Source organism: Triticum urartu, chromosome 2A, assembly GCF_056163025.1.
Source record: "Triticum urartu cultivar PI428250 chromosome 2A, HENAU_Tu73, whole genome shotgun sequence".
Classification (NCBI taxonomy): Eukaryota; Viridiplantae; Streptophyta; class Magnoliopsida; order Poales; family Poaceae; genus Triticum; species Triticum urartu.
The window spans coordinates 721217825-721362003 of NC_141874.1; the positions used below are offsets into that span (position 1 = coordinate 721217825).

Genomic DNA, 144179 nt, shown 5'->3' on the forward strand with positions numbered 1-144179 from the left:
TATGATAATTAATGTTTTTTAAACTTTTTTGAACTCCAGACTATTTTTGCGTTCAATATGCAGCATTCAAAGCGACGTCATCAATTTCCAACACGTTCTGACATCATTTGCTATTTTTCAGTCATTTATCAATTTGTTTAGAGAGCTAAATAACCGTAAAATTGAAAATCACTACAAAATTAACTCTGAAAATGTTGGAACTTGGCATGGTATCATCATTTCACCCGCATAGCATGTGCAAAAAAGTAGAGAGGGTCACGGCGAAAACTGGACGCGCTTCGTGTACAAACAGGACAATCTCTTTCGGAGTATCAGGGTTTCGGACGAGAACTCATCTGTTACACGGGCACTTCAATATTTAAACTTATTTGAACTCTAGCCTATTTTTGCATTCAGTATGCAACATTCAAAGCGACGTCATCAATTTCCAACACGTTCTGACATCATTTGCTGTTTTTCAGTCATTTACCGATTTGTTTAGACATCTAAGTGACCGTGAAATTGAAAATCACTACAAAATGAACTCTGAAAATGTTGGAACTTGGCATGGTATCATCATTTCACCCGCATAGCATGTGCAAAAGAGTAGAGAGGGTCACAACGAAAACTGGACGCACTTCGTGTACAAACTGGACAATCTCTTTCGCAGTATCAGGGTTTTGGACGAGAACTCATCTGTTACACGGGCACTTCAATGTTTTTTAAACTTATTTGAACTCCAGACTATTTTTGCGTTCAGTATGCAGCATTCAAAACGATGTCATCAATTTCAAACACGTTTTGACAATCTCTTCCGGAGTATCAGGGTTTCGGACGAGAAAGCAAAAATATTCACAAAGAAACTAAATGCAGCAAAAAAACTACTCAGAAATAAATAGAAGAAAATAAATAAAACAGAAAATACAAAAACTATATAAAAAATTATTCAAAAAATAAATAGAAGAAAATAAAGAACGCAGAAAAGAAAAAAAAACTATGTAAAAATTTGTTGGGGCGCTGCCCAGTGGGCCTGCCAGACCTAGGGTGTGCAAATTCAGGCCCAGAAGGGCCTGGAGGCTCACATGGCAGCGCACCATAGTTAGGCCCAGAAGCCTGCTATATAGACAAGTTCGAAGGAGCAGCCACGGCTGGGTTTATAAATCAGTGCGGCTGCCCTTCGCTCGGCGAGTTGGGACTAAACATTGTGCACCGCTGGTGGCAGCGCACAACCATTAGTACTGGTTGGTGGCTCCAACCGGAACTAATGCGTGGGCCTTTAACACCGGTTCAAGCCACGAACCACTAATAAAGGGGGCCGTTTCCCGCCGCTTGACCTGGCGAAAATTGGTCTTTAGTACCGGTTGGTGGCTCCAACCGGTACTAAAGGTCCCTCCTATATATAGCACTTACGAAAAATCCAGTTTCATCGACCACCATTTCTTCTCCAACTTCTTCGCGCAATATCGCCGCCGCCGCCGCGCCGTCGCCCATCGCGCCACCCTCGCCGGCCCCGCCGCCCTCGCCGCCCCCGCCGCGTGCCTTCTCCCCCGCTGCCCGTCGTCGCCGCCGCCGCCCCGTACTACGTCGCCGTCTCGATCGCGTCGTCGTCCCCGGCCCGCCGCCCGTCGTCGCGCTGTCCCCGTCGCATCGCCGTCTCGCGCCACCGCCCGTACGCCGCCGCCCCCCGCTTGTACACACACACACACATACACAGACACACACACACACACACACATTTTTTTACTTATTTTCTGTTTTCTGTTATTTAGATTAATGTTAGATGAATTACGTAGATAAGAATGTTAAAATGTTAATGTTAGATGAATTATATGGAAAAGATGTTAAACATTAATGTCAATTTTAGATGAATTAGCTAGATATTAATTAGGTATATATATGAGATTTGAACTAGTTGAATTAATATAACTAGTTTATTTTTAGTATGAAAATTAATAGAATAAGTTTATTTTTAGTAAGAAAATTTAGGTATATGAGATTATTTGAACTAGTTGAATTAATATAACTAGTTTACTTTTAGTAAATGCTTAGTTGAACTAGTTGAATTAGTAGAACCCGTTTATTTTTAGTAAGAAAATTTAGGTATATGAGATTTGATGATCTAATTAAAATATTACTATATATAGCTACTTTATATATTTTATTAAGAAAATTAATAGAACTAGTTTATTTTTAGTAATTGTTAGTTGAATTAGTTGAATTAATAGAACTAGTTTATTTTTAGTAAGAAAATTTAGATATCTAAGATTTGATGATCTAATTAAAATATTACTATATAGAACTAGCTACTTTATTTTAGTAAGGAAATTAATAGAACAAGTTTATTTTTATTAAATGCTTAGTTGAATTAATAGAACTAGTTGAATTAATAGAATTAGTTGAATTAATAGAACTAGTAAGTGTTTAATGTTTCACCTATATGAACATAGGAAATATCGTCTGACGAGGAAGAAGATTTCATTAAGTGTGAATACTGTGAAGACCAGCGCGGCCTGTGCAACCGAAATTTCCTTGTTGATGATAGACGCTTCAGCATCAAGCTGGATGAGACCTTCGAAGTGGATACATTAAGTCACAATGACGAGTCTTTTTTTGTAATTAAGCATGACTTATATATGCTTCATTTGCTTCAACTTATAATTTTAAATTTTCACTATTCTACTAGTGCATCCCCTGCCATGCAAGAATTTTTGTCTTGGATAAGATAGGTTTCAGTGCTATGGAAACTATGGAGGTAAAGAGAGTTTACTTGAAGACCGAGCATGGTTATACTTTCAACGTCAAATTATACAATGCAGACACGTACACCTATTTTGAATGCAAAACTTGGCAAGCACTATGCAAGGCTTATGCATTTGAGCCTGATATGGTTATCACCTTTGATATTCGTCCGAAAGATGATATTGAAGGTAATAGAGACATCTGGGTCGATGTGCAGACGCCTCCAGTTCTACCATTATGTGAGTTTCTCAACCATATTTATGTCTTTGATATTGTTTATTCAAAAATAGTTGACAACTAATTTCTATTGAAAGCTTATTTCCATTCAAGCAAACATGTCCGGCGCTTGGTAGACACGACCTACTACTGTCCCGGAGCTGAACTAAACTGCGAGGAGATAAGTCATTATGTTTCATGGCTTGAGGATCTTCATACTGTCAACACAAATTTTCTTCCTGCACTTAGAAATGTTAGTACTCAAAACGTGCGACCAATAGTGATCGTATTTTGAACTACGGTCACATCTATTTACGAAAGATGATAAGTTTTTACTATTTGTCCTCAGTGCATCTTTTGCATACATTATTATTTTTGCTAAACTTTCATTGCTAAGTATATTAATTACTATACGATGTTCTTCAACAGGGACTCCCGATGACAGTTGTGCCTCAGTGGATCGAGACTAAATGTCACATGTCAATGGTTAGCTTACGGACAAGATATCCTACATTGCACATGAGTGCATTCAGGATTTCTAAAAGCGATGAATGCTTAATAGTGAAAGATTGGAGCAAAATTGTTAACGATCCCAGAGAAGTACTAGGGGGCAGCAATGAGAAGCGCAGCCCACGATTAGGAGACAGGTTCATCTGCATGCTTCAGTATGAAGAATCAGGAGAGCTATACATGTTCTATGCTATTTTACCTGAGAGAGAGAGAGCAGCAGGAGTGATTTAGCTAGTTCATGTTCTTAGTACTTTTGTCCTCTCATGTCCGTGTTCTTCGTCCTGAACTTAACTTCAAAGGGTGATTTTCTTTTGTGGTGTTATGAACGCTTATAATATCATGACCATATTGAACTCGATGATATCTTTGCTTCTGGTACAAGTGAATGTTTTTTCTTGAAGCTAGTGTTGGTGATGATTAGATAGCGGTAATGACTATGATGATTAAATAGTGGTAATGACGACTATGATGATTTTTAGCTAGCTAGTATACTGTTGTTGATGATATGATGCAAGAGTTTTTGTATTAATATGATGATGATGATGAGTTATTATATCATTTATGAAAGAAACCGCAGATTAGTTACAGCTGGATGGATCCTAGCTAAGTGATCAAGTATATGTCATATCCATATTATACTTGATCACTTAATTATAGGTGATCAAGTATAATATAGATATGGCATATACTTGATCACTTAACACTGGTAGAAAAAGGGCCTATAGTCCCGGTTCGTAAGGGCCTTTAGTCTCGGTTCAGGAACCGGGACTAAAGTGTCGGTACTAATACCTCCACCCTTTAGTCCCGGTTCAATCCAGAACCGGGACTAAAGGCCCTCCACGTGGGCAGTGCGCAGAGCCCAGTCAGGAGACCCTTTGGTCCCGGTTGGTGCCACCAACCGGGACCAAAGGGTCTCCTGACTGGGCTCTGCGCACTGCCCACGTGGAGACCCTTTGGTCCCGGTTGGTGGCACCAACCGGGACCAATAGGCATCCACGCGTCAGCACTTCTGTGGCTGGGGTTTTTGTTTTTTTGAAAGGGGGGGGGGGTTGGGGGTTTTAGGGGGTTAATTTAGGTGTTTCATATATTGTGTTAGCTAGTTATAATTAATAGAGAGAAGTGTCCTCTGTTATGTCTGTGCTTGGTCGACGCTACGTACTATACATACGTATATAGAGAGGACTAGACACGCTAGCTAGCTAGTAAGCAAATGAAGGAAACAGAAGATCGTCATGAACATATATGCATATATACAGAGAGAAGAGATATCGACCACCTCTCCTTCTCCGAGAGATTGGTCGAACAACAAGTTCTCGTATATCTATCTGACACTACCGGCTACATATATACAGTAATTATCTCTTACAAATATAATCATACGGACTCAGGGTTAACATAGAATTCTCCGTCTTCAGGGATCACGTGGTCAAGAAAGAATGCCGCCAATTCCTCTTGAATTCCTCGCATGCGAGCTGGTGCTAGGAGTTCATCCCGCTTCCGAAACATCTAATTTAAAGAAGGGGGTCAATACATATATATATGAATGAATGAAACTCAACACAAATGATGGTAATAAAATAAAATTGTGAATGTTGTTATTTACGTACTTCATATTGTTCGTCAGTGTAGCCCCGCTCACGGGTCATGTGGCGGATGGACTCGCAAACATAGTAACCACAGAAATCATTCCCTTGTTGCTGCCACAACCACTTTACAAGAAATAGAGGTTAATCAAACTGATAAGCAAGAATGCCAAATGGTATTGATGAAACTAGCGCTTGAATGACTAGTAGATGCGCTTAAAATGCTACTATAGCTAGTACTTACTTTCGGGTGTCTAAATTGCAGCTCCTTCGGCAGTCCCGGAGCTTTTCTGGTGAATTTTCTCCAAACCCTGCCGGACAAAGAAAACAATTACTTGATATATCAGGAAATGAACAAAGTTGCTGATATGGTGGATAATGATCGATTTAACTTACTTCTCGAGTATTTGAGTCATGTCTGCATAGTGCTTGGGATCTTTTCGTCTTGAGTCTAAGACGGTTACTAGTCCCTGCTCAAGCTTAATATGTAGGAGAATATAGTGGAAACTGCACACGCATGCATAACTCATCAATTACATTACTATAACCTTGACTAATATATAAGGGAAACCGAATACGCACAAGACAGTAACACTCACTTGAAGTTGTAAGGAAAGAGTATTATATCTTTGTTTTGATTTATTATCAACGATTCTAGCATGCTGGCCTCGGTTTCTGCGGCATGAAATTTAACCTGAGTTGCATCTATGAGATTTGTGTTAATGAACCCAATATCACATCATTATAGTGAGGATGATTATAAATACATGCAATGAAAGAGCTAAGCTATATAGAGAAACTTAATGACAGAAGTAGTACTACTTACAGACAGTAGCAGGTGACAGTTGCTTTATCGAGGGCCAGTTGATTGAAGAACTGATAGAACTCCTCAAATGGAACAGGCAACAGATCAATTCCAACGAGGTCATGCTCCGGTTTAACTCTCGCATACAAAGTACTCCTCCCCCCAGAGTCTCTACAGATTTTCAAGTACCAGTCATGCAATCTTCGCATCATCGTTGATAGAGATCTTTCATCTTTGACGAGAGGCTTCCCGTACTCGTATCTTTGTATCTGCACGTCCATGGGGTCATAATGTACTTCGTCGGGCAGGTAATCTGCAGGATTGCTATAACCGGGCACCATCCTCGGATCATTATCGACGTTGTGGCTAGGCACCTTGAGCAGGGGGCACGATTGCTTCGCTTGTTCGCCGAGCTGGGCAATTTGTTTCCCAGCTCGTCGTTGTTTCAACCTTTGATCACTGACAGTACTTCCTGACCGCTCCGCTTCGGCAAATTCCTTTCCAATAATGCGGTCATAGTTTCCTTTCGGCGAATCAGACTTCGGTGTTTTTGTCAGGGCAGCCAGAGTGCGCTTCACTTTCACCCGATCTACCTTCTCCTCCGGAGGTGGATGTTTCTTTGCTTTCACCCCTTCAAAGAATTTCTTCACTTCTTCTCGCGCGATCTCGGCGTTCTCCTCCTGGATCCTCTCGTATGGTAACTTCTCTGGAGTCTTCAGAGAAGGACCGAATCTGTATGTCCTCCCGCCTCTAGTTGTACTGCTAGACGCCGACCGAGCAGACGTAGCGGTTGTCTTCTTTACTTGCTTAAGCGGCGGAGGAGAAGGACTACGACGCGCCGGAGCAGCTGGAGCGGCGGCAGGTCTCTTCTGCCCTTGTTGACGAGGCGGAGAAGGAGGAGGCGGGCTGCTCGGGCGCGTCGGCGCAGGCGGAGAAGGAGGCGGAGTGCCGCCACGCGCCGGAGAAGGAGCCGGCCGAGGGCCCTGATCGTCACTCGCCGGAGGAGGAGGCGGTGGAGGCGGAGTGCCCTGACTCGCCGGAGGAGGAGGAGGAGGCGGTGGCATCCAGTTCGGAAGGTTGATGAGCTACTTCCGCCATAGGCATGGAGTCTTCAGAGCAGACCCCAGCCGAGTCTCCCCTTCACCGGTAGGGTGGTCAAGCTGGAGGTCCTCAAATCCCTCCGTTATCTCATCCACCATCACCCTAGCATATCCTTCTGGAATCGGCCGGCAGTGAAAAGTTGCGCCGGGTTCAGTAGGATAAACAGAGCCAACAGCCGCCTTGACCTTCAAATTCATCACATTGCGTCATAAGGTGGCAATTTTGAGACTCCGTTATAGCATCCACGGGATAGCTGGCAGGAGCCGTCAAGGCATGCTCCGGCTGAAGCAGCTCGGTGGAAGCCACGCTGCTTCTGTGCTGAGATGGCGGGGTAGCTTCGGGGGAGGCTTCGGCAGTACGTTTGCTGCGATTTGCTTCTCATTCCTCTATCGCGTCTACCCTTGCTTGCAGCGCCTGTATTTGGGTCTGCTGCACTTTTTTCCTCCTCTCATGGGATTTGTAACCGCCTGCGTCCGGAAACCCAACCTTCCACGGAACGGAGCCTGACGTGCCTCGTGTCCGTCCAGGGTGCTCAGGATTCCCGAGGGCCATTGTGAGCTCGTCGTTCTCTCTGTCTGGAAAGAACGTCCCTTCCTGCGCTGCTTCGATATACTACTTAAGCTTACTGACTGGTATGTCCATTTGATCGTTCGTCCAAATGCACTTCCCTGTTTCAGGGTCCAGGGTTCCGCCAGCCCCGAAGAACCAAGTCCGGCAACGGTCTGGCCAATTAATTGTCTCTGGTTCGATCCCTTTATGAACCAGATCATTCTCAGTCTTGGACCACTTAGGCCGGGCTACGAGGTAGCCACCTGACCCCGTGCGATGGTGAAGCTTCTTCTTCGCAGCATTTTGCTTGTTTGTCGCCGACATCTTCTTACTCTTTTCCGATGTCTTGTGGGCCACAAATGCGGGCCAGTGATCTCTGATATTCTCATATCTGCCCTTGAATTCTGGTGTCTCATTATTTTCGACAAACTTATTCAGCTCTTTCTTCCACCTCCTGAATAGTTCTGCCATCCTCTTCAGAGCAAAAGACTTGATTAATTTCTCTTTAACTGGGTTCTCTGGATTATCCTCAGGCGGTAGGGTGAAATTTGACTTCAGCTCAGTCCAAAGATCATTTTTCTGCATATCATTGACATAAGAGACCTCAGGGTCTTCTGTAGCCGGCTTAAACCATTGCTGGATGCTTATCGGGATCTTGTCCCTAACCAGAACCCCGCACTGAGCAACAAATGTGCTCTTTGTCCGGAGGGGTTCAATAGGTTGGCCGTCGGGCGCGATTGCTATGATCTCAAACTTTTCATCCGAGCTCAACTTTTTCTTCGGGCCTCGTCTCTTTACCGAAGTTGTGCTCGATCCGGAGGGCTAGAAAAAAGAACAAAGACTTAATTAATATGTGTACATACCAAAACAATGAATGCATCAATCAGCTAGTCAGCATAGGCTTAACTAATATATATACCTGGCCGGACTCGGTTCGGTCACCGGAGCCGTCCTCATGTTCTTCTTCTTGCACCGGCATTAGGTCACCGTAGCCAGCTTGTTCACCCTGTCCTTCCAGACCATCGGTTTTGTTGAGAAACAACGAGATGGCATCACTTCCTTCTGCGATTATGTCCCTCAACAACGCTTCTTTTTTTGCTTCGTCTAGGGCGGTGTCCATAGTTTCTACAAATATTTACAACATGGCAATTATTATTCAAACATGATAGATGGATATATTAGTGCCAAACGTAGAACTAGCTACCTAATCATAGTAAGCTATCGGGAGGGGGTATATATCGACAACGACGACACTACATCTATGTCCCTCGACGACCCTCGTTCCCGATAAAAAAAAGAGGAAGAAGAAGAAAAATAAGAGGAGAAGAAAGAATAGAGGAGAAGATCTCCTCTATTCTTTCTTCTCCTCTTTTTTTCTTCTTCCTCTTCTTTTTTTATCCTCTTCTTCCTCTCATGTTCGATAGGATCGCCGAGGGGTCGGGAGGTTGCGTAGTGTCTCAGGATTCAACAAAACCATGTCTTCATCATTAGGCGAAAGTAACATGTGCATGATGGTACGAAGCTCTTCAAAGTTGTTCTGGAACGGACTCCCAGATAGGATAATCCGCCTTTTGGTACAAAGTTCAGCAAGAGCCTTCCGAATATCGCTATTTGGAAGGCCTTTGCTGAATTGGTACCAAAAGGCGGATTATTCTATCCGGGACTCCATTCCAAAACAACTTTGCAGAACTTCGTACCAACATGCCCTGGTTACTTCCGGCTAATGATGAAGGCATGGATTTCTTCAATACTTTGACACTAGGAAACCTCTCTCGACCCCTCGGCGATCCTCGACCCCTCGAACCCTCGACGACCCTGGAACCCTCGACCCCTAGACGACCCTCTTCTTCCCCTCATGTTCGAGAGGATCGCCGAGGGGTCGGGAGGTTGCTTAGTGTCAAAGGATTCAACAAAACCATGTCTTCATCATTAGGCGAAAGTAACATGTGCATGATGGTACGAAGCTCTTCAAAGTTGTTCTGGAACGGAGTCCCAGATAGGATAATTCGCTTTTTGGTACAAAGTTCAGCAAGAGCCTTCCGAATATCGCTATTTGGAAGGCCTTTGCTGAATTCGTACCAAAAAGCGGATTATTCTATCCGGGACTCCATTCCAGAATAACTTTGCAGAACTTCGTACCAACATGCCCTGGTTACTTCCGGCTAATGATGAAGGCATGGATTTCTTCAATACTTTGACACTAGGAAACCTCTCTCTACTTCCGGCTAATAAGAAGAAGAAGAAGAAGAAGAAGAAGAAGAAGAAGAAGAAAAGAAAAAAAAGAGGAGAAGAAGAAAGGAATAGTGGAGAAGAAGAGAAAATAGAATCTCCTCTTCTTTTTCTTCTTTTTTCTTCTTCTTATTTATTTCTCCTCTTCTTTTCGGTAGAGGAAACCCTAAATAGCTAGCAAGTTTCGTGGGTGTGAGATACATGTGGCCTTCGGTGTCGGACACTACATCCACGTCCCACAAGTGACGTGGGCGTCGAAGCCCGCGCCACTTGTGGGATGTGGGTGTAGTGTCCGACACCGACGGTACATGTATCTCACACCGACGATACTTTCTATTTAGGGTTTCTCCTCTACCGCTCCTCGACCTCTCGACGACCCTCGTTCCCGATAAAATAAAGAGGAAGAAGAAGAAGAAAAAAGAAGACAAGAAAGAATAGAGGAGAAGACTTCATCTTCTTCCTCTCCTCTTCTTCTCCCTCTTCTTCCCCTTCTTCCTCGCATCTCTCATGAATGTCCGACGTTCTCGACCCCCCCACGTGTCGAAGAAAAAAAAGAAGAAAAAAAAGAGGAGAAGAAGAAAGGAATAGTGGAGAAGAAGAGAAAATAGAATATATTCTATTTTCTCTTCTTCTCCACTATTCCTTTCTTCTTCTCCTCTTCTTTTTCTTCTTTTTTCTTCTTCTTATTTATTTCTCCTCGTCTTCCTCTCCCCTCTCGGCGACCCTAGACCCCCTCTCGACCCTCAACCCCTAGGCGACCGTCGACCCCTCTCTTTTTTTTCTTTCTCTTCTATTTTATCCTCTTCTTCCTCTACCGCTCGGCGACCCTCGACGACCCTCGTTCCCGATAAAAAAAAGAGGAAGAAGAAGAAAAAAAGAGGAGAAGAAAGAATAGAGGAGAAGATCTTCTCCTCTATTCTTTCTTCTCCTCTTTTTTCTTTTCTTATTCCTCTTCATTTTTTATCCTCTTCCTCCTCTCATGTTCGACGACCCTCGACCCCCTCTTCTTCTCCCTCTTCTAATTCATTTGTTCATATGAATATACAAACATTTTCATATTTACAATAATTAATATCACCAAAAAAAATCTATGAACAGAAAAAAATCCTAATTTTTCTAATCCTAATCTTTTGCATATATAACATAGCTAGATATATATATACACAGAGAACATATGTATACATATATATAAAAAATCCTAATATTCTTCTCCCTCTTCTAATCCTAATCTTTTGCATATATACATGAACATAGGTATATACATAGAGAACATATGTATACATATATATAAAAAACAAGCATATATATATGAAAAACAAGCATATATATATGAAAAAAATCTAGGGCGCCGGCCGGACCAGAGGAGGACCGCGGAGTCGGCGGCGAGGATGGCGACGGGGCAGTGGGCGCGCGCTTGGGGTAGGAGACGCGGGCGACGGCGACGGCGGGCCGGGGCGGCGGGCGTCGGGCAAGGGGCCGGCCGGCGCGGCGACGGGGGCAGGGACGAGGGCGACGGCGACGGGGGCGACGGGGGCAGGGACGAGGGCGACGGCGACGGGGGCGGGCCGGGGCGGCGCGCGTCGCGGGCGACGGCTACGATGGGCGCGGGCGACGGCGACGATGGGGGCGGGCGGCGTCGGGGCAGCCTGGCGGCGTCGGCAACTGCAACTGCAAGATGAGAATGAAAAATTCCAAAGTGTGGCCTTATATAGCAGAGGCTTTATTCCCGGTTCGTGGCAGCAACCGGGACTAAAGGTGGGCATTAGTCCCGGTTGCTGCCACGAACCAGGACCAATGGCCTCTTTTCGGCAGCCCAAAGGGCGGGAAGCGAAGCCCATTGGTCCCAGTTGGTGGCACCAACCGGGACTAAAGGGGGCATTGGTCACGGTTCGTGGCACGAACCGTGACCAATGCCCCCTTTAGTCCCGGTTGGTGCCACCAACCGGGACCAATGCCCTTGTGCTGCCCGCGCCCATAAGTTTAGTCCCACATCGCTAGTTGAGAGCGCCCGGCATTGGTTTATAAGCTCTGCTGCCTCCTCCCTCTCGAACTCCTCTGAATAGCAGGCCTATGGGCCTAATTTGACACTGCTTTGCCTGTGGGCCTATTGGGCCTTCTGCGGGCCTGAATCCTGGCCCATGTAGGGTTTCTAGTCGTATTCAGGCCGTGGAGGCCCAGTTGGTGGCATTTTTTTTGGTTTTTTCTCTTTTATTTCTATATTTTTTTGGTTTTTTATTTTTTTTATTTCTACTTAAAACTAAATACTTACAGTTTTTTAGTGATTTCTTTTTGCTTTTAGGTCACAAAAATTATAAACTTTCTGTTAGTGCCATTAGTTTTAAATTTTAAATAGTTTAAATTTGAATTTTTAAAAATTTGTGTGAATCACTAGTTTATGAATAACTTTACTATAAAATTAGAATTTTTTTCTTCTTTGCTATTTATTTTTTATTTATACTTACAATTAAATACTTATAGTTTGATTTTAGGTCACACAAATTATATTCTTTTTGCTATTAAAGAATATTATAGTTTTATTTTAGTTGATCATAACATAATATTTTAATTGATTGTTTTTATTTTCATAAAAGTTTTGTAGTTCATTCTGTTTGCTATTAATTCATTCTTTGAGCTAAATGACTCTGAAATTGGAAAGCATTTCAAAATGAACTCTGAAAAGGTTGAAAGTTGGCATGGTATCATCATTTCACCCACATAGCATGTTCCAAAAAGTAGAGAGGGTTACGACAAAAACTTGATGCACTTCGTGTACAAAATGGACAATCACTTTCGAAGTATCAAAGTTTCGAACCATAAGACATGAAATCATTTCAAATGAACTCTGAAAAAGTTGAAAGTTGGGATGGTATCATAATTTCACCCACATAGCATTTGCTTATTGCGGGAGAAAGTCTTCACTTTTTCTTTGCTTGTGTCATTTGCTTATTGCGCCGTAACCATGGATAATCTTCATTGTTTATCAGGATGCTTGGGTCAGCCTTGACATTGAAGGGAGGAATTTCATGAAACTTTTCATAATCTTCAGACATGTCTGTCTTGCCGTCCACTCCCAGGATGTCCCTTTTTCCTGAAAGAACTATGTGGCGCTTTGGCTCATCGTATGATGTATTCACTTCCTTATCTTTTCTTTTTTCTCGGTTTGGTAGACATGTCCTTCACATAGATAACCTGTGCCACATCATTGGCTAGGACGAACGGTTCGTCAGTGTACCCAAGATTTTTCAGATCCACTGTTGTCATTCCGTACTGTGGGTCTACCTGTACCCCGCCGCCTAACAGATTGACCCATTTGCACTTAAACAAAGGGACCTTAAAATCAGGTCCGTAGTCAAGTTCCCATATGTCCACTATGTAACCATAATATGTGTCCTTTCCGCTCTCGGTTGCTGCATCAAAGCGGACACCGCTGTTTTGGTTGGTGCTCTTTTGATCTTGGGCGATCGTGTAAAATGTATTCCCATTTATCTCGTATCCTTTGTAAGTCAATACAGTCAAAGATGGTCCCCTGGACAACAAGTACAACTCATCACAAACAGTGTTGTCACCTCTGAGACGTGTTTCCAACCAACTGCTGAAAGTCCTGATGTGTTCACATGTAATCCAGTCATCGCACTGCTCCGGGTGTTTGGAGCGCAGACTGTTCTTGTGTTCATCGACATACGGGGTCACCAAGGTAGAGTTCTGTAGAACTGTGTAGTGTGCTTGAGACCAAGAATATCCGTCCCTGCATATTATTGAGTCTCTTCCCAGAGTGCCTTTTCCAGTCAGTCTCCCCTCATACCGCGATTTAGGGAGACCTATCTTGTTAAGGCCAGGAATGAAGTCAACACAAAACCCGATAACATCCTCTGTTTGATGGCCCATGGAGATGCTTCCTTCTGGCCTAGCGCGGTTACAAACATATTTCTTTAGGACTCCCATGAACCTCTCAAAGGGGAACATATTGTGTAGAAATACGGGCCCCAGGATGACAATCTCGTCGACTAGATGAACTAGGACGTGCGTCATGATATTGAAGAAGGATGGTGGGAACACCAGCTCAAAACTGACAAGACATTGCGCCACATCACTCCTTAGCCTTGGTACGATTTCTGGATCGATCACCTTCTGAGAGATTGCATTGAGGAATGCACATAGCTTCACAATGGCTAATCGGACGTTTTTCGGTAGAAGCCCCCTCAATGCAACCGGAAGCAGTTGCGTCATAATCACGTGGCAGTCATGAGACTTTAGGTTCTGAAACTTTTTCTCTGGCATATTTATTATTCCCTTTATATTCGACGAGAAGCCAGTCGTGACCTTCATACTGAGCAGGCATTCAAAGAAGATTTCTTTCTCTTCTTTCATAAGAGCGTAGCTGGCAGGACCTTTATACTGCTTCGGAGGCATGCCGTCTCTTTCGTGCAAACGTTGCAGGTCCGCTCGTGCCTCAGGTGTATCTTTTGTCTTCCCATACACGCCCAAGAAGCCTAGCAGGTTCACGCAAAGGTTCTTCGTCACGTGCATCACGTCGATTGAGGAGCGGACCTCTAGGTCTTTCCAGTAGGGTAGGTCCCAAAATATAGATTTCTTCTTCCACATGGGTGCGTGTCCCTCAGCGTCATTCGGAATAGCTAGTCCACCGGGACCCTTTCCAAAGATTACGTAGTGTAAATCATTGACCATAGCAAGCACGTGATCACCGGTGCGCATGGCGGGCTTCTTCCGGTGATCTGCCTCGCCTTTGAAATGCTTGCCTTTCTTTCGACATTGATGGTTGGTCGGAAGAAATCGACGATGGCCCAGGTACACATTCTTCCTGCATTTGTCCAGGTATATACTTTCAGTGTCATCTAAATAGTGCATGCATGCGTGGTATCCTTTGTTTGTCTGTCCTGAAAGGTTACTGAGAGCGGGCCAATCGTTGATGGTCACGAACAGCAACGCCTTAAGGTTAAATTCCTCCTGTCTGTGCTCATCCCACGTACGTACACCGTTTCCATTCCGCAGCTGTAAAAGTTCTTCAACTAATGGCCTTAGATACACATCAATTTCGTTGCCGGGTTGCTTAGGGCCTTGGATGAGAACTGGCATCATAATGAACTTCCGCTTCATGCACATCCAAGGAGGAAGGTTATACATACATAGAGTCACGGACCAGGTGCTGTGATTGCTGCTCTGCTCCCCGAAAGGATTAATGCCATCCGCGCTTAAAGCAAACCATACATTCCTTGGGTCCTTTGCAAACTCATTCCAGTACTTTCTCTCGATTTTTCTCCACTGCGACCCGTCAGCGGGTGCTCTCAACTTCCCATCTTTCTTTCGGTTCTCACTGTGCCATCGCATCAACTTGGCATGCTCTTCGTTTCTGAACAGACGTTTCAACCGTGGTATTATAGGAGCATACCACATCACCTTCGCAGGAACCCTCTTCCTGAGGGGCTCGCCGTCAACATCACCAGGGTCATCTCGTCTGATCTTATACCGCAACGCACCGCATACCGGGCATTCGTTCAGATCCTTGTAGGCACCGCGGTAGAGGATGTAGTCATTAGGGCATGCATGTATCTTCTCCACCTCCAATCCTAGAGGGCATACGACCTTCTTTGCTGCGTATGTACTGTCGGGCAATTCGTTATCGTTTGGAAGCTTCTTCTTCAAAATTTTCAGTAGCTTCTCAAATCCTTTGTCAGCCACAGCATTCTCTGCCTTCCACTGCAGCAATTCCAGTACGGTACCGAGCTTTGTTTTGCCATCTTCGCAATTGGGGTATAACCCTTTTTTGTGATCCTCTAACATGCGATCGAACTTCAGCTTCTCCTTTTGACTAATGCATTGCGTCCTTGCATCGACAATGACCCGGCGGAGATCATCATCATCGGGCACATCGTCTGGTTCCTCTTTATCTTCAGCAGCTTCACCCGTGGCAGCATCATTGGGCACATCGTCTGGTTCCTCTTGATCTTCACCAGCTCCCCCCGTTGCAGCATCACCGTATTCATGGGGCACATAGTTGTCATCGTACTCTTCTTCTTCGCCGTCTTCCATCATAACCCCTATTTCTCCGTGCCTCGTCCAAACATTATAGAGTGGCATGAAACCCTTGTAAAGCAGGTGGGAGTGAAGGATTTTCCGGTTAGAGTAAGACCTCGTATTCCCACATTCAGTGCATGGACAACACATAAAACCATTCTGCTTGTTTGCCTCAGCCGCATCGAGAAACTCATGCATGCCCTTAATGTACTCGCGGGTGTGTCTGTCATCGTACATCCATTGCCGGTTCATCTGCGTGCATTATATATAATTAAGTGTCCAAATTAATAGAAGTTCATCATCACATTAAAACCAAAGTGCATACATAGTTCTCATCTAACAACATATAGCTCTCCAGAGCATCTAATTAATTAAACCATACATTGAAACTATGTAAAACATTTCAATGCGAAAACAAATGCGATCATAATCGCAACCAAGGTAACAATTGATCCAACGGCATAATGATACCAAGCCTCGGTATGAATGGCATATTTTCTAATCTTTCTAATCTTCAAGCGCATTGCATCCATCTTGATCTTGTGATCATCGACGACATCCGCAACATGCAACTCCAATATCATCTTCTCCTCCTCAATTTTTTTTATTTTTTCCTTCAACAAATTGTTTTCTTCTTCAACTAAATTTAACCTCTCGACAATAGGGTCGGTTGGCATTTCCGATTCACATACATCATAGATAAATAAAATCTATGTCACGTTGGTCGGCATAATTTTCATAAACAATAAATGAACCAATAGTTATGAAGATAATATACATACCAAATCCGAATCATAGACAGGACGAGGGCCGACGGGGGCGGATACCAAAACCATCGCACTATATAAGATGCAATAATAAATGTAAGAAAATGATACAAGTATCTATCTAAACAGACAAGTAAGAATATTTTTCCTTTCAGAAAGAAGATAAGAACAAGAGGCTCACCACGGTGGTGTCGGTGATGAGATCAGCGCGGGTGATCGACGGCGGTGAAGACGGGGACGGGGCGTGACGGACCGCTAAATCTAGACAAATCTCGAGGAAAATGGAGCTTGGAGGTCGAGCTTCGAGAGGAGAAAGTTTAAGTAGTGTGGCTCGGGCATTCCATCGAACACCTCATGTGCATAGGAGGTGAGCTAGAGCACCACAAACCCCTCCCCTCGCCGGCCAGAGAAAAACAGAGCACTGGAGTGCTCTGCTCGCGGGCGAGGGTATATATAGGCACCTCATTGGTCCCGGTTTGTGGCAAGAACCGGGACTAAAGGGGAGCCTTTGGTCCCGGTTCAGGCCACCAACCGGGACCAATGGTGGTGGGCCATGAGCGAGGCCCATTGGTCCCGGTTCGTCCTACCAACCGGGACCAAAAGGTCCAGACGAACTGGGACCAATGGCCCACGTGGTACGGCCGGCCCCCTGGGCTCACGAACCGGGACCAATGCCCACATTAGTCCTGGTTCTACACTGAACCGGGACTAATGGGCTGAGCCGGCCTGGACCATAGCCTTGTTTTCTACTAGTGTAGCTAGGATCCACATGCATCCAGTCGAAACTAATCTGCGGTACTTTCAGTTAATGATTTAACAACTAAAATAATCACTAAATTAAATTGAAAACACAAAATTAAAAGTTAAATAAAAAATAATACCAAAACATCCCCAAACATTTAGTAACGGTTGATGTTACCAACCGGTACTAATGTCCTACACGCACCCAGGCCTGGCTCGTGTCACGTGGTGGCACTTTAGCCGGTTCGTGATGAACCGGTACTAAAGGGGGAGGGGGGGACTTTTAGTCCCCACTTTTTAGTGCCGGTTGTGGAGCCGGCACTAAAAGCCCTTACAAACCGCCAGTTCTGCACTAGTGGCAAATCGCCTCCGCCAAACTGCAGGGGACTGTATGTGTCCATGGATCAGCTCAAGATCGAGGTACTGATGAGCTAGTTCTCGCCAAGGAAGAATAAATCTATTGTAGTAGTATGCAGTATGCTACGAGGAGTGATGGAGCGAGTGCAGTATGTATGTATGTGTGAATATACAACTAGTGCCTGATTTATATATGTTCATGAACTCATATGCTGTTCCTGGCGTTGAGCATTACTATTGTTTTCCATTCAACCTGCAACCGCTAGCTGGCGTATGTATCTGTTGGAACTAATCTTGTTATTAGTATTAAGTGAATAGGACTAGTCTTATGTTTATCTCTGTTTGATGACATTAGTTGTAGTAGTCGACAAAGTCTTAGCTAGTTGTATGCATTCAGTCTGGCAGCGGCCGGATCGGCAGAGAGCACAACACCAAGAGATAGTGTGTGTATTGCAGCGAGTCGGATCGGCAACCATCAGTTGAGTATATGCATGCAAGTGTTGTTAGGATGAGTCATGTATTTAGTGACGAGTTAGTTAGTGCATGCAATTAAGATGTGGTTTGCATGCAGAAGTATTAGGCCTTGTACAACGGCGAATCCCTCTTGTCTCAACATCAGGCCGCCGTCGGTGGAGGGGATTGCCCGCATTCCGCCGAAGTTCCTCCCCCCGGGGGTGGAGCTGCCCCGCCGTCGTCAGTAATGGATCCCGCGCCCCGCCTGTCCCATCACCGCGCCATCGAGCCCCCTCCTTGGCCTGGTGAGAAAGGTATGCATAATTTCCACCTCCCCCGTACATTTCGTCCACGAATTTTGGCTCTGCGTTTGCGGAGATCCCAGCTTATGAGACCGACGGGGTGCTTTCCGTCTCAATTAGTTGAATCAAATGTGGGTGGGACTCTTCCTACCTTGTATGATAAACAAATTGACGCTGCTGCTGCCATTTCTATGGCTTCTGGACTTGCGATTAACTCAAAACTAGGTGAGATTATGGGTAAATCAGATGCGACGATTGCTTCTATCGATGATGTTGTCATTTCTACGGTCAGTAAATCTATGAACAATTTGAATTTAGGCGATAGCCTACTCCATGGCACGGGGGGATTCTGCAAAAAGTCGCCCTCTGTACCTATTTTGACTGCGACAGGCCCCAGTTTCAGAATTCGTGAGCTAGGGAGGAAAACGTATTCTCAGGGGGCGCGTTCGCGTGAGCAGGGTGACCTAGAAACTATAGAAGAGCATTTTGGCCAGCTTTGGGTCATTCCGTCCCCTCCCCGCCGCCGCCTACCTTCTCCACAAAATTCTGCTCATGTCCATACCTCCTCTTCTTGGTTCACTTGCTGGATCCGGAAGGATTTGATTTCCAACCTCTCGTTCACGGCTGCTGACTGTCATCCAGCACCGCGTCGATCCTTTGATCCAATTCCAAGAACTATCAAGGTGTCGAGGGAGGGTTTGGGCCCCGGATCTCTTTCGTTTGCGGCTGCTGTGAAGCAAGGGAGTGCGATGGCTGACCGGCGGGGGACTGGTACGGGATCTGGGGTAGGTGGCCCCTCGAAGACTGCTAACCAAAGAGCCAACCCACAAGGAGGGAGGAGGCAGCCATCTGCCACCACCTCGAAAGATCTGGTGCTAGCAGCTAAACCCACCAGATCCACGGCCTCTACAGCCGCTTCATCACAGGTGCAGTCCTCTCAATCGATTGAGGTAGAGATGGAACAAGTTTTAGATCCTAGGTACAAAGATATGATCTGCTTCAACTGCGGTGGTCCAGGGCATTATGTTGGGAATTGTATTAAGCCAAAATCATGCTTCATATGTCAGCAAAATCACAATGTGAACAATTGTGCTGCCTGGACTAAGGTACAACCAACAGCTGCCTTTTTTGGTAGTGGAGCAAGTGGTCTTGGTTTTTACCATGTGGATGTCCCTGTTGCTAATGAATCCAATTGGTTGAATTTTCAAAACTGTGTTGTGGTCAATATTCTCAAAGGTGATGTGGATAAGGAGTTGCTGTTAAATCTTTTGACTGCTACCTTTTGCAAAACCAGACAGTGGCCTTGGCAGATCAGGGGTCTGTCCAGTAAGACATTTCTGGTGAGATTCCCACCATGGAAGAAAGTGGAGGATCTCATTGAGTTGCCTGGATTTTCCTTGCCTCAAGATGTTTCTGTCACACTTACTGAGTGGAAAGGGGCTTGTGACCCGTTTGGAGAACTTATTGAGGCTTGGGTTTTGATTGAGGGAATCCCACCCAAATGGTGTACCTGGAAGGTTTTCGCCCAGATTGCTTCCCTGTTTGGGGTTCTGACTGATGTAGACTGGAATGGGATGTTTAGGACTTTTTTTTGAGAATGTAAGGATCAAAATTGCTTGCAGAGACCCCACAAAAATTCCTTTTGAAAGGCTCATTGAAATGAAGAAGTTATTTTTGCTGGGTTTTATTGTGGAGGGCTTTGAACAAGTGGGTGGGGTTGATTCTGTTATTGATATTGAGGATGATGAGGAGTTTGAAGGAGATGGTGCTGCTGAGAGACAGGAGGATGAGGGTGGAGATGGTCATAAGGATGGTCTGGAGGACTTACATGAAAGTGATGAGGCAATTGATGAGTTAGATAAGGCTAATGTCACTAGTTTGGGGAAGAGTACACAGAAAAAGGTGCAAGCTGGTATGTTCTGCTCTGATTCTGATCATGAAACCTTTATCCTGGAGTGTGTTAACACTGGCGGAAAAAAACACCTAGTAACTGATAAGAGAACTGACCTTGAGGATTTATGTCCTCCTGTCTTGATGGATTCCACTCCATCTAAGTCAGTGGTGATGTTTGTTGAGGGAAACACTAGCTCTGGGAGGAAGCTTGAGAACATGGAATGTTGTGAGAGTATCCTTAAATCTGTTGACTTTTCTGAGTCTGAGGAAGAGGACCCCAACAATGATGACCTTGAAACTCTTCCTGCTGAAGCTATACAGGCTATTCAGACCACTTCTCTGAAAAGATCTCTGATGGAATCTCTTGACCAAGCTCATATCTCTTCAGAGGCTGGGAAATCCAAGTGGGGGCCTGTGTTGGTTCAGAAGCCTAATACTAGAGGGCATGGAAATTTAAACATCATGGAGAAGGCTGCTGCTTATAAGATGAAGCAGAACCTGGAAATTCCAAAAAACTTTAAAGGTAAATCATTCACTAACACTGGTCATGACATCCTGCTTGATCATATGAATAAAATTGACATTTGCATTGGGGGGGATGATGTTAATAGACTTGAAACCATTGGCATTTTGGTTGATGGGGAGAAGGAGAGGTGTTTGGCTTTTGCCAATAATAACCCTGAAATTGTGCTGCCAGATAACTTAGAATTAAACCATGATGAATTGGTTGGGACACCTTTCGATGTTCACCCTCTCAAGCCAGTTGGCACTACTGATGCTTTGAGGAGAACCCCAAATGTCCTAACCAAAGCTAGGCCTTGTGGCTTGTCTCATCCTTTTAAAGTTGCTTAGATATGATAGGTCTCATTTGGAATATTAGAGGGCTTGGTAAACCTGGTAAAGTTCAGTGCCTGTGTGACACCATTGCTAGAGCTAACCCTGATTTTATTGGATTCCAAGAAACTAAGAAAGAGGTTATTTCTGAGGGTTTCCTCAAGGCTATAGACAGAAGTGGTAACTTTGATTGGCATTATTTACCTGCTGTTAATACTGCTGGGGGGATCCTTTTGGGTCTTAGGAAAAGCTTGTTTGATACTGTTGGTTTTATTAACCATGAATTTTCAGTTACTGCCACAGTTAAAAATAAGGCAGATGGTTTCCTATGGCACCTTGTTATTGTTTATGGTTCTGCTTACCCAGAACTAAAGGTAGATTTTGTGGCTGAATTGCATAGTATTCTTGAGTCTGCCTCATATCCTATTTTGATATGTGGGGACTTCAACTTAGTTAGGAATGTGAGTGAGAAGAGTAGTGGGATTGTTAACCATCATACCACTTTTATGTTCAATGATTGGGTTAACAGATGGGGGCTGCTAGAGATTTCTATCTCCAACAGGGGTTTCACTTGGTCCAATAATCAAGATGACCCTGTTTTTGCTGTGCTAGATAGGGTGTTTACTTCTGTGGATTGGGATGCTCATTTTCCTTTGTCTTCACTAACTGCTCTCCCTAGAGTGGGGAGTGATCACACCCCTTTGGTGTTAGATACTGGGGAGCGCCGATCGTCTAGCCCTAAAATGTTCAGGTTTGAGAAGTGGTGGCTTTCTCAACCTGGTTTTGATCAATTGGTTCGTGAAACCTGGTCTTCTGTTTCATCATCCACTTCTTCGGTGGATAATTGGCTATCTAAAACCAGACTCCTTCGTAAAAAAACAAAAGGGTGGGCTATTAATATTGAGGCTGCGATGAAAAAAAAGAAGAAATCTCTCCTTATGGAGTTTGACCTGCTAGATGTTTTATCTGAATCCCAACAATTGTCTTCTGCTGACCATGACAGAATGAAAGCTGTGAAAAAAGAATTGGAGGATATCTGGAAAAAAGAGGAGACTGCCTTCTGGCAGAAGTCTAGGGATAGGAAAATTCTTGAAGGGGACCGCAATAATGCTTATTTCCAAGCATTAGCTAACCACATACATAGAAAGAATCATTCGTCTGAGTTGATGGGTCCTTCTGGACCTGTGACATCCACTACTGATATGCTGGAAGTAGCTACTAATTTCTATAAAACCCTGTTTGCTTATGAACCCAAACCTGACCTACATTTAGGGAATGGTTTTTGGTCTGAAACAGAAATGATTAGTGAGGAAATGCAGAGAGACCTGGAGAGATCCTTTTCTGAGGATGAGATCAAAGAAGCAATTATGAGTTCATATGCTAGTGGGGCCCCTGGCCCTGATGGTTTGTCATTCCTCTTTTACCAGAACTTCTGGGATCTCATTAAGAATGACTTTATGTGGATGGTTAGGGATTTTGAGAATGGGGTACTAGATATCTATAAACTGAATTATGCTATCATTACCCTCATTCCTAAGGTGCCCTTAGCTAGAGAGATGAAGAATTTCAGACCTATTAGTCTTAGCAACTGTGCTGTTAAAATCTTTTCCAAAGCTATGAATACTAGGGCTTCCCCTATCTGTGATAAACTCATTTCTCATAACCAAACTGCCTTTATTAAAGGGAGATTTATATTGGAAAGTGTTGTTATGGCCCATGAAGTGATTCATGAGGTTCATAGGTCTAACACTAGTGGGCTGACTCTTAAACTGGATTATGAGAAAGCTCATGATAGGGTCAGCTGGGAATTCCTGGAGGAAATGCTTCTTTCTAGAGGCTTTGGGACTAAATGGGTTAGTTGGGTGCTTAGCACCTTGAAACATGGTACATTTCAGGTTAGAATCAATGACACAAATGGGCCAAACTTTGTTGGGGGTAAAGGGTTGAAACAAGGGGACCCCCATTCCCCCCTTCTTTTCAACTTGGTGGCTGATGTTTTTTCCAAAATGCTGGTTAAAGCTGTTAATAATGGCTTGATTGGTGGGCTTCTCCCACATGCCATCCCTGGTGGTGTAGTTAGTTTACAGTATGCTGATGATACCATTCTGTTCATTCAAGAATCTGTGGAATATGCAAAAAACTTGAAGTGGATCCTGACCTGTTTTGAGAAGCTGTCTGGCTTAAAAATCAATTTTCATAAAAGTGATTTGCATACCATTCATGTTTCTGAGCAAATGTCTAGAGAATTTGCCCAAATCTTTTGTTGTCAGTTTGGTGACTTTCCTTTCAAATATCTTGGGGTGCCACTTCATTATAAAAAACTGAGGAGGGAAGACTTGCAACCTATCATTGATAGGATTATAAAAAATATCGCTGGTTGGTTAGGCAAACTCTTATCCTACAGAGGGAAGCTGATTCTTTTAACTACTTGCATTGCCAGCATTCCATCATATCTTATGGCCATGATTAAATTCCCAAAGTGGCCTATTGATATGATCACTTCCCAAATGTCTCATTTCTTTTGGGGCAATGTGGGTGAGGTTCACAAATATCACTTAGCTAACTGGGGCCTTGTGGCCAGAAGGAAGGAATTTGGTGGCCTGGGTGTCCCTAATCTCAGGGAGTTTAACATGGCTCTCCTGGCTTCTTGGGGGAAAAGGTTCTATGATGGGAGGGAGGGGGATTGGAAAAAACTTCTTTGTTTCAAATATGCTACTGATAAACCTAATATTTTCCATGCTAAGCCTGCCTCTGGGTCTCCCTTCTGGAAAAGCATTTCTTGGGCTTTTGCTGCTGCAAATTTTTTTTGCAAATGGAATCCTGGGAATGGGGATAACATTGCCTTCTGGCATGATAACTGGATTGGGGGGTGCTCCCTAAAAACTGCATTTTGGGAATTATATGATATTTGTCATCAACAGGATGCCACTTTGTCCCAGGTTTGGGATGGTGTGAACCTATGTCTCACCTTTAGGCGTTGTGTGGATGAGGCCATGATGCAGAGATGGGGTTATTTGGTTAGCCTGGTTTCACAAACTACCCTTTTAGATCGGCTAGATAACCCTGTCTAGGCCCTGGAATCAAATGGTCAATACTCTGTTAAATCATTCTATAAACTGATCAACTTTGGGGGGGTTTCTTCTGAGATTAAAGATTCCATTTGGAAAATCAAAGTCCCTCCAAATATCCATGTCTTTTTATGGCTGATGTATAATAATAAAAGCCTTACTAGAGACAATTTGGCCAAAAGAAGGCATGTTGATGATAAAACTTGTGTTTTCTGTGCTGAGTTGGAATCTACCCAACATCTTCTATTTGACTGCATTGTTGCGTCTAATGTCTGGTCTGTGGTTGCCGAAGCACTTGGCATTCCCCTTCCTGTCTCATTTTCATCCTTGACTTCTTTTTGAAAGAGAAAAAAACAATGTGAAGCTGTGAATATGGTTACCTCTGCTACCTTGTGGTGCTTATGGTAGTTACACAATGACTTTGTCTTTCAGGGGGGAAGATGGCGAGATATACGCTGTGTGCTGGGACAGGTGGCGGCAACAATCAGGCAATGGAACATCCTATCTTCAGAGGCCCAGGGTGCTCTACTTCTCCGGTGCTTAAGACTTTTGGAGCGTCGAAGAGGGGAACTGCTTAGAATTGCTTGGGCTTAGTGTTTGGTAGTGAGTGAGTTATCATCTGGTGTGTGGTCTGTTGAGTCTGACTCTCTTATGGGATGTAATAGGGGTAGTAGAAACCCTGATGTGTGTTTGATCTGTGGCAGCTACTTTTGGTTGTCGCCGAGAGCTGTTTAACAGTCTGGTCTCTGCCGTTGCCTTGGCTTAATAAAAGTTGGGGCGGGGGCCGACCCCTCTCTTTTCAAAAAAAATAAACCAGATTTTTTTAAGCACCGGTTAAGAGTGAGAATTGAACAAAGGAAAAGGCACAAGTGTGTGCGGTGCCACAAAAGAATTGCCTGTGTATTCATGTTCTACCTCTTGTGTATGTGTGTAGTTTCTTTCTACCTTCATCCTGGGCAAAGCCAACAGTATCCATATGGGTTCTGCTGTGTCGTCGGTTTGGTCCGGATTTTTCGTTAAGGGGTACCTTAATTACCTGTTCCTCTCGGTTGGCTCCGTTTGGCCTGAACGACGTACAGGTACCTACTTGCGAGGTTTGAGATAGGTTGGGTCCATGGTGTATGGGCATGGCTCTGGCTGGCTGGCAGATCCATCATGGTCGCGCACACATGACGAACGTGTTTTGGCATTGCCACAACGATGCAAGGTCACAGGCCGCATTGGTGGTGATGCAGACGGACCATGCACGCTCTCGTTCAACGGAGGAACATGCCACTCGTTCGGATCGAGCCTCAGTTAAGCTTATGGGTGTAAGCAGAAGCTGAGGCCTCTTTTGGTTCATAGGATAGAATTATTATAGAAATAGAAATTTTGTAGAAAATGAGATGACATGTATCTCAAATTCTATGAGTAGGAATAGGAAATAAGATGTCATTTGGTTGACACCAAAGAAATTTTTCCATGAAGTCTAGGCTTTTTTTTATTTTCTTATGAACTGTGAAGGATAGGAACCAATCCTATGTAAGAATAGGAATCCATTCCTATGAACCAAAGGACTCTAAAGAAAAAAATTCTATAAAAATTTTATCCTCTAAAATTCCTATAAAATTCCTCTAAATAGGCCTCAGTACGCGGCCATTTCTCAAAAAGAAAAAAAAAAGCTACAGCGGCCTATCCCGACCGACCCGTGGGCGTGTGGCCAGCAGCAATCCCACGTAGACGTAGCACGTACGGTCATATCCTCCATGTATGTCCATAAAAAGAATATCCTTCATGCATGAAATTTCTAAAATAACAAAAAATGCTCCATGCTGCGTGCCATGGTGATCTCAGGCTTTTACGAATTTTCTTTTCCAAGAGCACAACTCCGTGGAAGAATTCAGTATTGTTATCCACTATTCCCTTTTAAGATCAAAATCTTCACTTGTTTTCCGATGCCAGAATTCCTCTTATCTATATATGTATTTTTTATATCTATATCTATTACTTATTAATAATAAATCAACAAAGATTTCATGATTCTTCTTCCGTCACCCCTTTATATATGTCAATTTTTGTGTCAACGACAAAGATTAACGGCTGAGATTTAAAATGACAATGTCTATTTTTTGTAGAAAAACGATTCACATTGTCCATCAGTCTAGGTCGTGAAAATTACCTCCACATCACCATGTGACACATGTGATAAGCAATCCAAACTATTAAAAAAAATTACCTCCACATTGTCTACGGGTACGAATCATCAAGACGTTGTGGATAGAGCAACTGCTCCCTCCAAGAGCGTCTGGCGCCGCCACCCGGATTCATTGGAGCCGGATCGCCCGCGAGGTATGCTCCATGTAGCCGATCAGGCCTACACCACACAGCTCGACATCGATCAAGCCGCCGTCGTGCGCCATCCTGGATCTGCGAGAGAAGGAGAGAGGGCAAACAAGGACAAGGAGCCATGGGCCGCCGCCACAGCTATGGGGAGGGGATGAGCGGGAAGAAGGTTGCCTCCCTCCGGTGCGCATCTGGCGGTCAATCCAGGAGGTTGGGAGGTGGCCACCGTCGATCCGGACAACCACCAGCACCATTGCTGGGTACTCGCCCGTACTGCGATTGGCTAGCTACGGCCTACGGGCACGCGGGCCGACGTTGTGTGCGCACGTGCGGCTACTGGCTGAGCGCACGCAGGGCCGGTTGAGGCTCTAAATGCGGCGGTAACTTAGCAGTTTCCTCATGTTGCTTTTCTCTGATTGCAGGGTCTCAACCCGAACGAACAGGCAGAGTTCACATAGTAACGCATCTGATATATAAGATCTGGCACAAGCACAAGTAGTAGGCACGCATGATGGCTTCCTTGTGACTATAAGGCCTTGTACAATGGGAGATGTTTAGAGGAGGTGCTTAGAAAAATAAATCAGGCTTTCCTTAAGCACCGGTGCTTATTTGTATAAGATAGACGCTTCTATAGAAATATGCACCGGTGCTTCAGAAAAACTCGGTTTATTTTTCTAAATACCTCTCTAAGCATTTTTCATTGTACAAGGCCTGCTTCTGATATATAAGAATGAGATAAGGACAAACTTGTTACTACTGGTCTTTTTGCTGCTACTGAGTGTTTGTGACGACGCAGACTAGGCGCTATGAACGCGTTTGTGGCTGGGTAAGGCCTTGTACAATGGGAGGTGATTAGGGGGTGCTTCGAAAAATAAACCAGGCTTTTCTTAAGCATCGGTGCTTATTTGCATAGGTAGACGCTTAACCAAGCGTCTCTCCTGTAGAAATAGGCACCGATACTTAAGAAAACCCCGATTTATTTTTTAAAGCATCTTTCTAAGCATCTTTCATTGTACAAGGCCTAATGAGCCAAGGATCACGCGCTGGTGCACCTCCGGCTGGCCACGACAGAGTGCGTCCGCATGACGCGGTTTGCCTCAGTTAACTTTCCTTACCCTGCCACCGTTTCCCCTTGAACCGGCGGAGAAAAAGAAGGCGACTTTCTTCAGTGCTTCACAATGGCCTCCGTTAGTAGGGACCTAGATACAGCAGCAGGGTATACCAGCAAATAAAGCACCGAGAGAAGGGTAGAAGTAGAGGATCAGGGGTAGGCAGCAGTAGCGGGTAGTAGAATTCAGAGCAGACAAGGTACACGATGGGTTCAGTTGTCAGTTCACACAACGCTAAACGTCGATTCAAACATCCAAGCTTCCTCCTCTGTTAGCCTGATGGACAAACTTTGTCGATGACATCCGTCTCGCCTCTAATAAATGGACACTACCTTACGTTGTTTGTTGTGCTTGTGCTTCCAGTTGCACGGTATACTATAGATGGATAATACTAACAAAACTTAAAACTGCAGCCAAAAGTAATGGATAATACTAACAAAAGTTGAAAACTGTTGCAGGAGCATTAGATTCAATTTTGAGTTCCAAAAATATAAACTTATAGTTCAATACTTGCTTGTTTAGCCATGTTAATGGCAGTTGGCTGTACAGATTACATTCAAGCGTGACTGTAGTACAACACGACAAAGAAAGCATTCAGGTTCTATGAATGGAACGTGCTTTTTTTGGCTAATTTATGTTAACCTTTTTTAAGACAGTGCTTTTCAGATCTACTTTGCATTATGGTTTATATTAACCAGCTGAATGGTGCTTAAACTAATGAGGTGCCTTAGAGCATATCCAGCCGTTGCGCCCTCTAGGAGGCATTTTTTTCATCGCTTGAGGGACTGCCGGCAAAAAAAATTCCACTCATTGCGTCCCCAGGAGCAGGTGCGCACCTGCGCCCACGGCCTTCTTGTGCTCGTCGTTGCCGAGGATCGCCTCCTCCACGCGCGGCGGTAGGAGGGACCGATGGACGACGAGGCAGTGGAGACGTGGAGACGGGGCCGAGGCCAGTAGTTACTCACCGATGGCTTGTTGGCTTGTTCCTGCTCGGGCCTCGCGCCCGGCTCGGTGAGGTTGGACTTGCGCACGGCAACGTCCGGCGAGGGGGTGGCATTGGGGCCGCAGGATCTAGGCGGGGAGTGGCGCTTCTTGCGGCCGCGGGGGCTGGCGGGGCAGGGCTTCCTGTGGACGGCGCAGGTAGTGGCATTGCGATGGCGGCGAAGCCCAGCGGCGGCGCCTCCTCCACCAGCTCACGAGCGCCGAGGGGATGAGCGGGAGCGGGGGCAGACCAGAGTGGTTGGTGGCGGTGGATCGGAAGCCCGAGCGGCAGGAAGGGGAGAGAAAGGGATAAAGGGAGAGAGAGAGAACGTGGTGGGTGAGAGAAGGACGTGGTGGGGCCAGCCTGGTTTGGGAAAGTCGCCGACAGGGGGCCAGAAAGGCAAAGAAAACAGCGCCGGTGCCCCCCAGGTGCCCCACGAGATCTTGGGTTTCGCCTGGGCTCGCTGGCTGTATTTTTGACTAATCCGACGAAAAGTGAGGGTCATGGGGGTGTGGCTGGGACTTCTTTTCTCCGCCGGCGCTGAAAAAGTGCTCCTGGGGGGCTTCTTGGCGGGACGGCTGGAGATGCTCTTAGTTTAAGCTCCAAAGGACAATGTTTAAAAAAATTGTGTCTTGGTTATTGATAGAGTGAACTGTTTTTTTATCAAAGATGTTATATATATGCAACAACATGATCTTGAATTATTCAGTTGTGCTCATATGCCATTCAGAAGAACAATGTCAATTCTTTTTGTCATTGTCAACATTTTCATAAGGATCACTCTGAGCAGCCTGATGAAATCTCCACCATCCCGTCTTACATCAATGGTTGTACTACATGCATGATACATGTCGATTGTTTCCTGATGAAAGGAAATAAATGTTTCCTAAACATGTTGAACTTACAACCGTTGCAAGTATAAATTGTTCGAATTATATTTGTTGATATGGTGTTTGAATTGGTAGTTATAAGATAATACTAAAATATAGAAAATAGAATACAGACAACCTACGTATAGACAAATTTACTGCAAAACTGGTTGTGTATAGGAAGGAATCTTTCTAGACTGTGCACATAGACATTTTAGACAATGCGATATAGACACGCAGTTAGAGTTGCTACAGGCTGGCTTGCCCACCAGCGCTAGATAATCCTGGTTGAGAAAAATAAATACACGGTCGAGAGGATTCAAACCCTAGTTTCTTGGAAAGACCCAGCAGCCACGCTGACCACCACATCCAGCTGAACTATTTGTTCAAACGGAAGAACTTACTTTTCTCTATTAGGCTGCGATCCAACCGAGCTAACTCTAGCTTTTGTAGCTAAAGTGGGTTCCTTCACATATTGCATAGTCCCACCTTGCTCTCTCCTTTCCACGGATTTAATTTGAGTACATGTCAAAACTTTATCTCCTTGCAACGCACGGGTGTATGTGATAGTCCATTCTATAGAACATCTAGAACTTCAATTTACCGATTAAACTTATGTTGATGATGTGTTAAAAAAACCTATGATGATATTTGCACGTAGGTGTATTTTTCTCTTTTTGAGGTACAATTTGCAAGGATCCTCATGTTTTGTTGGAAGAAAACAACATGTTCTTTCAAGTATTGAGCGCTTGGACTTCTGATCGATTGGTTCCCCACATGTATAGTGACCGTCCCACTTTGTTAAAGCAACTATTACTAGTAGGACTAATAAATCAGGACGTAGGTAGTAGCTCGTTTGCTCGTTTGCTCACTTTAGCCTAAGGCAAGCGTGATTGCTTTGCGTTGCATTGGTTTGTTTTCTTCAAGGGGCTGAGGACCAGTGGCGGAGCCAGGGTTCGAGTATAGGGGGGGGGGGGGGGGGGGCGAGTACGTATATTGATCCAATCTCGTTGGTAATTACTCGCCGCTCCTACTAAAATTGTTAATCGTTGGGGGGAGGAGGGGTAGGCCCCTGCTCGTCCCCCCGGCTCCGCCCCTGCTGAGGACGTGTGTCATTGTCATCGGTCATCATCACATTTTCTTCTTCTTTTCACACGTCTTTCAAGTATTAGATGCCAAGGGTCAAGGAAAACTGTGTAGTCCCCTCTTCCATTCTTGGCAAAGATAGAACAGTGCAGTTACAGTGCACATTCTGACATGAATAAATGCGCAAGGTGGTTCGGTAACATATATTAGGGCCATATGGACACGGTGTTTGTGATACCGACCTCACATGCATCTGGTCCGGGTGAAGAGTAAAATCCAGAAAATAGTAAACAAAATTATCATCATCAGTGTTACTAGGAACTATACCATCAACTTTTATTTTTGCCAGAAACTATACCACTATAACTCCCATGCAAGTAGTTAAACACTAGACCATCAAGACCAAAAATAAGGTGATGAATAGGTCCATCTTCAAAACCTAATCGATCTATGTTGTTACAAAGTTTAACTTGGCACAAATCTAACATGCAGAGTAAAAAGGGGACCGGAGGGAGTATGCATGTCTCTGTCTGCGCGCCCGCGCTGAGCTTCACTCACATCACTTGTCTGTACATCCCATTGCGCGAAAGGAATTAGCGTTGCCAAAGGACCGATCGATCAGGCTCCACAGACGCTGCTTGCCCGCAGTTTCCTTCCTTGTGCCCAGCCCCATCGCCACTGCCATCCATTCATCGACACGCTGCACACCCCGGCCGCGTCGTCGCTTTCCATCGCAGCGGGGCTCGCAGCTCCTCTTAAACCGCTCCACGAGTGTGGCCGTTCTGCCCCGCCATTGCTCTCCTCTCTCCAGCTCGAACCCGTCAAGCTAGCTAGCAATCGGAGCAGTGAGTGTGACTGTGTGAGTCCCATCGATGCCTCCTGTTGACATTAAGCTGATTGTGTGCTACGTTGTAGCTCATCTCGTCCTAGCAGCCATGGACGGCCAGAAGATCCCAGGTTCTGTCAGGCTGGCCTGCGGATGGGTGCTCCTCAGCGCCTGCGCCATGGGCTTGGTCCACTACACCCTCTCCTGCAGCCAGGTAATTACCCCTTGGACCCTGTACATTCCGATCGAGTTTCTGACCGACCGATCCATCACGCGCCGGTCCTGTTCGTCGTCTGCATGCAGGCCATGACCTGCAAGTGCGATGCGCTGACGGACACCAAGGCCGCCTGCTTCAGCGCCCTCTGGATCGGGACTCTGTGCTGCGCTGGATCCCAGGCTACCGCGGCGGCGCTGGCGCTGCTGCTCCCACGCCGCCCCCGCTGGATCATCCGTGAACTGGCCAACTTCTCGGTCGCGGTCGCCGGCGCCGGCTACTGCATGTTCCACGGCGCCATCTACATCCTCCACCCAGGAGTCTACTTCGCACTGGCCTCGATCATGTTCATGCTGGGCGACATCATCTGCGGCATGACTCTCTACGTGGTAGGTGAGGACTGAGGAGTAGGGCAAGCAGCGAATATGGCGAATCCTATCTGTTTGCACGCGCAACGCGAATCCTCCCTGTCGATGAATCATGTGGATTAGCACGCCCAGGCCCACCGGGTCCCAACCAACGATTCCCTAGTTCTTTTTTCCCACGGTTATACGACCGGATACAGTCACATCGTATCTGTCCAGGCGACCAGGCCCCTATACCATTGAGCTGCGCGCCTACACCATCACTCGGTTGCCCCATCCACCCCAGCGATTTATAACTTGCCAAATTTCGATTCTCAGACTCCAGATCTAGCCTCATGTGAGTTCTTTCCCCAATTTTCTCTGTTGGATTTTTTCTAGTTGTTACTTAGGCTGCATGCGTATCATTGTTCCACTCATCTGTGTGTTTGAGATCTGCTAATTTATGTGCTTCTTTGTTTCCTCCCGCAAGATTGTTTAACATGTGAACTCCATGTGCAGGGTTTGTTCTGCTGCTCCTGAAATCGATGGCGGCCCGCCTCTCCGACGTCCTCCTCCACGGCGAGCCGCCCAAGCACCGTAATGCATTTTCTTCCCCCATCAGCGCTTCACCAAGCAGCAGCACATGGAGTTGGAGGCAAGAAGAGGAGGAGCAAGAAGGGGAGGACGCGGGCGACTAGTTCCTCCCCTGAGCTCGAAGGCCGAGGGCCCAGATCCGCGGTTGTTCTTCCCAAATCTTGATGCCATTTGCTTTCATGCGATTCTTCATGTGTCGCTGTTAGTTTTTGTTGGGTTGCTAAGAAGAATCAGGAGGAGCCGTCCTCTGCTCCTTCTCAAAATTTCCCTCCCAGATTTGTATTCTTGGGCATCGATTTTTTATCTTTTGCTTGACCATCAATCGCACGTACTTATTACTTAAGATTTTTTTGTGCTGCTGTGTTGGATTTGGGGGTGAGGCTTTTTTTTCTGGTGCGGTCAGCACTGATGGTGTATGAATTACGATGTGGTATGTGTGCTGCCTTGCTAATCTCCTCAAATTCTGGATCTCATGTCTCTACAACATTTTAGAAAAATGCATTTAATTTTATGACCAGCCTGACATGGATTGAGTGTACTCGTATCATGCATATACCATATGTGATGTAGTGTTTAGTGATGACAATATCACAATAAGTGTGAGACAGAACCAAAGGTCGGAAACCATACCGAATGTGCCATATAACCGCCGATGCGCACTTTATATCCTCGGTTATGGTCATGTTATGCTTGACCGTGAAGAACTTTAAAGATAACAACCATATATACTCGAAGGCGGGTCTCTTTCACCCGACCATGAAGAACTTTAATGTTATATCGATTGGTAAGTTTTTTCACTAGGGATTGGGAAAATAACCTCATAATTATTGTGATATTTTCATCACTGGACACTACGTCCCATATAACCTTCGATGTGCACTTTATATCATCGGTTCCGGTTTCCTTATGGTCGACCACGAAGAACTTTAGAGATAGCAGCCATATGTACTCGAAGTCGGGTCTCTTTCACCCGACCATGAAGAACTTTAATGTTATATCGATTGGTAAGTTTTTTCACTAGGGATTTGGGAAACAACCTCATAATTATTGTGATATTTTCATCACTGGACACTACGTCCCATATAACCTTCTATGCACACTTTATATCCTCGGTTCCGGTCCTTTTATGGTCGAATGCGAAGAACTTTAGAGATAGCAACCATACGTACTCAAAGGGGGGGCTCTTTCACCCGACCATGAAGAACTTTAATGTTATATCGATTGGTAAGTTTTTTCACTAGGGATCTTGGAAAACGATCCCATAACTAAATTAAAAAATTTATATTTACAGAATATATTAAAAATATATTAAGACATTTCTATTTGTAGTGCAATGTTGTGTTGAGGAGGTGAGCATCTGCCAGCCGCAGCATGCTGGTGACGTGCTAGTTGTGCCCCGCCAATGGATTAATTAATTTTTTAAACTGTAGTCTCAGAGATTCTTGAGTCATTATGTAGTGTGCACTTTTGTTTCCCTGTGTAAACGTTTTTTGGCAACTTCAAAGAACTTTTTGTAGTGCAACGGACGACTCCTTGCAAGCGAATCTCCATGCTGTAAAGGCTCATGAGGTTTTTTTTTTACCAACAGTCCCGGTACGTTACTTGCTCACCACAAAGAACTTTTTTGCATCGGATATTTAATCCTTGTGAATAAATAAATTAATATACACGTGTAAAAATTAGTACAGTACTATTACTTAAACTTACGACTAGTACTCACGTCAAGGGATGCTATTTAGCATGTAATCTTCGCGCTAGATAATACTAATAGGAGAAGCAGACGGAATGGTGCATGCTGTACAGTAGGGTAGGATCGAATCTTATAGCTTGGCCCTACAGTACGACGCGTCAGGTGGAATACTGCTCATATACACCAGCATCAATCTATTCGGGAGTCTATTACACTAGAGATACCTTGCAGATCTGACAGCATAGTGGACCTAGTGATGTGACATGCATGGCTGATGTGCGGCCGAGATATAAGATGTGCGGGCAACGAGTTAGACAAAATCCACGTCCGGCAAGCAGCACGTACGCACCACGCAGCCACGCTTAGTTGAGCTAGCTGCATGAGATTATGTGTGATTATGTGCATGTATCAGCTCGTAGGAGAGGTACTGATGACATCGTGGTTCTAGCTAAGGAAGAATAAACCTATAGTATGCACGCAGTATATGATGGAGTGCCGTATGTATGTGTGAATCTACTACTAGTGTCCGGGATTTATTTTCATGAACTCAAATATGTATGCCGTTTCTCGTGTTGAGCATCGCTGTTTTCCATTAAATCAACCACCTGCAACTGCTGGCGTATGCATGTATTCATCTGGGTTCAGCGGTGTCGTCGGTTTGGCCCGGATTTGTCGTCACGGAGTACCTTACGTGTTCCTCTCGATTGGCTGGGTGCGTCGTGGCTCCGTGCAGATCGTGTTGACGTCTTGGCTCCGTTTGGTCTGGAGCATATCTGGACTCGACGACGGGTACCTACTTGCGAGGTTTCAGATAGGTTGGCTCCTCCGGATGGGCATGGCTCTGGCTGGCTGGCTAGTACGAGCGGTGCAGATCCATCATGGACGGCCGCGTGCAGATGACGGACGTGCTCGTGCTTTGCCACAACGATGCAAGGTCGTAGTCGTAGCAATATGACACACGGCACGGGCCATCCAGCAAGATGAATTGGCGGCTAGCTGTCGCGGTCATCCTGCGTGTAACTACTCAAAAGAGAAAAAGCTGTAGCGGCCATTCGTGACCGACGCGTGTGGCCAGCAGCAATCCCTCCCACGTAGCACAGACATGATCATATGCCGCATGCAACTTGTGGTTTGTAAGGTTATATCCGCATGGCGTGTGGCCATTAGTGACCGACCCGTGTGGCCTGGCCGGCAGCAATCCCACGTAGTATGCATGCAATTTTTTTTTTCAGTTTTGCTAAAGCACATCTAGATGTGGCATAAATATTGCGTACCTAAGTCCTAAGTCATTGATCTTACACGGAGATTCGTGTGCATATTTTCTTTTTCTTTTTCTTTTACTTCTTATGCTTGATTGAGTGACTTAGATGTGCAATAACTAGAGCACATCTAGATGTGTCCTAGACAATCCTTTTTCTTTTTCAGTTTTGCTAAAGCACATCTAGATGTGCCATAAGTATTGCACATCTAAGTCATATGTCATTGATCTTACATTGAGATTCGTGTGATTATTTTCTTTTTTTCTTTTTCTCTTTATGGTTGATTCACTCATTTAGATGTGCAATAACTAGAGCACATCTAGATGTGCTCTAGACACACCCTTTTTTTTTCTTTTTTTGCGGGTGTCATGCATGCAATTTCTAAAACACAATAAATGCTCCATGCATGCATGGTGGTCTCAGACTTTTAAGAATACTAGTAAATTTGCACGTGCAACACATGTCTCAAACTTTGACTAAGCAAAATTCATAGGAATAAAAAATTAATACACCACTTTTTCTTTAGAAGGATTGGTAAACAATGTTGTCGTTCTTTAACAAATGTCGACACAAAAATATACAGGAAAAAAAATTGTATCCAGTGAAAATTTCGCTAGTGTATGCATATTTATAATGATACATTACTGCTAACTTTTTAAATGTTTGATTATACATGAGTGGTAGGGGGTAATGGATCTTGCGCCATATGTATAGGTGTAGGGTTTGCTTTAGGAATAAATCATATCTTAGCTTTTCTCATGTTCCTGATATTGTTGAAGCTGTGGTGGTTGGGATAAACATCACTGAAATTGGCCGGAAGGTGGAAGGCGGATGGTAAAAGAAGGGGTGGTGGTGCGCAAGGTGTTGAGGTATGGATTTGCAGATGAGCATTCACAACGATAGAATGATAATAAGATGAGCATGTCCACCTCACAAATAGTTTCTTTAATTACTTCACTTTTATTGTAGAACCTTGCAACTAAAATCTTGAGCTGAACCAAAAGGAGCACATGAGGCTGGAGAGAAGAAATGCTTGAGTCATTGTTTCCTTTCTGAATCATACCTGCATACCAGCTGAATGAAATTAAAACTTCCCTTACAATGTGTATAAGCTCTAATCCATTTTTGTGTTTCTACTGGAGTACATTTCGTACTTCAAATAATTTGCAGGGCTCTAGAGACCAACACCAACTTTGTTGCTTCATCAACTACTAATTTCTTCACCCGCAAAAAAAAACTACTAATTTCTTAAAAGAAAATTATAAGTGTCAAAGGAAAATGAATACTTTTGCAGTTGCCATGTATAATTACAGTTGTGTACTGCAAAAGAGAAAAAGGAAGAAGCCAAATCAAGGACAATAGGACATGTTTTAATTCTTGGTCTAGCCATTGCAAATTTCGTGCTTATTAGTTATTCCAAAGAGTGATGTCAATAACTGTAAATAGTAACTGAAAGGAATACCTAGTTAATCTGTAAGCCTACCAAGATTGCCTCCAAGATTGCAGACTCAAGCCTTTAACTGGATAGAAAATGCTAAAAATCTACTCCCCTTTGTCTCAAAATATAAGACATTATATGACTCTATTTTGAGGCAGAGGGAGTACTAAATAATTGTAACCCCGGAGATTTTACATCTTTTCAGAATCACCCACATAAGCATGCTTACCTTCCATTGACCCAATAATGCCATGGGGCACAAAATACGAATACCTCCTAATATAGAGGTGTTCTAAATGTGTGTGCTAGTATCACAACCTCTTACGGGCCTTATACCTCTTTTTGTGTACTTGGACTGCTCCCCCCTTGGATCCAACAGTATCAGGGAAATAGTCATGACAACATTTCCAAGGCACATTGCATCTGCAGGTATGTAGAAAGAAAAAGATAACACGCAATAGTACCACGTAACTACGATCCAGTGAGGAAAATGGAAGTGTAAGCAAATAAGAAAATACTGTACTAATAAATTTTGAAGAATCATTTATAGTTTCTTATTAAGGTCTGTCCCACTAACATCAGTGTGGTGACCAATGTCAGCAAACATGCGCAAATATTTAGCAAAACCTATCTCTAGTAGACAACTAACCCATTATGTCGACGAACAGGATTACAAAATCCTCAACAAAAGGCAATCATAAGTATCCAAAATCCACAAAAAAGGCAATCATAAGTATTCATCTGCCAATGAAATAGATACAGTAGTTCACTACATTGAAAACAACATTGGAAGTATTTTCAAATATAACCTAAATGGCACATACATGAAGAACCATCATAATCTTCTAACCCCTCTTCGTGTCATCTGACTTGAACTTGGAAAGTTGGTTGTCACTTTACCAGAGAAAACATCAATGTAGATGGCAAGAACCGTGCTGAAAAATTTAAAGAAATGTGATTAGCACTGACCATTATCACATTCTTTTAAAATTACACAAATAATAGCACAGAAAATCACATATTGTCTGCAACAATATAGGCACTCAAACAGGGATTACTTTGTTCTTCATCCAAAAGAGAGCTTCTTTATGGTAGGATTTTAGAATAGAAACAAGAGTACGTGGCTACCATGCTTCCTATTTTACATAGCATACACCAAATATTCAATGGTAAATTAGTTCCAATGCAATAGGATAGTGTGAGTAAGAGTAGAAATAGAAGGGCACTACTTCTGTTACCTTAATGTCATATATGTGGTGACCATACTGTCAGCAAACATGCGCAAATATTTAGCAAAACCTATCTCAGGTAGACAACTAACCCATTATGTTGACGAACAGGATTACAAAATCCTCAACAAAAGGCAATGGTAAGTATCCAAATCCACAAAAATGGCAATCATAAGTATTCATCTGCCAATGAAATAGTTAATCGGTAGTTCACTACATTCAAAACAACATTGGAAAGTATTTTCAAATATAACCTAAATGGCACATACATGAAGAACCATCATAAACTTCTCCCGCTCTTCGTGTCATCTGACTTGAACTTGGAAAGTTGGTTGTCACTTTAGCAGAGAAAACATCAATGTAGACGGCAGGAACAAAATGATGCCCCATTAGTAAATTCAAGATGCGATTCCCCTAATTCACTGGCTGATAAGTACAAAGAGAATAGCTGCTAAATTCACTATTTAGGTATGGAGAAGTTACCATTTCTCAAGAATCGAGAAGAATGTAATAGTAGAATCCCCAAAAACATCTTTCTAAACAATAAACATTTTCTTCACTTCCTTCTCATGTTCATGATCTCTCAAAATATAGCTAAAGATAATAACAAATATTTAATCAACACTGGCACATTTAAATCATTTCTTCACAAAAAATCCTTTGTGCAAAGTTAGAAAGAGAAACAAATGATACCTGTTTCAGCTACTTCTAAAAGTATCTCTTCTTGTGTCATACATTTTTTCCCTCTTTCCTCTTAATTTGCTGGACCATTATAAAAAGAGGGGTTAGTCAACTAACCTAAAAAAATGACATCCTTTGGGTACAAGTTGGATGGTTGACGAAACCAATTTAACAACATTCGATGCAAACCTCAGTGGTTTGATTTTAACCAATTTAACAACATTCACTTTTTAGCTTTTGTCATGATGACAGGTGGGTTGGTCGATTGCCTAATGCTCCTCCCAGGAACCCAATCATGAGGAAAGTCCAATGTTCATCCTCTCGTTTTATCTAGTCAATTGTTGAGGCATGGATTAACAGTATAACTGAATAATTATACAATGGATGCTTATCTTCTGATATACTTATGAGCTAACACCGGTACCTCTCACATACATCCTTCTCTAGTCATCATCAGGATCAGGTTCCTGCAAAGGAATTGGATTAGGAAATGGAATGACAAATTTAGTTGGAACAAATAGAAGATCAACAAAAGCTACAGAAAATCAATTTGACAGATTGGAAGGAGAAGGAGGGATCTCATATCCTCGCCAAAAACACTGTCGAATTATCACAAGCAGGAAAGTACCGTGACCAAACAAGGAAAAGGGGCAATTTAACAACAAGAAACAATGAATTCGGAGGAGTAATCGATATTCCTCACCTTCAGATGGAGGAAGCTCGTAGGCCTTCAGATGGAGGAAGCTCGCAGGCGAGATAGCAGCCAAGGATACATAGTAGACGCCTTGACTCGGTGGCTGGACGGTGGCGTCGGGGAGAGGCGAGGCGATGTGGTGCGGCCGGCGGAGAGCTCGCCGCGGGCTCAGGCGCGGCCGGCCTCGTACGCCTGAGCCCGCGGCGTGGCGTCGCGGAGCTCTCCGCTGGCGGTTAGCCCGCATAGGTCCATGTCCCTGTCGGTGGCAGCAGCTCCCGCGTGCCTCTCGCCATCGAGGATGAGGGGCGGCAGCGTAGGGTAGGGGCGTGTGTGTGTGGGGGGGGGGGGGGGGCAGGCGACGGAAAGGGGAGGGGGTGCGTGCGTCGGCGTGGTTGGCAGCGAGATAATGGGCGTGCCACGGTTGGGGCATACAGATCGTGGGGGGATTTTATTAGCATGGTGGACCAAGGTATTTGCGGGCACTAAAACACGATGGCTTGGTGTTAAACACAGGAGAATCATGAGTCGTTAGATTTAATGTACCGACGGTGAAGATTGCTTGGTTCTCCGCCCTCTCTTTCTTTTATAGTGGTAGTAGATAATAAATTTTTTTCCAAGACCACAACTCTGTGAAAGAATTCAATTTTGTTAAGATCAATTTTCACTTGTTTTCTAATGCAAGAATTCCTCTTATCCTTTCTAAAGAACATCTAGGACTTCAATTTACCGATTTAACTTATGTTGATGACATAGTTATGCCATACATTTCCTAGCCTCAGCTGACGCGAAATAAATTTTATGGCCATAGCAATGTCGTCCAGTGACAGTGAGCTGTGTGCACGTAGGACAAACAATGAGCTGTGTGCACGTAGGAGTAATTTGCAAGGATCCTCATTGTTTGTTGGAAGCAAACAACATGTTTCGACTTTCAAGTATTGAGCGCTTTGTACTTCTGATCGATTGGTTTTTCACATGTACTGTAACCGTCTCACTTTGTTAAAGCAACTACCACAAGAGGATTAATGAACCAGGATGAAGGTAGTGGTTCGTTTGCTCACTTTAGCCTAGAAAAGCGTGATTGCTTTGCTTTGCATTGCATTGTTTTCTTCAAGGGGCTGAGGGGAGGTAGATGATGCAGATGTGCGTCATTGTCATCGGTGATCATCACATTTTCTTCTTCTTTTCACATGTCTTTCAAGTATTAGAAGCCAAGGGTCAAGGGAAACCGTGTAGGCCTTTAGAGCCCCATTTTTCATTCTTGGCAAAGAAAAAACAGTGCAGTTCGCACATGCTGACACGAATATGTTACTGGCCTTGCACAATACGTAAGGTGGTTCGGTAACATACTAGTGGCATACGGACACGGAGTTTGTGATCCCGAACTCACATGCATCCGGGTGAAGAGTAAAATCAGGAAAATAGTAAAAACAAAGCACCATCAGTGTTGCTAGGAACTCTATCATTAACTTGTATTAGTGTGAGAAACTATACCACTATAACTCCCATGCAAGTAGTTAAACACTAGGCCATCAAGACCAAAAATAAGCTGATGAATGGGTCTCAAGACCAATGGTCAAAACCTTATCGATCTATGACCTGTAACCTAATATGCAATGTAACTCCAAATCTTACATTCTTAAGAAGTTGATCCCCACTAGGAGCAATTCTCTCTACATGCACACTATCTACATCAACATGATGCCACATCAGCATTCTCTCAACATGCAGCCTCCACCTCAGCAGAAAATAATTAACAAATCGTTTCCAATCTGAGTGGGTCATCATAATTGTTTTAGGCGTTTATTCAATCTAGCCTAGCCAACTGCACCCATCTGATCTCTTCTCATCGTTGTATTTCATCTCTTCTGCTGCACGCGGCTGATCCTATGGTCACCGAAAAGAGCGGCCCCTTCGTCTTCTGCGCCCAGTAACTGACGGGTCAATCTGTTGGAAATATGCCCTAGAGGCAATAATAAAAGGATTATTATTATATTTTCTTGTTCATGATAATTGTCTTTTATTCATGCTATAATTGTGTTATCCGGAAATCGTAATACATGTGTGAATACATAGACACCAACATGTCCCTAGTAAGCCTCTAGTTGACTAGCTCGTTGATCAATAGATAGTCATGGTTTCCTGACTATGGACATTGGATGTCATTGATAACGAGATCACATCATTAGGAGAATGATGTGATGGACAAGACCCAATCCTAAACATAGCACAAGATCGTATAGTTCGTTTGCTAGAGTTTTTCCAATGTCAAGTATCTTTTCCTTAGGCCATGAGATTGTGTAACTCCCGGATACCGTAGGAGTGCTTTGGGTGTACCAAACGTCACAACGTAACTGGGTGACTATAAAGGTGTACTACGGGTATCTCCGAAAGTGTCTGTTGGGTTGACACGGATCAAGACTGGGATTTGTCACTCCGTATGACGGAGAGGTATCTCTGGGCCCACTCGGTAATGCATCATCATAATGAGCTCAAAGTGACCAAGTGTATGGTCACGGGATCATGCATTACGGTACGAGTAAAGTGACTTGCCGGTAACGAGATTGAACGAGGTATTGGGATACCGACGATCGAATCTCGGGCAAGTAACGTACCGATTGACAAAGGGAATTGTATACGGGGTTGCTTGAATCCTCGACATCGTGGTTCACCCGATGAGATCATCGAGGAGCATGTGGGAGCCAACATGGGTATCCAGATCCCGCTGTTGGTTATTGACCGGAGAGCCGTCTCGGTCATGTCTACATGTCTCCCGAACCCGTAGGGTCTACACACTTAAGGTTCGGTGACGCTAGGGTTGTAGAGATATGAATATGCAGTAACCCGAAAGTTGTTCGGAGTCCCGGATGAGATCCTGGATGTCACGAGGAGTTCCGGAATGGTCCGGAGGTGAAGAATTATATATAGGAAGTGCAGTTTCGGCCATCGGGAGAGTTTCGGGGGTCACCGGTATTGTACCGGGACCACCGGAAGGGTCCCGGGGGTCCACCGGGTGGGGCCACCCATCCCGGAGGGCCCCATGGGCTGAAGTGGGGAGGGGAACCAGCCCATAGTGGGCTGGTGCGCCCCCTTTGGCCCACCCCATGCGCCTAGGGTTGGGAACCCTAGGGTGGGGGGGCGCCCCACCTGGCTTGGGGTCACTCCACCCCTTGGCCGCCGCCCCCCCTAGGAGATCCCATCTCCTAGGGCCGCCGCCCCCTAGGGGAGCCTATATAAAGGGGGGAGGGGCAGCCGCACCCTTGACTCTTGGCGCCTCCCTCTCCCCTGCTACACCTCTCCCTCTCGCAGAAGAACGACGAAGCCCTGCTGCGGTGACTGCTGCATCCACCACCACGCCGTCGTGCTGCTGGATCTTGATCAACCTCTCCGTCCCCCTTGCTGGATCAAGAAGGAGGAGACGTCACGCTGACCGTACATGTGTTGAACGCGGAGGTGCCGTCCGTTCGGTGCTAGGATCTCCGGTGATTTGGATCACGTCAAGTACGACTCCCTCATCCCCGTTCTCTTGAACGCTTCCGCTCGCGATCTACAAAGGTATGTAGATGCATCCGATCACTCGTTGCTAGATGAACTCATAGATTGATCTTGGTGAAAACGTAGGAAAATTTTTGTTTTCTGCAACGTTCCCCAACAGTGGCATCATGAGCTAGGTCTATGCGTAGTTCTCTTTGCACGAGTAGAACACAATTTGTTGTGGGCGTAGATGTTGTCAACTTTCTTGCCGCTACTAGTCTTATTTTGCTTCAGCAGTATTGTGGGATGAAGCGGCCCGGACCAACCTTACACGTACGCTTACGTGAGACCGGTTCCACCGACTGACATGCACTAGTTGCATAAGGTGGCTGGCGGGTGTCTGTCTCTCCCACTTTAGTTGGAGCGGATTCGATGAAAAGGGTCCTTATGAAGGGTAAATAGAAGTTGACAAATCACGTTGTGGCTTTCACGTAGGTAAGAAAACGTTATTGCTAGAACCCTATTGCAGCCACGTAAAACTTGCAACAACAATTAGAGGACGTCTAACTTGTTTTTGCAGCAAGTATTTTGTGATGTAATATGGCCAAAGTTGTGATGAATGATGAATGATATATATGTGATGTATGAGATGTTCATGCTATTGTAATAGGAATCACGACTTGCATGTCGATGAGTATGACAACCGGCAGGAGCCATAGGAGTTGTCTTTATTTTTTGTATGACCTGCGTGTCATTGAGAAACGCCATGTAAATTACTTTACTTTATTGCTAAACGTGTTAGCCATAGTAGTAGAAGTAATAGTTGGTGAGCAACTTCATGGAGACACGATGATGGAGATCATGATGATGGAGATCATGGTGTCATGCCGGTGACAAGATGATCATGGAGCCCCAAGATGGAGATCAAAGGAGCTATGTGATATTGGCCATATCATGTCACTATTATTATTTGATTGCATGTGATGTTTATCATGTTTTTTGCATCTTTTTTACTTAGAACGACGGTAGTAAATAAGATGATCCCTCATAATAATTTCAAGAAAGTGTTCCCCCTAACTGTGCACCGTTGCGACAGTTCGTTGTTTCGAAGCACCACGTGATGATCGGGTGTGATAGATTCCAACGTTCACATACAACGGGTGTAAGACAGATTTACACATGCAAACACTTAGGTTGACTTGACGAGTCTAGCATGTACGGATATGGCCTCGGAACACAGAAGACCGAAAGGTCGAGCATGAGTCGTATAGAAGATACGATCAACATGAAGATGTTCACCGATGTTGACTAGTCCGTCTCACGTGATGATCGAACACGGCCTAGTTAACTCGGATCATGTTATACTTAGATGACTGGAGAGATGTCTATCTGAGTGGGAGTTCATTAAATAGATGAACTTAATTATTATGAACTTAGTCTAAAATATTTACAATATGTCTTGTAGATCAAATGGCCAACGTTGTCCTCAACTTCAACGCGTTCCTAGAGAAAACCAAGCTGAAAGACGATGGCAGCAACTATACGGACTGGGTCCGGAACCTGAGGATCATCCTCATAGCTGCCAAGAAAGATTATGTCCTACAAGCACCGCTAGGTGAAGCACCTGTTCTCCCTGCAGAACAAGACGTTATGAACGCTTGGCAGACACGTACCGATGATTACTCCCTCGTTCAGTGCGGCATGCTTTACAGCTTAGAGCCAGGGCTCCAAAAGCATTTTGAGAGACACGGAGCATATGAGATGTTCGAAGAGTTGAAAATGGTTTTTCAAGCTCATGCCCGGGTCGAGAGATATGAAGTCTCCGACAAGTTCTTCAGCTGTAAGATGGAGGAAAACAGTTCTGTCAGTGAGCACATACTCACTATGTCTGGGTTACATAACCGCTTGACTCAGCTGGGAGTTAATCTCCCGGATGACGCGGTCATTGACAGAATCCTTCAGTTGCTTCCACCGAGCTACAAGAGCTTTGTGATGAACTTCAATATGCAGGGGATGGAAAAGACCATTCCTGAAGTATTTGCAATGCTGAAATCAGCAGAGGTAGAAGTCAAAAAGGAACATCAAGTGTTGATGGTGAATAAAACCACTAAGTTCAAGAAAGGCAAGGGTAAGAAGAACTTCAAGAAGGACGGCAAGGGAGTTGCCGCGCCCGGCAAGAAAGCTGCTGGGAAGAAGCCAAAGAATGGACCCAAGCCCGAGACTGAGTGCTTTTATTGCAAGGGAAGTGGTCACTGGAAGTGGAACTGCCCCAAATACTTAGCGGACAAGAAGGCCGGCAACAAGAAAGGTATATGTGATATACATGTAATTGATGTGTACCTTACCAGTACTCGTAGTAGCTCCTGGGTATTTGATACCGGTGCAGTTGCTCACATTTGTAACTCAAAGCAGGAGCTGCGGAATAAGCGGAGACTGGCGAAGGACGAGGTGACGATGCGCGTCGGGAATGGTTCCAAGGTCGATGTGATCGCCGTCGGCACGCTACCTCTACATTTACCTACGGGATTAGTTTTGAACCTCAATAATTGTTATTTAGTGCCAAGTTTGAGCATGAACATTGTATCAGGATCTCGTCTAATACGAGATGGCTACTCATTTAAATCCGAGAATAATGGTTGTTCTATTTATATGAGAGATATGTTTTATGCTCATGCTCCGATGGTGAATGGTTTATTCTTAATGAATCTCGAGCGTAATGCTACACATATTCATAGTGTGAGTACCAAAAGATGTAAGGTTAATAATGATAGTCCCACATACTTGCGGCACTGCCGCCTGTTGGGGAACGTTGCAGAAAACAAAAATTTTCCTACGGTTTCACCAAGATCCATCTATGAGTTCATCTAGCAACGAGTAATCGGATGCATCTACATACCTTTGTAGATTGCGAGCGGAAGCGTTCAAAGAACGGGGATGAGGTAGTCGTACACGACGTGATCCAAATCACCGGAGATCCTAGCGCCGAACGGACGGCACCTCCGCGTTCAACACACGTACGGTCAGCGTAACGTCTCCTCCTTCTTGATCCAGCAAGGGGGAAGGAGAGGTTGAGGGAGATTGCTCCAGCAGCAGCACGACGGCGTGGTGGTGATGGAGCTGCAGTACTCCGGCAGGGCTTCGCTAAGCACTATCGAGGAGGAGGAGGTGTTGGAGAGGGAGAGGGAGGCACCAAAGGCATGGGGTTAGAAGTCCTCCATCTCCCCACTATATATAGGAGGGCCAAGGGGGGGGGGGCGCCGGCCCTAGGAGATCCAATCTCCTAGGGGGGTGCGGCCAAGGGGAGGAATCCCTCCTCCCCAAGGCACCTAGGAGGTGCCTTCCCCTCCTAGGACTCTTCCTTTAGGGTTTCCCCCACCCTAGGCGCATGGGCCCTAGGGGAAAGTGGCGCCCCAGCCCACTTTGGGCTGGATCCCTTCCCACTTCAGCCCATGGGGCCCTCCGGGATAGGTGGCCCCACCCGGTGGACCCCCGGGACCCTTCTGGTGGTCCCGGTACAATACCGGTGACCCCGAAACTTGTCCCGATGGCCGAAATAGCACTTCCTATATATAATTCTTTATCTCCGGACCATTCTGGAACTCCTCGTGACGTCCGGGATCTCATCCGGGACTCCGAACAACATTCGGGTTACTGCATATACATATCCCTACAACCCTAGCGTCACCGAACCTTAAGTGTGTAGACCCTACGGGTTCGGGAGACATGTAGACATGACCGAGATCGCTCTCTGGTCAATAACCAACAGCGGGATCTGGATACCCATGTTGGCTCCCACATGCTCCTCGATGATCTCATCGGATGAACCACGATGTCGAGGATTCAAGCAACCCCGTATACAGTTCCCTTTGTCAATCGGTATGTTACTTGCCCGAGATCTGATCGTCGGTATCCCAATACCTCGTTCAATCTCGTTACCGGCAAGTCACTTTACTCGTACCATAATGCATGATCCCGTGACCAGACACTTGGTCACTTTGAGCTCATTATGATGATGCATTACCGAGTGGGCCCTGTGATACCTCTCCGTCATACGGAGTGACAAATCCTAGTCTTGATCCATGTCAACCCAACAGACACTTTCGGAGATACCCGTAGTATACCTTTATAGTCACCCAGTTACGTTGTGACGTTTGGTATACCCAAAGCACTCCTACGGTATCCGGGAGTTACACGATCTCATGGTCTAAGGAAAAGATACTTGACATTGGAAAACTCTAGCAAACGAACTATACGATCTTGTGCTATGTTTAGGATTGGGTCTTGTCCATCACATCATTCTCCTAATGATGTGATCTCGTTATCAATGACATCCAATGTCCATAGTCAGGAAACCATGACTATCTGTTGATCAACGAGCTAGTCAACTAGAGGCTTACTAGGGACATGTTGGTGTCTATTATTCACACATGTATTACGATTTCCGGATAACACAATTATAGCATGAATAAAGACAATTATCATGAACAAGGAAATATAATAATAATGCTTTTATTATTGCCTCTAGGGCATATTTCCAACACCGCCTTGGTCACATAGGTGTCAAACGCATGAAGAAGCTCCATGCAGATGGACTTTTAGAGTCTCTTGATTACGAATCATTTAACACATGCGAACCATGCCTCATGGGTAAAATGACCAAGACTCCGTTCTCAGCAACAATGGAGCGAGCAACCAACTTATTGGAAATCATACATACTGATGTGTGCGGTCCAATGAGTGTTGAGGCTCGCGGTGGTTATCGTTATGTTCTCACCCTCACTGATGACTTGAGTAGATATGGGTATGTCTACTTAATGAAACACAAGTCTGAGACCTTTGAAAGGTTCAAGGAATTTCAGAGTGAGGTTGAGAATCAACGTGACGGGAAAATCAAGTTCCTGCGATCAGATCGTGGAGGAGAATACTTGAGTCACGAATTTGGCACACACTTAAGAAAATGTGGAATAGTTTCACAACTGACGCCGCCTAGAACACCTCAGCGTAATGGTGTGTCTGAACGTCGTAATCGCACTCTATTAGATATGGTGCGATCTATGATGTCTCTTACCGATTTACCGCTATCATTTTGGGGCTATGCTTTAGAGACTGCCGCATTCACTTTAAATAGGGCTCCGTCGAAATTCGTTGAGATGGCACCGTATGAATTATGGTTTGGGAAGAAACCTAAGCTGTCGTTTCTAAAAGTTTGGGGATGCGATGCTTATGTCAAGAAACTTCAACCTGAAAAGCTCGAACCCAAGTCGGAAAAATGCGTCTTCATAGGATACCCTGAAGAAACTATTGGGTATACCTTCTACCTCAGATCCGAAGGCAAGATCTTTGTTGCCAAGAATGGATCCTTTCTAGAGAAGGAGTTTCTCTCGAAAGAAGTAAGTGGGAGGAAAGTAGAACTTGATGAAGTATTACCTCTTGAACCGGAAAATGGCGCAACTCAAGAAAATGTTTCTGAGGTGCCTGCACCGACTAGAGAGGAAGTCAATGATGATGATCATGAAACTTCAGATCAAGTTGCTACTGAACTTCGTAGGTCCACAAGGACACGTTCCGCACCAGAGTGGTACGGCAACCCTGTCTTGGAAATCATGTTGTTAGACAACGGTGAACCTTCAAACTATGAAGAAGCGATGGCGGGCCCAGATTCCAACAAATGGCTTGAAGCCATGCAATCCGAGATAGGATCCATGTATGAAAATAAAGTATGGACTTTGACAGACTTGCCCAATGATCGGCGAGCGATAGAAAACAAATGGATCTTTAAGAAGAAGACAGACGCGGATGGTAATGTTACCATCTATAAAGCTCGACTTGTCGCTAAGGGTTATCGGCAAGTTCAAGGGGTTGACTACGATGAGACTTTCTCTCCCATAGCGAAGCTGAAGTCCGTCCGAATTATGTTAGCAATTGCCGCATACTATGATTATGAGATATGGCAAATGGACGTCAAAACGGCATTCCTTAATGGTTTCCTTAAGGAAGAATTGTATATGATGCAGCCGGAAGGTTTTGTCGACCCTAAGAATGCTAACAAGGTATGCAAGCTCCAGCGATCCATTTATGGGCTGGTGCAAGCATCTCGGAGTTGGAATATTCGCTTTGATGAGATGATCAAAGCGTTTGGGTTTATGCAGACTTATGGAGAAGCCTGCGTTTATAAGAAAGTGAGTGGGAGCTCTGTAGCATTTCTCATATTATATGTAGATGACATACTTTTGATGGGAAATGATATAGAACTTTTGGACAGCATTAAGGCCTACTTGAATAAGAGTTTTTCAATGAAGGACCTTGGAGAAGCTGCTTATATATTAGGCATCAAGATCTATAGAGATAGATCAAGACGCCTCATAGGTCTTTCACAAAGCACATACCTTGATAAGATATTGAAGAAGTTCAATATGGATCAGTCTAAGAAGGGGTTCTTACCTGTGTTGCAAGGTGTGAAATTGAGCTCAGCTCAATGTCCGACCACGGCAGAAGATATAGAAGAGATGAGTGTCATCCCCTATGCCTCAGCCATAGGGTCTATTATGTATGCCATGTTGTGTACCAGACCTGATGTAAACCTTGCCGTAAGTTTGGTAGGTAGGTACCAAAGTAATCCCGGCAAGGAACACTGGACAGCGGTCAAGAATATCCTGAAGTACCTGAAAAGGACTAAGGACATGTTTCTCGTTTATGGAGGTGACGAAGAGCTCGTCGTAAAGGGTTACGTCGATGCTAGCTTCGACACAGATCTGGATGACTCTAAGTCACAAACCGGATATGTGTATATGTTGAATGGTGGAGCAGTAAGCTGGTGCAGCTGCAAGCAGAGCGTCGTGGCGGGATCTACATGTGAAGCGGAGTACATGGCTGCCTCGGAGGCAGCACATGAAGCAATCTGGGTGAAGGAGTTCATCACCGACCTAGGAGTCATACCCAATGCGTCGGGGCCGATCAAGCTCTTCTGTGACAACACTGGAGCTATTGCACTTGCCAAGGAGCCCATGTTTCACAAGAAGACCAGGCACATCAAGCGTCGCTTCAACTCCATCCGTGAAAATGTTCAAGATGGAGACATAGAAATTTGTAAAGTACATACGGATCTGAATGTCGCAGATCCGTTGACTAAACCTCTCCCTAGGGCAAAACATGATCAACACCAGAACTCTATGGGTGTTCGATTCATCACAATGTAACTAGATTATTGACTCTAGTGCAAGTGGGAGACTGTTGGAAATATGCCCTAGAGGCAATAATAAAAGGATTATTATTATATTTCCTTGTTCATGGTAATTATCTTTTATTCATGCTATAATTGTCTTATCCGGAAATCTTAATACATGTGTGAATACATAGACACCAACATGTCCCTAGTAAGCCTCTAGTTGACTAGCTCATTGATCAATAGATAGTCATGGTTTCCTGACTATAGACATTGGATGTCATTGATAACGAGATCACATCATTAGGAGAATGATGTGATGGACAAGACCCAATCCTAAACATAGCACAAGATCGTATAGTTCGTTTGCTAGAGTTTTTCCAATGTCAAGTATCTTTTCCTTAGACCATGAGATCATGTAACTCCCGGATACCATAGGAGTGCTTTGGATGTACCAAACGTCACAACATAACTGGGTGACTATAAAGGTATACTACGGGTATCTCCGAAAGTGTCTGTTGGGTTGACACGGATCAAGACTGGGATTTGTCACTCCGTATGACGGAGAGGTATCTCTGGGCCCACTCGGTAATGCATCATCATAATGAGCTCAAAGTGACCAAGTGTCTGGTCACGGGATCATGCATTACGGTACGAGTAAAGTGACTTGCCGGTAACGAGATTGAACGAGGTATTGGGATACCGACGATCGAATCTCGGGCAAGTAACGTACCGATTGACAAAGGGAATTGTATACGGGGTTGCTTGAGTCCTCGACATCGTGGTTCATCCGATGCGATCATCGAGGAGCATGTGGGAGCCAACATGGGTATCCATATCCCGCTGTTGGTTATTGACCGGAGAGCCGTCTCGGTCATGTCTACATGTCTCCCGAACCCGTAGGGTCTACAGACTTAAGGTTCGATGACGCTAGGGTTGTAGAGATATGAATATGCAGTAACCCGAAAGTTGTTCGGAGTCCCGGATGAGATCCCGGACGTCATGAGGAGTTCCGGAATGGTCCGGAGGTGAAGAATTATATATAGGAAGTGCAGTTTCGGCCATCGGGAGAGTTTCGGGGGTCACCGGTATTGTACCGGGACCACCAGAAGGGTTCCGGGGGTCCACCGGGTGGGGCCACCCATCCCGGAGGGCCCCATGGGCTGAAGTGGGGAGGGGAACCAGCCCATAGTGGGCTGGTGCGCCCCCTTTGGCCCACCCCATGCGCCTAGGGTTGGGAACCCTAGGGTGGGGGGCGCCCCACCTGGCTTGGGGGGCACTCCACCCCTTGGCCACCGCCCCCCCTAGGAGATCCCATCTCCTAGGGCCGCCGCCCCCCCTAGGGGAGCCTATATAAAGGGGGGAGGGAGGGGCAGCCGCACCCTTGACTCTTGGCGCCTCCCTCTCCCCTGCTACACCTCTCCCTCTCGCAGAAGAACGACGAAGCCCTGCTGCGGTGACTGCTGCATCCACCACCACGCCGTCGTGCTGCTGGATCTTCATCAACCTCTCCGTCCCCCTTGCTGGATCAAGAAGGAGGAGACGTCACGCTGACCGTACATGTGTTGAACGCGGAGGTGCCGTCCGTTCGGCGCTAGGATCTCCGGTGATTTGGATCACGTCGAGTACGACTCCCTCATCCCCGTTCTCTTGAACGCTTCCGCTCGCGATCTACAAAGGTATGTAGATGCATCCGATCACTCGTTGCTAGATGAACTCATAGATGGATCTTGGTGAAAACGTAGGAATTTTTTTTGTTTTCTGCAACGTTCCCCAACACAATCAAGGGAGAGACCCATCAAAGGTTGCCAGCGTACAAAAAAAGCAATGATACACATACAGGTTTTTACAGGATTGATTTGATGTGGCAGTTTTTGATTGGGTGTAAGGGGAGTACGCGGGCCCACCCCCATGAAAATCAGGGGGCTGTTTATTAAGTTTGGAAGGAGTGTGTAACATCCTGTAAAGTCATGTACGTGTAGAATGGCTGTCTTGCTCCCTCGATTTAGCTGAGCCCATCGACCTCCTTTCCCCCATGTACAGTCCAACGTGACGGTCGAGATCCCATCTCACTCCCCTCCGGTAGGACCGCCGACTTGGCTCCCCTCTGCAATTCCCCGGGGTTCGCTCGGGGTATGTTCCTCCTCTCGGTGTGGTTCCTGAGTCCGTGGCTTGAAGGTCCTCCTGAGCTGCCGGTCCGTACTCATGGGCCTCCTCGCGTGCTTCAGACAGGACGGCGGCCGCCGCTATGATGGAGCAAGAGGTGCGGCCTCGGTCGGGGCGGGTGCGGCAGCGACGCTCAAGGAAGAACCTGCGGTTGCCTTCTTTGGAGGACCTTTCACATATGTTGGCGATGACAAGGCTGCAAGCCATCACCTGGACGTGCTCAAGTCCGTCACAAATCCACCTCCAACTTCCTCGGTGAGGTCGGCTTCGGCCCCATCAACATGGTATCCATCGACGGCGGCCTCTGCCCCGGCCTCGCCAGCAGCAGATCGCGTCGGCTTCGACAACAACGACATCCAGTGGCACCACCAGTTGCAGGTACGTCGCCGTTATTCGGTGCCATTGAGAGTCCAGTCATCAACCACAGATTGTTGGTTGATTCATTGATCTGTGATGACTGGTTGATTTTTGGTTTGGTCGAACAGGCGGAGGTGATGTATCTGTGAATACCCAGCCACCTGCACCTGCCGTAATGGTAGCCATTCTCCAGCCGAGCTCCTGCATATTAGTAAGAAGTCATGTTCCTGTGTACCCTGCATGGAGTAAATTGCAAAAAACCACCACAATTGGGGACCCTAAATCAAAAAACCACCATCATTTGTTTTTTTGCAAAAACCCACCACTATTGTGCTGACAGTTTGTGAAAAACGCTGATAGGTCAATTAGAGCAATTTGATTGAAAACCTGATGAGTAGGTCTCACTGTCAGGTGCCACGTGGCGCTGATGAAGACGGCGCTTGTCACACCGTTTGGATCACCCGTTAGGTTGACTTGGGACCCACCCCACTACAGTTAGCGTTGCCGCCGCCGATGGGGTCGATACGGCAGCGCCGCCCTCGTGCGCGCCGGCCGGCCCCGCCGCCACGTCTGGGCAGCTCGCACCGCCGCCGCTGCTCCTTGCGCCCGCGGCCCGCCACCCTCTTTTCCTCTTCCTCTCCTCTTTCTGTGCGCGTCCGCAAGCCACATAGCTGTGGCCATGGCTCGGTCGGAGGTCAAAGCCGGTGGATCTTATGCCGCACGATCTCCAGCTCCGGTTAGCCCCGGACCACGTTCTTTGCTTCCTCGCGTCTCCAGGAGGTTCCTCGGGTGCCGCACCGAGCTGGGCAAGAGCCGGAGCTTGGAGACGACGAGCACCGAGCCGTGGAGCGAAGCCGTCGAGGTGAGCCACATCAACGCCGGAACCCGTCGTCGTTCGCGCGCGAATACATACGCACGTACAGGTGCACAACAAGCTGCTTGATTGATTCATACGGAGGCTAGCCAGCTATGTACTGGCGGATGGATTGAAGACCTGAGTCACTGACCACCTCCGGGAGCACCCGTGCACCAGCGAGTTCGGATGGCGCTGCGTGCGCATGGCGAACAGCGAGCCCCGCGCTCAGACGCGTCCAGCGGCTCGGAGCAGCACGATGGCCAGGGCGTGAGCCGAGGTCTCGTGCCTGCACGGCGGCTCGGACGCACCGACACAGAGGCGGCGCGGTGGTGGCCACCACGCGGCGGTGACAGCGCACGGCGGCGGCGACAGCTCGGCCGAAGTATGCGGCCAGCACGGCGATGCCCGTTATCTGGGAGGTTGAGGAGCATGGGGTGGTCGTGGATATTGTCAAGGACCTTGAAGACCCAGTGGCGCACTACCCAGGCGGCGCGGCCGCGTCTTGCCACGCTGCCTGCTAGGTGTTCGATCAAATGCAAGGAGATAGAGGAGGGCCTCTTGGGAGCTCGACCATGGCGGAAAGGAGGCGTCCGGCCTACTGCTAATCCATTTGAGCATATAGGCGGCGCACGTGCACAGCTTGCACGAGGTGGAGCAGCATAAGAACTCCGCGTCCAGTGCTGGCGCTGGTTGGCTTCCGACGAGCCGAGCGTCGTCCAGAGCGATGTCCATGGCGGGCAGGAGCTGCAGCGGCGGGCGGTGCGCCATGTCCGACGGCGGCGCAGGGCGAGGGCGGTGGGCTCGGGGGACCCAGCTGCACCGGGGGGCGCGCGTGCGTGCAGACCCAGCTACCGTGGCTGGCGCTGCCGCACGAGTCAAAGCCCCTATCGACTTAACAGTATAGGCTAACGGTGTGACATTTGACCGCCACATCAGCACTTACAAATGGGTCCCATCTGTCAGATTCTGTGTTAAAAGCTGCTTATTGATCGGTTAGTGTTTTTTACAAAAGGATTACTGAATACCTGGTGGTTTTTACAAAAAAAAAAGGAATGGTGGTGGTTTTTTGATTTAGAGTCCACAATTGTGGTGGTTTTTTGCAATTTACTCTCCATATCACCATGGAGCTGCAAAGTTGCAGAACCTGGAGAAGTTGAAATGGGGTTATCTAGATGAAGTTCTTAAATTGAACCCTACGAAAACATTACTGGACTACTTGCTGGCGACCAGGGATTTCGCACAAGAAGCAAGGTACTGTTATTCTGAGGATATTGATATGACTGATGAGGATTTTATGCGTATGCTCTTACTGGACGGATGCTTCATTCTAGTTGCTCTTGGTGGAATTGAAAAAATTATAGCACAGAAAAAGGAAGCAGAGAGTAAGAGATGTGCTCTAGAGGAAATAGTTGTTGAAGATGCTAATATGCTAGGGGGACAGACATCTCTTGATTCAAACAATGATAGGCAAAACACAGGGAGCGAAGCTGCTTTTGATGGTAACCAGACTGATAGAAAAGGGGCAAATGAAGATGGTCAAAACCATGCAGCATTTGCGATGTGGTTCATGATAGATTCCTCCATCATGACCTGTTCTTGCTGGAAAATCAAATTCCATTTTTCATTGTGAAGAAACTCTATGAGCTAGCTTCTGGTAGTGTCCCATTGGCTCCATCCATCACTGATGCTTTGAACAAAGTTGTGGAAGAAGCATTCTCTTTTTATCCAAAGGCAATCCGAGGGCCCAACAGGCCAGGAGATTTTCAACATTTGCTTCACTTGTGTCATATGTATCTTAGGCCTAATCCAAAGGTGGATAATAGCCATCATTATCAGGTTGGACCTCAGTACATTTATAGGTTTTTTAGTTTCGGATGGAGATATTTTAGACTCGGTCATCATCCTGAGGTCAACGAGCAAATTCAGTTAGCTCAACAGAAGGAGGATTCCCTACAATCAGGTCAAGAACTGAATCGATGGAGGCGGGTAGCACAATATCTAGAGGCAGGAGTCAAGTTTAAGAAACGCGAATACGATAATATGGATCCTCATTCTCTCTTAGACATTAAGTTTAGCAATGGTTCCATTGAAATTCCATCCCTTGTTGTTGATGAATATTCAGGCAGTCTTTTCAGGAATATCATTGCATTTGAGCAAACATGTCCTCAGTTTGGAGATGACTTCACAGCTTACATTGTCTTCCTGTCACAGATTATTTGTATGCCAGAAGATGTAACACTACTTGTTGAAAGAGAAATAATTGTGCACCAACTTGATTGCGACGAACATGTCTCTGATCTATTTACCATGCTTAGTAAAGATGTTGTGTTTGATTTCAATGGTATGCATTACTTAAAATCACTTTGTCAGGCTATGGAAGAATTCTACCAGAGTCGCCTGAACCGATGGATTGCGTGGCTCTTGATGAATCATTTCAGTAATCCGTGGTTGGCCTTAGCTGCAGTAGCGACGGGTGTTGTGCTTGTCTGCACCATCGTGCAAACCATCTTCACTATCGAAGCATACAGGAAACCCCCTGGTCATGAGTAACCACTGCAAATGAATCAGGTTTGGGTCATCAGTAGGACATGTAACTTGTATGGTACTTTACATGCATTTTTTGGTCTTCATCATAAACTGTTGGTATTCAATGTATCTCTATCTGGCAAACAATTCAGTTGGCCTTGTACTCTTACAAAATATTTATTAGAATATCCTCTATCAATTTGGAGACCTTATGTTGCTGCCATCTGTATCATTAAATTGGGCGGTGACCATGCCGAACTACTAGTAGAAATTGCTGTGAACATAGGAATCTAGAAGATATTTGTTCCACCTAGTTAACATAGAGTTCTCAAGAATGCAAGCATCCAAGCGCCAAACATATGGAAAAAAATATCAAGAAAAGATGGTAGTGGGTGGATGGATGGGTATAAAAGCTGGTGTGATAGAGAAAGAGTTCATCTGTTCTCCTTATCTCTGAAGGTTGTGTTGAGATGAATTCCAAGCATGCTATCACCATTGCCATTCTCCTGGCTATGTCCGTCACATTACTCCCTTTTGTTGCTGCACGACGGCTCCCAGAACTGAACCATGGCCTACCAGAGAGAAAGGTGCTGGCAATCAGCACGCCGGTGAAAGGTATGTTCCTTCTTCGTTGTGATCTCGCAACTTAATTTCTGCTACTTGTTTTGGGGATTATTTAGTACGCATTTACTACTGAGGCTTACAGTCCGGAGCTTTAAGCATTTCTTGTGTTTCTAGGAGCAAAAGAACGGATGTATGCCAGAGACGAGAAAATCATTATCGGCCTACCCAATACCATGATCCTTCCACGCTCTCCCTCTCCGTCGTGCAAGGCCAAGGCGTGTTAGGATGATACTATCGCGACCCACATGGAGGAATATATGCTCTGGACGAGAATGTGTCTGCTTCGTATTGAATAATTGAGCTTGTCACTCGTGTGTGTTAAAATAAAGAGCTTGCAACTCATGTATCTACTAGCTGAATATCCATGTGTTGCTACGGAAATAAACGTTCACGTCTTACAGTCTGAATTTCGTCTTAACTATTTCTGTTACCCCATTCCAAATTTCCAATCGATACTGCTTAAACAACTTATTATATTTTGTTGGCCTCACTACCAATTATATTTCTCGAATTTAACTTTCTGTAAAAATCGAACCCAAATCGATAAATTCCTTGAGATAAAAGCATGCGCTAGCTTTTTTTTCCCAGTCTTTACATACATTCATGAAGAAACGGGACGCTTATGTGACCAGGGCACAGTAGACAACATGTGAATCCTGTCTTGCGCGAAAATTATTTATACGAGTGAAATGATACATCAAAAGCAATGCTCTCATTCCGTGCCCTACTGAGCGAAAGGTCGTGGGCGCTCTGAAAAGAGCTCTATAAGTCTGTCAGAGCATATAGTCCTGTCTCCCTGTGAACAGGAGAGGATACCATGGATAGACACAATAGTAAGCTAAATTGTCTGGACACATAGCCAAGTTCTTCAAAGAATAAAAATGAACGGGTGCCTCGCCTCCATTGCCGTCCTTACCGCTTGGCACCTCTGGAAACACCGGAACAGGTGCCTATTCGACGGCGACCAGCCTGCTGTGGGACGCGTAGTGCACATGATCCAGGAGGAGGCGCGGCTATGGGCGCGCGCCGGTGCCAAGGGCATGGCCCTCATCCTGCCAAAGACGTAGGCTCTGTCTGATCGGGCAGCACACCCCGTCGTCTGTGTGCCAAGGCTATCGATGCTGGCCGTCCTTGCGCACGAGCTAACTAGCCCACCATTCATCTTGTAAGACCCACATGTATCGCTACTCTACCTATCAATGCAATGATACGCAAAGCTTTTGCGTATTCGCGAAAAAAAAGAATAAAGATGATCTAAATTACATTATGCAGGTTTGACAAAGGGCAACACAGTATATATGGTCTGGACGATGGTGCAGACAAGCACCACTACAGCAGCGAACGCTGCCAACGCCAACCACGGGTTTACAAAGTGGTTATGCCATAACCAAGCTATCCATCTATTCAAGCGATTCTGGTAGTGGGCTTCCAACTTGTGGCACAAAGGTTTTAAGTAATATTTTAAATCAAACCTAATTGTCAATTGCTTGGTGAGTCTAGTGAATAGAGCTGACACCTCTTCGTCACTATCCAACATATGCACAATTATGCCTTTCTCAACCAGCAGCGTGGCATCAGCAGGCGTATCCATGATCTGGGACATGAAAGTGACATAGGCACTGATGTCGTTGCCGAACCTGTAGTCCATTTGCTCCAGTGCTAGCAGGTTCTTGAAAACCGATTCACTGGACTCGTCAACTGGCAAACACGGAATTTCCATAACTCCATTGATGAACCTTATGTCCAGCAGAGAATGCCTACTTTGTCCGTCATACTCCCTACGCATGAACTGAACCCCCGCTTCATGGTATTCTTCTGCTCGACGCCAACGCTTAAAAAGCTTACCTGTTTCCAAGCGCTCCATCTGCTCTAGGTTTTTGTCAGGGTCAACTGATTTACCTGACATATTCCATCGACGTAGAAAATAACCTGTCTTCCCCTGATACTGAAGCTCCTCATCAAATTTCTGACTAGGTCTCAAGTACGTGTGATATAAGTGGAGCAGATGATGGAAATGTTTGGGTCTATCGTTCTCTTGTATAGCTATTGGATAATGACGCAAGAGGACCTCTACAAGTTCAGCAGCTTTTCTTCAAAGCGATCCAACTTCTGTACATTCACCTGATACTAACTCGTAGACCCTCTCCATAACGAAAAAGGGTATCTGGTTCTCCAGCAAGGAGAGCATGTCATGCCATGCAGGGCCACTCAACCAATCCCCGGGACCGTAACTGTTCTGAACGCTTGTCCGTTGGTTTGCATCCTCCTCTCTGGTATTTGTTCCTGTTTCCTGAATAATTTCCACATAAATCTGTTCCAGCTCTTCTCCCGTCACGTTTCCATCAACTTCTGTTTGGGTGGGTCCTTGGTTCAAAGTTCTGGAATTTGATATCCTGGTGCCGACATTTTCATCAATATTCACAAGTATGAAGCACCCATCCAACAAAAGCATCTGCGCAAACTTTTTCCTTTCCATTATTATCTGCTCCGAGTAGCATTTCCTTGCTTGCTTCTCTACTTCGGCGATTGCTTTAATGTAATCATGCAGAGTTCTATTACAGTTCAGTTTTAGTACCCTGTCTAAATGTTCCCATTTTTTCTTCTCCATGTATTGAAAGTGTTGGCCTCCATGGTGATACGGGCCAAACGATATAATAATTGGTTCGTAGGCCACACGGTCAACCTCACGAATGTGTTCTGGGACTCTATGGATTGGGCACATGTTAGTGCCATAACAACCCGGATCATATTGTGACCAGAAAGATTTGATATCCCTCGTCATGGAACTGGCCATCTTATCTATGTCTATACATTTGAATCTTGACCTTTCACGGGCAGCCATTTGTTGCTTGGTTATTCAGGATGCCGATCAACCTTGAGAGATGTCAGCAGATGGCTCGCAATATTTTCAGCAGCAGCAAATTTACCTATGTAAGAGAGAAACTCAAATTGCTGAGCAGTGAAAATGTGATTTACAATAATAAATATCAATTTCGCAGCTACAATTGCTTGGTCAAAATACATCGGCAGGGGAAGCTCGCAAGACACGCCTCGACATTATTCACAAAATTGGACATAAGGTAGCATAATGACATATGAAAGTAACCCTAGATCGTCACGTACCTTTACTTTGCATTGGAAGATGTGTCTTGGACCAAAATTACCAGAGTGAACCAGAGATCCACACTCACAAAATTGACGAGGAGCGGAACTCATGGACAGAGAGAGATCGGCGGATCTACTGGCAAGAGGGGAAAATAGGGAACGGCCCGAAGAAACTTCTTTGCATCTAGATCTGACTGTTTCTTTTCTCGAAACCAGCCAAATTGTTTGCTAAATGGATCAGAATATCCAAGCGGCTACCTTTCTCCTCTTCGCCAATGCTATCTGCCCCCGCGTCCGTTCAGATCCGACATCTATGGTAACACACATGGTGCGTCTTGGCTCTCGCTCACGGCGGCGCCGGGGACAACGGACCGAAGCCCTGAAGCCCGGACCTAGGGGCTCAAGCTATACCTGGCCATCCCTCGGGCCTGGCCAACCAAAGCCCGACACAAAAAACCCAGGCCCGGCCCGGCTGTTGGGCCTAAAAATTGGGCCCAAGCCCAGCCCATCATGCTAAAAGCCCATCGGGCCTCAGGCCACGTGCCGGGCCTCTTCATTAAACGGCAAAAATGACAGGCCCGGGCCCAGCCTGGCCATCGGGCTCAAAATTTAGGCCCGAGCCCATCCCGTGGATAAGGTCGGGTCGAGCTGGGTCGGGCCGACCGGGCCGGGCTGTCCATGGCCAGGACTGCACAGGTGTTGGCTGCATGTGAGGCGTTTTGCATTTGGGTTTCGATCCGGGTTGCGTGGGTTTGTTTTACTATTTCAGCAGAATTAAAAAATTACACTTATCCTAACTTTTGGCCGTTTGTTTTTTTAGGGATTTGGCTGTCTGTTTTTCATTTCACTTCAGATTGTGTTTTTTTCGTCGTCTGATCGTGTACGAATCTCACTGCCACAGTGCACCTCATTTTTCAGTGGAGAGGAGGCGAGAGAGAGGATTCATTTTCAAGGTACATCCCCATCTAGGAGCCAAAGACCAGGTCTCCTCAGCATCCGAGTGTGGCTGTGCGGGGCGATGAGGGAGAACAAAATTTTACATTCTCATGATTTCCTTTAAAAATGTCATGAACATACTTTTAATTGTCCGTACACTTTTTAAATATCATGAACATTTTTTGGAAATGGTATGAACCATTTTTAAAATTGCGGGAACATTTTTTCACATTACATGAAAATTTATTTATATTTTTAAAAGTGAAGTAAATTATTTTTAAATTTTTATTTATAATTTTGAAATTTAGAAAAGGAAAGAGGGAAAAAGAAAGAAACTAACACACGTAATACTACTGAGCCGGCCCATTAGATACTAGGCATATGTCTATCTCGTACTCCCTCCGTTCCTAAATACTTATCTCTCTAGGCATTTCAATAAGTGACTACATACGGAGCAAAATGAGTGAATCTATACTTTAAAATATGTCTACATACATCCGTATATAGTAGTTATTTGAAATGTCTAGAAAAACAAATATTTAGGAACGGAGGGAGTAATAGGCAAGATACAAACACATCCAGAATAACATTCACGAATTATCAACCGTGTGGCACAACCTAAGACAAAAAGAATATCAACCTATTTCTTAAGCGTTTCTAAAAAAATCTATTTCTAAGCCCATGTATAAATGTACAGAAATGCTAATGGGCAAACGTTCGCTGGCAAGGCACTTCCAGCAAGCGCCCTTACAACCATTGGATCCAAATCACTTGGATGGCATTTAGAAACGATCACTGGCAATTATTTCTTATACATGGGAATTTTTCATTCCGTACATGGCATTTCCCTCAAAATGCATGGCAAATTTAGTTATGTTGGCATGGCGAGAGGGACGTTCGCTGGCAATTCGCCCCCAACAACGTTCGCTAGATAAACATGTCCTAAATATAAGGTTCTTGGTTCTTACATTACGGGTCTAGTAAATTTGTATGGCCTTGGATCAGTGAGATCTTCCTCGGTGAAAAAACATCGTCCCCCGCTACCGTTTGGAGGGATGATGCATTCATCGGTTTCAGATCTCACCCGCAACCATTGGATATGACTTTGTCATCATGTTCAAGGTGCATTCATCGGTTACGGATCCCACATAGCCTGGGTGCCTCAAGCGGCTTAAAAAATTTCAAGGAGGATTCTTGGTGGAGTTCTCATGGCAGCGCAGATGGTTTTTTGCTACAATGACGTTCTCGGTGTGGGTGATTCACGTCTACGACAACTCGCTGATGTTAGAGGTTGTTATTATTCTGTATTGCAAAGTCTGTTTTGCAAAACTGCATTTGTATTGTTCTTATCTGAATGAAGCAGTTTGTGTTTAAATAAAATAAAATGGTATGTCCTGTGGTCAACACGTTGATGGCCTATGCGACAAAAGTTTTATTACCTAAGCTAGCACCTCGCACATGCTAATTCATGTCGATGGCCGAACTCATGTCGGCTGGGCAGTTTAGTTTGGCACCCTTTAACATATAGTGTGGACTGATTCCTCCTTTGTTGAATAGTCTACTTAATTTCCAGCATCGCATGATGCTGAGAAGGCCTAGTGGACTCTACAAGATATATTTGCCTTGTTATGCGATGGCCGAACGTGAGCCTGTCACATTGGCGTCTGTTATATAGCAAGCACCATCCCAGTTTCATTTCACCCAAACAAGCTCTTTCAGTAGTGGAGTGACCGAGCCCAAAATATGGCCTCCAAGGTGTTCGCAGTGCTGGCTATCGTTCTGGCCCTCACCCATAGAGGCGGAGACAGAGGGGTGCGAGCAGGGGTCAGACCCCCCCTCCCCCCCCCCCCCTCCCCCCATGACGCTTCATTAGTAGGTACTAGTATTACCAGTAGTTTCTACGTATAGGTGTCATGTGTACAGGCCGCTTCTGATCTTTTTGTTGTTGGACATGAAAACTTTCTAGCCCAAGTGCCCAACTGCCCAAGGCCCAACGTGGAACCATCAACCGAGCCTCGATTGCTAGATGTACGTATATATCAGAAAAAAGAGATTACCTGCTATCGATCTACCCTTATCCTCTCGATAATTTCGTTCGTGCGATCAAGTCTTCTGGTTCTGTACCTTCCTACGCCGCCGCCCGCCCGCCGCCGCCCATCGCTGGTTCACCGTCGGCTCTTGCAGTCTTACTGCTTTTGCCGCCGTCGCCCAGGGCAGTGGTCCAACACTTTAGTGCATGCGATTCAATCATAAGACAGAAACTACTTGTGTACTTCATCGGCATCATACATACATCAACAGATCAACTTCAACTCGGAATCAAGGTACGTCACTGAATCACTATTAATCTTGGTGAATTAGCGCAATTTCTACACAGATAATAGTTTAATTTACTGCTTTGATAAGGTAGCATAATAGTTTTCTAATGCCACTCCTTGTTTAATGTTCCAATGACTGAAGGATGAAGAGGAAGAGTACAGCAAGAATAGATTTGTTTTTCAAGCCTATTGCTTCTAGCTCTAATGCAACTGAAAATGCAAATCCACCAGAGGAGCAACCTGTTGTAGATGATACTTCCAGCCCTAATCTAGTTGATATGCAAACTGATGATCACAATATTGTGGCACCACTAGAAACTTTAGAAGAAGGTAGAACTAGAAGCACAAAATATGTGAGGGATCCTGGTACACGCCAACAGATTTGAGAACTCCATCCCGATAAGCAGGATGAAGCACGTCGATTCTATGTTTCTAAGGGCGCTTTTCATCCATACATGAAAGAGTATCCATATAATGGAACAACAAAAAACCGCCGCCGATTCCAGTATAGTTATTTCACTGATTGGCCTTGGCTAGAGTATTCACTTGTCACACATCGTGCATACTGCCTCTATTGTTTCCTCTTTACGAAAAAGCCAACTGGAAAGTGTGGTTCAAGTGCATTCACAGTGGATGGATTTATAAACTGGAGAAAGGTGAATGACGGCAAAGATTGTGCTTTTATAACCCACATGGGCAAAGATTCCAACTCAGCTCATAGCTATTCAGCCCGTTGTTATGAAAATCTGAAAAATAGATTGAACCACATTGACAAGGTGATGGTACAAGTATGTACAAAAAAGGTTGCAGCTGCAAGGTTAAGACTTAAAGTCACAATTGATTCCATTAGGTAAGACTAAGTTTATTTGTTTCAACAATTAACCTAGTATATTTTGTATTTATGTAAGACTAACATGTCCCTTGTCTGTAATTTCATTAGGTGGTTAACATTCCAAGCTTGTCCATTTAGAGGCCATGATGAATCTCCAGGATCCCTAAACCAGGGTAATTTTCTTGAGTTGGTAAAGCTTTTGGCTGCTTATAACAAGGATGTCAGAGATGTTGTCTTGGAAAATGCTCCACAAAATGCCAAGTACACCTCACACCCCGTTCAGCAAGAAATCCTTGGTTTACTTTCCAGGAAAGTGCAGAAAAGTATTAGAGAAGAAATTGGCAATAGCAAATTTTGTATAATGGTGGACGAGTCTAGAGATGAATCTAAAAAGGAGCAGATGGCACTGGTCATTCGGTTTTAATAAAGAAGGGTACATAGATGAGCGCTTCCTTGACATCATACATGTTAGTGACACTGCTGCATTGACTCTCAAGGAGGCAATTGTACTGTCTTAGAAGATAATAACCTGAATGTACAAGATATTAGAGGTCAAGGATACGACGGCGCAAGTAACATGCGAGGGGAATGGAATGGATTGAAAGCTCTAATATTAAATGAGTGCCCATATGCTTATTATGTGCACTGCATGGCTCATCAGCTCCAATTGGCTCTTGTTGCAGCATCACGAGAGGTACACGAGGTGCATAATTTTTTTCAGCATGCAAATTTTATGATAAATGTTGTTAGTGCGTCATCTAAACGGAATGATGAGTTATTAGCTAATCAAGCTGCTGAAGTTGCACGTGGCGTTGAATTGGGTGAGCTTGATACGGGAAAAGGGGCAAATCAAATAGGCTCTTTACAGAGGCCGGGAGACACGAGGTGGAGTTCTCACTTCAAGTCAATTAATAGCTTGAGGAAGATGTTTGCTGCTACGATTGCAGTTCTACGAAGTGTAGCAAATGATCGTTCAGTCACAAGATATTCTCGTGGAGATGCAGTGGGCGCCCTAAAGATAATTATCTCTTTTGATTTTGTATTCATTATGCACCTCATGGAGAAAATTATGAAGATCACAGATGTTTTATGTCAAATGCTCCAAAGGAAGTCTCTGGATATTCTAAACGCATTAGATTGTGTTGCAAACACAAAGTTTCTACTTGCTGAACTAAGAGAAGATGGCTGGGAACCACTTCTAAAAGAGGTTAAATCTTTTTGTCTGAAGCATGATATTGACACCCCCGATTTTAGTTCCAAGTATGTCTCTTTTCCTATATCTAGATTGGAATATTAATCATCACAAGTATTTTAATCTAATATATGTTGCCATTTGTAGGTACGTTGATATGACTAAATCTCGAAACAAGCATGACAACACCACAACACTTCACCACTATAAAGCAGATGTATTCAATGTTGCCATAGATCAACAGTTGGTCGAGCTAAATGACCGGTTCAGCATCCAAAGCACTGAGCTATTGAGGCTTTGTGTATCCTTGAATCCACTGCATGACACATTTGATGTGACAAAGATATGCACTCTAGCAGAAAAGTTTTATCCTGCTGATTTTTCTAACCAAGACTTGGCTCGGTTAGAGTCTCAACTTATGCATTTCAAAATGGATGTTCGCTCACATCCAGACCTAAAATGCTTGCATTCACTTGCTGATTTGACTGTTGGTTTGTTTAAAACTGGTAAAGTTCAGGACTATTCATGGTTGATAGACTATTGCGGTTGGTTATTACTCTTCCAGTTTCAACGACAACCACTGAGCGAGCCTTTTCTGCTATGAAACTAGTGAAGACGCGTCTTCGAGGCAAAATGGGTGATGACTTTCTTCAACATTACACGATTGTCTATATTGGAAAGGATATAGCTGCAAAAGTCACATCTGATGAGATTATCCACATTTTCGACGATGGTACTCGTAGAGCTGAATTTCAGTTGATAGATATGTAACTTCTTTTTTTTGCTAAACATACGTTGTCATGCACTCATATCAATTCTACTATTGAGACTATATTCTTGTGTGGTGTATAATTTGGAATGATTATTATCTGTCTCGCCCCCCTCATGTTCAAATCCTGGCTCCGCCCCTGCTCACCCATGGGCATCTCCCTGCTGTGATGGGCGAGACGACGCCATCAGATCGTCCAAAAGTCTTACCACGTCAAGATGCTGCTCCGGGTAAGACCTTCAAACTTGAACACAGTCGTTCTTGCTATGTATTTTCAATCTCATTCTACAGTTCAGAGAGGGGAAAGAAACTTGTTCTTCATTTGCATATATTATTTCCGTAGGCACCATAATTTGCAAACTTTTTATGGCAACACTGTACGTAAAATTGTCTGAGTTTTTCATAGCAAGCGATCCATTTGTTTCTTTTTGCCCCACGCGTTGCTTTCATTTACTTGAAACAAAGGGACATTCAGCCTCTTCTTGTATACGTAGTATGAATACTTGGTTAGATTCTGACGATTGCTCCAATTTTTGTTCATGATAAATTGCAGCTGCAGCCCCTGGATTCACTGAGGAGAAGGGATGGTTCTTTCAGCGTCCGCTAGCAAGGCCGACCCCTCTTCCTCCTTCCTTAAAGCTGTGAAGTGACTTGATATCTTCCTAGAGTTTGTATCTGCTCATTATAATGAAGCAGAGTACGCAAAGCGAATAAGTAGACCACTACTGGCTACAAATGGTTGAGTTCCCCGCTATGGTACCATTATATGATGTTTGCCTGGACACACGGATGTGCTTGGGCAAAACAGTGTGCTAAATATATCAGATAATATCAGCCTCTCGGTTCTGAACAGCAAACTTGCCGAAAATTTCTTTGTGCATATTTACCGTATTTATGTACTCGTTTCCCCCTCTAGGACTAGGAAAAGAAAGAGCAACCCCACACACCATTTTATCCGTTGACAAACAAGGGCTAACTGATACACCACCTAACCTTGGTACACACTACACAGTACACACACTGACGCCTTTTACTGTCCAACAAGGTGTAACAAACTAGAGAGAAAGATCGGCCAGAACAAATGATCCTGAAACCGCCATGTACAAGGAGTCTCCTCTGTTCTTCCTGTGTGCCTCATCAACCTTGCAATGGGGCAGAACACCTTCGTGATCTCCTTGTGCAACAGTGCAAGCCTGCAAAAATTTTCTTCAGTTCCGTTTTCTTCAGTTCTGTCAGGTTCAGAGTTGCTCCAGCATTGCTCTGCTTTCTCCCTTTCTTCAGTTCCGTTTTCTTCAGTTCTGTCAGGTTCAGAGTTGCTGTGCTTTATCCCTGCCTGCTTCAGCTCGATTGGCCAAAGCATGGTCCCGTCTCTTCTCTTCTCCCAACGGCTGTAACAGTCAGTTATCTGCTGCAAAGTCAATTTGCGGGTGGAGATCTCAGATCAGATTTAAATCAAGAGCAAGGCCAAAACTTGACGGCATGCAACAAGCGCTTCGAGGGTCAGTAATATCGCTGAAAACCATGACCGATCAGTTGACCCAGTCCTGGCCGAACAGCCGGCTGTTGGGCCGGCGGTTCCTCCTAGGCCTCGGCTCAACGAGAGGCACATCCCCGCGGCCCCTCGACCTTGAGGTAGTTCCCACTGTCGTGGTCGGGGTCCCTGCGACGGTGGACGAGGTAGTCGTGGTCGTGGTCGGCGTCCCTGCAACGGTGGACGGGGTAGTCGTGGTCGTGGTGCTCACCCTAGTAGCCGTGACCGTGCCTGTCGTGGGCGGTGCACAGACAACCTGCACGCCTAGGCATAGTACGGCTGTTATCTTGGAGATCTTGAACTTCAGCTTGAGGTTGTGCCTCAGCGAGGGAACCGATGCAACCAAGATCAGGATCCACATCCATGTTCCCGAACACAGCGCGTGTATCACCTTGCACAGTCCATGGCATAGCGCGGACAGCAGTTGTTCCCGGGGAGTCGAGGAGGCGCCGGAGACGGAACCAGTCGATGCCGGCGCGGGCGTGGTAGGTGGTACCTTGGAGGCTCACAGTGCACCGGCGTTGGAGAGCTCTGGACAGCGGGGTGAAGGACCTCCGCCAGAGGGGCACCCCGATTGAGGCGATCATTATTGCCACGAGCAACTTCACTGGAGCGGCGAGGATGGACACCATAGGGACGGCGAGGATCAGAGTGAGCGCGCCCCCGAGGATCGGAGACGAGATCTCCACTCCGAAGGGTTCCTCCTTCGTCCCACCCCCTATGCTGAACTCCAACTCGTCCTCGGAGCCATCCTCCTCTTCCGCCTCTCCGAGGCTCGGTGCCAGTGTCTGCACCAGGCCTCCCGCCGTTCCGAAGATGGACGGTGTAACTTGGAACGCGATGCAGAGTAAAACTGCCAAGAGCAGAACGAGGACATTGATCCTGTAGCGCCCGGCGGCGAAGACGCCAGCGAGGCCGGTCACGACAAGGATCACAGACAACCGCAGCGCGTGCCATCGCAGTCCTCTCGCTGACGGGGGCTTCCTGTTCACCAGCATCACGATGATGGATAGGGACGCGAGAAAGACGGTGGCTTTGCAGTACGAGAACACCAGGCACCCGTAGTAGTTGAATGGGTCATCGGGTGGGAAGCCCGCACCGGCATGGTACGCGCGAATTCCTGCGAGAATTGCAAGGAGCAGCAGAAGCTTGCGCCTCTTCTCCAGCTTCAGTGACATGCCTACCGCCCCCTCTGCGTGTCCATTGGTTGACGGACCAGCAAACAACATCTTCAGCCTACGGGGCACACAGAGCTCCATCTTCTCTCTGAACGCCTGCCGCCATCTTGCGCCTGGCAGGAACACCGCTAACAGCAAGAAGACACAGAGGGACACCCAAACGACAACCTAGATGGACAGGTCGAAGCTCACGGCGATATAGGCTCCGATCACGATCAGGCTAAACTGGTCCAGGATCATGGCTACCAACAAGACGCGGTAGTACTTGATTCCTAGTGCGCCGAATACATCCATCAGGAGAATGATCAGGACGACAGCCAGCGACATGAGAAAGAAGGAGGCGTTGCAGCACAAGAACACCGGGATTCTCACGTGGAGAAGAAAGGCGTGGGAGCGGTAATGGGCACCGGTCGCTTCGCCTTGCCAAAAGCCGCCCGGTGGGGCGAGTTGATCTTGATAAGTGGCACTCATCGCAAGAGTCCCGAACAAGAGCAGATGTGTTGGAGATTTCTTGAGAGCCCGATTAGTATCTCCATTGCATTGGCCGGACAAGAGGCTGCCCGGCAGGCTCAGCGCCGTCATGTAGGTAATGCTGGATGTGAGAGTGCTCACGACCAGCGCGTGTTTGCGCCGCCAGTCGACGCGCGTCGCCATGGTTCGGCCCTTGAGTTGTCTGGTGGCGGTGGGTGGGGGTGGGCCGATGGGGGGTTGTGTTGGGTACCGCCTGTGTTTTATGAGCAGTCGTAACGCCAAATTTCCCCGAAGCTACCTCGTGCTCTTTTTGTTTTATCATGTTTGGGTAGCAGACCACGTCTTCCACGTGGTGAAGCTACATCGTGCTCGTGGCGAGTCTCTGCGACGCTCGGCTCGGTGTAGTCGAGTTAATTGCAAGGAGATATCACACTTGCGCACGTCGTGATGACTCAGTACCGTTGCTCGTGCATGTCGCAGTTCAGTACCACTATTTGGCCTAACCGTTACAAAATGGGCTGACAGACGTATAAGTGTGTATTGACCATGTATCTGACAGACCGGGCCCACCCGTCAGGCGACACGGTGGCAAATCGGCGTGTGCCCGATGCGCTGACTAGGACGAGGCTGGTGCGGTCGAACCGAGCCGGATCCCACCCGACGAACCCTATCCTTTTTCTCCCCTCTCCATCTCCTCTCTCCCCGTGGATCTCAGGCGATGGCTGCGGCGACCCCCGGCGGCGGCGGTGTCGTGGGCGGCTATGGCGACCTTCCCGGCCTGGGGAGCGATGACCACGTGGGGCTGGACTGCTCCAGGTCGTCCAACTCCACCGACGACGAGGAAGAGGAGGAGGAGGCGCCCCTGTCCATGGAGCAACGGTTGCGGCTCGCTGAGATGTGGTTGGCCAACCCAACCACAAGCCATCACTGGACCAGTGGAGCGGATAGAGTGTTGTAAGTCCCTCGTTTTTAATTTTGTCTGTTCATATCATAGGGCTAGGGTTAGTGTTCTTAAAGCACTGAATTTTTTTCAATTTTGCCGTGACTTGTAGGTTAGATGATGCTATATGGGATGTTAGGATTCACTTTGATGCAGGGCATAATTTGGATAGGAAGATTTGTAGCTCAGATGTCACATTTCTGAACTTGTATGCACTATTGACAGTAGTAGGATATAATTTTGATGATGAACTATATCACATGAGAAATACAGCTGCAGCAGGAGTTGAGAGAGAGCATGGACTAGATCTGATTGACACTAACATCAAACTGCAAGAACTAAAGAAGCAATATGAGGATTCATTAGTTCTGAATTTGTTAGCTAGGGCAACAGCACCTGTCAGTTCAGAGTCAGGATTAGTTAGTGATGGTAACATCCATCAGAGACCAAATGAATTAGCTGCTGTTTTATATGAACCACCTGTTATTTATGATCTCAGTGAGCCTGTTGTGCTTGCTGTTGATGATCATGGTGTAGTTTTTCAGAGTCAGTGCAGCAGCAGTAGTACAGTTCATCCTACACAACCTACTGGTATATGCACACAAGAGAGTAGAAATGTCAGGGGGAAGCTGAAAGCTGTGTTGGAGGAAGAGGAATTATTTGAGGAGGGATATAGGAGTTACTCTGACTCTGAGGATGCAACTGACACTGATAACTACATTTTAGCTGAACACACAGAGATAATAGAGGGGAAGAGACTGGCAGAGGAAGAAGATGGAGATGAAGATGAAGATTCTGATGAAGAATCAGAAGAGGAACCACCGCTGCATTATGAGGGTGACACTGATGTTGAGGATCTATTTGAGGAGGAGGAGCAGGAGGAGGAGGAGGTGAATATTGCAACTGAAAGGAGTGCTCCAACTGAAAGAGAAAAACCAGCCATACCAGAACCTGCAAAGAAGAGGTAGGAGCTGCCAGTCAGGAGATGCCCCACCACTAGGTCACACTCTAATGTTTTAGAGGAGGTGAAACCAGATTTTAATCCTTCATGTGATGAAGAAGATCATGGCTTGCTGTTTGACAGTGATGATGGACATGAGGCACCAGCATTTGTCCTACAAAAAGGTAGGAAGAGTAGGGTAAAGAAAAGGAAACCTAGGATATGGTACAATGAAAATCTTGAGCAACCACATCAGCAGTTATGTATGTACATGTGCTTCAAAAATCAGCAGCAATTCAGAGAAGCATTGTTGAGCCTACACATTACACAGTGCAGAAATTTCAGGTACCACAGAAACTCGGACAAAAGGATCATTGCCTGCTGCAAACAAGAGCACTGCCAATTCTTCATAGTTGCTGCAGTTATCAAAGGGGAAAAGACATTTGCTATCAAAAAGATGAGGCTGCAGCACACTTGCCCAAGTAGTACAGAGTCATCCAGGGTTAGTGCAAAGTGGCTTGCTAAAACATATGAGTCACTGTTTAGGTCTGACCCAACAACTAGCATAGCTACTATGATTGACAACTGCCAGGAGAAGTATGGTGTTGAAGTGCCCAGGCACATGGCCTATAGGGCCAAAAACCTTGCTGTGGAAGCTGTATTATGAGAGCACAAGAAGCAGTATCCCAGGCTGAGGGACTATACCCAAACCATCATGGATACAAACCCTGGAAGTAGAGTTATTGTTGCAACAATAACTCCAAAAGCTACAACAAAAATACCACACCCAGGACCAAGGTTTCATGCTATGGTCTTCTGCATAAATGGAGCCAGGGAGGGATTTCTCAATGCATGCAGGCCATTCATTGGTTAGTTACATGTTTCCTTGCTTTAATTAGAATGTTTCTCAATGTTCATGCCACATTTGCTTGTAGATGATAACTTTATACATGTTTGTTGTTTGCATCTAAATGTAGGTGTTGATGGGTGCTTTATCAAGCTGAATACTGGTGCTCAAATCCTAGCAGCCACTGGCAGAGATGGCAATAACAACATATTTCCACTTGCATTTGCTATAGTTGGACAAGAGGACACAGCAAACTGGTGTTGGTTTCTACACCAACTGAAGATATGTCTAAGAGGAGAAGTTGGTAAATTTGGCCCTTACACTATCATGTCTGATAGACAGAAGGTATGCATCTCCTTGTTTATTTATGCATATAAGTTATGTTGTAGATAGTAGCTTCATCATGTCCTTGTTTATCTTTATGCATATAAGTTATGTTGCATATAAGTTTCTGCACACACTCAGTAGCTTAGTGCTATATCATGTGAACAGGGGCTACTAAATGCAGTAAATCAAGTATTTCCAAACTGCCATCAAAGATTTTGCCTTAGACACCTATATGCAAATTTCCAAAATGCTGGCTTTAGGGGGGGGGAAGATCTAAAGAAATGCATGGATAATGCCAGCTATGCTTATAACCAGCACAAGTTTAACATTGCAATGAATGATCTCAAAAATGAGAGTGAGGAAGCTTGGAAGTGGCTGAGTGGAATACCCAAACAACATTGGGCTAGGCATGCTTTTGACACCAACTGCAAGACAGACTTGGTTGTTAACAACCTGTCAGAGGTGTTCAACAAGTACATCTTAGATTTCAGGAAAAAACCTATCAGGACTATGGTTGATGGTATTAAGGACAAACAGATGGTGAGGTGGCATAAGAATAGAGAGAGAGGAAAGGCAGCTATGTGGGAGATCACACCCCATTATGCTGAGAAGCTAGAGGTGGAAAAGGAAAGGGCCAGGTACTGCAAACCCATTCAAGCAGGTGTAAATCTATGGCAAGTGACCAGTGGGTAGCAAACACATCCAGTCAACTTGAACATGCATACATGTGGTTGTAGAAAGTGGGACCTGTCTGGTATACCATGCAACCATGTTGTATCTGCCATTAACAAGGCAAAAAGGTTTCCAGAGGACTATGTTTCTATATTCTTCAAAAAACCTTTTTACATAGCATCCTATGAGCCTATGATATATCCTGTCCCTGGTGAACATGACTGGACAAAGACAGCTAGCCCAGACATAGATCCACCTGATTTTCATGTGAAGAGAGGAAGGAAAAAAGAGAAGAGAATAAAGGGCAGGTTTGAAGTTCCAAGGCCAAAGGACAGTTCTAGAATGGTCACTATAACATGTAGCAATTGTGGACTTCAAGGACACAGGTACACCAACTGCAAGGTTCAACTGAAACCAGAGCTGGCTATGAGGAAACACAAGCATGTGGTAATCCCTTTTTAATTAGTTCTATGGTTTCTTGTACTGTATTTTTAGTAAATACCATGTTTGACTTACTAACATGTTTCTTTTTGTTTGCAAGGCACCTGCAAGATCAAGGAATGCTCATGAAGGTACTCCACCTGCAAGATCACAACCCCCACCTGCATCTGGTGGTAGATCTGCTTCTACAAGGGCATCTGGGGCTAGATCTTCTATGCAAGGGCATCTGGGGCTAGATCAGCTTCTGCAAGAGACCAAAGGCAATTCTTTGCTCCAAGATCTGCCTCTGGAGCTTCAACTTCTGGTGCATCTGATGACCCAATAAATCATTCTGGATGGATGTCCTTTTTTAATGCCAGTAGGGGAGGAAGGAACTGATTGTCATGAGGGTGCATCTGGGTTATGCTACTTGAAACCAGTTTGATGAGTACTAAGTTATGTGAACTAAGTTTGTGTTCATCTTGGTCATGTGCATCACATTTTTAACTATGTTATGTGTGCATCTGGGTTATGTTTGTGAACAATGTTATGAAGTGATGATTACTAAGTTTGTTATGAAGTTATGTGAACTAAGTTTGTTATGATGTGATGAGTACTAGATTTTTTATGATGTGATGATTACTAGGTTTGTTATGAAGTGATGATTACTAAGTTTGTTATGATGTGATGAGTACTAGGTTTGATATGATGTGATGAGTACTAGGTTTGTTATGACGTGATGAGTTAAGTTTCATATGATGTGATGGCTAACCACTATGGTTTAGGGGGTTCTCGACGTCGACGGGGCCTAAATGGCTAACCACTATGGTTTAGGGGGTTCTCGACGTCGACGGAGCCTAAATGGCTAACCACTATGGTTTAGGGGTTTCTTGACGTCGACGGAGCCTAAATGGCTAACCACTATGGTTTAGGGGTTTCTCGACGTCGACGGAGCCTAAATGGCTAACCACTATGGTTTAGGGGTTCTCGACGTCGACGGAGCCTAAATGGCTAACCACTATGGTTTAGGGGGTTCTCGACGTCGACGCAGCCTAAATGGCTAACCACTATGGTTTAGGGGGTTCTCGACGTCGACGGAGCCTAAATGGCTAACCACTATGGTTTAGGGGTTTCTCGACGTCGACGGAGCCTAAATGGCTAACCACTATGGTTTAGGGGTTTCTCAACGTCGACGGAGCCTAAATGGCTAACCACTATGGTTTAGGGGTTTCTCGACGTCGACGGAGCCTAAATGGCTAACCACTATGGTTTAGGGGTTTCTCGACGTCGACGGAGCCTAAATGGCTAACCACTATGGTTTAGGGGTTTCTCGACGTCGACGGAGCCTAAATGGCTAACCACTATGGTTTAGGGGTTTCTCGACGTCGACGGATCCTAAATGGCTAACCACTATGGTTTAGGGGTTTCTCGACGTCGACGGAGCCTAAATGGCTAACCACTATGGTTTAGGGGTTTCTCTACGTCGACCGAGCCTAAATGGCTAACCACTATGGTTTAGGGGTTCTCGACGTCGACGGAGCCTAAATGGCTAACCACTATGGTTTAGGGGTTTCTCGATGTCGACGGAGCCTAAATGGCTAACCACTATGGTTTAGGGGGTTCTCGACGTCGACGGAGCCTAAATGGCTAACCACTATGGTTTAGGGGTTTCTCGACGTCGACAGAGCCTAAATGGCTAACCACTATGGTTTAGGGGGTTCTCGACGTCGACGGAGCCTAAATGGCTAACCACTATGGTTTAGGGGTTTCTCGACGTCGACGGAGCCTAAATGGCTAACCACTATGGTTTAGGGGGTTCTCGACGTCGACGGAGCCTAAATGGCTAACCACTATGGTTTAGGGGTTTCTCGACGTCGACGGAGCCTAAATGGTTAACCACTATGGTTTAGGGGGTTCTCGACGCCGACAGAGCCTAAATGGCTAACCACTATGGTTTAGGGGTTTCTCGACGTCGACGGAGCCTAAATGGCTAACCACTATGGTTTAGGGGGTTCTCGACGTCGACGGAGCCTAAATGGCTAACCACTATGGTTTAGGGGTTTCTCGACGTCGACGGAGCCTAAATGGCTAACCACTATGGTTTAGGGGTTTCTCGACGTCGACGGAGCCTAAATGGCTAACCACTATGGTTTAGGGGTTCTCGATGTCGACGGAGCCTAAATGGCTAACCACTATGGTTTAGGGGGTTCTCGACGTCGACGGAGCCTAAATGGCTAACCACTATGGTTTAGGGGTTTCTCTACGTCGACGGAGCCTAAATGGCTAAGCACTATGGTTTAGGGGGTTCTCGACGTCGACGAAGCCTAAATGGCTAACCACTATGGTTTAGGGGTTTCTCGACGTCGACGGAGCCTAAATGGCTAACCACTATGGTTTAGGGGGTTCTCGACGTCGACGGAGCCTAAATGGCTAACCACTATGGTTTAGGGGTTTCTCGACGTCGACGGAGCCTAAATGGCTAACCACTATGGTTTAGGGGGTTCTCGACGTCGACGGAGCCTAAATGGCTAACCACTATGGTTTAGGGGGTTCTTGACGTTGACGGAGCCTAAATGACAGCCACTATGACAGCAACTATGGCTTAGAGTAACCACTATGACAGCAACTATGACAACAACTTAAATCATGTAACATATCAACCAACTAGACAAGCAACTCAAATCATAAAGGATAGCTTCATGCAACATAATTAATAGATTCTTACACAACATACTAGAGTTCAACTTATGTCACAACTTAAAGCAGCAACATAGTTCCAACTTAGTTCACAACTACACATCCATAGTGCATAACTTAGTTCACAACAACACCATACTTCACAAAAGGTCAGCAAAGCAAGCATTCTTCTTCTTCATGTTGATCTGGATCTTGCTCTTGCTCTTCCTCTACATCTTCATTCTGACAAGATGTCCAGGATGCCCTTCAATTTTTGCTTGTTCTTCTTCTCTGACTTCAACAGTTTAACAATCTAAATCTTTAGCTGATCCCTCCTTGCTGTAAGCTTGTCATGCCCCTTCTTGAGATCACCCATGTGAAGGACCAGCTGGGTGTTCTCCTGGGTGAGCTTTTCCTCAGATTTTTTGAGTTCATCAACCTGGAATTTGAGGTTCCTGATGGATGTACTAAGCACTTCCTTCTCTTTTAGATGATTGAACTTCAGGTTCCTGATGCAAGTGCCTTGAGATTGTGTCAGGTTCATCAGTACTTTATACTTCTCCTGCAGCTTGAAGATCTCTGCATCTTTCTTCTCCATCTCTGTCTTCATGTCAGATACAACTGAATCAGCAACATGCACATTCTGCATCTTAGCCTGCAAATGGCTGAAATCTACCATCCTATCCTCTTGAGCATTGAACAGTTGGTGCACATCTTCAACCAATTTGTCATAGTTGGCCTCTAGATTGTTTTTTTCTTCAGTCAAATGGTGAATAGTGAGTGAACTCTCCAGGTTATCCTTCCTCCTATCACTCTTGCTGTCATGATACATTTCCCATAGCTTCAACAAGGCATTCTGCAAAGTAGGAGGCCACTCTGGGTCAACCCAGAGAACAATACCACAGTTGTCATCTTCCTGCAATATAAACAAACATAGCCACTCCAGGTTATCCTAGGTAATTATTGAAGCAATAAACTTTGAGCAACTGGCTTTAAATAATAACTGAACTTTGAGCATCTAACTTTAAACAATGAAATACAAATCAAATCAACTTTAAGCATCTGCCACTCAATTAAATAATGAACTTTAAGCATCAACTTTAAGCATCTTTGAGAGGTTCAGGATTTAATAATCTAGCCAATTAAAGAATGAACCACTGACACTAAACACTCACTGAATTTTGAGCTTCTGACATTAAACAATCTCTATGACACTAAACACTCACTGAATCTCTATGACACTAAACACTCACTGAATCTCTATGACATTAAACAATGAAATAATTGGCAACTTGTGAACTAAACAATGATCTGCACTGCAAACTAAGTTGTTGACCAATTATAAAATTACTGGCCAAATCAACACATTTTCTAATCCAATGACTAGCATCAGTAGTACTAAATGGCTACAAAATGACCATCACAGCTACCCAATTAAACAACAATACTGATTAAACATTGTGCATCAGCCCATGGCTAGATTAAACAACATGATATCTATGCACTCCACAATTCTATGCACATGGCTAGACTAAACAATACTATTAACAAAGAGATTTGTACAGAATCTTACACTCTTAGGACACACTAAGAACCTCCTGCCCGTGTTAAATGCTTCAAATGCTACACGCCTCTCAGCCGCCACACCATGCTGATGGCAAAGAATGATGGGTGTTGTCTCAATGCCACTGTAGTCTTGGTCTTCAATGCTAGCAGGGATCTAGAGGAGCAAAAGGAAGAGACAATCCCCAAACCAAATCAAATCCCCAAATCAGAGAAACCTAACCCTAACCCTAGCTCTACAACTCACCCGGTAATGCATGGCTTCGTCGTCGGAGAGGTTCATGTATTGAACGTTGGAGTCCTGGCTGCTCTCGTCCTCCATGGCGCGATGGCGAGTCGGTTGAGGTGGCGGCGGCGGCGAATCAGAGAGAGGAGGGAGAGCGAGACTGAGCTCGAGGGAGAGTGAGGACCGACCGACGACCGATCCGACCGAGACCACTTAGACCACCGCACCAGCCTCGTCCTAGTCAGCGCATCGGGCACACGCCGATTGGCCACCGTGTCACCTGAAAGGTGGGCCCAGTCTGTCAGATACATGGTCAATACACACTTATACGTCTGTCAGCCCATTTTGTATCGGTTAGGCCGAATAGTGGTACTGAACTGCGACATGCATGAGCAACGGTACTGACTCGTCACAACGTGCGCAAGTGTGGTACCGACGTGCAATTAACTCGGTGTAGTCGGATGTGTAGCCGCCATGTACGTACAAGTATATGCATCCCCAGGACGTGCATGCACGCGTACTGGATATAAATACTTTTATGTTAAAAGGTGCATGCACGTACCAGAGGTGCTTGGAAGGTCGTGGACCTGTTTATCGCGCGGCCGTAGTGGGGTTCCGAGATGCATCTATCGCGCGGCTGGAGGTGTAGGCTCGTGCGTGGTGAAGACGAAGACTAGTCCATGCAGCCGGAGAGATCGAATCGCCGTTCGCCGCTGCAGCAGGTCCCTTCCTCGAGAGCCCTGATCGTGCAGTAGACCGCACTTGCCCACGCGCTATCGCTTCCGGGGCACGCCGGCTGCACGCTGGAGAGGGAGGGGCGGCGCGGCGTTTTCGTCGTCGAGTTTCTGCTGTTCTCACTAGGCACGATAATTATATATCCACATTCGTGGCTAAAAGAACTGATTTAGTGGATGGATCTGAGAAAATCGGAAATTGGATCTAAACTAGGAACCGATCTAATCTTTGATTGATAGGGTGCTTTGTTGTGAGGGAGAGGAAATTAATCTCTCCGAAGGCAACGTGCTGTGAAAGTGGTGGAAGATTTTAGTATCGGTGTCATTGAACAAACCGCTCTGTTACCATGTAAAAACTGTACCTTGGCTAATATTTGTGTTGTATTGTTCTAACCCTCGTATAGGGATACATAGAAAGTATAATACGAGGGAGAGAGACTTGAAGTAGAAGGCAAATCGTCGTGGTTTAAACAAATCCCATCTCTAACTTCTACTATCTCCATTCTGGTTTATTGATTTTTTTTGTATTTTGTGCCAAAATTTGACCTTAGATTTAAGAAAAAAAATGCTTGTAATCACCTTATGGATGGCACCTCCCGTGTCCGCCACCCTGCACGCCACGTGTCCTATGGCCACCACCACTAATTTTGCAACAAGCCCATTGTGGCAATTTTGCCACCGCAACAACTGGTCATTGCAGACTGGCGAAGACGAATGCGGGGCGGTGATGTCCAGATCCCCGCAGCACCGAACGAGAGATGTGTGTCACCCGAAGTTTCGGCGCCAACACTAGCAACCGCCCACCTCGCCAGAGAGGAGGAAGGCGGCGAGGTTGGAGCCGGGGTCGGGCGCATGGCCGCCTTTGCCACCTGCTTCCACCGCGACCGTTGACCGTGCGTAGTGCGCCCACCTCCTCGGAGAGGAGGTGAGGCGACCCGGCCGGAGCTCCGGCGCTCACCGGCGGCGGTGTGATTGTGGGCCGGGCGGCGTCGCTGTTCCCTCAGCAACATTTGGTGGGGGCTCGCGGCGTACAACCGATGGTGATCTTTTTTCTTGCAACATCCTCGCTGTTGCAAAAAAGATTTCTGCAACATATAGAAGTAAAGACAAAAATAGTGTGCAACATTAGCTATGTTTCAAAAAAAAACTGCAACTCTGTTGCAAAAGTTCTGTGACATAAACTCGGATGCAAATGTCCAGTGCAATATCATCCGTTTTGCAAAGCTGGGAACTGAATCTAACGCTCATCTAACATTGAACCAATGGCTCGTGCGGCGGTAGAATTTTTTAAAAAGATTCGCCGGCCGATGCGTAACGTTGCCCTAGATTTAACTTACAAAATTTTAATGCATGTCACAAAAAATAATATCACCAAAAACTATTTTCAAATATGTATCCATTGATATAAGTTTTGGTGACATGCACAAAACTATTTTAAAATACGTATCCAATGAATGAAGTGTGAGTAACCTCAGCAGTAACATAATGTCCAACTCAACAATTTTGTCTATGTGACAACGATTTAATAAGGAGAGAGAAGAATTAAGTAACATAGCTAGTTACTCATACTATGAGTAACATCATACATACCAAGATAAGATGAGTCTATAAGTTATTAAGGTGGTGTTTGGTTCTTTAGTCCTAGGACTTTTTCTAGTCCTTAGGACTTTTTGAAAAAGACTCTCAAGAAGATGCTTCTAAGGACTTTTAGCAAATGAAGTATTGCATAACATCACATATATGTTACTCGCATTGAGTAGTCTAACTTAAACATAATTATATTCTAACAAATGGGTACATGTACCTTGGCCATGCCAAAAGCCGCCCTGCGGATTTAGTCCAGTTTAGTAAGTGGCAGTCGCCGCAAGAGTCCCGAACAGGAGCAAACCCGTTCGAGATTTCTTCAGAGTCTGATAGGCATCTCCATTGCCTTGCACAGGCAGCAAGCCGAGGAGCAGCGCGAAGTTGGGCCGCCGATCGACGACGGGTGGAACGCTTGTCATCGGGAGGCAGCCAACCGCGGTCAAGGCCAATTGCCGTCGCGATCGCTTTCCGCGCTTGTGTCGTGGGTGGGTGGTGGTCTCTGTGTGAGTGGGAGTGGGGTGAGGTTGTTGGCTTGTTGCTGCGTGGTGTGTGCCACTGCCACCGCAAGTGATTTTATGAACAGCCCTAGCGCCAATTTCCCGGAAGGTACCTTGTGTTCGTGTCCTTGAGCGAGGAGTACCCTGAACTATTTTATTTGGCTGTGTTGCAGCCCGCTTTTATTTGCGTTCTGGTTTCCTGGAAGATACCTTGCGGCGAGTCTTTCTAGTGGAATAGTGCCCTGACTTATTTTTTGAGGTGTCAACTTATGTTTAGGGCTAGTTCTTTTTAGCTTAACTGTGCACAAAATCTGATTATATATGAGAAATTGTCTACATAGTCAGTTGTGTGCATAATCGGCTATCGGAGCACCCGGGCCGGACGAAGCTCACGCCAACGCGCCTGTCAGACAGGCGAATCGTGTTGGAGCAGCTGGGATGCGTGCAGCACCGTCGCGCCACCCGAACTTGTTGTACGCCTGTCGTCCTTCATCTTGCAGAATGCAGAATGCAGATCGGCCTCACTGCTCGCGATGGTTGCCGGCGACGGGCTCCACTCCACGGGACGGCGCGGTTACGAATCTCCAGGCGGGCTGCGCGGGCTGCAGTACCTAGACGGCGACGCGTAGGGGATGTCGTCGCCAGAGTACGCGGAGGGCGTCGGACGTCGGCGGCTAGTTTCGTTGGAGTGTACTGCACAAGGTAGATCCTCCGTATGCAAACTCTTAACACTTAAAAGCTGCCCAGACAGCGACTTCTGCTCTAGGAGATGCCGTTTCCGCCTAGAAAAAACTAGGTGAGCCCAGGATTGCTTCCTCAAAATAAGTCATTACCATTTTCTCTCGCCAAGGTGATATCTGAAAATGAGCTTATCTGAAAGTCAGTCATGAAAAACGATCATGCATGCTCTAGTAGAAAAATATCATCATTACTCCAAAAGTAATTCGTATTGAAGAATGGGTGATACTTCTGACTCATATCTGTAAATACAATTACGTTCGGCTGAAGCCAACATCAGTCCCAGTGAAGGAATAACACATATAGCACTTTATTTTGTTGACAATAACTGACTGAAAACAGATAGAGCACAGCACTGACCAGACGACCACTCACGAAAAGTACAGGACAAATTTACAGAGAAAGATCAGCTAAATCGAATGATCTGGCAACTTCCTTGTACCAGGAGTCTCCTCTCCTCTTCGTGTGTGGTGTGCATCATCAACCTTGTGGGAGGGGGCTTGTGTTATCCTTGTGCACGGCCGCAAATATTTCCTCCTTTGACCAGACTCCAGCAGCTCCAAGGGCTGTTGCGTCGATTATGTCAAGCTGGTCTAACAACAAGGGTACCCAAGATTTTTTTCTTCTTTCACAACTGTCATGAGTTCAACACATGCAAGCATGTTAAATATTAGAACATTTTTCTAAATAGCACAATCGTTTTTGTATATTATGAACATATTTTAAAAGTAAATAGTGCAAAAGATTTGTACATTTCATAAAAAAAGATGTTCATGAAACATATTTTAAATACTCAAAATGCCATGAATTGTTTTTGAATGGTACGAACATTTTATGAAAGTAAGCGGACATTCTTTACATTTTAATAATTATTGTTAAAAAATCATGAACATATTTTAAACGTGTGTGCACTTTTTAAAATGGCATGGACATTTTTTGAATGATATGATCAATTTCAAAAATTGTGCAGACAACTTTTCACATTTCATGAATATTTATTTCATTTTTTCTTAAAAGTAATCTAAGTGCAGTAATTCTGAAAAGTATATTTTTATATATTTTGAGAATATAAACAAAATAATAAAGAGAAAATAAAAATGATCAAAACAAACGAACGTAATGCTACTGGGCCGTCCCTTACATACTCTCATTGATGCGAGACGTTAGTCTATGTGGAAATAGGGCGAGAGCGCCGATACAAAGAGATATAGGCACACCCGGTATCTCGGTGTATTATCATACATGGTGCATTTAATGATGTTTAACAATTGTTTGAAAATTGTTGAAACATGTATCTGAAGAAAAAAAACATGATGTATTTGAAAAAGTTCGGCATGTACAAAAGATGTGTTACAGATGTATAAAGAAATGTACAACATGTATTAAAATATTGACATGTATTTAAAAATCAAAGAAATCCATTGAAAACCGATAAAAAACTCATAGAAAAAAGAAAAAAAGCACATAAAAGGTTCTAAAACGTCGAAACCGGTTCATACAACCTTCTGAAAACTGCTCTAGGGACTACAATGTTAGTAAAGCGCCGCTCGAAAAATTAAAACTAACAAGAATAACTTCCGCAAATTATCAACTGCAAGCGTGCGGCACAATCACTAAGCTAAAAATATTATAAAACTGTTTCTTAAACCCATTAGTAATTATATGGACTAGGTCCTCACATTTTGAGCCTGTAAATATGTTTGGTTGCCTAAGCTGTGTTTTCCTATTTGGCGCTTTCTGCCGCAAAGAGCTGAGGGACGGCCCGTTATCTTTTCCACCTTTTCTGATTTTGGGAACCATTCGGTAAAGTTAGGTTTTATCCGGTTTTTTTGCTGTTTCTTTTAATCGGCTTTCCTCTGTTTTTGTTTTCCTTTTTTCCAAAACTCTTTATATTCGAAAAAGATGAAATATCCCCCAAAAAATACATTAAAAAAATGATATTACCAATATTCTACGAATTTTAAAACATATTCTTGTTTTCAAAATTTGTTCAGATTTCAAAAAACAAACTCGTGTTATATAAAATGTTTAGAAATTTTAGGAAATGTTCATATCTTTTATTGTTCGGAGTTACAGAAACATGTTCCCATTTAAAAAAATTCTTCATAAATTCAAAGATTGTTTCCTTTTCGAAATTTGTACGGAATTTTCAAAAAAACATTATATTTTCTAAAAATGTTGCAAATTGTAAAAACTTCAGCATGTTTGAAATTTGTTCAATTTTTCGAAAATTATGGTAAAACATTATAAAAGCAAGTGCTACAATAACATCATGCTACAGTACCGGCTTACTCCAAAACTTCGTTGCACTATAGTGCTTGGTTCTCCCATCTCTACTATGCTCGATTCTCCTGCTCGCTACAGCCACATGATCGCTTTGCTGACGTTGCTAATGGGTATGCCCGGACATGTGCCCCACGCGATGGAGCAACATCTTGTCGGAGAATGCATCGTACAGGAGGTCCCTCCTAAGCTAGAACCTTGCACATGTTAATTTGTTTTTTTTTGCAGCAGAAGGAACTTTCATTAATCAAACAAGATGATTACATTTAGAATTGACTACACTAGCTATCTCATCAGGAAAGTTTCGAAGCCAAGAAGCAGTTTGCTATTGAGCCATTCCCATACAAATAAGGGTGTGGCTAGTACCGTTAGCATGTTGACTGGTCTTAACTAGACTAATTTTCCTCTCATGAGCCAGAATTATCCTAATCTCAGTCCTACAAACAAAATACTTTGAATTTTACATCCAATAGAACTTCTTTGTGGATGAGATAGATAAAAACGATTCTGCTAAACCATCTAATTTTTTCTCAAAAAGTGCAGTACTGATGATTCTTGTGTATTTGATTCTTTCAGAATGTGAAAGACAACAAAGTAAAACATGCTCAAAAATAATTAAATGTACATTAGTGTCGTCACAAAAAAGAACAAAGAATTATTAAAAATGATCACACACATACAATACTTAAATAAGTTTGCCATCAGCAACAAACATGCCATAAAATATCACAGATGTCTGTACTGAGTCTCCATTAATTAATGCAGACTTCTTATCCATGAACAACTATTAAAGTTCTTAACTCAAATTCCTATACAACCGCAAATATAGTACGCATGATCCCTATAAGATTGCCCACTTTACACATTTCAGAATGTTTGTAACATGTTGAAATTAAATCAAAATAAAATCCAATAAATATTACTTGAAAATTTTGACTATTGAATGGTTGATGATATCCGTTTTTTCATTATCAAAGTAATTGTATAACTCATATGTAAGGAAACTTTCATTGATTACATTTGTCTTAACATTATGGATATTTTTCATAATTGCACAATCATATAGTTTAAAATTATATATAGAACTTTTTTTATACAAACTTTTAAACTTAATTATAAAAAACTATTTTCAATCACAACCATAACAAAAATAATGTTGTGCTAAATTCATACAATGTTTTGTAGTAAAAGATATGTTGTTTTCGATACATTGTGCCTCAAAAATATTTAAAGTAAATAAGTTTAATTTGGGAAAAGGGAGAGAAAATAAGAAAAAGACAACATTGCAATCTTCTTCAAACTAATTTGGGGCACTTGCATGAATATAGTGTATATGTAGTCATGTACCATTTAATATCTTGGTAAGAATATCTAAAGTGTATGCTCTAAGTAATATCTTGATAGCGGTTTCTAGTTTCTTGTTAGGTACAAAATAGAAAAAAATGAGAGCATATAGGAAATTTAAGGGGAGTTGTCAACAAATCATTTCGCCTGCTTGTTTACTAGAAAGTTTTTTTTTTTGCTTCAAATGTGTCTTACATGCTGAAGTGCATTCCATAATTTGTTACCGACTTGTTTGTGCTTTATTTAAGAGGCCACCAAAGCGAGCAAGGTTGACTCCAGAATGATGTCGGTGTGCTGATGCCATTGTTGCATACCCGGGTCAGTTTTGGACATGGAGTTTATGAGCTCAAATGAACAGTAAAATCCGACAAAATAGTGAAAATATATATCAAACATTCTGATTTTTGGGGCAAGAAGCATTGGCGCTTTTTGTACACGTGTGCAAATTTTCACGACGAATTCACATTTGTGGAGGTGTCTGCAAAGAAATTAAAATCAATGCTCCGAAAAGAGTGTTTTATAAAGCATTCTGGAGCTTCAATTTTATTTTTTGTTGTCCACACCTTCACAAGTGTGATTCCATCATGAAATTTTGCATGTGTATAGAAAAACAACAATGTTTCTTGAATTTTTTTAGAACATTGTAAAAAAATTAAATATTTTTTTAGAATTTACTGTTTCACTTAAGACCATGTGAGCTTGAGTTCAACTACTATTTAGGTCTCCGTGGTATCTCTCCTTCTAGGTTTTTTTTGTGAGTCTCCTTCTAGTTTTCTAACCTGTTTTGGGTGGGATGGATGAGCTACATTGTTACATGTTTATAATAAATGTACTAAATGATGACTGGATGGTCCAAAATTTCAAATTTGATTAAAATCATATCATAACATGTATGCGAAATATTTGAGAAGTTCTGAAGAAAACTAAATCTTTAATTGAATGAAAAGTTTTTCAACAAAAGAAGGGCCTGCCCTCTGATTTTAGTTAAGGCTTGGGCTAAAAATCAGTCGACTGATCTTTAAGGAAGTCTAAGTCGATGTATGACCTCCCATCGTGATCTGTTTAAGATTCAAGATCGATGTTTCGGCCTGTTTTAGTTGTGCCCCCGGCCCATTGCCTTGTTTCTTTTTTCTTTTCTTGCCTTCTCTTCTATTCTCTCTATTGGACAGAGATGCCCATGAGGGGTGGTGTGGCTTTTGCTTTTCCTTTATCTGTTTTTTGGGCTTTCTTCTAGGCTGAATTTTTTGTTAGTGCTCATGTTACCTGGGGACATGAGCGATTAATAGGGCTGTTCGCTTTGGTTTGTTCCCATTTTCTTTTTGTTTCTTTTCGTTTTTTATTTTCAATTGCTATTATTATTATTTTAAAATATTGTACATCACATGGCATGCTTTGTTGTCAGTATCCGCATGCAACATTTTTTCTTTCCAAAAAATATTATCGCTGACACACCCGTCGAGCACACACAATTGTATGTATGTCGTTGGCGTGTAACTTATCTTTTTTCCTTTACAAAAATATTTGTCACCGGCCAACTAGACATTGTTTCTGGTTTGAGTTTTCTAACTTTGTTTGTGGGTTGAGTAGAGATTAGTAGGGCCAGTTGCATGTTCGACACTAGGAATGCAACTGCAAGTATCGCACCCGACCGCAACTCCATGTCTTCTAGCCCGACCGCAATTGAAAGTTCTTGTTCTGTCAAAGGGGGCGCCGGTAGAGGGGGCGGGCCAGTTGCAAGCCCGACAACATCCCCGCAACTGCAAGTGCCGAACCCGACCGCAAGTGCATGTCCCCTAACAAGGTTGCAACTGGACCTTTGTTATGTCGAAGGGGGCAACGAGAGAGGGGCAGGCCAGTTGCATGACTGATACGTCTCCGTCATATCTATAATTTTTGATTGTTCCATGTCAATATTATACAACTTTCATATACTTTTGGCAACTTTTTATACTATTTTTGAGACTAACATATTGATCCAATGCCCAGCGCCAGTTCCTGTTTGTTGCATGTCTTTTGTTTCGCAGAAAATCCATATCAAACGGAGTCCAAGCGGGATAAAAACTGACGGAGATTTTTTCTTGAAATATATGTGATTTTTGGGAAGAAGAATCAATGCGAGACGACGAAGGAAATATGCCCTAGAGGCAATAATAAAGTTGTTATTTATATTTCCTTATATCATGATAAATGTTTATTATTCATGGTAGAATTGTATTAACCGAAAACTTAGTACATGTGTGAACACATAGACAAACATAGTGTCACTAGTTTGCCTGTACTTGACTAGCTCGTTGAATCAATGATGGTTATGTTTCCTAACCATAGACATGAGTTGTCATTTGATTAACGGGATCACATCATTAGAGAATGATGTGATTGACTTGACCCATCCGTTAGCTTAGCACGATGATCGTTTAGTTTGTTGCTTTTGCTTTCTCCATAACTATACATGTTCCTATGACTATGAGATCATACAACTCCCGAATACCGGAGGAACACTTTGTGTGCTACCAAACGTCACAACGTAACTGGGTGATTATAAAGGTGCTCTACAGGTGTCTCCGATGGTTTTTTTGAGTTGGCATGGATCGAGATTAGGATTTGTCACTCCGATTGTCGGAGAGGTATCTCTAGGTCCTCTCGGTAATGCACATCACTATAAGCCTTGCAAGCAATGTGACTAATGAGTTAGTTAAGGGATGTTGCATTACGGAACGAGTAAAGAGACTTTCTGGTAACGAGATTGAACTAGGTATTGAGATACCGATGATCGAATCTCGGGCAAGTAACATGCCGATGACAAAGGGAACAACGTATACCCTTATGCGGTTTGACCGATAAAGATCTTCGTAGAATATGTAGGAACCAATATGAGCATCCAGGTTCCGCTATTGGTTATTGACCGGAGATGAGTCTCGGTCATGTCTACATAGTTCTCGAACCCGTATGGTCCGCACGCTTAACGTTCGGTGACTATCGGTATTACGAGTTTATGTGTTTTGATGTACGGAAGGTAGTTCGGAGTCCCGGATTTGATCACGGACATGACGAGGAGTCTCGAAATGGCCGAGACATAAAGATCGATACATTGGAAGCCTATATTTGGACATCGGAATGGTTCCGAGTAGTTCGGGCATTTTTCTGGGGTACCGGGAGGTTACCGGAACCCCCCGGGGAGTATATGGGCCTTATTGGGCCTTAGTGGAATAGAGGAGAGGGAAGGGAAAAGAGGGAGGCGCGCCCCCCAAGCCCAATCCGAATTGGGAAGGGGGCCGGGGCCCCTTTCCTTTCTCCCTCTCTCCTCCTTCCTTCCTCTCATACTCCTACTTGGAAGGGCTCCTACTTCTACTAGGAAAGGGGGGAATCCAGAGGGAGTAGGACTCCCCCAGGGCACGCCATAGAGAGGGCCGGTCCTCCCACTCCTCCACTCCTTTATATACGGGGGAGGGGGGCACCCCATGGACACACAAAGTTGATCATTGATCTTTTAGCCGTGTGCGGTGCCCCCCTCCACCATAATCCACCTCGGTTATATCATAGCGGTGCTTAGGCGAAGCCCTGTTCTTGTAGCATCATCATCACCGTCATCACGTCGTCGTGCTGACGAAACTCTCCCTCGAAGCTCTACTGGATCGTGAGTTCACGGGACGTCACCGAGCTGAACGTGTGCAGATCGCGGAGGTGATGTACCTTCGGTGCTAGATCGGTCGATCGTGAAGACGTACGACTACATCAATCGTGTTGTCATAACGCTTCCACTTACGGTCTACGAGGGTACGTAGACGATACTCTCCCCTCTTGTTGCAATGCATCACCATGTTCTTGCATGTGCGTAGGAATTTTTTTTGAAATTGCTGCGTTCCCCAACAGTGGCATCCAAGCCAGGTTTATGCGTAGATGTTATATGCACGAGTAGAACACAAAGGAGTTGTCGGCGTGGGTATATACATATTGCTTGCCGTCAGTAGTTGATTCTTGATTGAGAGGCATTGTTGGATGAAGCGGCACAGACCGACATTATGCGTACGCTTACGCGAGACTGGTTCTATTGATGTGCTTCGCACACAGGCGGCTAGTGGGTGTCTGTTTCTGCAACTTTAGTTGAATCAGATTCAATGAACAGGGTTCTTTCTGAAGATCAAAAAGCAATCACTATACCGCGTTGTGGTTTTTGATGCGTAGGTAAGAACGGTCTTTGCTCAGCCCGTAGCAGCCACGTAAAACTTGCAACAACAAAGTAGAGGACGTTTAACTTGTTTTTGCAGGACATGTTGTGATGTGATATGGTCAAGACATGATGCTAAATTTTATTGTATGAGATGATCATGTTTTGTAACGTAGTTATCCGCAACTGGCAGGAGCCATATGGTTCTCGCTTTATTATATGAAATTCAATCGCCATGTAATTGCTTTACTTTATCACTAAGCGGTAGCGATAGTCGTGGAGGCAATAGTTGGCGTGACGACAACGATGCTTCGATGGAGACCAAGGTGTCAAGCCGGTGACAATGGTGATCATGCCGGTGCTTTGGAGATGGAGATCAAAGGCACAAGATGATGATGGCCATATCATATCACTTATATTGATTGCATGTGATGTTTATCCTTTATGCATCTTATTTTGCTTAGTTTGGCGGTATCATTATAAGATGATCTCTCACTAAATTTCAAGGTATAGGTGTTCTCCCTGAGTATGTACCGTTGCTACAGTTCGTCGTGCCGAGACACCACGTGATGATCAGGTGTGATAAGCTCTATGTTCACATACAACGGGTGCAAGCCAGTTTTGCACACGCGGAATACTCGGGTTAAACTTGACGAGCGTAGCATATGCAGATATGGCCTCGGAACACTGGAGACCGAAAGGTCGAGCATGAATCCTATAGTAGATATGATCAACACAGTGATGTTCACCATTGAAAACTACTCCATCTCACGTGATGATTGGACATGGTTTAGTTGATATGGATCACGTGATCACTTAGATGATTAGAGAGATGTCTATCTAAGTGGGAGTTCTTAAGTAATTTGATTAATTGAACTTTAATTTATCATGAACTTAGTACCTGATAGTATTTTTCATGTCTATGTTGTTGTAGATAGATGGCCCGTGTTGTTGTTCCGTTGAATTTCAATGCCTTCCTAGAGAAAGCTAAGTTGAAAGATGATGGTAGCAATTACACGGATTGGGTCCGTAACTTGAGGATTATCCTCATTGTTGCACAGAAGAATTACATCCTGGAAGCACCTCTAGGTGACAAACCCACTCCAGGAGCAACGCCAGATGTTATGAACACCTGGCAGAGCAAAGCTGATGACTACTCGATAATTCAGTGTGCCATGCTTTTACGGCTTAGAACCGGGACTACAACGACGTTTTGAACGTCATGGAGCATATGAGATGTTTCAGGAGTTGAAGTTAATATTTCAAGCAAATGCCCGGATTGAGAGATATGAAGTCTCCAATAAGTTCTACAACTACAAGATGGAGGAGAATAGTTCTGTCAGTGAACATATACTTAGAATGTCTAGGTACCACAACCACTTGACTCAATTGGGAGTTAATCTTCCTGATGATAGTGTCATTGACAGAGTTCTTCAATCACTGCCACCAAGCTACAAGAACTTCGTGATGAACTATAATATGCAAGGGATGGATAAGGCGATTCCCGAGCTCTTTGCAATGCTAAAGGCTGCGGAGATAGAAATCAAGAAGGAGCATCAAGTGTTGATGGTCAAAAAGACCACCAGTTTCAAGAAAAAGGTTAAAGAAAAGAAGGGGAACTTCAAGAAGAACAGCAAGCCAGTTGCTGCTCAAGTGAAGAAACCCAAGTCTGGACCTAAGCCTGAGACTTAGTGCTTCTACTGCAAAGGAACTAGTCACTGGAAGCGGAACTGCCCCAAGTATTTGTAGGAGAAGAAGGATGGCAAAGTGAAAGGTATATTTGATATACATGTTATTGATGTGTACCTCACTAATGCTCATAGTAGTGCCTGGGTATTTCATACTGGTTCAGTTGCTAACATTTGCAACTCAAAACAGGGGCTACGGATTAAGCGAAGATTGGCTAAGGACGAGGTGACGATGCGCGTGGGAAATGGTTCCAAAGTCGATGTGATCGTCGTCGGCACGCTACCTCTACATCTACCTTCGAGATTAGTTTTAGACCTAAATAATTGTTATTTGGTGCCAGCGTTGAGCATGAACATTATATCTGGATCTTGTTTGATGCGAGACAGTTATTCATTTAAATCAGAGAATAATGGTTGTTCTATTTATATGAGTAATATCTTTTATGGTCATGCACCCCTGATGAGTGGTCTATTCTTACTAAATCTTGATAATAGTGATACACATGTTCATAGTATTGAAGCCAAAAGATGCAGAGTTGATAATGATAGTGCAACTTATTTGTGGCATTGCCATTTAGGTCATATTGGTGTAAAGCGCATGAAGAAACTCCATTCTGATGGACTTTTGGAATCACTTGATTATGAATCACTTGGTACTTGCGAACCATGCCTCATGGGCAAGATGACTAAAACTCCGTTCTCCGGAACAATGGAGCGAGCAACAGAGTTATTGGAAATCATACATACTGATGTATGTGGTCCAATGAACATTGAAGCTCGCAGCGAGTATCGTTATTTTCTCACCTTCACAGATGATTTGAGCAGATATGGGTATATCTACTTGATGAAACATAAGTCTGAAACATTTGAAAAGTTCAAAGAATTTCAGAGTGAAGTGGAAAATCATCGTAACAAGAAAATCAAGTTTCTACGACCTGATCGTGGAGGCGAATATTTGAGTTATGAGTTTGGACTTCATTTGAAACAATGCGGAATAGTTTCGCAACTCACGCCACCTGGAACACCACAACGTAATGGTGTGTCCGAACATCGTAATCGTACTTTGCTAGATATGGTGCGATCTATGATGTCTCTCACTGATTTACCGCTATGGTTACGCTTTAGAGACGACTGCATTCACGTTAAATAGGGCACCATCTAAATCCGTTGAGACGACACCTTATGAACTGTGGTTTGGCAAGAAACCCAAGTTATCGTTTCTTAAAGTTTGGGGCTGCGATGCTTGTGTGAAAAAGCTTCAACCTGATAAGCTCGAACCCAAATCAGAGAAATGTGTCTTCATAGGATACCCAAAGGAGACTGTTGGGTACACCTTTTATCATAGATCCAAAGGCAAGATATTCGTTGCTAAGAATGGATCCTTCCTAGAGAAGGAGTTTCTCTCGAAAGAAGTGAGTGGGAGGAAAGTAGAACTTGACGAGGTAATTGTACCTTCTCCCTTATTGGAAAGTAGTTCATCACTGAAATCAGTTCTAGTGACTCCTACACCAGTAAGTGAGGAAGCTAATGATGATGATCATGAAACTTCTGATCAAGTTACTACCGAACCTTGTAGGTCAACCAGAGTAAGATCCGCACCAGAGTGGTACGGTAATCCTGTTCTAGAAGTCATGTTACTTGATCATGAGGAACCTACGAACTATGAGGAAGCGATGATGAGCCCAGATTCCGCAAAATGGCTCGAGGCCATGAAATCTGAGATGGGATCCATGTATGAGAACAAAGTATGGACTTTGGTTGACTTGCCCAATGATCGGCAGGCCATAGAGAATAAATGGATATTCAAGAAGAAGACTGACGCTGACGGTAATGTTACTGTCTACAAAGCTCGACTTGTTGCGAAAGGTGTTTGACAAGTTCAAGGAGTTTACTAGATGTGACCTTCTCACCCGTAGCGATGCTTAAGTCCGTCCGAATCATGTTAGCAATTGCCGCATTTTATGATTATGAAATTTGGCAAATGGATGTCAAAACTGCATTCCTTAGTGGATACCTTAAAGAAGAGTTGTATATGATGCAACCAGAAGGTTTTATCGATCCAAAAGGTGCTAACAAAGTGTGCAAGCTCCAGCGATCCATTTATGGACTGGTGCAAGCCTCTCGGAGTTGGAATATACGCTTTGATAGTGTGATCAAAGCATATGGTTTTATATAGACTTTTGGAGAAGCCTGTATTTACAAGAAAGTGAGTGGGAGCTCTGTAGCATTTCTGATATTATATGCGGATGACATATTGTTGATCGGAAATGATACTGAATTTCTGAATAGCATAAAAGGATACTTGAATAAGAATTTTTCAATGAAAGACCTCGGTGAAGCTGCTTATATATTGGGCATCAAGATCTATAGAGATAGATTAAGACGCTTAATTGGAATTTCACAAAACACATACCTTGATAAAGTTTTGAAGAAGTTCAAAATGGATCAGGCAAAGAAAGGGTTCTTGCCTGTATTACAAGGTGTGAAGTTGAGTCAGACTCAATGCCCGACCACTACAGAAGATAGAGAGAAAATTAAAGGTGTTCCCTATGCTTCAGCCATAGGCTCTATCATGTATGCAATGCTGTGTACCAGACCTGATGTGTGCCTTGCTATAAGTTTAGCAGGGAGGTACCAAAGTAATCCAGGAGTGGATCACTGAACAGCGGTCAAGAACATCCTGAAATGCCTGAAAAGGACTAAGGATATGTTTCTCGTATATGGAGGTGACAAAGAGCTCGTCGTAAACGGTTACGTCGATGCAAGCTTTGACACTCATCCGGATGACTCTAAGTCACAAACCGGATACGTGTTTTTATTAAATGGTGGAGCTGTCAGTTGGTGCAGTTCTAAGTAGAGCATCGTGAAGGGATCTACGTGTGAAGCGGAATACATAGCTGCTTCGGAAGGAACAAATGAAGGAGTCTGGATGAAGGAGTTCATATCCGATCTAGGTGTCATAACTAGTGCATCGGGTCCGATGAAAATCTTTTGTGACAATACTGGAGCAATTGCCTTGGCAAAGGAATCCAGATTTTACAAAGAGACATCAAGAGACGCTTCAATTCCATCTGCGATCAAGTCAAGGAGGGAGACATAGAGATTTGCAAGATACATACGGATCTGAATGTTGCAGACCCATTGACTAAGCCTCTCTCATGAGCAAAACATGATCAGCACCAAGAATCCATGGGTTTTATAATCATTACAATGTAATCTAGATTATTAACTCTAGTGCAAGTGGGAGACTGAAGGAAATATGCCCTAGAGGCAATAATAAAGTTGTTATTTATATTTCCTAATATCATGATAAATGTTTATTATTCATGCTAGAATTGTATTAACCGAAAACTTAGTACATGTGTGAATACATAGACAACCATAGTGCCACTAGTTTGCCTCTACTTGACTAGCTTGTTGAATCAATGATGGTTATGTTTCCTAACCATAGACATGAGTTGTCATTTTATTAACGGGATCACATCATTAGAGAATGGTGTGATTGACTTGACCCATCCGTTATCTTAGCACGATGATCGTTTAGTTTGTTGCTTTTGCTTTCTCCATAACTATACATGTTCCTATGACTATGAGATCATACAACTCCCGAATACCGGAGGAACACTTTGTGTGCTACCAAATGTCACAACGTAACTGGGTGATTATAAAGGTGCTCTACAGGTGTCTCTGATGGTGTTTTTTGAGTTAGGCATGGATCGAGATTAGGATTTGTCACTCCCATTGTCGGAGAGGTATCTCTGGGTCCTCTCGGTAATGCACATCACTATAAGCCTTGCAAGCAATGTGACTAATGAGTTAGTTAAGGGATGTTGCATTACAGAACGAGTAAAGAGACTTTCCGGTAACGAGATTGAACTAGGAATTGAGATACCGATGATCGAATCTCGGGCAAGTAACATGCCGATGACAAAGGGAACAACGTATACCCTTATGCGGTTTGACAGATAAAGATCTTCGTAGAATATGTAGGAACAATTATGAGCATCCAGGTTCCGCTATTGGTTATTGACCGGAGATGAGTCTCGGTCATGTCTACATAGTTCTCGAACCCGTAGGGTCTGCACGCTTAACGTTCAGTGACGATCGGTATTACGAGTTTATGTGTTTTGATGTACGGAAGGTAGTTCAGAGTCCCGGATTTCATCACGGACATGACGAGGAGTCTCGAAATGGTCGAGACATAAAAATCGATATATTGGAAGCCTATATTTGGATATCGGAATGGTTCCGAGTAGTTCGTGTTGGGTTTCGTACTAATTTCAAAAAATTTCCTACGCACACGCAAGATCATGTGATGCATAGCAACGAGAGGGGAGAGTGTTGTCTACGTACCCAATGCAGACCGACTGCGGAAGCGCTGACACGACGTAGAGGAAGTAGTCGTACGTCTTCACGATCCAACCGATCAAGCACCGAAACTACGGCACCTCCGAGTTCGAGCACACGTTCAGCTCGATGACGATCCCCGGACTCCGATCCAGCAAAGTGTCGGGGAAGAGTTCCGTCAGCACGACGGCGTGGTGACGATCTTGATGTACTACAGCAGCAGGGCTTCGCCTAAACTCCGTTACAGTATTAGAGAGGAATATGGTGGCAGGGGGCACCGCACACGGCTAAGGAATAGATCACGTTGATCAACTTGTATGTCTAGAGGTGCCCCCTGCCCCCGTATATAAAGGATCCAAGGGGGAGGGCTGGCCGGCCAAGGAGGAGGGCGCAGGAGAGTCCTACTCCCTCTGGGAGTAGGATTCCCCCCCCAATCCTAGTCGAAATAGGATTCGCGGAGGGGGAAAAGAGGAGGAGGGGGCCGGCCACCTCTCCTAGTCCTAATAGGACTAGGGGAAGGGGGAGGCGCGCAGCCCATCTAGGGCAGCCCCTTCTCTTTTCCACTAAGGCCCACTATGGCCCATATAGCTCCCGGGGGGTTCCGGTAACCCTCCCGGTACTCCGGTAAAATCCCGATTTCACCCGGAACACTTCCGATGTCCAAACATAGGCTTCCAATATATCAATCTTTATGTCTCGACCATTTCGAGACTCCTCGTCATGTCCGTGATCACATCCGGGACTCCGAACAACCTTTGGTACATCAAAATGCATAAACTCATAATATAACTGTCATCGTAACCTTAAGCGTGCGGACCCTACGGGTTCGAGAACAATGTAGACATGACCGAGACACGTCTCCGGTCAATAACCAACAGCGGGACCTGGATGCCCATATTGGCTCCTACATATTCTACGAAGATCTTTATCGGTCAGACCAGATAACAACATACGTTGTTCCCTTTGTCATCGGTATGTTACTTGCCCGAGATTCGATCGTCGGTATCCAATACCTAGTTCAATCTCGTTACCGGCAAGTCTCTTTACTCGTTCCGTAATACATCATCTCACAACTAACATATTAGTTGTAATGCTTGCAAGGCTTATGTGATGTGCATTACCGAGAGGGCCCAGAGATACCTCTCCGACAATCGGAGTGACAAAACCTAATCTCGAAATACGCCAACCCAACATGTACCATTGGAGACACCTGTGGTACTCCTTTATAATCACCCAGTTACGTTGTGACGTTTGGTAGTACCCAAAGTGTTCCTCCGGTAAACGGGAGTTGCATAATCTCATTGTTATAGGAACATGTATAAGTCATGAAGAAAGCAATAGCAACATACTAAACGATCGGGTGCTAAGCTAATGGAATGGGTCATGTCAATCAGATCATTGAACTAATGATGTGACCTCGTTAATCAAATAACAACTCATTGTTCATGGTTAGGAAATATAACCATCTTTGATTAACGAGCTAGTCAAGTAGAGGCATACTAGTGACACTTTGTTTGTCTATGTATTCACACATGTATTATGTTTCCGGTTAATACAATTCTAGCATGAATAATAAACATTTATCATGATTATAAGGAAATAAATAATAACTTTATTATTGCCTCTAGGGCATATTTCCTTCAGTCTCCCACTTGCACTAGAGTCAATAATCTAGATTACACTGTAATGATTCTAACACCCATGGAGCCTTGGTGCTGATCATGTTTTCCTCGTGGAAGAGGCTTAGTCAACGGGTCTGCAATATTCAGATCCGTATGTATCTTGCAAATCTCTATGTCTCCCACCTGGACTAGATCCCGGATGGAATTGAAGCGTCTCTTGATGTGTTTGGTCCTTTTGTGAAATCTGGATTCCTTTGCCAAGGCAATTGCACCAGTATTGTCACAAAAGATTTTCATTGGACCCGATGCACTAGGTATGACACCTAGATCGGATATGAACTCCTTCATCCAGACTCCTTCGTTCGCTGCTTCCGAAGCAGCTATGTACTCCGCTTCACATGTAGATCCCGCTACGACGCTTTGTTTAGAACTGCACCAACTGACAGCTCCACCGTTTAATGTAAACACGTATCCGGTTTGCGATTTAGAATCGTCCGGATCTGTGTCAAAGCTTGCATCAACGTAACCTTTTACGGTGAGCTCTTTGTCACCTCCATATACGAGAAACATATCCCTAGTCCTTTTCAGGTATTTCAGGATGTTTTTGACCGTTGTCCAGTGATCCACTCCTGGATTACTTTGGTACCTCCCTGCTAAACTTATAGCAAGGCACACATCAGGTCTGGTACACAGCATTGCATACATGATAGAGCCTATGGCTGAAGCATAGCGAACATCTTTCATGTTCTCTCTATCTTCTGCAGTGGTCGGGCATTGAGTCTTACTCAATTTCACACCTTGTAACACAGGCAAGAACCCTTTCTTTGCTTGATCCATTTTGAACTTCTTCAAAATTTTGTCAAGGTATGTGCTTTGTGAAAGTCCAATTAAGCGTCTTGATCTATCTCTATAGATCTTAATGCCTAATATGTAAGCAGCTTCACCGAGGTCTTTCATTGAAAAACTTTTATTCAAGTATCCCTTTATGCTATCCAGAAATTCTATATCATTTCCAATCAGCAATATGTCATCCACATATAATATCAGAAATGCTACAGAGCTCCCACTCACTTTCTTGTAAATACAGGCTTCTCCGAAAGTCTGCATAAAACCAAATGCTTTGATCACACTATCAAAGAGTTTATTCCAACTCCGAGAGGCTTGCACCAGTCCATAAATGGATCGCTGGAGCTTGCACACTTTGTTAGCTCCCTTTGGATCGACAAAACCTTCCGGTTGCATCATATACAACTCTTCTTCCAGAAATCCATTCAGGAATGCAGTTTTGACATCCATCTGCCAAATTTCATAATCATAAAATGCGGCAATCGCTAACATGATTCGGACAGACTTAAGCATCGCTACGGGTGAGAAGGTCTCATCGTAGTCAATCCCTTGAACTTGCCGAAAACCTTTTGCGACAAGTCGAGCTTTATAGACAGTAACATTACCATCAGCGTCAGTCTTCTTCTTAAAGATCCATTTATTCTCAATTGCCTGCCGATCATCGGGCAAGTCAACCAAAGTCCATACTTTGTTCTCATACATGGATCCCATCTCAGATTTCATGGCTTCAAGCCACTTTGCGGAATCTGGGCTCACCATCGCTTCTTCATAGTTCGTAGGTTCATCATGATCTAGTAGCATGACTTCCAGAACAGGATTACCGTACCACTCTGGTGCGGATCTTACTCTGGTTGATCTACGAGGTTCAGTAGTATCTTGATCTGAAATTTCATGATCATTATCATTGGCTTCTTCACTAACTGGTGTAGGTGTCACTGAAACAGTTTTCTGTGATGAACTACTTTCCAGTAAGGGAGCAGGTACAGTGACCTCGTCAAGTTCTACTTTCCTCCCACTCACTTCTTTCGAGAGAAACTCCTTCTCTAGAAAGGATCCATTCTTAGCAACGAATGTCTTGCCTTCGGATATGTGATAGAAGGTGTACCCAATAGTCTCCTTTGGGTATCCTATGAAGACACATTTCTCCGATTTGGGTTCGAGCTTATCAGGTTGAAGCTTTTTCACATAAGCATCGCAGCCCCAAACTTTAAGAAACGACAACTTTGGTTTCTTGCCAAACCATAGTTCATAAGGTGTCGTCTCAACGGATTTTGATGGTGCCCTATTTAACGTGAATGCGGCCGTCTCTAAAGCATAACCCCAAAACGATAGCGGTAAATCTGTAAGAGACATCATAGATCGCACCATATCTAGTAAAGTACGATTACGACGTTCGGACACACCATTACGCTGTGGTGTTCCGGGTGGCGTGAGTTGCGAAACTATTCCACATTTTTTCAAATGTATACCAAACTCGTAACTCAAATATTCTCCTCCACGATCAGATCGTAGAAACTTTATTTTCTTGTTACAATGATTTTCAACTTCACTCTGAAATTCTTTGAACTTTTCAAATGTTTCAGACTTATGTTCATTAAGTAGATATACCCATATCTGCTTAAATCATCTGTGAAGGTGAGAAAATAACGATATCCGCCACGAGCCTCAATATTCATCGGACCACATACATCGGTATGTATGATTTCCAACAAATCTGTTGCTCTCTCCATAGTACCGGAGAACGGTGTTTTAGTCATCTTGCCCATGAGGCACGGTTCGCAAGTACCAAGTGATTCATAATCAAGTGGTTCCAAAAGTCCATCAGTATGGAGTTTCTTCATGCGCTTTACACCGATATGCCTAAACGACAGTGCCACAAATAAGTTGCACTTTCATTATCAACTCTGCATCTTTTGGTTTCAACATTATGAATATGTGTATTACTACTATCGAGATTCAATAAAAATAGACCACTCTTCAAGGGTGCATGACCATAAAAGATATTACTCATATAAATAGAACAACCATCATTCTCTGATTTAAATGAATAACCGTCTCGCATTAAACAAGATCTAGATATAATGTTCATGCTCAACGCTGGCACCAAATAACAATTATTTAGGTCTAATATTAATCCCGAAGGTAGATGTAGAGGTAGCGTGCCGACCGCGATCACATCGACTTTGGAACCGTTTCCCACGCGCATCGTCACCTCGTCCTTTGCCAGTGCCCGCTTATTCCGTAGTCCCTGTTTCGAGTTGCAAATATTAGCAACAGAACCAGTATCAAATACCCAGGTGCTACTGCGAGCTCTAGTAAGGTACACATCAATAACATGTATATCATATATACCTTTGTTCACCTTGCCATCCTTCTTATCCGCCAAATACTTGGGGCAGTTCCGCTTCCAGTGACCAGTCTGCTTGCAGTAGAAGCACTCAGTTTCAGGCTTAGGTCCAGACTTGGGTTTCTTCTCTTGAGCAGCAACTTGCTTGCTGTTCTTCTTGAAGTTCCCCTTCTTCTTCCCTTTGCCCTTTTTCTTGAAACTAGTGGTCTTGTTAACCATCAACACTTGATGCTCCTTTTTGATTTCTACCTCCGCAGCTTTCAGCATTGCGAAGAGCTCGGGAATAGTCTTGTTCATCCCTTGCATATTATAGTTCATCATGAAGCTCTTGTAGCTTGGTGGCAGTGATTGGAGAATTCTGTCAATGACGCAATCATCTGGAAGATTAACTCCCAATTGAATCAAGTGATTATTATACCCAGACATTTTGAGTATATGCTCACTTACAGAACTGTTCTCCTCCATCTTGCAGCTATAGAACTTATTGGAGACTTCATATCTCTCAATCCGGGCATTTGCTTGAAATATTAACTTCAACTCCTGGAACATCTCATATGCTCCATGACGTTCAAAACGTCGTTGAAGTCCCGATTCTAAGCCGTAAAGCATGGCACACTGAACTATCGAGTAGTCATCAGCTTTGCTCTCCCAGATGTTCATAACATCTGGTGTTGCTCCAGCAGCAGGCCTGGCACCCAGCGGTGCTTCCAGGACGTAATTCTTCTGAGCAGCAATGAGGATAATCCTCAAGTTACGGACCCAGTCCGTATAATTGCTACCATCATCTTTCAACTTTGCTTTCTCAAGGAACGCATTAAAATTCAACGGAACAACAGCACGAGCCATCTATCTACAGTCAACATAAACAAGCAAGATACTATCAGGTACTAAGTTCATGATAAGTTTAAGTTCAATTAATCAAATTACTTAAGAACTCCCACTTAGATAGACATCCCTCTAATCTTCTAAGTGATTACGTGATCCAAATCAACTAAACCATAACCGATCATCACGTGAGATGGAGTAGTTTTCAATGGTGAACATCGTTATGTTGATCATATCTACTATATGATTCACGCTCGACCTTTCGGTCTCCGTGTTCCGAGGCCATATCTGCATATGCTAGGCTCGTCAAGTTTAACCTGAGTATTCTGCGTGTGCAAAAACTGGCTTGCACCCGTTGTAGATGGACGTAGAGCTTATCACACCCGATCATCACGTGGTGTCTGGGCACGACGAACTTTGGCAACGGTGCATACTCAGGGAGAACACTTCTTGATAATTTAGTGAGAGATCATCTTATAATGCTACCGTCAATCAAAGCAAGATAAGATGCATAAAAGATAAACATCACATGCAATCAATATAAGTGATATGATATGGTCATCATCATCTTGTGCTTGTGATCTCCATCTCCGAAGCACCGTCATGATCACCATTGTCACCGGCGCGACACCTTGATCTCCATCGTAGCATCGTTGTCGTCTCGCCAACCTTATGCTTCCACGACTATCACTACCGTTTAGTAATAAAGTAAAGCATTACATCGCGATTGCATTGCATACAATAAAGCGACAACCATATGGCTCCTGCCAGTTGCCGATAACTTGGTTACAAAACATGATCATCTCATACAATAAAATTCAGCATCATGCCTTGACCATATCACATCACAACATGCCCTGCAAAAACAAGTTAGACGTCCTCTACTTTGTTGTTGCAAGTTTTACGTGGCTGCTACGGGCTTAAGTAAGAACTAATCTCACCTACGCATCAAAACCACAACGATAGTTTGTCAAATAGACTCCGTTTTAACCTTCGCAAGGACCGGGCGTAGCCATACTTGGTTCAACTAAAGTTGGAGAGACAGTCGCCCGCAAGCCATCTATGTGCAAAGCACGTCGAGGGAACCGGTCTCGCGTAAGCGTACGCGTAAGGTTGGTCCGGGTCGTCTCGTCCAACAATACCGCCGAACCAAAGTATGACATGCTGGTAGGCAGTATGACTTGTATCGTCCACAACTCACTTGTGTTCTACTCGTGCATATAACATCAACATAAATAACCTAGGCTCGGATGCCACTGTTGGGTTTCGTAGTAATTTCAAAAAATTTCCTACGCACACGCAAGATCATGTGATGCATAGAAACGAGAGGGGAGAGTGTTGTCTACGTACCCAACGCAGACCGACTGCGGAAGCGCTGACACGACGTAGAGGAAGTAGTCGTACGTCTTCACGATCCAACCGATCAAGCACCGAAACTACGGCACCTCCGAGTTCGAGCACATGTTCAGCTCGATGACGATCCCCGGACTCCGATCCAGCAAAGTGTCAGGGAAGAGTTCCGTCAGCACGACGGCGTGGTGACGATCTTGATGTACTACAGCAGCAGGGCTTCGCCTAAACTCCGTTACAGTATTAGAGAGGAATATGGTGGCAGGGGGCACCACACACGGCTAAGGAATAGATCACGTGGATCAACTTGTATGTCTAGAGGTGCCCCCTGCCCCCGTATATAAAGGATCCAAGGGGGAGGGCTGGCCGGCCAAGGAGGAGGGCGCAGGAGAGTCCTACTCCCTCTGGGAGTAGGATTCCCCCCCCAATCCTAGTCGAAATAGGATTCGCGGAGGGGGAAAAGAGGAGGAGGGGGCCAGCCACCTCTCCTAGTCCTAATAGGACTAGGGGAAGGGGGAGGCGCGCAGCCCATCTAGGGCAGCCCCTTCTCTTTTCCACTAAGGCCCACTATGGCCCATATAGCTCCCGGGGGGTTCCTGTAACCCTCCCGGTACTCCGGTAAAATCCCGATTTCACCCGGAACACTTCCGATGTCCAAACATAGGCTTCCAATATATCAATCTTTACGTCTCGACCATTTTGAGACTCCTCGTCATGTCCGTGATCACATCCGGGACTCCGAACAACCTTCGGTACATCAAAATGCATAAACTCATAATATAACTGTCATCGTAACCTTAAGCGTGCGGACCCTACGGGTTCGAGAACAATGTAGACATGACCGAGACACGTCTCCGGTCAATAACCAACAGCGGGACCTGGATGCCCATATTGGCTCCTACATATTCTACGAAGATCTTTATCGGTCAGACCGCATAACAACATACGTTGTTCCCTTTGTCATCGGTATGTTACTTGCCCGAGATTCGATCGTCGGTATCCAATACCTAGTTCAATCTCGTTACCGGCAAGTCTCTTTACTTGTTCCGTAATACATCATCTCGCAACTAACTCATTGGTTGCAATGCTTGCAAGGCTCATTGGTTAGCATGGATCAAGATTAGGATTTGTCACTCCGATTGTCGGAGAGGTATCTCTGGGTCCTCTCGGTAATGCACATCACTATAAGCCTTGCAAGCAATGTGACTAATGAGTTAGTTAAGGGATGTTGCATTACGGAACGAGTAAAGAGACTTTCCAGTAACGAGATTGAACTAGGTATTGAGATACCAATGATCGAATCTCGGGCAAGTAACATGCCGATGACAAAGGGAACAACGTATACCCTTATGCGGTTTGACCGATAAAGATCTTCGTAGAATATGTAGAAACCAATATGAGCATCCAGGTTCCGCTATTGGTTATTTACCGGAGATGAGTCTCGGTCATGTCTACATAGTTCTCAAACCCGTAGGGTCCGCACGCTTAACATTCGGTGACGATCGGTATTACAAGTTTATGTGTTTTGATGTACGGAAGGTAGTTCGGAGTCCCGGATTTGATCACGGACATGACGAGGAGTCTCGAAATGGTCGAGACATAAAGATCGATATATTGGAAGCCTTTAATTGGACATCGGAATGGTTCCGAGTAGTTCGGGCATTTTTCCGGGGTACCGGGAGGTTACCGGAACCCCCCGGGAAGTATATGGGCCTTATTGGGCCTTAGTGGAATAGAGGAGAGGGAAGGGAAAAGAGGGAGGCGCGCCCCCAAGCCCAATCTGGCCCCCCTTTCATTCCTTCCTCTCTCCTCCTTCCTTCCTCTCCTACTCCTACTTGGAAGGGCTCCTACGACTACTTGGAAAGGGCTCCCCCAGGGCGCGCCATAGAGAGGGCCGGCCCCCCCTCCTCCACTCCTTTATATATGGGGGAGGGGGCACCCCATGGACACACAAGTTGATCACTGATCTTTTAGCCGTGTGCGGTGCCCCCCTCCACCATAATCCACCTCGGTTATATCGTAAAAGTGCTTGGGCGAAGCACTGTTCCGGTAGCATCATCATCACCGTCATCACGCCTTCGTGCTGACGAAACTCTCCCTCGAAGCTCTACTGGATCATGAGTTTGCGGGACGTCACCGAGCTGAACATGTGAAGATCGCGAAGGTGCCGTACCTTCGGTGCTAGATCGGTCGATCGTGAAGACGTACGACTACATCAACCGCGTTGTCATAACGCTTCCACTTACGGTCTATGAGGGTACGTATATGATACTCTCCCCTCTCGTTGCAATGCATCACCATGATCTTGCGTGTGTGTAGGAAATTTTTTGAAATTTCTGCGTTCCCCAGCAGACGATGCCCGAGGGGGCCACGAGGCAGGGGGCACGCCCCAGGGGGGTCATGCGTGCCCTGGTCCCTCGTGGCCACCGCGTAAGGCGGTTGGTTCCCTTCTTTCGCTGAAAGAAAGCCAATATCCGGATAAAAACCGTGTCCAAAATTTAGCCCAATCAAAGTTACGGATATCTGGGAATTTAAGAAACGGTGAAAGGGCAGAATTAGCGAACGCAGAAACAGAGAAAGACAGAGAGACAGGTCCAATCTCGGAGGGGCTCTCGCCCCTCCGCCGCCATGGAGGCCATGGACCAGAGGGGAAACCCTTCTCCCATCTAGGGAGAATGTCAAGGAAGAAGAAGAAGAAGGGGGCCCTCTCCCCTTCTCTCCCGGTGACGCCGGAACGCCGCCGGGGCCATCATCGTGCGCCGACGATCTACACCAACACGTCCGTCATCCTCACCAACATCTTCATCACCTTCCCCCATCTATCTACAGCGGTCCACTCTCCCGCAACCCGTTGTACCCTCTACTTGAACATGGTGCTTTATGCTTCATATTATTATCCAATGATGTGTTGCCATCCTATGATGTCTGGGTAGATTTTTGTTGTCTATCGGTGATTGGTGAATTGCTATGATTGGTTCAATTTGCTTGTGGTTATGTTGCTTTCCTTTGGTGCCCATCATATGAGCGCGCGCGTGGATCACACCATAGGGTTAGTTGTATGTTGATAGGACTATGTATTGGAGGGCAAGAGTGACAGAAGCTTCAACCTAGCATAGAAATTGATGCATACTGGATTGAAGGGGGAGAAATATATCTTAATGCTATGGTTGGGTTTTACCTTAATGAACGTTAGTAGTTGCGGATTCTTGCTAATAGTTCCAATCATAAGTGCATAGAATTCCAAGTCAGGGATGACATGCTAGAAGTGGACTCTCCCACATAAAACTTGCTATCAGTCTAGTAACGTAGTCAATTGCTTATGGACACTTTCGCAACTCCTACCACCACTTTTCCACACTCGCTATACTAACTTTATTGCTTCTTTAACTAAACAGCCCCTAGTTTTATTTACGTGCTCTTTATATTCTTGCAAACCTATCCCGTTACACCTACAAAGTACTTCTAGTTTCATACTTGTTCTAGGTAAAGCGAACGTTAAGCGTGCATAGAGTTGTATCAGTGGTCAATAGAACTTGAGGGAATATTTCTTCTACCTTTAGCTCCTCGTTGGGTTCGACACTCTTACTTATCGAAAGAGGCTACAATTGATCCCCTATACTTGTGGGTTATCAAGACCTTTTCTAGCGCTGTTGCTGGGGAGTTATAGCGTGGGATGAATATTCTCGTTTGTGCTTGTTTTCTTTATCACTAATTAATTTTTTTATTTGCTGTTCTAAATTGTTCTCTATCTTTAGTTATGGATATGGAACACGAAATACCAAAAAAATTAGGTTTACTTGGTACTCATGGAGATGGGGAACCTCCTAAAACCCTCGATGCTCATTATTTGAAAGATATTATGTACTACTTTGATAATCCTGAGAAAACCCCATTCAACTTTATAATGGGAGTAACGTTGGATCAACATGAATACTTTATGGATTATTGCTTGTTATGGGATCAAATTTATATGTTGCATTGGTATGCTCGGCAACTATGCTTGAGATATGATTACACTTGTTGCTCTAGAATGAAGGCTCCACACCTTCCCTTTTCATGTGAATTTAATGATGATGAAACCTTGGCTTCTTATGCTAATGGTATATATGATTATTATGATGTGGAACAAACAGAAGAATTCATTGCTTTTATGTGTGCTTATGAAATTAAATCTTTGTTTAAAGAGTTTGAAGATTTTGATGATTCAGTTTATAGACCTGAAAATTTAGCTATCCTTAAATATTGCTATGAGAATTATAAATACAATTATGATATTGATGAATTTATTGAGGAAGTCTCCGTTGTCCGAGAAGAGACTAATATTTTGCAGGAGTCTATGGAAGAAGAAATTGATGAAACTGTGAGCTCATTGGATGAAAAAGATGATGAGGAGAGAGAAGAACAAAAGGAGGAAGAGCAGATTAGCTACTCGTTCCCACCTTCTAATGAGAGTAACTCTTCAACTCATACATTGTTTAATTTCCCTTCGTGCTTACCGAAGGATGATTCCTATGATGATTGTTATGATCCCGTTGATTCTTTTGAAATATCCTTTTTTGATGATGCTTGCTATGCTTGTGGCCAAGATGCCAATATGAATTATGCTTATGGAGATGAACTTGCTATAGTTCCTTATGTTAAACATGAAATTGTTGCTATTGCACCCACGCATGATAGTCCTATTATATATTTGAATTCTCCCGACTACACTATATCGGAGAAGTTTGCCCTTATTAAGGATTATATTGATGGGTTGCGTTTCACTACTACACATGATGATTTTGATAGATATAATATGCATGTGCTTGCTGCTCCTACTTGCAATTATTATGAGAGAGGAACTACATCTCCGCCTCTCCATGTTTCCAATATGATAAAATTGCAAGAAATTGTTTATACTATTCATTGGCCTTTACTATGTGTGCATGAATTGTTCTTTTATGACATGCTGATGCATAGGAAGAGAGTTAGACTTTTTCATTACATGATATATGTTGCTTTGTGCTCACTACTAAATCACAAATCATTATTAATTAAAATTGGCTTTGATATACCTTGGGATCTGGGTGGATTCATTACTTGAGCACCTTATGCCTAGCTTAATGGCTTTAAAGAAAGCGCTGCCAGGGAGACAACCCAGAATTTTTAGAGAGTCATTTATTTTTGTTGAGTGCTTTTATATAGTTTAAAAACCAAAAAAATAAAGAGGAGAATCCAAAACTTTTCAAAAAGGAAAGTGAAAGTGAGAGAGACAAGCATTGTTGAAGTGGGGGAGCTCCTTGAACTTTGTTCATGCTCACGGAAACTTTATGAATATTGATTACAGAAACTTTTCAACAAAAATAATTATCCCCTTGTATAATTCCATTGTATAATAAAAAATAATATGCCAAGATTTGCCTTTAGGATGTTTACATTGCTTGTTGGTTTGTGCAGTGCAGAACAAAAACTTTGGCTGTAGTGCGTGATTTTAAATTTTTTACTGGAACGTCAAATGGTTCTGAAACTTTTTGCACTGTCTATACAAATTGTTTATTTGTCCTAAATTTTTCAGAATTTTTGGAGTACCAGAAGTATGGTGAATGTTCAGATTACTACAGACTGTCCTGTTTAAGACAAATTCTGTTTTTGATGCATAGTTTGCTTGTTTTGATGAAACTATCAATTTCTATCAGTGGATTAAGACATGGAAAAGTTATATTAGAGTAGCTACAATGCAAAAACAAAACATGAATTGGTTTGCAACAGTAATTAGAGTAGTGATTTGCTTTATTATACTAACTGATCTTATTAAACTTTCTGTTGAGTTTTGTGTGGATGAAGTGCTCGAGGATCGAGGAGGTCTCGATATGAGGAAAAGGAGGAGAGGCAAGAACTCAAGCTTGGGGATGCCCAAGTCACCCCAAGTAAATATTCAAGGAGACTCAAGCGTCTAAGCTTGGGGATGCCCCGGAAGGCATCCCATCTTTCTTCAACAAGTATTGGTATGTTTTCAGATTCGTTTCGTTCATGCGATATGTGCAAATCTTGGAGCATCTTTTGCATTTGGTTTTCACTTTTATTTTATGCACCATGCTGGTATGAGATAGTCCATGGTTGATTTATAGAATTCTCATTGCGCTTCGCTTATATCTTTTGAGTATGGCTTTATAGAATGCTTCATGTGCTTCACTTATATCATTTAAAGTTTGGATTGCCTATTTCTCTTCACATTGAAAACCGCCATTTATAGAATGCTCTTTTACTTCATTTATATTTGTTAGAGCGTGGTCATATCTTTTGTAGAAAAAATTAAAATCTCTTGCTTCACTTATATCTATTTAGAGAGATGACATGAATTGGTCATTCACATGGTTAGTTATAAAATCCTACATAAAACTTGTAGATCACTGAATATGATATGTTTGATTCCCTGCAATAGTTTTGCGATATAAAGATGGTGATATTAGAGTCATGCTAGTGGGTAGTTGTGGATTGTAAAAATACTTGTGTTGAAGTTTGTGATTCCTGTAGCATGCACGTATGGTGAACCATTATGTAACGAAGTTGGAGCATGAGGTATTTATTGATTGTCTTCCTTATGAGTGGCGGTCGGGGACGAGCATGGTCTTTTCCTACCAATCTATACCCCTAGGAGCATGCGCGTAGTATTTTGTTTCGATGACTAATAGATTTTTGCAATAAGTATGTGAGTTCTTTATGACTAATGTTGAGTCCATGGATTATACGCACTCTCACCCTTCCATCGTTGCTAGCCTCTTCGGTACCGTGCATTGCCCTTTCTCACCTCGAGAGTTGGTGCAAACTTCGCTGGTGCATCCAAACCCCATGATACGATATGCTCTATCATACATAAGCCTTCTTATATCTTCCTCAAAATAGCCAACATACCTATCTATTATGGCATTTCCATAGCCATTCCGAGATATATTACCATGCAACTTCCATCATCATCATATACATGACTTGAGCATTCATTGTCATATTGCTTTGCATGATCGTAAGATAGCTAGCATGATGTTTTCATGGCTCGTCCATTTTTTGATGTCATTGCTACGCTAGATCATTGCACATCCCGGTACACCGCCGGAGGCATTCATATAGAGTCATATCTTTGTTCTAGTATCGAGTTGTAATATTGAGTTGTAAGTAAATAAAAGTGTGATGATCATCATTATTAGAACATTGTCCCATGTGAGGTTATCAAAATAAAAGTGGCCAAAGAAGCCCCCCCCCCAAAAAAAAGAGATGCCAAAGAAGCCTACAAAAAAAGAAAAAAGAAAAAAGAAAAAAAGAGAAAAAAATAAAAAAATAAAAAAATGAGTGAAAAGAGAGAAGGGGCAATGTTACTATCCTTTTACCACACTTGTGCTTCAGAGTAGCACCATGTTCTTCATATGGAGAGTCTCTTGAGTTATCACTTTCATATACTAGTGGGAATTTTCATTATAGAACTTGGCTTGTATATCCGATGATGGGCTTCCTCAAATGCCCGAGGTCTTCATGAGCAAGCAAATTGGATGCACACCCACTTAGTTTCCAATTTGAGCTTTCATACACTTATAGCTCTTAGTGCATCCGTTGCATGGCAATCCCTACTCCTCACATTGACATCAATTGATGGGCATCTCCATCTCCCGTTGATTAGCCGCGTCGGTGTGAGACTTTCTCCTTTTTGTCTTCTCCGCACAACCTCCACCATCATACTCTATTCCACCTATAGTGCTATGTCCATGGCTCACGGCTCATGTATTGCGGGAAAGTTGAAAAAGTAAGAGCCAAACTATATGTGTGATGGGAGCATTTTGTGTGACGAAGATGAAGCATAGCCAAACTATATGATTTTGGGATGAGCTTTCTTTGGCTATGTTATTTTGAAAAGACATGATTGCTTTATTAGTATGCTTGAAGTATTATTGTCTTAATGTCATATGATAGACTATTGCTTTGAATCACTCGTGTCTTAATATTCATGCCATGATTAGATTACATGATCAAGATTATGCTAGGTAGCATTCCACATCAAAAATTATCGTTTTTATCATTTACCTACTCGAGGACGAGCAGGAATTAAGCTTGGGGATGCTAATACGTCTCCGTTATATCTATAATTTTTTATTGTTCCATGCCAATATTATACAACATTCATATACTTTTGGCAACTTTTTATACTATTTTTGGGACTAACATATTGATCCAGTGCCCGGTGCTAGTTCCTGTTTGTTGCATGTTTTTTGTTTCACAGAAAATCCATATCAAACGGAGTCCAAACAGGATAAAAACTGACGAAGATTTTTTTGGAATATATGTGATTTTTGGGAAGAAGAATCAACGCGAGACGATGCCCGAGGGGGCCACGAGGCAGGGGTGCGCCGCAGGGGGTCAGGCGCGCCCTGGGCCCTCGTGGCCACCCCGTAAGGCGGTTGGTGCCCTTCTTTCGCCGCAAGAAAGCCAATATCTGGATAAAAATCGTGTCCAAAATTCAGCCCAATCGGAGTTACGGATCTCCAAAAATTTAAGAAACGATGAAAGGGCAAAATCAGCGAACGCAGAAACAGAGAGAGACAGAGAGACAGATCCAATCTCGGAGGGGCTCTCGCCCCTCCGCCGCCATGGAGGCCATGGACCAGAGGGGAAACCCTTCTCCCATCTAGGGAGAAGGTCAAGGAAGAAGAAGAAGAAGGGGGCCCTCTCCCCCTCTCTCCCGGTGGCGCCGGAACGCCGCCGGGGCCATCATCGTGCGACGACGATCTACACCAACACCTCCGTCATCCTCACTAACATCTTCATCACCTTCCCCCATCTATCTACAATGGTCCACTCTCCCGCAACCCGCTGTACCCTCTACTTGAACATGGCACTTTATGCTTCATATTGTTATCCAATGATGTGTTGCCATCCTATGATGTCTGAGTAGATTTTCGTTGTCATATCGGTGATTGGTGAATTGCTATGATTTGTTTAATTTGCCTGTGGTTATGTTGTTGTCCTTCGGTGCCCATCATATGAGCGCGTGCGTGGATCACACCATAGGGTTAGTTGTATGTTGATAGGACTATGTATTGGAGGGCAAGAGTGACAGAAGCTTCAACCTAGCATAGAAATTGATGCATACAGGATTGAAGGCGGACCAATATATCTTAAGCTATGGTTGGGTTTTACCTTAATGAACGTTAGTAGTTGCGGATGCTTGCTAATAGTTCCAATCATAAGTGCATAGAATTCCAAGTCAGGGATGACATGCTAGAAGTGGCCTCTCCCACATAAAACTTGCTATCAGTCTAGTAATGTAGTCAATTGCTTACGGACAATTTCGCAACTCCTACCACCACTTTTCCACACTCGCTATACTAACTTTATTGCTTCTTTACCTAAACAACCCCTAATTTTTATTTACGTGCTCTTTATATTCTTGCAAACCTATCCTTTTACACCTACAAAGTACTTCTAGTTTCATACTTGTTCTAGGTAAAGTGAATGTTAAGTGTGCGTAGAGTTGTATCGGTGGTCGATAGAACTTGAGGGAATATTTGTTCTACCTTTAGCTCCTCGTTGAGTTCGACACTCTTACTTATCGAAAGAGGCTACAATTGATCCGCTATACTTGTGGGTTATCAATGATCGACACTAGGAATGCAACTGCAAGTGTCGCACCCGACCGCAACTGCATGTCTTCTAGCCCAACTACAACTGGGCCTTTTTGTTCTGTCGGTGGGGGCGCCGGTAGAGGGGGCGGGCTAGTTGCAAGCCCGACAACATCCCTGCAACTGCAAGCGCCGCACCCGACCGCAACTGCATGTCCCCCAACATGGTTGCAATTGGACCTTTGTTTTGTTGGAGGGGGCGGGCCAGTTGCATGTCCAACACTAGGAATGCAACTGCAAATGTCACACCCGACCGCAACTGCATGTCTTGTGATTAACCTGACCGCAACTGGACTTTTTTGTTTTGTCGAAGGGAGCGGGCCAGTTGCATGTCCGACATTAGGAATGCAACTGCAAATGTCGCACCCGACCGCAACTACATGTCTTGTAACCCGACCGCAACTTGACTTGTTTGTTTTGTCGGAGGGGACGGGCCAGTTGCAAGCTCGAGAACAACCCCGCAACTGCTAGTGTCACACCCGACCGCAATTGCATGTCCTATAACCCGACCACAACTGGACATTTTTGTTTTGTCAGAGGGGGTGGGCCAGTTGCAAGCCGGACAACAACCTTGCAACTGCAAGCGCCGCACCCGGCCGCAACTGCATGTCCCCCAACATGGTTGCAACTGGACCTTTGTTTTGTCGGAGGGGGCTGCGAGAGATGGGGTGGGCCAGTTGCATGTTTGACACTAGGCATGCAACTGCAAGTGTCGCACCCGACCGCAACAGCATGTCTTCTAGCCCGACCACAACTGGAGTTTTTTGTTCTGTCGGAGGGGACGTTGGTAGAGGGGGCGGGCCAGTTGCAAGCCTGACAAGATCCCCACAACTGCATGTCCAACTGTACTCATGCAAGTGCATGTCTTTCTTACTTGGTTGCAATCAGGCTTTTGTTTTGTCGGAGGGATCTCGAGGAGAAGAGGTCAGTTGCATGTCCCACAATAGTCGTGCAACTACAAGTGTCGTCCCCCAACTGCAATTGCATGTCTTCCAACAGGGTTGCAACTAGGGATTTGTTTTGTCGGAGGCGACAACGACGGGGTAGGAGTGGCGTGGGGCATGCCCGATAGTAGCCATGAAACTGCAAGCGTTACTCCCCACCCCCAACTACAAGTGTCTTCCTAGGCATGCACCTGTAAGTGTCATTCTCGACAGTAATTGCATGTCTTCAACGCGACAACAATTCAATGATCTTTTGTTTGGCAAGAGGGCAATTGCATGTCTACCATGATTTTTACGTGTTTTTTAATCTTTCCTATACAAGTGTTTATTTTCCAAATGGGTCACCTACTTGCATGTAACTACATATGTTGTAGCCCACATGCAACTTCAAGCCACACCAGATGGGGGTAACTAGGATGCTAGGGGGGACAAGAAACTTGGGCGGCTTGGTATGTGGGTTTATTATTGACCTTTTCAATTTTTTTCATTTTTTGCTTTTCTTTCTAATTTTTTTATGTTTTTGATTTTTTTTCTAAATAGTGATGTTTTGATTTTTAATTTTCAAAACAACATCACCTGATTTTACACACGTCGACCACATGCAACTGCATGTCCTCCATGCATGCGCAAATGCACGACCACAATCTCTGTGCAACTTAACATTTTTCTTTTAGAAAATAGTGCCATTAGTTATACAAACGACAGTCGCATGCAGTTGCATATCCGTCGATCACACGTAATTGCATGCTTGCTATTTGTGTGCAATTTAATTTATTTTCTTGAAATATTGCCATATGCTTGCACAAATGTTTGATTGCATGTAGTTCCGTGCCCGTCGATCATGCACAATTACATGTGTGTTATCCATGTGTAACTTAATTTTTTATTTAAAAATATTTTTTATTTTCCCTATAGTTCACCTACAACTAGTGATGTGTACTAAGAAAGAAGTAAATGGTCCAATAACTAGTTATATGCAATTTAACTCTTGTTACATAAAATATATTTTTTGTTGATCAAAGGGTGAGCTTTAATTTTCTACTACCCGTTCCCCTTTTGTTTACATTTTTTTACCACATGCACCAGGAAACTCATTCAATTCAACCAGTGTTCTCTTTTTATTTCTTTTTTAAAATATTATGTGCTCAAAGTAATACAATATACTACATTTTTTTTGTTATGTGTTATGTTTCAAGAGACACATTCCAGTGCACATCGGCTTTTTTTTGTCAAGGAAAAGTGCACACCGTGTGTTGACACGAACACTGACAGTCCCAAGTACAAGCAATAAAAAAAGGGAACCAATGGACAACAGAAAATAAAAGAGACTGTAGGGAACCAATCGATCCATGCATCCATTACACCGTCGATCGATTGAGCAGCGTAACGTACAAGCAATAAAACAGCTCATCACGGACAAGAGCAAGAGACGAGGCAAAAAACCCTGAGTAGGAGGAAGCCTAGCCCAAAAGACAGTAGGAAATAGAAACCTGAAAGAATCTGACCTATGCTACACATGGCTGACACATGCTGGTGACACCATCTTCTTCACGTGGTGGTCCAAGGCCGTTGATGAATCCCCGGGCTGCCTACGGAAGGGCCTCAACTCCATCGTGGCACTCTCCGCTTGGTCCATTTGAAAGCACCGCAACGCGGTCATCTTCGAGAACCGGTGTCCCTCCACTGAAGACCTAATACGCTCGATCAAAGACGATCCCCGCCTCTGGGGTAAGGCGGGTGCTCGAGGGCTAGCCGCGATTATCCCTGTAACTTCAACCTTGTGTCCCGAGGCTGAGCATCCTTCTCCCTCTGCTCCACCTTGCAACCTCCTAGACGCCGGCTTGTGTACGTCTGCGAGGAAGCATCCTTGTAACTTGTGTTCACCCTCCTACCTATCAATGAAACGATACGCTGCTAAGCGTATTCACCAAAAAAAACTACCCACCCCAACCACAAACGAAAGTACGAAAGACTACCATAGCAGGCGTGCCGACCCAGAGTGACGGATCACCACCTTCCTGATCAAGTGCAGGTTTGAAGGAACAAACTGAGACCAAGTAGGCAGAAACTACGCATCACCTTCCCGTAATCTTTTAAATCTTTGCAATTGCATGATTAGTTAAGACTTTAACCGTCGTTTTACAATATTTACCCAATTTGGCAGTTTGTGACCACACCGCCCGCATCCGAGCCGCGCCGGCGACATGTGTGCGAGTTCAACTGCACCGCCGCTCGCACACAGTGCAAAGCTCCGGCGATTCTCCTTGTCGATTAATTTGGTTCGGGCGTTGCTCTTCACACCGGCGTACGTACTAGTACAACATGGGTACACAGGCTGGCGAGGAAGTAATGGATGCATGGAGCCGCAAAAAAAAAGTAATGGATGCATGGATCGATTGAGCCGTGAGCTATAGCTTGTGCATGCGACGAGTAACGAGTTATACAAACGAAAGGTCTGAGACCACCATGCCACGCGTGCATATGCATGCATGCACGGAGCATTTCTTTATTGTTTCTGAAAATTTGCATGCATGGAGGAGGAGGACACGGTCGCTATAGTTACGGATGACCGCGGCAGCCACAAATTTATCGTCCGGGCACACTCTGTTTTTGCCCCAGTTTCGAAGAAAATAATCGAGGCTGGATCCGTACGAGTGGCCTGGCCTGTGTTTGGCTCTCCAGCCCATGCGTCGAACGAGAGCGTGCACCGTCTGGGGTGTGGACCAACGCGGCCTGTGCTGTGTGTCGTACGATCTTGCATCGGTGTGGCAATGCCGAAGCACGTCCGTCATGTGCACGCGGCGCGGCCATGATGGATCTGCACCGGCCGCTCGTACCAGCCAGCCAGCCAGCCAGAGCCATGCCCATCTACCATGGACCCAACCTAGCTATCTAAAACCTCGCAAGTAGGTAAGACGTCTACGCTCAACATGATCAGACAAAACGGAGGCAAGACGCGCGCAGGCAAGACGTCTGTGTGTCGTCGAGACCAGACAAAACGGAGGCAAGACGTCTACGCTCAACATGATCTCAACGGAGCCACGACGCGCGCAGCCCCAGCCGAGAGCCCGAGAGGGGAGAGGGTCAGGTAAGGTACTCCGCAACGAAAAATCCGGACCAAACCGGCAACATACAGCTGAACCCGGATGGATACGCCAGCAGTTGCAGGTGGTTGAACGGAAAACAATGATGAACACGAGAAACGACATACATATGAGTTCATGAACATAAATCCCGGACGGACACTAGTAGATTCACACATACATAGGACACTCGATCAATCAGTCCTCCCAGCATACTGCGTGCATACTACACAGTACAGGTTTATTCTTCCTTAGCTAGAACCACAATGTCATCAGTACCTCTCACATGAGCTCATCCATGGACATAATCTCAAGCAGCTGCCTCAACTAAGCGCGGCAGCGTGGTGCGTGTTACTTGCCAAGGATTTTTGGTCCGGAGTTTGTGGCATGCAAATTGACATGACCCTCTCGGGCTCTCGGCCGTGGGTCATTTCTTTTGCGATTTTGGTTGTGGGTCCTCTATTGATGTTGTGTGACCTTGAACCCTAGTAGGATTGGGTGACTTTGCAATAAGTAAACGATACCATGGATTAGATCGCCGTCTTGCTGATTGGGCGAGTAGTTTATTTTCCACATATTTTATTTTGAGATTATTTCTACGTTGGATGTCGTTAGCCGCAGTGGCGGTGCCAGGATCAAAACGTTGTGATGTCAATCTTTTCTAATAAAATTTTCTCATACCCGCAAAAAAAAAAGGCTTTTTGTAGGTAAGTTTGTATCCCTTTATTTACCCCCTTATGTTACATTATGAGCCAGTGAAAACATAATAGTTCATTACTTATATAATTATTTGTGGCAGCAATCCTTTGTGATCATGCATATTTTTTGATACATATCTGTACCTACTAATAAACCAGCTATTGCCTCTGATCGTACGTCGTCGTTAATTTTGCAAAAAAGCCCCTAAAGTTTTGGGTATTCAACCCGCAGTCCTCGTCATAAGTCAGGCCAAACCGGTATGGAGGAGAGAAAAGAAAAAAAAATTAGCCAGCCGCACGACACTGCCTCCTCGATCCCATCTCCACCTCCTGCGCTGCCCGTCCCCGCCGCCGCCGCCTCCTGCCCCGCCCCGCGCTCCCTGCCGCCGCCACCTCCTGCCCCGCCCCGCCGTGCGCCGCCCCACCGCGCGCTGTGCGGCTGCTCGCCGCGCTCTTGAAGGACCTCGAGGCCTGCTGCCCCGCCCGGCGCAACCACCTTGCTCGAGGTTGGGCGAGCGCGGAATCAGAGTTCGGGACGGCAGCGGACGGCGCTCCTCTCGGTCGTCCTCTTCCCGACGGCAGGCGAGGCAGGAGGACGCGGATCCGGCTGCTCCGGCGTGGATCCGAAGGCGGGGCGGAGGGATCGAGGAGGGGGAGCACGAGGCCAATGGAGAGGTGGCCAGGCGGGGTGCTGCGGTTGTCCATGGCGAAAACAACGTCGCTTCCCCGTGCCCTCGCACCGGTCCTCCGCCACCCCCTCGCCTCCCTCCGCTCTAGGCCCGTCTCGAGCCGCCAGAAGCAACTACTGGTCTCTAGCCACCGCCCTCGCCTCACTCCTCCCCGGTCGTCGTTGCTGCCAAGGAAGTAGCTGGCGGAATGCGGCGAGCCCCGATCTCCTCCACAACAGCCGATGCCTCTTCCTGTAGCGAGCTCACCCTGTACGCGCCTTCTGCAGGAGCAGGACGAGGCTCCCAAACGCAGCGAGCTGCTTGCGTAGGTCAGGTTGCTCCCTCCTGCTTCTCTGGCCCACCCATTCCTAGCAGTTTTATTAAAAAAATACTGATACGAAAATGTGTGTAGGCAGATCATTGTAGCATATAAGTGGATTAGGCAATTGTTTTCCCCTGTGTTTGATAAGTTAGTAGCTCCAGTTATTTTTTATGGATGTTATTTACTTTTGGATACATTCCCATCTGAACAATCGAAGCTTGGGTAATACTGGATGTTATTATAGTCATGCCATCCCAGTGTAATTTACTATCTACTTGCATGGATCCCTACACATAATGTATGTAATTTCTAACCAGTTCCAGATACTGTGTTGACTTTCTTTTCTAATGATTGCCCCTAAGCGCTGGTGGTTGGAGATAAAGTTTAGCCAAGATGTTATTCTGATGCTTCTTCAATGAATTTTCCTGATGGAATCCGGGATGTTCTTCACCTTTATCATGTAACGCCCCAGATTTGTGGGATGTGGGCAGCTGAACATAGGGTTATCCGTGAAATACAATCTGTAAAATAAAGTAATACAATCTGGAAGATAGATACAGGGATGAACACTCAGCAAAGGATTGTGCCCCCATGCCTAGGGCCTGGCTACGCCACTGCCTGTAGCTGTTATTAAACAAGATCCCAACTGAATGTAAAACACAATGCTGCCTACACGCTATGTAAGGCTAAATGTATATTGCACCTATAATTTATAACTACAGGTTCTCCAAGATAGACAAAGGCTTCCTTCATACTTGAAGCAAAGCTTTTTTTATATCTTCATGTCATATGAGTTGTAGTTTTTCGGATCATCTACACACTTCAGAGAAGTTACTTTAGGTTGCTAAAAGCAAGATAAAGTAATACATGATGTGCATGTTTGACACAATTCTCCCCGATTCTGAATTTAGCTATTTGTATTTTTCATTTTAGTGGAACTTCGGTACACATGACCACAGTAACATTATTTTCACAATGTCACTAGAGACGAGGGCAACCTTATTTGTGACAATTATTAGAGTTGGATAGAAGAAGTGGTGTGTAGTGGCATCTAACGAATTGTGAAATGAGCGACATCTAACAATTCTCACTAAATTTGAGTACTCGCCTTTTTTGTCCCGTTGCAACGCACGGGCAATTTACCTTTCTGTTCTTATGAAATGAAGATTTGGAAAGGAGGAACAGGGTACTGAACTTTTATATATCTGCATAATCTACATCCGAAGTTAAGCAGTACACAAATTACTAAATGGAGGAACATGGCAATTTTAAGCTTACTACATGCAGAATTATGTCGCTGCAGCTCTTTTAGTACTCATGTGTAGATTTTCCTACAGCAATATTACTTGCATTCAGTTTCGTGCCGTCATGGAAATTCATATGTGCGTTCTGCAGCATGTTCAGAATAATACTTTGCAAGGGACAACAGCCCGACGTCGAGCAGTAGCAGCAACATGTTCTGCAGCTTCGATGACCCTGATGAATCTGCTATAGTGCTCAACTCCTGCTAGGAGGGCATGGAGGAGTTTCCCCTTGAACTCCACGACCTGATTCTCAGGTTCGTAATTTATCCTATTTTTTGGCTGTTGCTTGCTCCTTTGTTTCTTTGTAGATGTTCTGATTATTGGTGCTTTGGAACTCTTGTGGTCTGTAGATCATTGTTCTACTGACGCTCACTTCACCTGAACGGCTGGACCAGATGATAGTGGATATACCCAGTGTAGTATATTGTTATAAGGTAGCTTCCAGTGATTTTGCTCTCACTGGTATCTCGATAAAGCTTGAAGTATATGCGGATGTCTTGCTCAGTTCAATTAGTAATAGTATTAGCTTGAAGCGCCATCCATACTCAGTTTCAACTAGACACCTCCATGGATAGCTCCCTTGCCATTATATTGAAGGTTAGTGTTGTTACCTGTTGCTCAACGTTGCACTTTTAGTACTCTAGCTGCTTTGTAGGCGAAATCGCCACCACCTGCAACCGTGCCCTCAGGCTTCCCTCAGACCGTCCTTATCAATTGTAGTCTCTGCTCGCCCATGTTAAGTCCCTCCTTTTAGAAAGGGCCTCCCTCGACGGTGGCCTCCCCTGGAAGCTCTTGAACCTACAATGGAGTTGGTTCCCTGTCAGTATGAAATTCTTGCGTTTGGCCGTCAGACTATTAGTTGTAACCATGTTATTCTGTCAAGCTTTTCCATTGAGTTGCCGAAACAATATCAAAGTAGAAGATGTTAAATATGAAAGTACCAAGTTATGTACTCTGCTATTGTGGTTGTGAAGCTCGTATAGTCTGCTTGATGTTCGCACCAAATTTCCTTCAGGCAACAGGATGATGAGTTCAGTGCAAGTCTTCAGATTGCAGGGCTAATCATAGGCAAAGAATTCTGGACTTCTGTGGGTTTTCATGAACGATTTTGAAATGAAGAATAGTTGTTAAGTTATTATTTTTGCTAGAAGAGTAGCGTCGCAAAAAAGAGTATTGCTAGGGAAGTAGCTAGAGTACATGCTACTATTTTTATAGGGAAGAGCCTAAACGACCCAACTTATGCAGTCTACAGATGTTGCTTACGAAATTGGGTATAGAGCCATGCATCTGCAACCATCTATTAGCAACATCAGGTTTGTGTTTGTATCTCCTTTGCCTGCATCTTTTCTTGATCATTATGTTATTATTTTGTCATCTTGAATCCTTTTTGTTATAGCCATACATTCTCTTTTGGTTTAAGAAGATAATAATCAAGTTTCACTAAATGCATTTTCTATAGCAGTCAGATTCTCTAATAATTCAATCATACTGCGTACTGGTCTGTAATTTCATTTCTTTGGTCATCAATCTACCTTTTCCCTGAGATTGTTTCTCATAGTGAACAACTGATAAAAAGGATTTCTAGGAAATAGACAAGAATGATAAGGTACATACTGATGTTTTCTGTAATTTTCCTGTGTGGTTCAAGAGAAGCGTATTGCAGCAGAAGATTCAAGGGTGATAACGCAACGAAGAAAAAATTTGTGTTGTGGGAGAAGAAATTCTTGCCCCATAGGCTTTTAGTTTAAAAGTTTCCATTACATACAGTTTCACTCTGTTCATATGATACATTTGTTATCACTCGGTATTCTGCTCAAGGGGAACTGATACTTCCTCATATGAGAACTCTTATCCTTCTGACTATGTCATGCCTTTTGGTCTGCCCTGGCTTAGGTAGTTTGTGTTGACTCCTTTATTATTTAGTGATTTGCCAGCTATTCATGGATTCACCAACAGACTGGGTTTGCTTTGTCCCAAGATCATGGATACTTGAATGCCCTTTATTGACCATGTATTTGAGAGGCCACTTCTGATTGCTTTTGTATTTTTATGCATATTTTAAGCTTGTGGAACCCATTTATTTTCTCAAAAATCTCACTTGTGCATGCTAATCTCGGGAACTATATTCAGACATCCCTTGCCCCTCTTATGCGGGTCATTTTGCATTTTGCTTTTGTGTTAGAATAAGTAATTAATATTATGTAATCAGAACCACTTTTTGTTCGTATGGGATTGTCCTGTATGATAACTTCGTAAGGCATGAGAACACTTTTTATATGTCAAAAGTGGTCAATCCGTAGAAGAATGCATGCTCCTAAGCCATGGGAGAAATTAGCAAACAGACGAAAGTTATCATTTGATTTTAATGCTTTGAATAGGTTCATGCAAAAAGATAAAACTTTCAGATGTACATCGTATCACCCTCACCTCTGATGGCACAAGCGCTCTATTTGATGTTCTTCAGGAGAGGTTCAAGATTACATTTAAGGAGAGAACACAGACATGGTGACACTCGATAAAGTGAAGCAATGGCCAGCCTTGCAAGAGAGGGAGTAGTCTGGGCCTATCATACAATGTAAATATGCTTTTTTTACAAATGAATAAGCTTTGATTTTTTTGTATGAATTTCTATTTCACGTTGTCTAGGCTTAGCAAGGTGGACATGACTAATATTATTGTAGAAAGCACTGCAACTTTTGCCTCGAATAAGACAAGGTCTTTGGGTGGATTATTGTGTGACATTCTCCCGTTGCAACGCACGGGCATTTTTGCTAGTATGTATAACATATTGGAATAAATTTCAGTATGAGACAATGATAGGAAGAGAAAAAACATATAGCGATACAAAAGACAGAACTTATGGTAGAAGGGGAAGGGCTGATGGCCTCGTTCTGCCACTGACGGACCATTGACGGTCCATCGCTCGTGGCTTACTGGACGGCCGGAGGTGGCCATGCCTCACGGCTCACGTCCTGACCGAAGATCGCAGGTGGAGAACAGGAGTCACTCACGGCTCACCAGACGGCCGGAGGTGGCCCTGTCTCACGCCTAACGCCCAGGCCAAAGATCGCAGGCGGAGGCCAGGATGAGGCTGTGGCGGAGGAAAAAAAGTTGAACTGATGAGCTGAAAGTTGGGAAGGCAGAGTAGTCCAAGGAGAAGATCAAGGGATTTCTTCGATGCATTACGATCACGGAAGATATTTAGGACTTTCTATTCCTGTTCGACCTAGCCCATTGTTTTTTTTTCTTTTTGAGAAGATCCTAGCCCATTGTTACACGAATCAGGTGATACATGGGCCTGTGGTCAAACTCCAACAGTTTTTTGTTCAGAGGCATGTTGTACGTAGGCCTGGGTCAATTTGCTACGAAATTCCTGTGTAGTCAAACAACTACACATGCTTAACGTGGCTTCGCCACTGACTGGCGACCTAATAAATAGCAGACCGGGATTAAACGTGCTTACAATTCTGAAGATATTTGAAACAACATGTGGGAAGTATATATAGGTCCACAAAAGCGTAGTTATCCTGTCTGGGTATGTAACAATGCTAGCCTGCAAATTCGTCGTGCAGGTTGGTGGAAGATGAATGTGCGTCCTACAGTTACAAATTCTTGCAAAAAAACAAATTCAATTTGAAATTGTAGTCAAATAAGTGTGTACGTGAAAAACTGACCGTTTCCTCGTAGCCAGGGCGAATGGGCGATGAACACCGGCCTTGGTGGCTCCTTCTCGTGGCTCAATTTAAAGAGATAATGAACCTGAAGCTAAAACAATGGACCTGTAGAGCAGTTTCAATAGAGGGATTTACTTGTGGTGTAGAATTGTTTCCGATCAAGGTAGAAGGGAGACAAAGGGAAAAGATATGTAACTTGTTAATAATTGTCGTTGCTATTTACTTGGATTCCTATATGCACTTGTGTTTATTAAAAGGCATAATGAAAAGCTAAGTGGAGGAGATGAAAAACTGGTGTAGGACGCATGCACTGCAGTAGGATTATTTTTGGCTCATCAGTCAATGGGTTAACGGAAGGCAAGCGAGGGCTGATTCGATCGGTTATGTACAGTTAGTATGATCTTTTTCATGAGAACAAAATACTTAAGACGAAAAAATCCCGAAGAACACAGTACAGAACCTGTCGACGTACTCAGGAAGTTCGCCACCCTTGACGCAAGCCTATGCAGGATGAGTAAATTGTAAAAAACCACCATAATTATGGACTCTAAATCAAAAAATCACCACCATTTATTTTTTTTGCAAAAACCACCAGGTATTCAGTAATCCTTTTGTAAAAAACACTAACCGATCAATAAGCAGCTTTTAACACAGAATCTGACAGATGGGATCCAGTTGTAAGTGCTGACGTGGCAGTCAAATGTCACACCGTTATCCTATACTGTTAAGTCGATAGGGGCTTTGACTCGCGCGGCAGCGCCAGCCACGGTAGCTGGGTCTGCCCACATGCGCGCCCGCCGGTGTAGCTGGGTCCCTCGAGCCCACCGCCCTCGCCCTGCGCCGCCGTCGGACATGGCGCACCGCCCGCCGCTGCAGCTCCTGCCCGCCATGGACGCCGCTCGGCTCGTCGGAAGCCAACCAACGCCAGCACTGGACGTGGAGTTTTTATGCTGCTCCACCTCGTGCAAGCTGTGCACGTGCGCCGCCTATATGCTCAAATGGATTAGCAGTAGGCCGGACGCCTCCTTTCCGCCATGGTCGAGCTCCCAAGAGGCCCTCCTCTATCTCCTTGCATTTGATCGAACACCTAGCAGGCAGCGTGGCAAGACGCGGCCGCGCCGCCTGGGTAGTGCGCCACTGGGTCTTTAAGGTCCTTGACAAAATCCACGACCACCCCATGCTCCTCAACCTCCCAGATAACGGGCATCGCCGTGCTGGCCGCATACTTCGGCCGAGCTGTCGCCGCCGCCGTGCGCTGTCATCGCCGCGTGGTGGCCACCACCGCGCCGCCTCTGCATCGGTGCGTCCGAGCCGCCGTGCAGGTCCGAGACCTCGGCTCACGCCCTGGCCATCGTGCTGCTCCGGGCCGCTGCACGCGTCTGAGCGCGGGGCTCGCCGTTCGCCATGCGCACGCAGCGCCATCCGAACTCGCTGGTGCACGGGTGCTCCCGGAGGTGGTCAGTGACTCAGGTCGTTCAATCCATCCGCCAGTACATAGCTGGCTAGCCTCCGTATGAATCAATCAAGCAGCTTGTTGTGCACCTGTACGTGCGTATGTATTCGCGCGCGAACGACGACGGGTTCCGGCGTTGATGTGGCTCACCTCGACGGCTTCGCTCCACGGCTCGGTGCTCGTCGTCTCCAAGCTCCGGATCTTGCCCAGCTCGGTGCGGCACCCGAGGAACCTCCTGGAGACGCGAGGAAGCAAAGAACGTGGTCCGGGGCTAACCGGAGCTGGAGATCGTGCGGCATAAAATCCACCGGCTTTGACCTCCGACCGAGCCATGGCCGCAGCTATGTGGCTTGCGGACGCGCACAGAAAGAGGAGAGGAAGAGGAAAAGAGGGTGGCGGGCGGCGGGCGCAAGGAGCAGCGGCGGCGGTGCGAGCTGCCCAGACGTGGCGGCGGGGCCGGCCGGCGCGCACGAGGGCGGCGCTGCCGTATCGACCCCATCGGCGGCGGCAACGCTAACTGTAGTGGGGTGGGTCCCAAATCAACCTAACGGGTGATCCAAACGGTGTGACGAGCGCCGTCTTCATCAGCGCCACGTGGCACCTGACAGTGAGACCTACTCATCAGGTTTTCAATCAAATTGCTCTAATTGACCTATCAGCGTTTTTCGCAAACTGTCAGCACAATAGTGATGGGTTTTTGCAAAAAAAACAAATGATAGTGGTTTTTTGATTTAGGGTCCGCAATTGTGGTGGTTTTTTGCAATTTACTCTGATATGAACCAATGGACAGAATGAACGGTTCATAAGAGAATCTATCAACCTCACGGATCTGCTGCTGAACTTTGCAAATAGGGCTGCAATTCATTCCCCTATCAGTGGCCCCACCTAGTGACCAGTAATAGTCGAGCTGTTGTTTCATAGAGCTCACCAAATCAGCCATTGCAACAGCTTTCGTTTTGCTCTTGCTTCCTTGAGACATTGTTTCCTATTAAAACACTTTAAGTCAGCAATCAATCCATCTTCAAGAAATATGCATGTACAGCATGGTTAGCCCAGCAGGTAGTTCCCTATTGCCGTAGATAAAGAATTAAATGGAACCCGTACCCTATTTACTCCTAACCTAACAGTCTAGTGCACAAATGAGTACTTCCTCTGTAAAGAAATATAAGAGCGTACATTTGTAAGCAGCTGAAGCTGTTATGGATCTGCTTGTGTGCAAGAAGACCACAATTGAAGGGCCTGCTACAAGGCACTATAATGGCGCCATAGAATTGTCTCGGCTCAGACCGGACCCAATGTATTCATAATGGAACCAGTATGTGCGATTTAATAGATAAATTAAGCCAGAAAGGGGGGAATCACGAAAAATGCAATACCACTACGGGGGATCGAACAAGCAGTCCACGAACATCTTAGTGACATTTCGATTCAGTAATATCGTGCTCCACGAAATGTATACAATCCTAGGTTACGAATGCAAGTATACCACAAGGGGGGTGAAGAGACGGCAGGCAATGGCGCAATGGCTATCAAGAAGCGGCGAAGCAAGCAAATAATCCAATCACCGGGAGGACGAGGTTGGGGGATAGGGTGCGAGCACCTGTGGAGACGCACGCCGCGATAAGGGAGGTCCGTCCTAGTGAGCCCTAAATTATGCCCCCCTACTGACCCATGAGCCAGAGAAGGCCATGGATCCAAATTTCATGGAGCTCTTGGTGGTGAGTGTATCTGGTGAATCGTTCTCAGCGGCACCCGTGCCGTGAGAATCGGTGGTGGCGAATGGCCGCTTTCATCGATAGCCATGGCTGGGCTTCAGCAGTTTGCGACGGTCAGTGTTTTTTCTTCTTTTTTTTTTACAGTTGCGATGGTCAATGCTTACGATGCAATTGTGCAAGTATTTCTTCTTCCAATTTATTTACAGCAAGTAAACTCATTTGTAATTAGTGAACAAATCATTTTTGTCACCAAAAATAACTTTTTGTTCTGAGGTGACGTTAAGCCACACGTGGTGGTAAGAGCATCTACACTCGGGATCCCCAAACTGACCGATTGACGGCCCGGTCGCGTCCCGGCGAGTGCCAGTCATAAAATTGTCATCCAGTCGGGCTCTCCAAACCGGCCGCGGACGTCCGAACTGACCGGCAACCCTCAAACTCAGCCCAAATATGGGGCGGGTATGGGAAAGCTCATCCTCATACGGACAAACCCTAGACCACAGTCAAACCCCCTCACTTCTCTCCATCTCCTCCTCTTCCCATCCACCCCCCTTTCGATCCATGGTAAGCAACGACATTGGCATAGTGTCCGACGGCGAATCCGACGACGAGGGGGTCATTGCTGCGTGACGCGGAGCCGGTGACTTGGAGGAGCTCGTTGTCTGCATCACACTGTGGCGCTCGCGGCTGGACCGGGGGCGGCATCGAAAGCTATGGCTCCGCGTTGTCCCCCGTCGCTCGGTGGCATAGTGCAGACGACTGTGTCGGCCCGTTGCACCCGCGTAGCTCCGGGCGCCCCACACCTCTCTAGTCGGCCACCCCCGCGTCCCTTTCTGTCTTCTCTGCTTGCTCCGGAGGGCGTCCCCGGCAATCGATGGTTCTTCGTGCTGGCGTTGACACGGACGAGGATGCCAGAATCTGAAACGCTGCACGCTGCGAATGGCAACTGGCGGGGAAGGCGATCTTCGCGAGCCTGCCATTTCGAAGGACCAGCTCCTCGCGACGGTCCTCCACATCTCCCTCATGATAGCGTAGACCGACGCGCGGCAGCTCCGCCGCAAAAACACCAAAGCCTTCGGGCTCGCCATCGAGCAGTCGGAGCGCGAGGCGGCGAGGGATGCGGCGGCCAAAGGAAGGTCGCCCTACTGAAGGAAACATGCCCTAGAGGCAATAATAAAGTTGTTGTTTATATTTCCTTATATCATGATAAATGTTTATTATTCATGCTAGAATTGTATTAACCGTAAACTTAGCACATGTATGAATACATAGACAAACAGAGTGTCACTAGTATGCCTCTACTTGACTAGCTCGTTAATCAAAGATGGTTAAGTTTCCTAGCCATAGACAAAGAGTTGTCATTTGATAAACGGGATCACATCATTAGAGAATGATGTGATTGACTTGACCCATCCGTTAGCTTAGCACTATGATCGTTTAGTTTAATGCTTTCTCCATAACTTATACATGTTCCTATGACTATGAGATTATGCAACTCCCGAATACCGGAGGAACACTTAGTGTGCTATCAAACGTCGTAACGTAACTGGGTGACTATAAAGATACTCTACAGGTGTCTCCGATGGTGTTTTTTGGGTTGGCATAGATCGAGATTATGATTTGTCACTCCGATTGTCGGAGTGGTATCTCTGGGCCCTCTAGGTAATGCGCATCACTATAAGCCTTGCAAGCAATGTGACTAATGAGTTAGTTACGGATGATGCATTACGGAACGAGTAAAGAGACTTCCCGTTAACGAGATTGAACTAGGTATTGAGATACCAACGATCGAATCTCGGGCAAGTAACATACCGATGACAAAGGGAACAACGTATGTTGTTATGCGATTTGACCGATAAAGATCTTCATAGAATATGTAGGAACCAATATGAGCATTCAGGTTCCGCTATTGGTTATTGACTGGAGATGAGTCTCGGTCATGTCTACATAGTTCTCGAACCCGTAGGGTCCGCACGCTTAATGTTCGGTGACGATCGGTATTATGAGTTTATGTGTTTTGATGTACGGAAGGTAGTTCGGAGTCCCGGATTTGATCACGGACATGACGAGGAGTCTCGAAATGGTCGAGACATAAAGATCAGTATATTGGATGACTATGTTTGGACATCGAAGTGGTTCCGGATGAGTTCGGGCATTTACCGGAGTACCTGGGGTTTACCGGAACCCCCCAGGGAGTGTATGGGCCTTATTGGGCCTTAGTGGGAGAGAGGAGGAGGCGGCCAAGGTGGGGGCGTCCCCCCCCAAGCCCAATCCGAATTGGGTGGCCCCCCCGCCCCCCTTTCCTTCTTCCTCTCTCCTCCTTCCTTCCTCTCCTACTCCAACTAGGGATGGGGGAATCCTACTCCCGGTGGGAGTAGGACTCCCCCTAGGGCGCGCCATAGAGAGGGCCGCCCCCTCCTCCACTCCTTTATATACGGGGGAGGGGGCACCCCATAGACACACAAGTTGATTGTTTAGCCGTGTGCGGTGCCCCCCTCCACAGATTTCCACCTCGATCATATCGTTGTAGTGCTTAGGCGAAGCCCTGCGCCGATAGCTTCATCATCACCGTCATCACGCCGTCGTCCTGATGAAACTCTCCCTCGACCTCAGCTGGATCTAGAGTTCGTGGGACGTCACCGAGCTGAATGTGTGCAGATCGCGGAGGTGCCGTACCTTCGGTGCTAGGATCGGTCTGATCGTGAAGACGTATGACTACATCAACCGCGTTGTCATAACGCTTCCGCTTACGGTCTACGAGGGTACGTAGACAACACTCTCCCTCTCGTTGATATGCATCACCTAGATGGATCTTGCGTGTGCATAGGAATTTTTTTTAAATTACTGTGTTACCCAATAGTGGCATCCGAGCCAGGTTTATGCGTAGATGTTATATGCACGAGTAGAACACAAAGGGTGTGTTTGGTTTGCGAATGAAGTGGAATGGAATGCCATGGTTCCATTCCACTAGAATGGGTCGGTTCCATCCTTGTGTTTGGTTGGGGTAATTCGAAAGAATGGAATGGTTACATTTTGGTGTTTGGTTTTATGGATGGAATGGAATGGGTTTGTTCATATCTTCACTTGTTTTCTTGTGATTATGTACAATATATTGATCTTTGGCATCAAACACAAACAAGACACATATAGAGGTAAAAAGATCATCAACACACAACAAAACTTTCAATTGTAAATGCCCAAAAGTGACATATATTGCCATGTCAGCCATCGGCAACACTTAGCCGTAGAACTTCATCGCTTTTCTGTCATTTGCATACAAAACATAAAATTCAGTGGGAGCACAACAAGCAGCAGTTGGAGAAGCACGACACACAACAATAGGAACAAGTTCAGGCCATGAGCAGCAAGGGCCGGCCACGAGCAGGACGCATGCAAGGGCTGGCTAGCGACAGCAGTAGCAGCACGGGACACAACAACAATTGTAGCAAAGGGCGGCCACGAGCAGGACACGCGGGGCCGGTCATGAGGGGGCAGTGGGGGAAGGTGAGTGGAGGACCTTCCGGCTAAATGGCCGCCGCCGTCGCCGGAACTTAACGGATCTGACGGGAAGGGGAGGGAACGGCCACGATCCGGTCGTCGCCGCTGGCGGTGAGGCTGGGAGCGGTGAGTGTCTCCTTCAGGCGCTACCGCTCGTCTCGTTCGGGCGCCGCCGCCCGGTGCCTGCCAGTTGTGAGGGAGATACACGACGCGCTGAGGAAGATGCGAGGGCGAGTCGTTCCGCGTGGTCCGCTCGATTCGGAGGAATTGCTCGGTTCCGCATAAATGAGGAATATGTCGTTCCCTGGAATGAGTGGGTTCCGGTCCTTTGACAATCCAAACACGTGAATGGGTCTTGGGAACGGAACCGACCCGTGCCATTCCACTTCGTGACAGAAACCAAACACACCCAAAGAGTTGTGAGCGATAATAGTCATACTGCTTACCAGCATGTCATACTTTGATTCGGCGGGATTGTTGGATGAAGCGGCTCAGACCGACATTACGCATACGCTTACGCGAGACTGGTTCTACCGATGTGCTTCGCACACAAGTGGCTAGTGGGTGTCTATTTCTCCAACTTTAGTTGAATCGAGTGTGACTACGCCCGCTCCTTGTTGAAGGTTAAAACAGTAAACTTGATGAAAAATCGTTGTGGTTTTGATACGTAGGTAAGAACGGTTCTTGCTAAGCCCGTAGCAGCCACGTAAAACTTGCAACAACAAAGGAGAGGACCTCTAACTTGTTTATACAGGGCATGTTGTGATGTGATATGGTCAAGACGTGATTATATAAATTGTTGTATGAGACGATCATGTTTTGTAACACAGTTATCGGCAATTGGCAGGAGTCATATGGTTGTTGCTTTATTGTATGAAATGCAATCGCCATGTAATTGCTTTACTTTATCACTAAGCGGTAGCGATAGTCGTAGTAGCAATAGTTGGCGAGACGACAATGATGCTTCGATGGAGATCAAGGTGTCAAGCCGGTGACGATGGTGACCATGACTGTGCTTTGGAGATGAAGATCAAAGGCACAAGATGATGATGGCCATATCATATCACTTATATTGATTGCATGTGATGTTTATCCTTTATGCATCTTATTTTTCTTAGTTCGGCGGTAGCATTATAAGATGATCTCTCACTAAATTTCAAGGTATAAGTGTTCTCCCTGAGTATGCACCGTTGCTACAGTTTGTCGTGCCGAGACACCACGTGATGATCGGGTGTGATAAGCTCTACGTTCACATACAACGGGTGCAAGCCAGTTTTGCACATGCAGAATACTCAGGTTAAACTTGACAAGCCTAGCATATGCAGATATGGCCTCAGAACACTGAGACCGAAAGGTCGAGCGTGAATCATATAGTAGATATGATCAACATAGTGATGTTCACCATTGAAAACTACTCCATCTCATGTGATGATCGGACATGGTTTAGTTGATATGGATCACGTGATCACTTAGATGATTAGAGGGATGTCTATCTAAGTGGGAGTTCTTAAGTAATATGATTAATTGAACTTTAATTTATCATGAACTTAGTACCTGATAGTATTTTGCATGTCTATGTTGTTGTAGATAAATGGCCCGTGTTGTTGTTCCATTGAATTTTAATGCGTTCCTATGGAAAGCAAAGTTGAAAGATGATGGTAGCAATTACACGGACTGGGTCCGTAACTTGAGGATTATCCTCATTGCTGCACAGAAGAATTACGTCCTGGAAGCACCGCTAGGTGCAAAGCCCGCTGTAGGAGCAACGCCAGATGTTATGAACGTCTGGCAGAGCAAAGCTGATGACTACTTGATAGTTCAGTGTGCCATGCTTTACGGCTTAGAATCGGGACTTCAACGATGTTTTGAACGTAATGGAGCATATGAGATGTTCCAGGAGTTGAAATTAATATTTCAAGCAAATGCCCGGATTGAGAGATATGAAGTCTCCAATAAGTTCTACAGCTGCAAGATGGGGGAGAATAGTTCTGTCAGTGAACATATACTCAGAATGTCTGGGTACCACAACCACTTGACTCAACTGGAAGTTAATCTTCCTGATGATAGTGTCATCGACAGAGTTCTTCAATCATTGTCACCAAGATACAAGAGCTTCATGATGAACTATAATATGCAAGAGATGGATAAGACGATCCCCGAGCTCTTCGCAATGCTAAAGGCTGCGGAGGTAGAAATCAAGAAGGAGCATCAAGTGTTGATGGTCAACAAGTCCACCAGTTTCAAGAAAAAGGGTAAAGGGAAGAAGGGGAACTTCAAGAAGAACAGCAAACAAGTTGCTGCTCAAGTTAAGAAGCCCAAGTCTGGACCTAAGCCTGAGACTGAGTGCTTCTACTGCAAAGGGACTGGTCACTGGAAGCGGAACTGCCCCAAGTATTTGGCGGAGAAGAAGGATGGCAAAGTGAAAGGTATATTTGATATACATGTTATTGATGTGTACCTTACTAATGCTCGTAGTAGTGCCTGGGTATTTGATACTGGTTCTGTTGCTAATATTTGCAACTCGAAACAGGGGCTATGGATTAAGCGAAGATTGGCTAAGTACGAGGTGATGATGCGTGTGGGAAATGGTTCCAAAGTCGATGTGATCGCCGTCGGCACGCTACCTCTACATCTACCTTCGGGATTAGTTTTAGACCTGAATAATTGTTATTTGGTGCCAGCGTTAAGCATGAACGTTATAATTGGATCTTGTTTGATGCGAGAAAGTTATTCATTTAAATTAGAGAATAATGGTTGTTCTATTTATATGAATAATATCTTTTATGGTCATGCACCCTTGATGAGTGGTCTATTTTTACTAAATCTTGATAGTAGTGATACACATGTTCATAGTATTGAAGCCAAAATATATAAGTTTAATAATGATAGTGCAACTTATTTGTGGCACTGCCGTTTAGGTTATATTGGTGTAGCGCATGAAGAAACTCCATGCTGATGGGCTTTTGGAATCACTTGATTATGAATCACTTGATTCTTGCGAACCATGCCTCATGGGCAAGATGACTAAGACTCCGTTCTCCGGAACAATGGAGCGAGCAACAGACTTGTTGGAAATAATACATACTGATGTATGCGGTCCGATGAGTGTTGATGCTCACGGCGGGTATCGTTTTTTCTTACCTTCACAGATGATTTGAGCAGATATGGGTATATCTACTTGATGAAACATAAGTCTGAAACATTTGAAAAGTTCAAAGAATTTCAGAGTGAAGTGGAAGATCATCGTAACAAGAAAATAAAGTTTCTGCAATCTGATTGTGGAGGAGAATATTTGAGTTATGAGGTTGGTCTTCATTTGAAACAATGCGGAATAGTTTCACAACTCACGCCACCTGGAACACCACAGCGTAATGGTGTGTCTGAACGTCATAATCGTAGTTTACTTGATATGGTGCGATCTATGATGTCTCTCACTGATTTACCGCTACCGTTTTGGGGTTATGCTTTAGAGACGGCTACATTCACGTTAAATAGGGCACCATCTAAATCCGTCGAGACGACACCTTATGAACTGTGGTTTGGCAAGAAACCCAAGTTGTCGTTTCTTAAAGTTTGGGGCTGCGATGCTTATGTGAAAAAGCTTCAACCTGATTAGCTCGAACCCAAATCGGAGAAATATGTCTTCATAGGATACCCAAAGGAGACTGTTGGGTACACCTTCTATCACAGATCCGAAGGCAAGATATTCGTTGCTAAGAATGGATCTTTTCTAGAGAAGGAGTTTCTCTCGAAAGAAGTGAGTGGAAGGAAAGTGTAATTGTACCTACTCCCTTATTGGAAGGTAGTTCATCACAGAGATCAGTTCCAGTGATTCCTACACCAGTAAGTGAGGAAGCTAATGATGATGATCATGAAACTTCTGATCAAGTTACTACCGAACCTCGTAGGTCAACCAGAGTAAGATCCGCATCACAGTGGTACGGTAATCCTGTTCTGGAGGTCATGTTACTTGGCCATGACGAACCTACAAACTATGACGAAGCAATGATGAGCCCAGATTCCGCAAAATGGCTTGAGGCCATGAAATCTGAGATGGGATCCATGTATGAGAACAAAGTGTGGACTTTGGTTGACTTGCCCGATGATCGGCAAGCCATAGAAAATAAATGGACCTTCAAGAAGAAGACTGACGCTAGCGGTAATGTTACTGTCTACAAAGCTCGACTTATTGCGAAAGGTTTTCGACAAGTTCAAGGAGTTGACTACGATGAGACCTTCTCACCCGTAGCGATGCTTAAGTCCGTCCGAATCATGTTAGCAATTGCCGCATTTTATGATTATGAAATTTGGCAAATGGATGTCAAAACTGCATTCCTTAACGGATATCTTAAAGAAGAGTTGTATATGATGCAACCAGAAGGTTTTATTGATCCAAAAGGTACTACCAAAGTGTGCAAGCTCTAGCGATCCATTTATGGACTGGTGCAAGCCTCTCAGAGTTGGAATATATGTTTTGATAGTGTGATCAAAGCATATGGTTTTATACAGACTTTTGAAGAAGCCTGTATTTACAAGAAAGTGAGTGGGAGCTCTGTATCATTTCTGATATTATATGTGGATGACATAATGTTGATCGGAAATGATACTGAATTTCTGAATAGCATAAAAGGATACTTGAATAAGAATTTTTCAATGAAAGACCTCGGATAAGCTGCTTATATATTGGGCATCAAGATCTATAGAGATAGATCAAGATGCTTAATTGGACTTTCACAAAGCACATACCTTGATAAAGTTTTGAAGAACTTCAAAATGGATCAAGCAAAGAAAGGGTTCTTGCCTGTGTTACAAGGTGTGAAATTGAGTCAGACTCAATGCCCGACCACTGTAGAAGATAGAGAGAAAATGAAAGTCATTCCCTATGCTTCAGTCATAGGTTCTATCATGTATGCAATGCTGTGTACTAGACCTGATGTGTACCTTGCTATTAGTTTAGCAGGGAGGTACCAAAGTAATCCAGGAGTGGATCACTGGACATCGGTCAAGAACATCCTGAATTACCTGAAAAGGACTAAGGATATGTTTCTCGTTTATGGAGGTGACACTACAAAAAAAATACACTTTCATGATGATACGTGTTTGTCACAGTAGGTCGCATTTTTTGTCATGCATGTACATCCATGACAAATTTATGACAGAATCAAGATAGTCATACCTGTGCTGTCGTAGAAGTGTTCCATGACATTACCAAAATTATCATCACGGAAGTGTCCACTTCCATGACGATAAATCGCGCGTCACAGAAGTGCTTTCGTCAAGGGTGACCGACACGTGGCATCCACCGTAACGGAACGCCGTTAAGCTATCAGGTCGGGTTTTGGATCCGATAACCCGTTAACAGCCCCGACCAATGGGGATTTTCCACGTGTAAAATCATCATTGGCTGGAGGAAACACGTATCGGCTCATCATTTGGACAGATGTCATCCACTCAATGGACAGGAGGTGCCTATGATAGGTCGACACGTGGCATGGCCCAACAGTGGCCCATTCCGGTGAAAAATGTCGGCCCAGTAAAAATTAGCAGGCCGGCCCATATAAGGCCTACTTGTGTCAGGTCCATTTAAGCCCACGGCCCATACGAGATGTGCCAATTCGCCCGTTAAAGATTTGACACCATTGCAGCCCATCGTTAGTTCGAGCCCGTTAACATCCCGCTATATATTTGGGCTCAATATCGGCCCTATGAGATTTCGGCCTGTTAACGACCCATTTAATGGATGGGCCAATTTTCAGGATGTACATCTTTCGGCCTTTTAGCGACCCATTTAAATGTTGGGCTAATTTCCGGCCCGGTGTGTCTTTCAGCCTGTTGACGGCTGTCGGTGTCAAAACCGGCGGATCTCGGGTAGGGGGTCCCGAACTGTGCATCTAGGCCGGATGGTAACAGGAGGAAGGGAACACGATGTTTTACCCAGGTTCGGGCCCTCTTGATGGAGGTAAAACCCTACGTCCTGCTTGATTAATATTGATGATATGGGTAGTACAAGAGTAGATCTACCACGAGATCAAGGAGGCTAAACCTTAGAAGCTAGCCTATGGTATGATTGTTGTATATGGAGTTGATGTCCTACGGACTACAACCCTCCGGTTTATATAGACACCAGATAGGGTTAGGGTTACATAGAGTCGGTTACAATGGTAGGAGATCTTGAATATCCGCATCGCCAAGCTTGCCTTCCACGCCAAGGAAAGTCCCATCCGGACACGGGACGAAGTCTTCAATCTTGTATCTTCATAGTCCAGGAGTCCGGCTGAAGGTATAGTCCGGCTACCCGAACACCCCCTAATCCAGGACTCCCTCAGTAGCTCCTGAACCAGGCTTCAATGACGACGAGTCCGGCGCGCAAATTGTCTTTGGCATTGCAAGGCGGGTTCCTCCTCCAAGTCCTTCATAGAAGATTGTAAACACCAAGAGTAGTGTCCGGCTCTGCAAAATAAGCTTCCACATATTGCCATAGAGAGAATGATATTAACACAAATCAAATCTGCTGACGTATTCCGCAGTGCGTCATCACACTACAGCCAAATCCTTTACTCGAATCGTTTTCACTTTTCCACCTCAGCGTGTTTTGCGAGGCAGTTTCCTTGGCACGTCTTGTCAAAGCAGAGATCATGTGCCCCCCTTTTATGGGATTCTCATCAATACGGATGTGGGTAACCCAATCGTGCCCGTTAGCATGTTTTCTTGATTAAAGGCGAGTCCCAAACGGTTACGGGGAGGGCTCCTGGTATTCAACCTCTTATAAAGAGACCAGGGCCTTACTCCTTTTCTCCAATCCCAAAACAAGTTCGCCCATCGCCTCGAGTTCCAACACCCTAGGCTCCAGATTCCGGGCGCCTCAGACCTTCGACAATGTCTGGTTCCGACCTTCAAGGCCGATGGATGCCCTCCTCCGTCACGGAGGAGGACGTGCTAAAGTTGAGAGAGGCTAAGTTCTTGACCGCCGAAATTTCGCACAGGTTGCCTGCTCAAAGGCAGGCTATCCCCAGTCCCCAGCCCGGTGAGAGCGTAGTGTTCGTGTCTCACTTCCTTCGGGGGTTAGGCTTCCCGATGGATCCCTTTGTGAGGGGACTGCTGTTTTATTACGGGCTGGAATTCCACGACTTAGCTCCGGAGTCCATCCTCCATATCTCCTCGTTTATCGTTGTATGCGAAGCGTTCCTCCGTGTTACCCCTCACTTCGAATTATGGCTCAAGACTTTCAAAGTGGAGCCGAAGATGATCAAGGGACGGCACGCAGAGTGCGGAGGTGCTGTTATAAGCAAAAATGTTGATGCTCCATGGCCCGAGGGCTCTTTTCAAGAGGAGCTAGGCTTGTGGCAACGAGAGTGGTTTTATATCACCGCTCCCCGGGGCACCAAGTGGGTGGCGCTTCCTGCCTTTTGCTCGGGTCCCCCACCACGACTAGCGTCATGGGTTAACAGAGGGTTAGATTGGGGTTTGCTCAAAGACGTGCCCTTGTTACAGGGCCGAATTAAGGATCTCTTGGAAGGAGACCTCAGCTTGGTCAAGGTGACGCAGGTCATGCTGATTCGCCGAATATTGCCCGGCAAACGTCGCCCCCTTCGCCTGTGGGAGTTTAATCCAGAGGGACCGCGAGCTCTCCAGAACTTTATGGGCGCAATGCCCGCGGAGATGTATAGACTGTTCTTCGGATCACAAGAGATGTGTCCGGATTTAACCGAGGACGCAGGCCTAAGCTGCAATCGCCCGGATACTCAAGTAAGCAACCTTGTGCCCGGACCTTCTATCCGTATAATTGTCATAAACTTGCCCCTAAAAGAGCCGTCCTTTTAAACAGGAGTGGATAGCGAGGGCAAAGCTGATCAGGTGTCCGGCTCCCCTTCCTAAAACCAGGCCGGATCCCGTGCTGGTCAGGATGCTGGAGATAATGCCTTTGGAGGGGGAGGACAAGGAAGCTATGGCCTCCTCGAAGGAGGCTGCTCCGAAGGGAGGAACCGACAATTCCTCTCCTAAGGGGAAGAAGAGAGCCGCCTCTGACGACCCGAAAACCATGGCCTCGAAGCAGGGGAGAAAATCCTCGTCAGAGGGTCCGACGCCGGGGAGTCCCTCGGCCGGACTACGCCCTCAAGGGGATCAGCTCTCCAGCGAGCCATAAGTGGAGAAAGATTTTCCTTTTGAGGGATGAGGGAAATCCTTGATTTATATCTGAGAAGATTAACCAAACCTTTACCTTGTAGCTCGGACCTCAGCCCTTCTCAGCAGAGCTCGTCTTTGGGGGATCTCCTTCCGGAGATGATGGAGAGTAGGATGCCTCCCCCTGCCGTGCCGCCTAGCGAGGCGGGCGACCCTGAGGTGTCGTCGCGGAGGGTTTCTCCGAATCCGGCAGGGGCGGAAGGTAGCTATGCGGCCCCCCGAGGTTCTCCGCGTCCGGCCTTCGAAAGAGGTCATGGGACGAGCCCGGCACCGTCTGGTGCTCGGCCGAGGAGCTAAAGATTCTGCTGGGGCGAGATTCTATCTCAGAGGAGCACCGCGCATTTATGGGCACGGTGATTGAAAGGATTTCATCCGCAGAGAGCGGATTGTATGAGGCCGTCAAAAGTTTACTGACGGGTTTCGAGGTACATTAGATAATGTATACTTTTGTCAGTTGCGCATGAATAAGATGCGCCCTGTGTAGATAGTAGCCCCTGAGACTCTGCGCGTCGTCAAGAAATGACGACACGCGGAGGATCATAATCCCAGGTCTAAGATGTCGCCTTTGAATGTAGGCGGCAGGGTGTCTGGAATCGAGCCGAACTGAAGATTTTGCCGAACTAAAGCGGCAACTGGACGTGGCAGATGCCGACATCATGCTTGTCAATAAGCGGCTTGATGAGGCCCAAGGTATGTAATTCCTCGGGCGACATCAGGTAAGAACAGTTTTATGCCTGTGTCTTACGATGTGTGTGCTTGACGCAGATGGTGCGGCCGCCGTGGAGAGTCTTAGGGCAGAACTTGCCCGAGCTAAAGAACAAGCCAGCGAAAGTGATGCGGCCACCAGGAAAGCCCTTGAAGAGCTGAGAGCCGAACAAGCTGCTCATTGCCGAAGCAAGGAAGAGATGGCCGAGATGGCCGAAAAGTTAAAAAGCGCTACAGACCGTTGCAGACTTCTTGAAAAAGAAGACCAGGCGAAACAGACGGACTTAGAGAAGGCCGTTGCCAATGCCAAGGACGCGCGCTCTGCGATGAGAGCTGCGAAGGAGGAGCTGCGTCAGGCCGAACAGATTGCGGCTGGAAAGCCCTTTATGCTGCGAAGGAAATTTTGCGATCCGAAGTTTGCTCCGTTGGACCGGATGTGGAGTGTGGAGGATACCTATCTGGACTTGGCAGCGAGTGCTGCTGATGCGACCGAACACTTTCGAGATCAGAAAGATCGCGAAGTGGAAAAGCTTTTCTGGTCGCAGTTTCACAATCCAGAGCGTCCACTGGCAGTGGATGATCGTTTGGCTCAATGGGCCGAACTGAATAGGTTGTCTGGACTCGCCATGAAGTACGTCATGGGTCACCTGTGGCCGGGGAGATTGGAGCCGAAGAGTTATTTCAGCTTAGTGCAGCAATTCCTTGACGCGGTGCCGCGTATAAATGCAATGAAGAGGTCAGCATGCATAGAGGGCGCTAGGATGGCTCTTGCCCGTGTTAAGACATACTGGGCAGAGATGGAGACCACCGTTGTTGCGTCCCGAGATTCGGACAAAAGCTGAGTACCCTCCGAGCACTATTTTCAGGAAGTTCTTGAAGGCGCTCGTGTAATAGAGACGCAGTGCCCGAAAGATGCTATGTTATGATAGCATATGTAATTATAAAGTAATATTTTGATAAACTGTAGTGGCCTTTTTTATACTTGTGCCTCCAAGTATTGGGAACGCCTCCTGTGCGGCCGTTTTTAAGATATATATATATATATATATATATATATATATATATATATATATATACAAAATCTGAAAGATGGCAGTCATTGGCTTCAGCCCCCACGCACATAGTGCGGGGGTGCTCGCAGAAGACGCATTTTCACACTTAACCCAACGTCTTGGTCCTACAAAGGAGGTGATAGCGCAGCAGGCCAGGCAACCGGACTATAATGCTTTAACACTTTCACTTAGCCATAGGAGTTTGACAGTGAGACTATTTAGGTAGCCCCTTGGTGGCAACTGCGCTCGTCCGAGTTCGGGGCGCGTATGTGCCTGACCGGGAAGCGGCCCTTCGTTAAAGCGGAGGAATTCGATAGATTCCGATAGGTCATCGAGTGGCTGACCAGTCTCACGCTACATCATGACAGTCAGTTTTCGGCTTTCTCAACTGAGGTGCTCGCCCGGACGAACCGGGGCACAATCGCAGTAGTTCTCCTAGTGCTACCTTAGCCGATAGAGCGGAACGTAAGGTAGCCGAACTCAGGAGCCGGGCAACCCAACATTTGACCAAAGACATGATTCGGAGCTGATGCATATAATGCCAAAACTTGCGACGCCGAACACTCCCTAAGGTGTTCGGTCTTTATGAGTGCGGGCGAAACAACACTCTTTATTAAAAAAGCCCCTAGTGTCCAGGTACGTGCAAAAATTCTGACGTGGCCACATGCCAAGACGCCAGCCTCCTCCTTGGTTATATCAGAAAAAACCAGGGGATGTGTAGCAACAAGAGATAGTAAAAAAGGTTTACGCAGGGTCTTAATCTAAAAAGAATCCTTTAGGACGGGTCCCTACTGCACGTCTGCGCCTGTGTCTCCGTTGTGTCATATCCTGGACGGGCGTCGCACGACGTTCATCTGTAAAAGAGAGGAACTGAGTTGAAAACGGGTCGTGCCGAAAAGGTTTAAAATAAACAAAGTATAAAGTAAAATATATAAGATTGAGCTTTATTGTCTCTTATTGTATATGCGTGGAGCCCCTAGTGCGGGATTATATGGCCACTAGGCCTGCATCAATGATGATTTTGCACTGAACTCGTCTATCCGCGTTCGTGGTCTTGAATGACCTATTTCGAAGTTTTTTGGCCGGTGAGGCCATTTTGCTGTGGGGCTGTCAAAGCGGCCGCACAGTCCTCCGTTTGGGGAGGCGCACTTTAGTGCTTCCCCTTCAAAGAGATGATGCCTCGTGGACCGGGCATCTTAAGCGTAAGAGATGCATAATGCGGTATTGCGTTAAAGCGAGCGAAAGCTTCGCGTCCCAGTAGTGCTTGATAGCGACTTGAGAATGGGACAATATGGAAGGTCAGCTTTTCACGGCGGAAGTTATCGGCAGAGCCGAATATGACTTCGAGCCGGAGGAGACCCATACAATGGGTGTCCGGACCAGGTATTACCCCTTGAAAGGAGGTTTTGCTGCGGCGGATTCTTGCTGGGTTTATCCCCATGTGCTGGATTGTATCCTGATATATCAGGTTTAGTCCACTGCCGCCGTCCATAAGGACATTTGAAAACTGGAGTCCGTCAATTATTGGATCGAGTATCAAGGCAGTCCAGCCTACATTCTTGATATTTCTAGAATAATCTAGCTGATCGAAGATGATCGGTTTTGACAACCAGTGGCAGGACCCTTTGGGGATGGGCCGTGTGGTGCGTACCTTTACGGGCGCCGCACGTTTTGTTATGTGAAGTGAGTTCACTGTTTTTACTTCTTGTGGGAAGTTCTTTTGTTTCCTGGTGCTCTGCTTTTGGGGTTTGTCCTCGTCTTCGCTTGGTGTGTCGAGCCCCTTGTGTTCGGCATTGAGTCTGCCGGATTGTTTGAAAACCCAACAGTCTCTGTGGGTATGGTTAGCAGGCTTCCCGGGAGTACTGTGTATCTGACATATCCTGTCCAGGATTTTATTTAAGTTGGATGGATCGTCCCTGTTATCCTGGGGGGGGGGGGGCGATTTTGCCTGATTTTGTCGTGAGCCTTTGAATCCGGCATTGACTGCCGTGCTCTTCGGACTTCTGTCCTTAGTCCAGCAATGGTCTTTATTGCGTCGCGGTTTTCCGTTTCCATCCCTAGTTTCGGATGTACTTGGGTCGCTGGGGCTACACCTTGCCAACCAGCTGTCCTCCCCTGCACAAAAGCGGGTCATGAGGCTTGTTAGTGCGGCCATTGTTCTTGGCTTTTCTTGGCCGAGGTGTCTGGCGAGCCATTCGTCTCGGACGTTATGCCTGAAAGCTGCTAAGGCTTCGGCGTCCGGACAGTCGACTATCTGATTCTTTTTAGTGAGGAATCTATTCCAGAACTGCCGAGCTGATTCTCCGGGTTGTTGAGTTATGTGACTAAGATTGTCTGCATCCGGAGGGCGGACATAGGTCCCTTGAAAGTTTGCTCGGAAAGCATCCTCGAGCTCTTCCCATCTTCCAATTGTGTTTTCGGGAAGACTTTTAAGCCAATGCCGGGCTGGCCCTTTAAGCTTAAGGGGTAAATATTTTATGGCGTGGAGATCATCTCCTCTAGCCATGTGTATGTGGAGGATATAATCCTCGATCCAAACTCCAGGGTCTGTTGTTCCATCATATGCCTCTATGTTTACGGGTTTGAATCCCTCTGGAAATTCATAGTCCAGAACCTCATCGGTGAAACATAGGGGGTGTGCGGCGCCCCTGTATTTGGGTGTGCCGGATTCTGATGATGGCTTCATAGCGTTGCTTACAAGAGCTTGCTTTCTTGGCCCATAAATGGACCTAACTGGGCCATGATGCGAATCCTTAAGTGGGTCGCATGCCGATTTAGGTGCGGCGCCGCTTGCCGCTTTATGGGGTCGTCTATCCGACCGTGTGGCTTTCTCATTTTTTGAATGCGAGGGCTCTAGGGCCTCTTCGTTGAATTCGGGCAGTAGCTTTCTTTTTGGATAGCTTTTAGTGCGGCGACTGTCGCCGTATTTATCTGCGGTATTGATTACTTTGCTCCATCTAATCCGGAGTGCATCTTCCGCTGTTTTTAGCTTCCGCTTCTGCTTTTTTAGTCTGCGTGCAGTTGCAACGAGCCTCTCGTGGAGATTCTTCTGCTCCATAGGTTTATCCGGCGTGAGGTCATCCGGAATGCCGTTTTCGCCGGAGGAGGGATGTTCGGTTTCTCTATCCGTGTTGCCCTGTTCGGACGGTTGCTCTAAGGCCTGCTCGTCTTCTACCGGCTCGTCCTGCTCTATGGCTGGGTTTTTGTCGAGGCGGGGCTTGGGTCGGCGTTTACGCCGACGCTTTGATTGCTTTTCGGGGGGTCGATCTCCCGTCCCATCCCCTTTTTCCTCGTTGTCGCTTCCTTTAGGGGTATCCACCATGTACACATCGTGAGATGAGGTGGCTATCCAATGCCCTATGGGCGTTGGTTCGTCGGTATCTCCTGCATCGTCATCCATGCTGTCGATGTCTCCGGAGTCGAAGTTGAGCACGTCGTTTAAATTGTCGACAGTGGCTACCAAGTGGGTGGTGGGTGGGCTTTGAATTTCTTCATCGTCCGTATCCCATCCTCGCTGACCGTAGTTCGGCCAGGGCGCTCCTGATAAGGAGAGAGACTTGAGAGAGTTCAGGATATCGCCAAAAGGCGAGTGCTGAAAGATGTCTGCGGCGGTGAACTCCATTATCGGCGCCCAATCGGATTCGATCGGCAGGGGCACGGGGGGTTCAGAGTTCGGAAAGGAGTCCGGATCCTCGGAGTCACGGATCATGCAGAGTGCGGGGCTAGTGTTCGGCTCGATCGCCTTTGAGATCGAAGCCCCCGAGGTGACGTCCAACTGCTCATCCTCGATTGGCGCAATAGGCTCCGAGTTAGGGGTCGGAACCGATGCGTGTGCGGCCTCCAGGACATTGTCCGGAGGCAGAGCTAGATCATGCCCCTCGAGATAGTGCGGCGCGCTTGGCCGTGGCTCGAACCCGTCGAAGATCAAGTCTCCGCGGATGTCAGCCGTGTAGTTTAAGCTTCCAAACCTGACTTGATGGCTAGGGGCGTAGCTTTCGATCTGCTCCAGGTGGCCGAGTGAATTGGCCCGCAGAGCGAAGCCGCCGAAGACGAAGATCTGTCCGGGAAGAAAAGTCTCACAATGGACCATATCATTGTTGATGATCAAAGGAGCCATCGGGCCTAAAGGCGACGACACAGAGGAACTCTCAATGAAAGCACCAATGTCGGTGTCAAAACCGGCGGATCTCGGGTAGGGGGTCCCGAACTGTGCGTCTAGGCCGGATGGTAACAGGAGGCAGGGAACACGATGTTTTACCCAGGTTCGGGCCCTCTTGATGGAGGTAAAACCCTACGTCCTGCTTGATTAATATTGATGATATGGGTAGTACAAGAGTAGATCTACCACGAGATCAAGGAGGCTAAACCCTAGAAGCTAGCCTATGGTATGATTGTTGTATATGGAGTTGATGTCCTACGGACTACAACCCTCCGGTTTATATAGACACCGGATAGGGTTAGGGTTACATAGAGTCGGTTACAATGGTAGGAGATCTTGAATATCCGCATCGCCAAGCTTGCCTTCCACGCCAAGGAAAGTCCCATCCGGACATGGGACGAAGTCTTCAATCTTGTATCTTCATAGTCCAAGAGTCCGGCTGAAGGTATAGTCCGGCTACCCGAACACCCCCTAATCCAGGACTCCCTCAACGGCCCATAAATCTGATGGGCCATTTGTAGTCGGACCTGAGTTTCAGCCTTTTAGCGGCCCATTTAAGTGTTGGGCCAATTTCTGGCCCGATGTCACTTTTAGCTTGTTGACGGCCCATAAATCAGTTGGGCCATTTGTAATCGGACCTGAGTTTTGGCCTTTTAGCGACCCATTTAAGTGTTGGGCCAATTCCCGGCCCTGTGTGCCTTTCGGCCTGTTAACGGACCATAAATGAGTTGGGCCATTTGTAGTCGAACCTTAGTTTTGGCCTCTTAACGGCTCATGCCCTTCATGGTCCATTACCAGCCCGGTTTCTCTTTCGGCCTGCTTAAGGCCCACAACACAGTTGGGCCATTTACAATACGACCTGACTTTCGGCCTCTTAGCGGCCCATGCTCTTCATGGTCCAGTACAAGCCCGCTGTCTCTTTCGGCCTGCTAAAGGCCTACAGTATAGTTGGGCCATATGTAGCCCAAACTTAGTAACGGCCTGTTAATGGCCCGTGAAATAAATTGGGGCCACCTGTTGCCCGCTTCAATGTCGGCCTGTTAACGACCCGAGAGGTAAGAGGGCCGACCATTAACTTTCAGCCTAGTAACGACCCATTAACTTAATG

At 45.2% G+C, this 144179-nt stretch overlaps 3 protein-coding genes, 4 long non-coding RNA genes and 4 pseudogenes across 15 annotated transcripts; 7 read left to right on the plus strand and 4 right to left on the minus strand.

Moving 5' to 3' along the window:
* The first annotated feature begins 20278 nt into the window (after positions 1-20278).
* LOC147987150 (uncharacterized) lies at positions 20279-24737 on the plus strand. Its single transcript, XM_087540260.1, has 2 exons — positions 20279-20780; positions 24592-24737. Exons 1-2 carry the CDS (start codon positions 20279-20281, stop codon positions 24735-24737), a joined length of 648 nt encoding a protein of 215 aa, XP_087396386.1.
* Positions 24738-31133: 6396 nt separating this feature from the next.
* LOC125534315 (uncharacterized) lies at positions 31134-32827 on the plus strand. 4 transcript variants are annotated; one of them, XM_087540262.1, is made up of 4 exons: positions 31134-31372; positions 31443-31567; positions 31657-31960; positions 32431-32827. In XM_087540262.1, the coding sequence occupies exons 2-4, from the start codon at positions 31463-31465 to the stop codon at positions 32607-32609; spliced, it is 588 nt and encodes a 195-aa protein (XP_087396388.1). In that variant the 5' UTR covers positions 31134-31372; positions 31443-31462; the 3' UTR covers positions 32610-32827. The 4 variants fall into 4 exon arrangements, 3 of the variants coding, with proteins under 3 accessions (XP_087396388.1, XP_087396387.1, XP_048553528.2); XR_015615273.1 differs by having other exon boundaries at positions 31134-31567; positions 31657-32269; positions 32431-32568; XM_087540261.1 differs by having other exon boundaries at positions 31135-31567.
* A 3261-nt stretch (positions 32828-36088) lies between these two features.
* LOC125534316 (uncharacterized) lies at positions 36089-39821 on the minus strand. Its single transcript, XR_015617576.1, has 3 exons — positions 39506-39821; positions 38605-39269; positions 36089-38459 (listed from the first exon to the last, which is right to left on the minus strand). It is a non-coding gene; the product is annotated as an uncharacterized LOC125534316 (long non-coding RNA).
* Positions 39822-53331: 13510 nt separating this feature from the next.
* Positions 53332-56058, plus strand: LOC147987151 (UPF0481 protein At3g47200-like). Its single transcript, XM_087542297.1, has 3 exons — positions 53332-53514; positions 54584-54975; positions 55059-56058. The coding sequence occupies exons 1-3, from the start codon at positions 53332-53334 to the stop codon at positions 56056-56058; spliced, it is 1575 nt and encodes a 524-aa protein (XP_087398423.1).
* A 348-nt stretch (positions 56059-56406) lies between these two features.
* On the plus strand, positions 56407-57065 carry LOC147987152 (uncharacterized). The gene is made up of 2 exons (XR_015617578.1): positions 56407-56649; positions 56773-57065. It is a non-coding gene; the product is annotated as an uncharacterized LOC147987152 (long non-coding RNA).
* Positions 57066-57902: 837 nt separating this feature from the next.
* On the minus strand, positions 57903-60139 carry LOC125534317 (UPF0481 protein At3g47200-like; annotated as a pseudogene). The gene is made up of 2 exons (XR_015617577.1): positions 59782-60139; positions 57903-59585 (listed from the first exon to the last, which is right to left on the minus strand). The product of XR_015617577.1 is annotated as a UPF0481 protein At3g47200-like (transcript).
* Positions 60140-62563: 2424 nt separating this feature from the next.
* On the plus strand, positions 62564-66640 carry LOC147987153 (uncharacterized; annotated as a pseudogene). The gene is made up of 4 exons (XR_015617579.1): positions 62564-63867; positions 63958-65109; positions 65189-66040; positions 66364-66640. The product of XR_015617579.1 is annotated as an uncharacterized LOC147987153 (transcript).
* A 5404-nt stretch (positions 66641-72044) lies between these two features.
* LOC147987154 (uncharacterized) lies at positions 72045-73482 on the plus strand (annotated as a pseudogene).
* Positions 73483-76050: 2568 nt separating this feature from the next.
* LOC147987155 (uncharacterized) lies at positions 76051-77697 on the minus strand (annotated as a pseudogene).
* Positions 77698-116624: 38927 nt separating this feature from the next.
* LOC125540078 (uncharacterized) lies at positions 116625-121373 on the plus strand. 4 transcript variants are annotated; one of them, XR_015617581.1, is made up of 3 exons: positions 116625-118888; positions 118985-119947; positions 121099-121373. It is a non-coding gene; the product is annotated as an uncharacterized LOC125540078 (long non-coding RNA). The 4 variants fall into 4 exon arrangements; XR_015617582.1 differs by lacking the exon at positions 121099-121373 and adding an exon at positions 120283-120471; XR_015617580.1 differs by lacking the exon at positions 121099-121373 and having other exon boundaries at positions 116625-117342; positions 118726-118888; positions 118985-120471.
* Positions 121374-122306: 933 nt separating this feature from the next.
* LOC147987156 (uncharacterized) lies at positions 122307-125538 on the minus strand. The gene is made up of 3 exons (XR_015615274.1): positions 125362-125538; positions 124582-124746; positions 122307-122413 (listed from the first exon to the last, which is right to left on the minus strand). It is a non-coding gene; the product is annotated as an uncharacterized LOC147987156 (long non-coding RNA).
* Positions 125539-144179: the final 18641 nt, after the last annotated feature.

Bases quoted from the DNA above. Each gene is read 5' to 3' on its own strand.
- LOC147987150 (XM_087540260.1), top strand. From the start codon at position 20,279: ATGTTCTGCTCTGATTCTGATCATGAAACCTTTATCCTGGAGTGTGTT. The intron at 20,781-24,591 runs GTAAATCATTCA...TTTGTCTTTCAG, and splicing joins AATTCCAAAAAACTTTAAAG to GGGGGAAGATGGCGAGATAT.
- LOC147987151 (XM_087542297.1), top strand. From the start codon at position 53,332: ATGGCTCGGTCGGAGGTCAAAGCCGGTGGATCTTATGCCGCACGATCT. The intron at 53,515-54,583 runs GTGAGCCACATC...TTTTTGATTTAG, and splicing joins CGTGGAGCGAAGCCGTCGAG to AGTCCACAATTGTGGTGGTT. The intron at 54,976-55,058 runs GCAAAACACAGG...AAAACCATGCAG, and splicing joins CTTGATTCAAACAATGATAG to CATTTGCGATGTGGTTCATG.
- LOC125534315 (XM_087540261.1), top strand. From the start codon at position 31,400: ATGCCTCCTGTTGACATTAAGCTGATTGTGTGCTACGTTGTAGCTCAT. The intron at 31,568-31,656 runs GTAATTACCCCT...GTCTGCATGCAG, and splicing joins ACACCCTCTCCTGCAGCCAG to GCCATGACCTGCAAGTGCGA. The intron at 31,961-32,430 runs GTGAGGACTGAG...CTCCATGTGCAG, and splicing joins CATGACTCTCTACGTGGTAG to GGTTTGTTCTGCTGCTCCTG.